Source organism: Rhipicephalus sanguineus, chromosome 2, assembly GCF_013339695.2.
Source record: "Rhipicephalus sanguineus isolate Rsan-2018 chromosome 2, BIME_Rsan_1.4, whole genome shotgun sequence".
Lineage (NCBI taxonomy): Eukaryota > Metazoa > Arthropoda > Arachnida > Ixodida > Ixodidae > Rhipicephalus > Rhipicephalus sanguineus.
Window position 1 is genome coordinate 182,193,452 of NC_051177.1, and position 144,179 is coordinate 182,337,630.

A 144,179-nucleotide genomic window follows, 5' to 3' on the forward strand; every position below is an offset into this window, starting at 1 on the left:
ATGTGGGGCGTCTTGTGTGTTTGCGCTGTTTCTTTTACTTCAGGAATATGTACCAGCTAGGCCCAAATGAAGTATCATTATTAATTTTAGCCAGTTTGTAGAAAATTGAGCTTGAGGACGCTTGAGCTTCGTCTTCAAGAGTTGAAAGCGATAGCGTAGTCCGGCCCCATGCGCATCGCCTTCTCAATTGCTAGCCTTGCTTCGGTTCTCGGTGCATGCCTCAACCGTGCCCTAAGGAAACGAACGACTGTGCTCGTAACATTGGCCGTTTCAAACTATCCTAGAATGCCTACTGCAAGTACAGTTGAATTGCCCACTACGCCACAATTCTCCCTTTTGCGAATCAGCGAAGGACCCACTACGCGTCCGTAAGGAAACACGCGAACCTATGCAGCTACTCACTTTGTTGATAATTTTGCAGCTGATGAATAAATATGTTTGAGCGCTTTGTAATACATGGGCCTTTAAAACACCCACGCATTGCGCAATTAGCGTGTTTTGACAACTGGCGCGATTCTATGCTCCTGCCTCTCAATACTACGTGCGTTAAGGAGACTCCTTCCACTACGCGACACTCATATAGTGTTTTTTTTTTTCCGAGGCAGTTTTAAGCAACAGCGTGGCTCTGAGATGAAACACCTGCTTGCCCCGGAGACGGCCTGGGCTCGATTCTCTGTCGGACCGAAAATATTTATTATTTATTTTGTTTAAATCTCTCTCGATTTTTAGGTCACGGACAAGATGATGATTTTTCGCTCATAACCAGCGACGCTGTCACCGACGCCCACACCGGAATTTCTACGAAATGAGCTCTTTAACGCTATCGCGTTAATAATTGGGCAGGCGATGATAACAATGCTACTTTAATTGCTGTGCTCTTTTGGTCTGCGCTCTTTCGGCCCCGCTTTTCCTCCGGAGTCTGTACTAACTCTATAGGCCGCATGAAGTTGTTACACGTATACACTGTCTTCTCTTTCAATGTAAAGTTCGGTAAAATAGGCGCACATTTGCGTAGCAGCGAATAGCTAAATCAGCTGTTAAAATCATGTAGTGGTGCGCGCGCTCCATGTACAGTATACGCGCAAGGCACAGCTAATCGACCACTCGGTCGGGAAATAGGGCACCGAGAAGGGAAGAAGAAAGGCCTGACCCTCCGCATAATGAGTTCCATCCCAAAGCTTATACTTCACCTCCTGACTACATGGAAGAAAGCACGCATAGATCGCTGCCAGGTCAGACGAAGAGAGAGGTAGTCGGCGGGGACAAGGTTCTCCTTCCCTCTTTTGGGCATTGGTAGCAGAAGCAACCTGACAAAGGAGGTGGAGGACAGGCAGTGAATAGAGAGAGAGAGGGGGGGGGGGTCTGACAGGGCCAACAGGCTTTCTTTCGGGGGGGGGGGGTTGCCCCTCCTCCCCCATTCAGGATCCGCTACTGGGTTAAGATGCAGAGAAGATGCTCGAGGGATTGTAGGGTGACTTCAAGCACATCGCTAGAGCGATCTACCAAAATTCGATGGCGTGAAAAATTATTCTCTCAGTGGTACGAATTCAAAACTTATTTTTAATGCATACAAATATCAAACAACATAACAACAAAAATTTTGGTGCACGGAAAGTGAATAAGAAGACATCATTAAACGCAGCGCAAAAAATACGGACACAGAAAAGGAGCACACTTCACAGCGCTTTCAACTCAGACTTATTGAAGAACACACACGCATATATACCCATGGAAACAAACACGTGATCCGAAACAAAAAGAAAAAGAAAAGAAGAGATTTAGTGAGTGGCGGTAAGGAAACCTAATTCGATATTATGCAACAGTACTGACGGCCTCGCGACACATGCTTCACCAAATTTGCTGATAAAAAACGCCTCTTCAATCTCTCGCTCCGTCGTTTCTTTTGATCTTGCAAACACAGTTGCCTTTGTCAGCTCAGGCGCGCAGCCGCACTCCCTGCAATGCAGTGAAAGATTTGAACACGGCGGTCCACTCAAAGAGGCCCTGTGGTCAAATAGTGTATTATTTATTCGATAGTTAGCGCTGTGTAGTGTGCTCCTTTTTTGTGTCCGTGTTTTTTGCGGTGCGTTTAATGATGTAATCGTACGAACTCGCCCGGCAAGACACCCTTCTGATGTTTATAAATGTAAGGTACAAAAATAAACACTACAAAGGAAAACATTGGCTTCTAAGGCAATTGCAATTAACATTCGTAAATAAATGAGAAATTATCTTATGATCACACTGCTGACATAATTTGTATCCTGCCTCATTTTACTTTAAAGTAGGTAGATAACTTAGAAATTGGTTTACTTGTATGTGTTTCGACGCGCCTAATTGCAAGGCTCTGCGTTTCACGCTGTGGTGCTCTTAATAATATTATGCTTCAGGGTAACAGTATACGTTAACTTCAAGGTAGAAAGGTTGGTCTAAGTTTATATAATCCGTTTTAGCAGTGAATTTTTGGATTCTTGCTGTAGTAAGTGAAGTGCATTTTGAAGATATTTAATTCAACTTTGAAGGGATTCACATTGACGACTGAACAACCCACCGATGACCACCCCAGGTTCTTCGACCTACAGTTGACTTTGCTCCCCGGACACCTCTGCTGGAAATACTCGCCCCGCTAAAAAAAAAACACATTTTGCAGTTTTCGTCAGCCCATTCAAAAGTCGTGAAAAGGGGCATTGCTATATCAGCGCTCCGCAATGCCCTCAGCTGATCCTGCTCACATCAAATAAGCAATAGTTTTTCTGCGCAAGCTGGTAGTTGACCAAGGGAAGATTTCGCGAACCTATGCTGTTCAGTCCGTATGAAGGGCTTCTAAAAGAAATTCGCACGCAAAAATCTGTGAACGAACGTGACATTATTCAACGGAAGAATACGGCTGTCATCCCGTACGTGCATGGTGCATCCCATCGACTAAAAAAGGTTGCAGCTCGACAGGGGCGTAGCCAAGGGGGGTGGGGTTGGCAGGGTTTAAACCCCCCCCCCCCCCGAAAATTTTCAACTTTGCTAGTGTATATATACACGCACACATACAAACGCACGCACGAACATACATAAAGTATAGTTGAACCCCCTCCCCCCCCCCCCCCCCCCCCCCCCCCCCAGAAAAAATTTCTGGCTACGCCCCTGCAGCTCGAGTCGGGGTCTTGGAACAAACTGGGTGGATTTTGCAAAAAAAGTGCACGAGCAAGAAGCTGCTCAAAACTCTTGTTCCAAAAAGCATGCGCGACAGTTTGTTGAATGCCGATCCGGAGTAGTGTATGACATACACTCTAAAAAAAAAGGGAGCGAGAATGGAGCAACGGGCTCCGTTCCTCCTTCGGAGCCGCGACTTTCTCCTTTGCGGACGATTTACTCGTCGCGCCCTCTTGCGGCAAGCGCCAAGGGAGAAACTTTTCTCCTTTTCTCCTCAACCACGTGACTTGCGCGCGCGCGCATGCGCACGCCGAGTTCAATCGTGATTCCGTGCTGCGGAGAGCGGTTGCCCTTTCGCGGTCACTCGGCAGCCTCAGACCGGACTATCCAGTGCTACCGATCTCGGCCAGTCGCGTGCAATTACGTGTACCTAGGATTGATGCGAGCAACACACGAGTGACGTTCATTGTTTTTGTTCTATGTGTTGAGTAACGTGTGTGGAGTTCTTTTTTTTTTATAGGATCGGCGTGTGCGCGATGCGCCGCATACTTCCGTGTGTCTCGTGTTGTTTGTATACGCTTGCGCACGATCTGCTTGTCATAAATACAGTAAGTCCCGCTTCACAAAACAGTCTTGTTTTAATGAACACCTTCGACGGTACACCAATAATTCAACTTTTTTCGGCGTTAACATACTTGGCTAGAGCACGCGTTTTTAGTTTTACACAGCACTTATAGCACTTATCAATGCAACAAGCAATATAAAGAAGCATGAAGGTTAATTTTTACAACATTTTAGCAAACGTGATACCACTGGACAGTGCATGCGTGAAAGTACGATAACATATAATTGCTGGAGTTTGACGTGTCGAAACCACCGTATGATTATGAGGCACGCCGTAGTGTGGGACTACGGATTAACTTCGATCAACTGGGGTTCTTTAACGTGCACCCGAACATAAGCACATGGGTGTTCTTTGCCTTTCGCCCCCATTGAAATGTGGCCGCCGTGGCTGCATTTTAACGTTAACCTGCATCATAATTGCACATATCTGAAAAATAAGTCAATGACTTCTGTCAATTAAGCCAAAATTCTCAATCACATGCGTTTTGGAATACGCATGCCATCACTGAGAATTAGGACCGACTTATGCACGCGTGCAGTATGTATCTCTCGTTCTCAGGATTTTGCTTTGGCGTGCGAAACTCAACACAAAATGCGCTTCTAATGACAGCTGTGCACAGTGGGTAATCACTAACACTCTCACTCACCTTTGTGAAAAGAGTATTCCAAATCTAACGCAAGACAAACCACCGCCACAACGACAACTACACAGTTGTCGCACAATGACCACAATTTCACACGCCAGGCGAATACCGTGACGTAACAGTAGCAGAGCAGCATGTAGGTACAGCGTACTGAAATATTACAGAACACGTAGTGTGGGTAGCGTTCTTTTCCATAATACGCGCGGTGTAGCGCCAGTTTCTCTACTCAAGTAATCGAGCTGCCGCGACGCCAAGAGCCACTGACATCGCTCTCGAAAGACCACCGTCCGGTGCGAGGCCATCTTGTCTTGTTTCTTCGCACGACCCGCGTTGTAACGTACGTATACACAAATGAGACGGCCGTACCGCATCAGAAGCACTGTCACTGAAGGGCTAGCAGTTGAAAGAATCCATGGCCCATCGTCATACTTGTGGTCAACGCATGAACAGAATGTGAACAGATGTTAACGCCAAACCACTCAACGAAGTCGACGCGACGAAGGCGACGGAATCTGAACTGTGTTCCCGATGTTGCGCCCTCACTCAGTAACTACTGAAAATAAAGAAATAAGAAGAGAAATTTCATCTGTGGCCGCTGTCGGAAGATGGCGCTACTTCAAAATGTCGCCGGAATGGTATGAACGGTTCACAATATGGTCGTTTTCGCACCAACTAATCAACTCTCTGTAATTATATTGTTCATTATCATGCGGCTTTAGATTAACTTGTGCGCTTGGCTAAGCCATAGCTAACATTTAATAATGTCGGCGTATATTGTGACGCAGCCATGAAATCGTAAAGAGTTGAAGAAAAATGACGCATCTTTGTGCCACTATGGTCCACTGTAATTCAGTGACTATATAAGGGCCAGCGCTTCTTAGAGGGGCATGTGTAAACGTCTATACGTATGCGTCTGTAGTGAATTGTTTGTGTTGTAGGTTTTATACATGCGAATGAATTGAGCATGTATTGAATTGAATGTGCGTACTATGTGTCTGCCTAGTGAACATGTGCGTATCAACTTTCCGGCGTCCTTGAGTAATCCATGAATGGGCCCACCTCCCCGAAATGCCGCGTGCAGTATCGGCGTACGCCGCCTCAGTCAGAAACAGCTTTATTTTTTTTTTTAGTATTGTTTAATCCCTCTAGATGGCGCCAGCTACCACCTACTTCGCGGCCGAGGCGCTCTCATAGCTCCACCTACTTATATGAAGTTGAACATCTATCGAAACTATGCTCTGCTGCGCCGGGATTGTTTTGATGCGACAGAATGTACATTTTGGAGGCACAAACGCGTGGATAACGTCGCTACACCGTGTGACGCTTCGACAAATAAAGACAGCAAGCGTAACGTACAGTCTCCGGGTGAGAGCCCCTTTGCAGTATCCGTCTCTTTTAAAGTGAACGCCGTCTCGCTGGCTGAGCGAAACGTACGAGTTCCGTCGTTCCGTTTCGCGAGGTTTTCATCACTGCAGGTTTGTCTGCTTGATTTTATTGTCATAGCGTTCGATATTAAGCTCAGCGGGACCGTTTTTTGTGACTGCCAGTGCCGCATACTCTTTATCAGTCGAGAATCGATGCGCTCGCTAGGCCTAAATCTATTGCTCGCTTCACTGGCTTGGCGTCAGCCATCTTGATTTTGACGGTTTCTCCATTGAAAAGGGAGGAACGGTTTCTCCATTTGAAGACGAACATTGGGGACATCGCCGTTTCTCCCTTAAAGGAGAGAGGGTCACTCCATTTTTTTTAAGAGTGTACCGCTATCTTGTGGAAAATCGTACACTGGGCAAACGGGCCACTGCCTAAACGATCGGTTGCGAGAGCATGCATGCACAAGGAAAACCGGGACAGGCAGCCACCCTAATAATATCCGGGGTTTAACGTCCCAAAACCACGATATGATTATGAGAGACGCCGTAGTGGAGGGCTCCGGAAATTTCGACCACCTGGGGTTCTTTTACGTGCACCTAAATCTAAGTACACGGGTCTCAAACATTTTCGCCTCCATCCAAAATGCAGCCGCCGCGGCCGAGATTCGATGCCGCGACCTTCGGGTCAGCAGTCGAGCGCCATAAGCACTAGACCACCGTGCCGGGGCAGGCAGCAACCTTGCCTTACATTGCGTGAAATGTGGGTGCACGCCACGCTTCGACCAAACAAAAATACTAAAAAGACACAGGAACCAGTGCATCAGGGAAATCTATGAGGCCCACGTGATCCACACGCGCAATGAATCATCTGTTAGCATGGCTTCCATAGGCCTGCTCAAGAAAGATCATGATTATCTAGACCATTGAATGTAATCTTCGCGCACGTACCAGTGAGAGAGCTGTCTTCACATCTTTTTGTTCATTGTATTCGTTTTTCCCGAGAGTATACATTCCGCTGCCGTGAAATAAAAACTCGTTGTCGTCAGTCAGCGCTTGGTCCTGTGCCTTCACTCTTAAAAAAAATGGAGTGACCCTCTCTCCTTTAAGGGAGAAACGGCGATGTCCCCAATGTTCGTCTTCAAATGGAGAAACCGTTCCTCCCTTTTCAATGGAGAAACCGTCAAAATCAAGATGGCTGACGCCAAGCCAGTGAAGCGAGCAATAGATTTAGGCCTAGCGAGCGCATCGATTCTCGACTGATAAAGAGTATGCGGCACTGGCAGTCACAAAAAACGGTCCCGCTGAGCTTAATATCGAACGCTATGACAATAAAATCAAGCAGACAAACCTGCAGTGATGAAAACCTCGCGAAACGGAACGACGGAACTCGTACGTTTCGCTCAGCCAGCGAGACGGCGTTCACTTTAAAAGAGACGGATACTGCAAAGGGGCTCTCACCCGGAGACTGTACGTTACGCTTGCTGTCTTTATTTGTCGAAGCGTCACACGGTGTAGCGACGTTATCCACGCGTTTGTGCCTCCAAAATGTACATTCTGTCGCATCAAAACAATCCCGGCGCAGCAGAGCATAGTTTCGATAGATGTTCAACTTCATATAAGTAGGTGGAGCTATGAGAGCGCCTCGGCCGCGAAGTAGGTGGTAGCTGGCGCCATCTAGAGGGATTAAACAATACTAAAAAAAAAAATAAAGCTGTTTCTGACTGAGGCGGCGTACGCCGATACTGCACGCGGCATTTCGGGGAGGTGGGCCCATTCATGGATTACTCAAGGACGCCGGAAAGTTGATACGCACATGTTCACTAGGCAGACACATAGTACGCACATTCAATTCAATACATGCACAATTCATTCGCATGTATAAAACCTACAACACAACAATTCACTACAGACGCATACGTATAGACGTTTACACATGCCCCTCTAAGAAGCGCTGGCCCTTATATAGTCACTGAATTACAGTGGACCATAGTGGCACAAAGATGCGTCATTTTTCTTCAACTCTTTACGATTTCATGGCTGCGTCACAATATACGCCGACATTATTAAATGTTAGCTATGGCTTAGCCAAGCGCACAAGTTAATCTAAAGCCGCATGATAATGAACAATATAATTACAGAGAGTTGATTAGTTGGTGCGAAAACGACCATATTGTGAACCGTTCATACCATTCCGGCGACATTTTGAAGTAGCGCCATCTTCCGACAGCGGCCACAGATGAAATTTCTCTTCTTATTTCTTTATTTTCAGTAGTTACTGAGTGAGGGCGCAACATCGGGAACACAGTTCAGATTCCGTCGCCTTCGTCGCGTCGACTTCGTTGAGTGGTTTGGCGTTAACATCTGTTCACATTCTGTTCATGCGTTGACCACAAGTATGACGATGGGCCATGGATTCTTTCAACTGCTAGCCCTTCAGTGACAGTGCTTCTGATGCGGTACGGCCGTCTCATTTGTGTATACGTACGTTACAACGCGGGTCGTGCGAAGAAAACAAGACAAGATGGCCTCGCACGGACGGTGGTCTTTCGAGAGCGATGTCAGTGGCTCTTGGCGTCGCGGCAGCTCGATTACTTGAGTAGAGAAACTGGCGCTACACCGCGCGTATTATGGAAAAGAACGCTACCCACACTACGTGTTCTGTAATATTTCAGTACGCTGTACCTACATGCTGCTCTGCTACTGTTACGTCACGGTATTCGCCTGGCGTGTGAAATTGTGGTCATTGTGCGACAACTGTGTAGTTGTCGTTGTGGCGGTGGTTTGTCTTGCGTTAGATTTGGAATACTCTTTTCACAAAGGTGAGTGAGAGTGTTAGTGATTACCCACTGTGCACAGCTGTCATTAGAAGCGCATTTTGTGTTGAGTTTCGCACGCCAAAGCAAAATCCTGAGAACGAGAGATACATACTGCACGCGTGCATAAGTCGGTCCTAATTGTCAGTGATGGCATGCGTATTCCAAACGCATGTTATTGAGAATTTTGGCTTAATTGACAGAAGTCATTGACTTATTTTTCAGATATGTGCAATTATGATGCAGGTTAACGTTAAAATGCAGCCACGGCGGCCACATTTCAATGGGGGCGAAAGGCAAAGAACACCCATGTGCTTATGTTCGGGTGCACGTTAAAGAACCCCAGTTGATCGAAGTTAATCCGTAGTCCCACACTACGGCGTGCCTCATAATCTACGGTGGTTTCGACACGTCAAACTCCAGCAATTATATGTTATCGTACTTTCACGCATGCACTGTCCAGTGGTATCACGTTTGCTAAAATGTTGTAAAAATTAACCTTCATGCTTCTTTATATTGCTTGTTGCATTGATAAGTGCTATAAGTGCTGTGTAAAACTAAAAACGCGTGCTCTAGCCAAGTATGTTAACGCCGAAAAAAGTTGAATTATTGGTGTACCGTCGAAGGTGTTCATTAAAACAAGACTGTTTTGTGAAGCGGGACTTACTGTATTTATGACAAGCAGATCGTGCGCAAGCGTATACAAACAACACGAGACACACGGAAGTATGCGGCGCATCGCGCACACGCCGATCCTATAAAAAAAAAGAACTCCACACACGTTACTCAACACATAGAACAAAAACAATGAACGTCACTCGTGTGTTGCTCGCATCAATCCTAGGTACACGTAATTGCACGCGACTGGCCGAGATCGGTAGCACTGGATAGTCCGGTCTGAGGCTGCCGAGTGACCGCGAAAGGGCAACCGCTCTCCGCAGCACGGAATCACGATTGAACTCGGCGTGCGCATGCGCGCGCGCGCAAGTCACGTGGTTGAGGAGAAAAGGAGAAAAGTTTCTCCCTTGGCGCTTGCCGCAAGAGGGCGCGACGAGTAAATCGTCCGCAAAGGAGAAAGTCGCGGCTCCGAAGGAGGAACGGAGCCCGTTGCTCCATTCTCGCTCCCTTTTTTTTTAGAGTGTTCTTTATTTGTCCCGTTGTAGCGCTGTTTACCCGTAGTTCAGTATGTACCAACAAGCCCGCATGAACACTCTGTATCAGTAATGAAGCTTCAGTTCTTGAGAAATTACACATTGGAGCGTGCAATAAAAACCTTCACTAATAATGGGCGCATCACTTTAAGCAGAGAACTTGTGCACTGGAACCAGGGCTGGGCAAAGATGCTTTGAAATTGTATCGCGATACGATACAAGATACTCAGGCAAGAAGTATTGGAGATACAGATACAAGATACTGCCGCAATAATTGTATCCGATACGATACTTGGCAATTGTATCTTAAGATACTTCGATACATTATCAAATTTGTTATTATAGATCCATATAATGTAGCAGCAAACGCCAGTGTACGAAAATGTCTGCTTGGAAATTTCTTAACTGTGACCTATTTTGTTTCACTTGAATGAAATGTCCGTTATTATCTCGAAAGTATTGCCCTTCTTGCTCAAAGTACATTAGTTTCCTTCCAAAACAACTTATTGGGGTTTGTTTTAGCTTCTTAACAGGACAACTCTTTATACACTTCGCTAACAACGGTTCTTGCTTGTTATTTTTGCAATTGATGGGAGTCGCTTCTGAAACGTAACCCTGGAGAAAAAATTCGATATTTCACAATATGCGTCCAGATTTCACTCGTTTTGTACATCGGTATCGATGTTTCTCGAATCTTGACTCCAAATCCCCTTCAGAAATGACCTATATATGAGATATGGGAAAGGCTTCCTTTAAATCGTAATTTTGTTCAAACTCTCTCCCACCACCCTCACTGTCCCGTTCCTTGGAACTAAATTTCGCGCCGGCTATTAGCTGAGTTTGACACCCGTGGCGTATACGCAGATGACGTAAAACTGCAATGAATTTTCATATTCTACTTATCTGCTGGCGTAAAGGATTCTTTGTTGATAGACTCACTAACGTGCAATCTTTTAGCAATTTTTCTTCAACGAGAGAACATGTGCAACACAGAAACATCTCAGACGTATTGTATAGTTGCATAGAGCGTCGCAGGACGCCGCCGCTATTGGCGCTATTGCCGCTTTTAGCTCACATTACGTAGCGATTAGTAATACGAAAAATATTTAAGAAGGCCTAAAAGAGGAAAACAAATATAAGCAAAATAGAGAGGTGGTTGTGTGTCAAACATTCACATTGAATGAGTATAGAAACACAATACAGAGGGCGCCCTTAACAGCTATGAGCATGAAGTATCGTCAACTTACCTGTTGAGACAATAGAAAATTCGGCGCCTGTGGAAAAATTGCCTGAAACGGCTCGTTGGGACGCTCATGAGTAAAAGGGAGCATTCAGTAAAACAACATTTCTCGAATCCCCTCCTAACATCTTTAAGGTGGCTCCTAATGATTTCCATTATTATAATGCAAACTCAATTTCGCTATTTTCCTAAGCGGTAAGCAGAATGTTTTGTACTGTATACTCAAGCACGCCCACATAATTATATATTTGTTTTCAAAATCGTCTTGGCAACGTGTAAATGTGTTAACAGTAGTAGAAATAAAGCAGACAGAAGAATAAAGCAGAGATTTTATTTTGGGAGCGCGTTACAAAAGACCTACTGCAGTAACCAGACCGGACAAACAGTGCAGAGACCTAGGTAATGTATGGGATGCAAAATGACAGCTAAGAAAGCACTTGTGCAAATAATGACATTATGATTTCATAAATGTTTGAAGAAATGTAGCAGAATACGGTACGCCAAGATATTTTCACTTAGGTAAACGCTTGCTCTTTTAGATCTAGCTTCAGTACCAGTGGCGCTAAAGTTGTTAGAATCTTATTTGCATATAAGTTAATTCATTGCATGCAAGTCAAGATTACATCCACGAGATCCTTCCAATCGCTGATATGTAAAATTCACACGACGCAAACCAACCCCATTCTTGCACGCATCACATTTCGTTACGGAGCAAGACGCAAGACGCAAGAGAATCTTCAATAACGACACTGTAGCAATATCAAAATTTGCGCGATAGACGCCGCACGCAGTGGAATACGCAGCGCAGGACAGTTGCTAAGAGCAAGTGTCGCGGCACTGGCGGAACTAAAAGGAAAAGAGATAGAGAAAACAAAAGGTACGTGGGCTGGGCGTAGACGTCCGCGCGCTTGTCGTCCTTATCTTCTGCCCTCACTGGAGGACTCTGGCGGAAAAATAAAATTGCGTCACTGCCCTAAGACTTATTCGGATGGCTTAGTGGCACCAGTACCAGCTTGAGAAGCGGAGATTGGCCAGCGATTGTTGTTTCACACGGTTGTGTTGCGATAGAAGTATCTTGTATCTTAAGATACACGATACATTATCGAATGTATCAGAAATACAGATACAGATACTCGTCTTTCGAGACGTATCGCGATACAGATACAAGATACCCATAGAGTATCTAAGATAGTATCTAAGATACATGTATCTTCGATACTGCCCAGCACTGACTGGAACCCACACTAAGCGGAGAATGCGTTGGTTAGGAGGACCTAACGAATGAAAAATCCCAAATATGCGTAATATTTGGCCACAGTAAAGGAGGAGCAGAAGAGCAGCGGCTCAGTCACAATAAGCGCTGCAGTTAGGGAAGTCTGAAGCTTTACCAAACGAAATTTAAGGAATATAAGCTTTTCGGAATTTACCTCCTTAGCCACCATATTCGGCAGGCTTGTCGTAGGGTAGTATGCATCCAATAAAATTGCACAGCCCTTTGAGAGGGGTACGTACCGTATAAGAATTTTCTGTTTTTTTCAGACAACATAGATTTGTTATGAAAATGATGGGACAGTAAGGCTCCCGTCGTTTCCGGCCACGAACTGTATGTCGAGGCGAAAATACATTGCCGCAGCTCAAATGACACTGTTGCGACTATTTAACAAACCTCGCCTCGTTAACGAACTTTTTAATTATTGACTTGAGGAGAGTTGTTTATATTAGAAATCTGTGGTGCATGACAATTTATGGCATGCCCATTTTTTAGAAATCGCAAAAGTTGCATGTAATTCGAGATATTAATCATCGATTTATAAGGAAGATATCGAAACTGATCGGTAATTGCGGGCGACTTTGGAGAACCGACAATTCTTCAATGCGCGCAGTATTGTTTCTGCCACTCGATAGCGACACCTGAGAGACAGAAGGCTCTACTTCTCGTAAGAGCGATGAATCGGACGCGAACAGCGATGGTAAAACCGCAGCTTTTGCGAGCACCAATACGGCAGGACGTTCAGCGTGCGTCAGGCGTTTGGAACTTCCACTGCAGCTTTTTTACAGCTCCTCTGTGTGTGTGTGTGTGTGTGTGTGTGTGTGTGTGTGTGTGTGTGTGTGTGTGCGTGTGCGTGTGCGTGTGCGTGCGTGCGTGCGTGCGTGCGTGCGTGCGTGTGTGTGTGTGTGTGTGTGTGTGTGTGTGTGTGTTTGTGTGTGGGTGGGTGGGTGGGTGTGTGTGGATTGCGTTCCATTCACGCTTTAGGGGACGTTGCTCAACGCTATGGACGAGTACCAGCTCGTGCAGTCGATCAGCTGCCTCAAATCTGCGATTGCAATTTCATTATAATTTGCCCAATTCCTAAAATAAACTCACGCCCTCAGTTGTCGCGTATACCCTGAGTCATTTCTGCATGGACAGTCAGCCGATAGGCATTTTTGTTTGATTGTGCTGTTTTCTTGCGCTGTAATAGTCGGGACGCCGAGGTAAGTGTTGTTGTTCCTGGAAGTGGCAGGTAAAATTGGCAGCGTTATTTGAATATGATCATTGATGCGCAAGAAAACTGCTAGAATTTGGAGGAAAGAAATGTTTCTTTGAAAAACGGCCATAAACGAGAAAGACAATGTAAACGACGCCCCCGAGAATGTGCGACATATCAGTGTTGTCCAGCTGTGGACTACGGGAGCGTTCACAGCAACTACTTAGCAGAAGCGACCTGGTTAGAGATTTTCTTTTAGCGTATGAACCTTGTGTACACTTTGTATAAACTTTCTGTATAAACTACTTATTTCGTATAAATATAAAATGGGCGCGTGAAACCAGTATACCTGTTTACATTGCGAGCGAAGCGACGAAATCTTCGACGAACTCGACAAAATGGCGATCAAGCCATCCACTATTGACCACGCTGAACAAGTATGATGCATATTGTGTTATAACACACGTTTAGATTTCTGAAAAGTTACGCTGTCTTATTATTTGTGAAATATCGGCAGGTTGTCATTTCAGTCAAGCTTCTATATGCAAGCGATAAAAATAACATAAGATGGTGCGACATGGCCATGCTATTGTAGCTGCCAGATGTCACAGCATGCACAAAAATCTGTCGTGCGAAAATACCCCGTGGTTACTAACTTTAGGCGAAAATTCTTGCGAGCAAATCTGCAGTGGTTATTTTTGGGTGCAAATTCGCGAAAGGTGGAACTGCAAGCCACGCGACACTGTCGGAAAATTAAAAATCAATGCAATTAGGACTCAATCTAAAGAAACCCAATTGTACGAAGTTCCCGATCTACCGAAGAAGTTTTTGTTGTCCAGCAAATACCCATACGGCTTAGTGTTATCACCAACCCGAATTAATGAACTAGCTTGACCACCAAACCCGGTTTACCAATGTTTTTCCGGAAATAACTATGTAAAAAAGCGGTTCTTTAATACCAGTTTTGCAGAGACGGCTGTTCAAGCGTGCGTTCTAATGCTACCGCATTAAAATGTCTAGGTGCCCTGCTCATGGCCCTAACTTTAGTTTGACGAGGTTGAAAGCCGCACCCATGCACGAAGCATTGGACTCGGCAGTCGGTAGCGCTCTTACGTACCGGACGACGGTGCCACGGACGGCGGTGCTTGGTTTCGTGATTTCACGGCACTAATAGTCTCCTTGCAAATCGCTCTCTCGGCCTGCTCGCACAACCACTTCATTCGTTCTCCGCGTCTCCGCACAGCATTCGCCCGTGATTGCTTCACGTAACCCCCTTTCTGGCTTGCATCGCCCGGACATGGTGCCCCCTATGTCCTGGCGACATCGGAGGCTCCAAGTCAAGGCCGCCCTCGCAGATTTTTCACATGTGCAGGAGTAGACTGGTGACAAGACCAATGGCCGGGTAGATTTTAGTAGTTGCTACGTTACAATTTTAGATTTTGAAGACCCTAAAAATCGCTTTCTCGATTTTACGAACGATGAACGATGAAACGATGAAATTTTGGTTGTCCAGCAAATACCCATAGGGCTAAGTGTTATCACTTAATCTGAGCGTCGTCATCGCTTCGTTAGATCGGGTTTCAACTGTATCACCCCAGTTTCTTTCCATGGAAGCTTCGCAGCACAAGCCAAAAGTTCATAGATGGCCGAAGACCGCAGTCATTCTGTTCATCTGCACTAAAAAGGAGCCTAGGTCACTCAGCGACAGCAAAGTTCGCAGCAGTTCTGACACAGGGACAAGCTTTCGACGTGCAGGAAGGTGTCGTGCTTGCTCCCTGAAATACGATAATTCTTTAAGTCTTAAACCGCAATCATTGTTTCAAGAGACTAGTATGAATTTACTTCGCAGGTTTCCAATACTTAAGAGAGGAATTTCTGTGAATACGTATTCACTTGCATCTTAGAAATCCGCGCACCTTGCGGACTCCAGCCAATCTATGATTTGATGACGGAAAAATGACGGGGTCAGTAAAGCACAGAAAAATAGAAGGATTGTAAACTTGCCGGGAAGCTGACAACACGCAGATGCATGGCTACTGCTCCTCTTGGCCAGGAAACAGAACTGCTGGTCTGCCTGCGAAAATTCTCTTAATGTTGGAGACGTGGAACAGTGTTGTTACTCGTAGCAACGAGGTAAAATTGATGCAGTAACGAACGCAATCATCGCAATGCGAATGGGATGTCTTCGACGCCACGTAGAGATAGTCGATAGCGATTGACGTAGCTTTTCGCTAGATCTGGACACGCATGCACTGGTAGAGGACTAACGGAGAAGGAAGCAGCTAATCAAGTAAAAGGAAGTGAGAGAGTGCCTGACGAGGGATTGTTACGAAGCACGGAACATGACGACGCTGTCTATACCAAGCTACAAATATTCACTCCACCTTTCATAAGCCAATCATCTTGCACTGCTGCAGGGAATATACCTTGCTGGGACCTTGTGCTGCAGAAATGAGGAAGCGAAAATATAAAATAAAAATGCCGTCACGATGTATTAGCAAAACATTGCGTATCTATTTTTGCACAGTGTGTCTCAAGGGGTTTAGAGTAAGGAAAGAAAAAAATTGGCCGCGTATCTGCGTGCTTCGCTGCAAATGTCGTGTAAAGACGATAGAAGAGGCGCTGTGTGAGCTATGGACGCCATCTGGCAATACGTCGGGAAACATGAGTGCTGTGTTGCGTGCTGGTAGTCCCGGCGCAGCAGCAGGCGAAGACCGGCGGTGACCAACGCGACCGGCGGGGACGCCAGCCAGCCCGAAAACGCGGTTTGGCGCGAAGCGCTGAAGCAGAGAAACGTCCGCACTCAACGAGTACTCTCCACACACTCTTGTATTTACACGTCGCCTGGGTAAAACAGGAACGCCAGAGCGGCGCCCACAACCGGCAGCCTGAAGGCCGCCCACAACGCTGCTTTTTCATTTTTTCAATATTTTTTTTCACCTGCTTGGCCTTCTCAAAACTAAAATTTTTCAACACCAACCCATGGCATTCGTACAGTGCAATACAGAACCGAAACCGAAACACAACAATGAGCTCGTGCGAAGGGCACGGAGGAAGGCAAATTTCAGCGCAGTCGCATTTTCAGCTTTGTTGAAACAGCGCTCACTAGACGACGACGAAGTAAAAGGCACAGGACAGGCGCTGCCTGTCCTGTGCCTTCTTTTACTTCGTCGTCGTCTAGTGAGCGCTGTTTCAACAAAGATGAACGCATACCAACTCGCTCAAGCTTCCATTCTTATGCATTTTCAGCGCAGCTTAAGAAACTAGGGTTCTTAAAATTACGTATGTATGCATTTTCTATTAAAGGAACACGCCACCTAACACTTACCTAGTGATGTTGCACCTCAGATATGCATGATATTTACTTTTTGATCGACAACGTTCACAAGCATGAACAGCCGTACCAGTTCAAGACGGCTGGCCCTTGGGCAAGTGGTTCAACTTTGGCCGAGTGGCTAAATCGAGGGACGTGCCGACAAACAGAAAGACAGACAGACAGACAGAAAGACAGAGCAAAATTTCTGCGTTTAAGTTCCCCAAGAAAGACTATCGTCTTTAAAAAAAACCCCAGGCCTGCGCTGAAACCGCATCACAGTCACAGCGAAAGCTGGAAGAGCGGCGTTTCTAAAGCACCGTTGTAAGCTCTCTTGGGGCTACTAATACAAGTACACTAGCAAAGTACCCACTACGCCATAAGTCACAATTTTTGTGAAGTTGGGAAGCACCTACTAATCCATTATCCGTCATTCTGCGGAGACGCGAGGCACCAGCTACACGTTTGTAAGCATTATGTGCACTTTGTTGACGCGACGAGTGATGACGATGAAGAATTATGGCTCAACTCTTTGTAATGGGTTGGAAGCTTTAAACGGCCCACCAGTTATGTAATTTGCATTAGGTGACGCCCGGTCGCTATGTCCCTCTACCGCCATACTGTATAACATATGTTGACGTGGGAGAGAGAGGGAGGGCAAAGAACTTTACTGAGACCCCGAGGAAACGGATCATGCGCTTATGGGCTTCCTTGGCAACTAATACAAGTGCACTTGCGATGAACCCACTATGCTATAAATAATTGCAATTTTTGAGAAGTAGGAAAGCAGGCATTATGCCATTTTTCGTCATTCTACGGAGAGCCGTGGTACCTGCTAAACGCATGTAAGGCATTATGCGCACTTTGTTGATGCTGTGCCTGATGACGATGAAGAATTATGGCGGAGCCCTTTGTAATGGGTTGGAAGCATTCAACAACCTTCTCGTTGCGCAATTCGCATTGTGTGACGCCTGATTGTACAGTTCGCGTTGTGCGACGCTCGGTGTTTATTTTACTCTTCTACCACGCTATATTGCATATGTTAATGTGGTTCCTTCCCGACATGAAGCCTGTATAGGACCTTTTTGCAAGGCAGTATCAAGCACCGGCATGGCTCAGAGGTTGAATACTGGGCTCCCACGCAGAGGGCCCAGGTTCGAACCTCGTTCCATCCTGGAATTTTTTCTTATTTCGTTTTTTTTTTCATATTTGGAGCGATAGTGGTTACGGACACCGGCGGCGGCGGCGGACAACTACGGTGCCAAAAACGGCCGGTGAAATGATCTCATAACAGCTTTCGCTGTAAAAAGGAATAGTTGCGTTATTCACCGCGCGTGATCACCACACACATTAGGCATTTACTCCTAAACCTCGCGGCCCGTACACCGGTGCCTTGGCGCATCATACATGGTGAGAAGGCCTTTTGTTCAACGAAGGGACCGGCGCTACCACAGATGTATTCTTCGGATGAAGAGCACGGCTTAGATGCAGAGCTGTGTGTTATTGTTGGGAAATACACCAGTAATTAAATGCAGCCGACATCCTACTCTCGAGCAATGACGGCGACGAATCGCAAAAAAGAAATTATTGAGGAATTAAACTGAGCAAGCATCAAAGTAGGGTTAAAGATGAATGCGAATAAGACAAACATAAAGGCAAACAGGGGAAGCTACTCATGTTAAGGAAATCCATCGAAGAATAAGGATGGCGTGGTGGTGCACATTTGGTAAGCATTCGCAACTCCTGACCGGCAACTTACTAATGCCACAGAGCAAAAAGTATACAACCATTGCGTTCATCCGGGCCTAACAGTGACGCAGAAACCTGGAGAATAACAAAGAAGCTCGAAGAGAAGCTGAGAACCAGACAGCCTGCAATGAAACGAAAAATGATAGGCGAAGCCCCTAGAAATAGCAAAACAGCGGAATGGATATGAGACGATCAGGGGTAGCCGATATTTTAGTAGACACTAAAAGGGGGAAAAAAAATTTGCAGTGGCTTAGCTCGGCTATGCCAGGATATACGTAGCGTTAGCAAAGGTTCAGCTGATTATTCTTAGCTTTCCAGATTGTCTAGGATTATTAGCCTTCTTCTGTTCATTCTTCGTACGCTGAACCACTAATTGTCAGGAAACTACTTCGGGATCCGATGAGATAAGCTTCTCGGCTCTTCTGCGCCGTCCAGCAGCATTTGCGCTCTCCTTCTCCATGGCGTTACCCACCTGCAAACGCCAGTCAGAGGCGCTATCAAGCGGCCCCAGCGCAGTGTCGGACGGCGACTGCACAGCGAAGGCGAATAGCTGCGCGCCGCCGGCGCCACTGTGTCTATGGCTACGACGTCACTTCTCTCGAAGGCGGCGCAGACCAGCAGCGGCGAGCCGTGCGCGGAGGTAGCGTGTCTGCCGCGCCTACGACGCCACTCCTCCCGAACGCGCAGACCAGCAGCTGCGAGCCGCGCGCGGTGGTCTCGGAGAGCGCGTGAGATGCCAGCTCCGGTGACCCAGCTGTGTGACATCACTGATCCTCGCGCATGCGCAGCACGGCTCATGACCCTCCACGCGAATTCGGCTACGGCTAGGCAAGTGTAGCTAACGCTACAAAAAATATAACTTGGCACTCCACGTTATCGAAAGGACAGACAACAGATGGTCAGTTAGAACCTTGGAATGGATTCCGCGAGATGGGAAGCGTGGACGGGGACGGGCAAGGCTTCGGCGGAGCGAAGAAATTCAGAAATTAGGAAGCATAAACTGGAATAGGCTCGGGCAGGACAGGCTGCGTTGGAGATTATTCGGAAAGGCGTTCGTCCTGCAGTATTAAGACAAGAATATGACAATGATACTGAAACATTTTTCCGAGTTCTGGCAAATAAACATTTCCTTTCTTGTGAATAATGGTGTTGCCGCTGTTTCTTGACACACGACTGAATGTCTGCAGTGTTCGTAGTCTACAGGTGCAAAAGCACCAAGCGCGGGCACTATTTGCTGCCGAAAGAACCTTCACAATCAGGTGAACGAGCGCGGCTTTACAACACAATAGGTAAAATTTCCTCTACGTACTCTACTGGCACGTACTTTTCTTATTTGACAGACATAATGAACAACCAGTGTAACTAAGCCTCAGTACTTTATCAAGGAACAGATATGCTTTTCTGTTCTACAACGGCATGCTGTAATAATCCGTAAGTTATGTAGTTGAAATGATTGTCTGCCTGTGAGTGTTTGAAACTCGCCTCGCCAAGAATTTTTTTTTCGCCAAGAAGTTCTCTCTTTGTCTTTCCTTCAATCTTTCTCTCTGCACTCGTTCTCTCGTCCATCAAAGTAATTGCATCCCACGCTGGACCAATCGGCATGCGTGCTCTGGGAGTGAAGCAAAATAGCATGGAGATGAAGAAGAGCAGAAAGAGAGCGCATGTCTGTTAATGATGATGATGATTTACTATCAGCGACACACTACGGATCTCGAGCGAAACAGCTCTGCTGTAAATGGTAATGCAGTTAAAATACTGTCACGTGGTCGTGACGACGAAGACAGCAGTCAGCACGTTCGAGATGAAACTGTTTATTTGGCCGAACTTGTGGCCGGGAAACTTCAATCTACAGCAACACACTGATAGCGGCGGACAGAGCGTCGACCGTCGATAAACTGACAAGCAGTCAAGTGCGTCGGCTTTTATACAGGCGCTATCGAACTTTCCAGCGATATCGCTGTTGGCGGCGTTATCTCTCGACAAAGCTGGAACATTCTCGTGCGGCGCGCAATCTTAACGGATTGTTCCAAAACAATCGCGAAGCTTCCTACACATCACGGCGAGGCCTGCGCAGCGCGTTGCCCACAGTCTTTGTGGGTGAACCTTCAACTCATGAAATATAAGACTCGCGGCAATGCCCCCCTCTGAAAAAAAAGCATCGTCCCGATGCTTCAAAACAGAACATGAATACATGCAATACTAAAGAAAACTAATAAAGAAAGCAAACATTAGAGTCCTCAGGTGCGTTAACGAGCATAGCACGGTTTAAGGCGCACCACATGCACGACCTCGGGTCGAGCTCGGCGCCTCTGAGAGTTCGTGATGCCGTCGGGGACAACCTCGTAGTCAAGTGCGCCGAGACGTCGAAGTACCCTGTACGGTCCGAAGTATCGTCGAAGAAGCTTCTCGCTCAGTCCGCGTCGTCGTATTGGCGTCCAGACCCAGACACGGTCGCCGGGCTGGTACTCGACGAAGCGTCGTCGAAGATTGTAGCGACGGCTGTCGGTGTGCTGCTGGGTCTTGATGCGCAGGCGGGCCAGCTGTCGAGCTTCTTCGGCACGTTGTAAGTAAGCGGCGGCGTCGACATTTTCTTCGTCGGTGACGTTGGGTAGCATGGCGTCGAGCGTAGTTGCCGGGCTTCTTTCGTAGACCAACTTGTACGGCGTCATCTGCGTCGTTTCCTGGACGGCCGTGTTGTAAGCGAAGGTCACGTACGGAAGGACGGCGTCCCACGTCTTGTGCTCAACGTCGACGTACATGGCGAGCATGTCGGCGATGGTCTTATTTAGACGCTCGGTGAGGCCATTGGTCTGCGGGTGGTAGGCGGTGGTGCGGCGGTGGCTCGTCTCGCTGTACTTGAAGATCGCCTGAGTTAGCAGGGGCGTAGCCAGAAATTTTTTTCGGGGGGAGGGGTTCAACCATACTTTATGTATGTTCGTGCGTGCGTTTGTATGTGCGCGTGTATATATACGCAAGCAAAACTGAAAAATTTCGGGGGGGGGTTGAACCCCCCCCCCCTTGGCTACGCCCCTGTGAGTTAGGTCCGCAGTAAAGGCGGTACCTCTGTCTGTGATAAGAACCTCTGGGGCGCCATGTCGCAAGACGATGTTCTCCACGAAGAACTTGGCTACCTCGGCTGCACTGCCTTTGGGCAAGGCCTTTGTCTCGGCGTAGCGGGTGAGGTAGTCAGTTGCTACGACGACCCACTTGTTGCCGGAAGTCGACGTCGGGAACGGCCCCAGTAGGTCCATCCCGATTAGCTGTAACGGCCGGTGAGGTGGTTCGATTGGCTGCAGAAGTCCCGCTGGCCTAGTCGGCGGTGTCTTCCGTCGCTGGCAATCTCGGCAAGTCTTAACGTAGTGGGCGACGTCGGCAGCAAGGCGTGGCCAGTAGTACTTTTCCTGTATTCTGGCGAGCGTGCGGGAAACATCGAGGTGTCCAGCCGTCGGGTCGTCGTGTAGGGCCTGGAGGACTTCTGGTCGCAATGATGAGGGCACGACAAGAAGGTAGTCCGTTCGAAGTGGCGAGAAGTTCTTTTTCAGGAGAATGCCGTTCCGTAAGAAAAACGACGACAGTCCTCGCTTGAATACCTTCGGAACAACGGCGGTCTTGCACTCGAGGTACTCAATAAGGCCCCCCAGTTCCGCGTCGGCTCGTTGCCTTTCGGCGAAGTCGTCGGCACTTATAGTTCCGAGGAAGCAGTCATCGTCGTCGTCTTGCGGCGGCGCGTCGACGGGGGCACGAGACAGGCAGTCGGCATCGGAGTGTTTTCGTCCGGACTTGTACACGACGGTAATGTCGAATTCTTGAAGCCTCAAACTCCATCGTGCGAGACGACCTGAAGGGTCCTTCAAGTTAGCTAGCCAGCATAAGGCGTGATGGTCACTGACAACTTTGAAGGGCCTGCCATAGAGGTAGGGGCGAAACTTTGACGTAGCCCAGATGATGGCAAGGCATTCTCTTTCTGTTGTGGAATAGTTGGCTTCTGCCTTGGATAGTGACCGGCTAGCATAACTGATAACCCTTTCAAGCCCGTCAGTCTTTTGCACAAGGACGGCACCGAGTCCTACGCTGCTTGCGTCGGTGTGTATTTCAGTGTCGGCGCAATCGTCGAAATGCGCAAGTATGGGTGGCGTCTGCAGACGTCGTTTAAGTTCCTCAAATGCTTGCACTTGCTCCATTTCCCACCTGAATTCCACGTTAGTCTTCGTGAGAAGCGTCAGTGGTTCGGCGATGCGTGAAAAGTTTTTGACGAAGCGTCTGTAATAGGCGCACAAGCCGATAAATCGGCGCACGGCCTTCTTGTCGGTGGGAGGCGCGAAGTCGGCGATGGCCGCTGTTTTCCGCGGGTCTGGGCGCACTCCAGACTTGCTGATCACATGGCCCAGAAACAAGAGCTCGTTGTACGCGAATCGGCACTTTTCTGGCTTCAGGGTCAGTCCAGAGGCCTTGATTGCTTGAAGTACTGCCTCGAGCCGCCGGAGATGCTCGTCGAAGGTCGAGGAAAACACGACGACGTCGTCCAAATACACAAGGCACGTCTGCCACTTCAATCCGGCCAGTACAGTGTCCATGACGCGCTGGAACGTCGCAGGTGCCGAGCAAAGACCGAAAGGCATGACCTTGAACTCAAAGAGGCCGTCGGGTGTTATAAAAGCGGTCTTTTCTCGGTCTCTCTCGTCTACTTCGATCTGCCAATAGCCGGTCTTGAGGTCCATCGATGAAAAGTACGTCGCGTTGTGAAGTCGATCCAGGGTGTCGTCTATCCGTGGGAGGGGGCACACGTCCTTCTTCGTGATTTTGTTCAGGCGCCGATAATCAACGCAGAAGCGCAGTGTCCCGTCCTTCTTCCTCACTAACACCACGGGTGACGCCCACGGACTCTTGGACGGCTGGATGATGTTGTCGCGTAGCATCTCGTCGACTTGTTTCTTTATCGCGTCGCGCTCTCGAGTCGAAACTCTGTAGGGGCTCTGACGGAGTGGTCGAGAATTTTCTTCTGTTATAATGCGGTGCTTAGCAAGGGGCGTTTGTCGGACCCGCGATGACGACGAGAAACAGTCCTTGTATTGCAGGAGCAGGGTTTTGAGCTGGTCTTGCTTGACCCTCGGAAGGCTCGGGTTGACGTCAAAATCCGGTTCGGGACCTCTATTCGTCGAGGCAGGTTCGGCAGCATCGAAGAGGGCGAAAGCATCGCTGGCGGCTACACATTCGTCGATGTAGGCAACCATAGTACCAATGTTGAGGTGCCTATATTCGTGGCTGAAGTTTGTCAGCACTACCTTTGCTTTACCGTCACGAAGTTCGGCGATACCTCTTGCGACGCAAATTTGACGGTTCAGGAGTAGTTGCTGATCGCCCTCGATGACGCCTTCAAGGTTCGCAGGTTTTTCGGTGCCGACGGAAATAATGACGCTGGAGCGGGGCGGAACGGTCACCTGCTCTTCTATCACATTCAATGCATGGTTCCCTGGCGTCGCGTGGGGCGGGAGCGCTTTTTTTGAGGTTAGCGTTATCGACTCGGATCTCAGGTCGATGACGGCGCCGTGGTCACTTAGGAAGTCCATTCCAAGTATCACATCCCTAGAGCAATTTTGTAGGATTACAAAGCTCGCAGGATAAGTCCGGTTATTGATAGTGACTCTCGCCGTGCAGACACCAATCGGCGTTATCAGGTGGCCTCCAGCTGTCCGGATTTCGGGTCCACTCCAGGGGCGTAGCCACGTTAGGGCACACCGGGCCCGTGCCCCCCTCGAAAATTTTCTTTACCATAGCATACAGAGCAGAAAATGACACTCGACCACACCTGCCTGCTCGTCCACACTACAGATCAAGGAGGTGCCCCCCCCCCCCCGAAAAAAATTTCTGCCGACGCCCCTGGTCCACTCCAAGCGGTCTTTACTTTCTTCAGCTTGGTGGCGAACGGTCCACTGAAGACAGAATAGTCGGCTCCGGTGTCGACGAGAGCTGTGACGCTGTGGCCGTCGATAAGAACGTCGAGGTCGTTAGTTCGTCGTCTCGCGTTGCAGTTAGGTCGTGGCGTAGGGTCACGGCTACGTCGGTTTGTTCCGCTGCTTCCCCGTTGCGTCGTCAGGTCTACTTCGGTCCGCGAGGTTTCATCGGCAGGGCTTCGCCTGCTTCGCGTCGTGTTCTGCAGGTCTCCTCGCGTTGTCGTCGTCGGCGGCCGCGGAGGATCTTCGGCATTTCGTCGTGCAGCAACCGCACCTCCATCGGTTGCTGCCCTTAGTTTTCCGGATACGGGCTAGGCGACCGGCCCCGGTTTGGGCCAGTGTACTGCCGGCGGTGCGGTGACATGTAGCGGCCGGGCGACGGTGAGCGGGAAGGTCGTCGTTCTTGCCACTGTGTTCCGGTGAGGTAGTCGTCGATGTCGCGAGGCCGTTCGTCTGGCTCCGGGCGCGGCGCTTTGACGGCGAATCCGCGTAGCCCCATCTGACGGTACTGGCAGCGGCGGTAGATATATGGCCGGCCTCCCCGCAGTGGTAGCAGAGCGGGCGGTTGTCAGGGGCGCGCCAAACGTCGGTCTTCCTTGGGGCGTAGCGCGGGGCATAGCGCTGGGCGACAGGAGGACGGTAGGGCGTTAGTGGTGGTGGCGGCGGCGTCTGGCGGCCGAACTGCTGCGGCGGCGCGGCGTCTTGACGTGGACGAGGAGCGGGGGCGTTGCGTCGGGCTGCTGCAGCATAGTTCATTGCTTGCAGCTGCGGCTGCGCTGCATCGTGTGTGCCCAGCGACTGCTGGATTTCCTCGCGGACCATGTCGGCGATCGAATCCACTTGAGGCTGCGCTGAAGGCAACAGCTTGCGCAGCTCCTCCCGCACTATCGCTCTGATTGTTTCCCGTAGGTCGTCGGTGCCTAGCGAGTGCGCTTCGGTGTAGCCTGTCGACAGGGTTGAGCGGTTGTATTGCTTCGTCCTAATCTCGAGGGATTTTTCAATTGTTGTGGCCTCCTTTAGGAATTCGATGACAGTTTTCGGTGGGTTCCGCACCAATCCTGCAAAGAGGTCTTGTTTCACTCCCCGCATAAGGAAGCGGACCTTTTTTTCCTCAGGCATGGCAGCATCAGCCAGGCGGAAAAGTCGCGTCATCTCTTCCGTGTAGATAGTGACCGTCTCATTCGGTAGCTGTGCTCTTGTCTCCAGCAAAGCAGCGGCCTTTTCCTTGCGGACGATGCTCGCGAAGGTATTAAGGAACGTCATCCGAAAGAGGTCCCAGGATTGAAGGCTCGATTCATGGTTTTCGAACCACGTCTTCGCGGCGTCTTCTAAGTAGAAGTAGACGTGGCGCAGCTTCTCTTCAGTGTCCCAGTGGTTGAAGGCGGCGACTCGCTCGTACGTCTCCAGCCAGCTCTCCGGGTCTTCAAACGACGATCCACGGAAAGTCGGTGGCTCCCTTGGCTGTTGCATCACTACCGTTGTAGGTGGCAGGGGGTCTGTCATCGTCTCGGCGGTCGATGTGACGGTCTTCGGCTGCCTGGTGTTTTCGGGAAGGAGCCCGTACTCTGGTTGTAGTCCCTTCTGCCGGCGGCTGGTTCGAGGATCCGAGTTGTCCTTAGCGTCGTCTTCTTCTCGGCTTGGGCTTGGGTCAGCGCCCCGCGGTGGCGTCCGGATCATGAAGCAGCACCTCCACCAGATGTCACGTGGTCGTGACGACGAAGACAGCAGTCAGCACGTTCGAGATGAAACTGTTTATTTGGCCGAACTTGTGGCCGGGAAACTGAAATTCAATCTACAGCAACACACTGATAGCGGCGGACAGAGCGTCGACCGTCGATAAACTGACAAGCAGTCAGGTGCGTCGGCTTTTATACAGGCGCTATCGAACTTTCCAGCGATATCGCTGTTGGCGGCGTTATCTCTCGACAAAGCTGGAACATTCTCGTGCGGCGCGCAATCTTAACGGATTGTTCCAAAACAATCGCGAAGCTTCCTACACATCACGGCGAGGCCTGCGCAGCGCGTTGCCCACAGTCTTTGTGGGTGAACCTTCAACTCATGAAATATAAGACTCGCGGCAATACCTTACGCGCTTGTTCGTGCTCTTACCTTATTCCTTACAGACATGCCGAATTGCGCAAATCTAAAAAAATTCAGAAGCTCTTCCCTAATCGGGGAAGGGTGGACAAGCGAAGCTTGGCGTGACCGTGCCTGACTTAGTGTTTTTCTTTCTTTCCCTCTTGCTTTCTTTATAGGTACCGGCCGTCCCCGTAACGCTGTTTTCGGGCGGAATCAGCGTGGCGTCTATCACGTTCTTTCCAGCGTTCGTGAGCCTGTATAAAGGCCCAACGAAAGGGCCATCACGCGATCATGGAAACGCTGTTTAGAAATTCAATCTTCTTGAAGGCGGAATTTTTCTGAAATATCCTATTCCTCATACCGACCTTACGCTTGTTCAGCAGATTTCTTTCAGTCCGCCAACACGAAATATTGCAATGAAGCGCCGACAGCAAGTGTACTGCTTCCGAGTGGCTTTTCTAACAGCGCAGCTATTTACGCCGGCCGTAATCTGTCCAACGCGAACAAGAAAAACTGGCACCACCTCGAGTTGCCTGGCAACCACTTGACCTCGAACATGGCGCCACCTGCGCCGGCGTAATGTGCACAGCTTCGCACTCACTCCGCCCGACCCAGACACGGCTCCGACGCCAGCTTTGTGCTATACTGTGCATGCACCGTGATGCCATCATGGCGCAGCTACGCCCAACCTCACTCGCCGCCCGTACACTACTCGTGCCGCTTAAGCTCGACACCGCCACGAGCTGCGCCCTATTGATGAGAACTAGGTAGCGGAACTCGAACCCCTTGATTTCGTGGTAAGATGTGTGGGGTCTATATGCATAATTCAATTGCCGCGCACAGTCACAACAAAAAGAAAGTCATAAAAGAAACCAAATGGCGCAAAGTACGCAAAAGCGAGCCAATTGACATACTGTAATAAATATCTTAGCAAGAAAATTCTGCCAGCTAAGATGCAGCCCTCACTCTAACCCCTGTCACCTTTGCCATGTTGTCAGCTCTGTCTATCAGCTGAAGCTGTTCTTTAGCTGGGGTTCCATTTTATACCAAATACCAAACGACAACGCATCATATCGAACTGGATTATTTTATGCGTTGATTTGAATATACATGGATGTGTTGTCATTATATTAGGTGAGATGACCGTCTCCGTGGTATAGTGGTCGCGGTGCTAGGCTGCTGACACGAAGGTCGCGGGTTGAATCCCGGCCGTGGCGGTCGCATTTTCGCATTTCAATGGAGGTGAAATACTAGAGGCCCGTGTACTGCGCGGTGTCAGTGCATGTTAAAGAACACCAGGCGGCCGAAATTTCCGAAGCTCTCCACTGCGGCGTGCATCACAATCTATCGCGGTTTTGGCACGTAAAAACGCTGATATTATTATTAGACGAGATTTCTGGAAATTGCCTCATATCCAAAAAAAAAAGGTTACGAACAAGCGGGAAGACGCAGTATAGGCATCAGCAACTTCGCCGAAAATGAAGCTGTGAATCTGCAAGGTTGCGCCCGCCTTTTCTTCGCGTCGAATGCATGTGGCATCTCTGCAATGGAGAGCCATTATCTCCCTCGATATCTCCTGAGAGCAACAGCCTTCAATCCCGTGAAAGCGATAGTAATGCAAACACACCTACTCTCAGTTGGTCGATTCGAGACGTGACAGCCGCATCATGACAAATGCACGTACGTAAGAAAGTAAGCTGCAGTGGCACGATCGAAGGTCGAGATGACACGTATACGGACGACGTCTGAAGCAATAGCCCTTCTTTATCCGATGAACGGCAGGGTCTCTTGGAGCAACGGCAGGGTCTCTTGGAGCAAGAACCACTTTTGGACAAAGAGCGTCAAGCGCTTAATAGTAAACAAATGACAATGCGAAGGCTGCAAAAGCCACACAGTTAGGAGACATGTAAACATTGGAATGAATTTCCGCGCAGGGATACTTCACCCAAAGCTTCTGTCGGAGGAGTATAAATGTTTCTTGGGAGAAGGCAATTATATTTCTTACAAATTAATTTTGTTGCCTAGTCCGCCTTATGCACATATCAAAACGCTAAAGAGGCCAGTGACACTCTCCAGGACGTCTTGTAGGAGTGGGACACTTCATTTCTCTGCCAGTACCTTTACACGTAATGAAAACGGAGCTATGATGGTTGCGCGGTCACCATACGGCCTCGTAGAAGACATCTACCTAGGAATTTGAATTCATCAGTGTACTGCATTTATTTTACAGTGGGGAAATTAGTAAAAGGGAAGCGATTGATGATAGTTCATTGGATTGAATATGAATGCTTTTTACTTGGCTTGTCGTTAACGCACCTACCGTAAGACGGCTGGTGGACTGGGCCTAGTGCTTTTCAAGCACAGTGTCTTTCAGATCGACGCAGTACGAGTCTAGTCATGAACGTTTGTGACTGAACTAACATCTGAAAACATCTGCGGCCAGTACACCTTTGTTCGTAGCCTTATAGTCGCGGATTTATTTTCTGAAGCAGAAGGAGATTGATGTGGGCGAGTTGGTGTAGCATAGTGAATGAAAAAACGATGCGCAAGGAACACGAGCACCATAGGGAGCACTTACAGCAGACGAGCGCAAACTATCAACTCAGTTTATTTGAAGAAACACGAATACTTATCCAAGAAAAAACCAATATCACCATCATGACGTGCTTGGCTCTATCGCGACATGAAGGCAATCTCTTTTTCTTCAAGTATGAATGACGGACACACAACGCTGATTTATTACACTCTTGACAACAGCTTTTCAAAAAGTCAGGGCTGTGGGTACCCCATTTTATCTCCTTTACGTTTTTTCACGCTGTATTTGCTTTATAATCTGTTGTCAACGTACCCAAGCCTTCACGCTATAAAGGGTGTCTTTTTTTTTCAGAAAATACAGATTTTTGATAAAACCCCTGTGATATACTGGCTCCTCTCGTCTTTGCAAACAAACTGCAGGTCGAGCCGAAAATACTGTGCCACAGTTAAAGGGGCCATGAAATCAACAATTAAAAAATTCACGAGCCCTTCATCTACGAGTTTACGTTTCAAATTATGGACTTGAGGAAATTTTTTACGGAAAAGTCGTAGGGCCGTCACAATCTGTGGCACACGCATTTTTTAGGAGATCACAAAAGTTGCACGTAATTTGAGATATTCAGCATAGAATTTTTAATGGCTACATCGAAACTAATGGCTTTTTTTTAATTTACGACAGAGACTTGCCCTTAAGGCATAATATTTGTTGGGAATATTTGTGTTAAATGTGCGCCATTAGGCCGGTGTTGTGTATGAAGTGAAGAAGTGTCTTGTGGAATGTGTTGTCATGTATCCATCGGTCATAACTGTTTGTGTCACTGTAGCGAAGACCAGCTTGCAGGAGATGACGGGAGCGTTCCGACTGTAATCCTTGGCATGTCCATATAAGGTGGTATGCATCTGCTTGTATCACCGGAACAGAACAGTACGGGCATGTAGAACCAACTGGTAAATGCGACCAGTTCCATGTTGAAATAACAGCCGGTGTAAGGGCCACCCCTGCCCGAAGCCTCCTAAGCACAACTTCCTCCGCCCTAGTAAGGTGAAGGGGGAGAGAGCAGACACACGGTGGGATAAGAGCGCGTGTATCCTGCCGGAGAACATTTTTACGGGCACGGAGTGTATTTAGGGGTTGAGGTGGAAGGGGAATAGATGGGAGGTCTGTATTAGGAGGGCAGTGTGCCTGTTGGTCAGCAGCAATATTGTGAGGGTTCGCAGCATGGCCTTGAATCCAGTGTACCCTTATGCAAGTGGCTGTATTACGGTTCATCTTATGTATCGCCTCGCAGATTTCCATCACCTTGTGAACTTTCTTGAGTTCCTGGACAGCCGCTAAAGAATCGGTGAATACGTCAAGCTGCGTAATTGTAGACAGCTTAGAGGTGACATCCCGCACTGCGTCATGAATGGCTTGAAGTTCCATTACAAGAGGACTGGCTTCCGTAGATAGATAACGCTGGTGACCACTGATGAAATTATGCGTGGTACTAAGGAATGATGTCCTTCCGCCATCTTGTAGGATGGCAGCATCTGTATAGACTTTGCAGACGTTAGCGCATGGTGATTCGATGACAGAGCGTTCGTCAATAATACCTGATGTAGCGCTGCGCCGTAACTTGGTTGTCTTATTAGATGTGATTGTGGTGAATTTCCAGGGAGGCATTGTATCGGACTGGTGGTCAATGGGATGACCCGCGTTGAAAGTGGGCATGCAACGCAGCAACAACCGGAACAAGTTGCTTTTTTTATTTCACGCGCTTTTTCCATTTGCGAAATTAGCTCTGCAATTGTGTTAAGCTGGGCGTGCTCCTGTAAAGTTGGTATCGGGGTGATGCGGGGTAACGCTGTTATTGTGCGCATGGCATCACAGTTAATGGTCTCCAACTGTGCCAGCTGTGCCAAAGTTAAACGTTGAAATTGCGCCTGGTATACAATTCTTGGATGTAGAACTGTGCGAACGAGCCGTCGAGCTACATCAGTACGAGCTCCAGCTGCTTTTGATGCAATGCGGCGAATCAGATGAAGCGTTTTTGTGGAACTCTGCCTGACTTTGCGGAGCCAGTGCGCACCACTGCCGGACCGGTGAATGTCAAGACCCAGTATGCGGACCTCTGAAGCCTCAGGAATTGTCACTGTACCAAGTGTAAATGTAAAGGGGCACTGCGTGATCTTTCTGCGTCCTGCCTTGTTAGCCACTACAACATAGCTTGATTTTTGGGCGGAAATGTCTAACCCTGCGTTCCGAGTGTAGTTCTCAAGTACATCAAGGGCTTGCTGAAGCTGTTGAGCTTGTATTGAGACGTCTTTATGCACAGACCACAAAGTCACATCATCAGCATATATTAAAAACTTCACGTCTGGAATCCGGTGTAGTTGCCAAGCTAGAGGTATTAGTGCAACGTTGAACAGAAGAGGAGCCAAAACGGAACCTTGTGGGACACCTCTGTTGGACGTGAAGCAACCTTCTGGCTTTCCATCTACTCTTATAGCAAATGTGCGGTTGTGAAGGAAAGAGTAAATAAATATTACGACCCGCGGCGGAAGTCCCAGGTCGATGAGGTTGGAAATAATGACTTCATGGTCTATATTGTCATACGCTTTCGTTATGTCGGTTGCTACAACCGTGCGTACTGCATGGCTGTGTGGTGAAACCTGTAAAATGTCGTCCGACAAGATAGAAAGCCCATCTTCAGTTCCCAAATGAGAACGGAATCCGATTTGAGCCGGATGGTATTTTTTCTCTCGTTCAAGCCACCAGGAAATACGTGTGGCCGGCATCTTTTCAACGAGCTTGCAGACGGTAGCAGTCAGTGAAATTGGGCGTAAAACTTGCAGGTTATTTGGAGACTTTCCTGGTTTTGGAATCGGCACAACAACTGAATGTTTCCAATCAGATGGGACGTCCCCAGTCTCCCATACTTTATTAATAGCCTGCAGAAGTGCGCCAAGAGCTTCACCTTCCATGTTCTTGAAAACTTCGTAAGGAATACCGTCTGAACAAGGTGTTGTTCCTTTGTGCGAAGTTTCAATCGCCGCTATTAGTTCGGCCATGCTGAAAGGACTGGATATATCCGATGTGGCACTATGGTCAGACTCGTCGATTTCGGAGCAGTTTATAGATGGTGCGCTGTCATACTTCGGCAAAAATGCTCTTGCAGCCTGTTCTGCAAATTCTTGTGGCGTACTTTGCATCGCTAACCTAACGCTTGCTGCAGGGTCAGGTTGCTTGGGACCACGTTCCATCGACCGGAACGTGCGCCAAAGTGCTCTGTTTCCCATGCCAGATCCAAGTTTCTCACACCACTCATGCCACCGTCGTCGCGAAAGCTGCTTTTCGTGCCGACGCGCCTTTGCTGCTATATAGTTAGCACGAGCACGGCTACCTGGTACATCTGGATTCCTCGACGCATACACTTCTGCCTGACGTCGCTTTGCCTAAAGTTGCAAAAGAGTGAGGTCCGGTTGAGGTTGTCCTTCGTCAACGGTGGTCATGACTGTGTTACTGCGGAGCAGTTCTTGTAAAGCGGGAAGAATTTCCGATGGCTCTGTGGGTACTTTATCAATCGATGATTCCCGAAATTTATCCCAATGCGTGATTGCTACTCGTCGTCGAATTTTCTTTATGCATCTTCTTTGTGAACCAATTATGATTGGCATATGATCACTGCCCCATGTATCCGGCTGCACCCGCCACTGCGGCGTCCCAGGACCCAACCACCACGTGAGATCTGGAGCGTGCGTTCTAGATACTGTGCGTACAGAACAGGTAGACACAGCGTGATGGTTCAACAGTGTAAATGTGGCATCAGTCATTATGTTTTTTACTTGGCATCCTCTTCGGGAGTTGTACTTGTATCCCCAATCTGTATGTGGAGCATTGAAATCTCCACTTACGAGAATAGGAATGCCCGGGTACGTGGAACGTAGATGTGCTATCCATCCCAAGTTCAAACGTGTGCGCTGTGGTCTGGCATAGAAAGACACTAGAATGACAGGAGTCTTAAATGGTCGTGTCAAGACACCGACAACTTCTTGATTGGCACCACACCATGGTTCCATGTTAATCACTGTATGAGGAATATGCGATGACACATATACTGCGGCTTTTCCCGGAGCTGAAGCCATTGTCGTTGCACGTCTATCTCTAATAGACGGGTAATGATACCCATTAAAATTATGTAGGGAGCATAGCTTATCATGCTCTTGAATAAGCAGTGCCCATACATGTAGCTTGTTGTATTGAAGCCTGGTTTTAATTTCTTCTAATTTGGAGCTTAAGCCTCGACAATTCCACTGTAGAATTCCATCCTGTGTCAGCTGCTGCAGAGAGTTAGCCATGGTGCAGGCAATCCTGTATGAGTAACGTTAGTTGAGCTAGTTGATCTAAAACTGCTGTCCAAACAGCTTGGTTGACCTGTTGTGCCGGGCGGGTTGCAGGCGTAGCTGGGGAATTCGCACTCAGGGATTCGTTGCGTGTAGGTCCTGTTTTCTGACGCCGCAGAATTGCCAATTATTTATGTTTGCGTAGTCTCTCAATCTCTCTGGCCACTGCGTCAATCCGAGCGTCAATGTCATCATGGCCATCATCCGATTCAAGCGATGGTGCAGCTAACTTTTGCTGCTTAGTCTGGGACTGTTTGCCACGTTTAAGCACAGAAGAGTACAGTTGTATCTCAGGGCCGTGTGTGTCTTCTGCCGGAAGCACCTCCGGCTCTTCAGCAAGAGCTTCAAAGCTAATGGCTACATCGAAAGGACATGCGGCCAGCCTGTTACGTCGGACCGGAACTTCCTGTGACAAGTAAGTGAAGTTGAATCAAGGCACGTCGAAGCATAATCTTGTCACGAAAAAAACGCCAGGCCTGCGCGGAAAGCGCAGCACAGTCACAGCGAAAGCTGGAAGAGCGTCATTTCTAGAGCCCGTTATAAACTCTCCTGTGGCTACTAATACAGGTACATTAACAACGTACCCACTACGCCACAAATCATAATTTTTGGGAAGTTGGGAAGCACCCACCACGACATTATTCGTTATTCTGCGGAGAAGCGAGGTACCATCTGTAAGGCATTATGTGCAGTTTGTTGATGCGACGGTTGATGACGATGAAGAATTATGGTTGAGCCCTTTGTAATGGGTTGGAAGCTTTAAACGGCCCACTAGTTACGTAATGCATATTGTGTGACGCCCGGTCGTTATTTAACTGTCCCACGACGCTTTATAGCATACGTTAACCAGAGAACCGTAGAGCGAGAGAGAGAGACAGAGAGAGAGGGAGGGAGGGAATTAACTTTATTGGGACCCCGAGGAAATGGATCATGGGAGCCTTATGGGCTTCCTTGGCAACCAACAGAAGTGCACTTGCGAGGAACCCACTACGCTATAAATCATCATAATTTTTGTGAAGAAGGGAAGCAGCCACTATGCAATTTTTCGTCATTCTGCGGAGAACCGTGGTACTCGCTAAACACCTGTAAAGCATTATGTGCACTTTGTTGATGCTGTGGCTGTTGACGATGAAGAATTATCGCAAAGGCCTTTGTAATGGGTTGGAAGCATTCAACAACGCACTCGTTCCGCAATTCGCATTGTGTGACGCCCGGTTGCAGAATTCGCCTTTGTGTGACGCCTGGTTATTATTTTACTCTTCTACAACACTACATAAGTTAATGTGGTTCCTTCCCGACATGAAGCCTGTATAGGGTCTTTTTGCACCACCGTTTCAAGCACCGGCATGGCTCTGAGGTAGGACACTGGGCTCCCACGCAGAGGGCCAAGGTTCGAATGCCTCGTTCCGTCTTTGAATTTTTTTCTTATTTCCTTTTTTTTCTTATTTCGCGCGATATTGGTTACGGACACCGGCGGCGGCGGCGGCGGCGAAGAACTACGGCGCCAAAAAGGGCCGTTGAAACGATCCCCTAACAGCTTTCGCTGTAAAACGAGAAGTCTTCTGAACCATAGGGATTCTTCCAATATTTACTAGAGGTAACTGTGGCGCTGCGATGGTTCAGTCACCATGACAATGATGGGTACTACTAGGATTTACCTTGTATTTGTGCTTCCGGCTTCGAACGCACGGGTGTCTTTGTTTATTGCAGTGTTTTGGCTTTTGCTTCGAAAAAAAAAAAGGAATGGCTGTTTGTGAACCTCGTCAACTGATTTGAATGGGTGAACCTAATACAGTGAATGTTGTGAAACAAGAGAACTGAACTTTTTTCTGAGCCACATCTTGCTATGAAGGGGCTCCTTTCGGCCACACGTAGCCGAAAGAAGGACAGTTATCCATGTACTACTTATCATTCCCATGCTAGCTGAAGCGCCATGCGTTGCAGCACCCGTATACACTAGCGACAGCTTTCCCTATTGTGTGCTATTATGAACTCTAGAGTCTAAACAACAGAAGTAGCCCGCTTATTTATGCGTGTCGTGTGTGGGGACTGTCTGTCTCTTTCTTAAACTATAAATAGGCGCAAAATATGAGAGGACGCTTAACTAGTATGGAGATCTGGGCGAGTTGGTATATTAAGATCTTCGGGTAAACGTGCAGCGCGGCATAGACAAAGGACAAGAAACGCACTCGTGTCGGACAGCGCTCGTGTCGTCCGTTTCTTGTCTTTTAACGCGATAGCGTTAAAGAGCTCGTATCGCAGAAATTCCGCCGTCGGCGTCGGCGCCGGCACCGTTGGTTGTGAGCGAAAAATCATCATCTTGTCCGTGACCGAAAAATCGAAAAAGCTGCAAATAAAATAAATAATGGAAATGTTGGGTCCGAGTGAGAATCGAACCCAGGCCGTCTGCGTGGCAAGCAGGCGTTCTACCACACAGCCACGCCTCTTTTTTTTTTTTTTTAAAGAAAAAAAAAAACACAGCCACGCCTCTGCTTGTAGCTGCGCTAAAAGTAACTTTGATGCTTCCCAAAAATACGCGTCCTCTATACAGGTGTCACAGTACGAGGTGTAATACGGCAGTAATATTGCGTGGTACAAGCGTACATTGCCATCGGGCGTCACACCACGTCAATATCATAACGACTTGGTGGTTTAAAGACAGCCACCCATTACAAAAGGCACACAAATTACTGCGCGTATTGTCTGTGCCGTGCTGCACATTTACCCGAAGAGGACGCTTAAGTTTCGTATGTAAGAGTGGAACGCGAGAACGTTCGCATCGCCTTCTCATTCGTCTGCCATGCTTCGCTTCTTGCTGCAGTCATCAAGCAGTAAGACGTACGGAAAGTATCAAGTAGGCTAAAGGGGGCACTACTTGCTATTAGCAGGTTAAAATGTTTAGCAGGTCTAAAGGGAACTTGGTGGCAGGCGGTCATCAAATCAACCTTTTTGCGCCTGCGGTTTTTGCGCCTGCGAGCCGAGTTCCGAAGTGACATATATGGAAAGGACATATTTATCCGCATTAGTGGCGACATTCAAAGATTGTCAATCAATACAAGGGCGCCAGTCGCTACTTTCCTGCTTTGTTGCCTGTTAGAGAGAGGTAAAGACCGATTGCTAGAGAAAGTAAAAATGACGCCGAGCTGTAGCACGTGTTCGAACTCGAGGCGGGCGACTTTCGTCGTCTTCCTAGCGAGTCTCCATGGACACATAGCGACAGGCGGACCGATGGTGGTGATATAATGCGTTACGTTGCGTTGCAGCGTCAAGTGTTATGATGTCACAACAGCTGATTTTGGTGGCGATGTTGCCCGCCGTCGCCGCTGCCGCCAGTGTTTGTTGGGGGTGTCCAGTCAAATTAAAAAAAAAAACAGAGTTCGAGCCGGAATACAAATTAGGAATTCTGCGTAGCAGTGAAGTATTCTCCCACAGAGGCGCATCACTGCTTGAACCTCCCAAGCAGGCGTAATGTCGGGCGAGGACTCGTGTTAACAGATGTTATATTTCCTCAAAGAAGCGTACAATCGCGTAAGGCGTTCCACCATGTGAACTGCGTCATTAGTGGATGGTTCAATGCTGCCCACCTATTACAAAGGACTCAGCTATGATTCATCGCCATTGTCAGCATGAATATTGTGAACCACAGGATCAGCAAAGTGTGCGGGTACGTAGGTGTACGTGTTTCTTTACAGACGCTCGGTGGGTAAATGGGTTCTTTGCAAAATAATGCTCAAGTATGGCGTTGTGGGTTGCTTGCAACTATACTTCAAGTAGGCGTCCCAAGAGAGCTTGCAACTGGGTCTAGAAAGGCCGCTCTTCTAGCTGTCACTGTGACTGTGATGCGTGTTCCTTGCAGTCCTAGCGCTTTTTTATCACAGCCAGTTCATCTTTTGCGGGCTTCATGAGTAGCGGGTATAAGGAAAGTGTATTTTATCCAAACTTGTTTTTGCATTAGTAGCTTCATACTGTGCAAAAACGTTACAACCTTAGGCGAAGAAACAAGGGGGACAAGAAAAAGCGAAACACGCTCTTTCAATCTCGATCTCGGTATTGATGTTGAGTATCGATACGAGAAAAGGTAATGACAATGATCTGCGTTACTTAGGACATCGTAAAAGTGAAATTTGAATGCCTAAGCATTTCTGTGCTGAGTCAACGAGAAAGCTGCCCGTCCGTCTGTCTGTCACACAAGACGATCGCAGCTATAAAGAAATAAATGAATAAAAGAAAACAAGTGTTCACTCCGATGCTGCGGTTTCAACCAGAGCCCTCACGCTCGGAAGGCGAGTGTCTTAACTTCTACCCTAAGCATCCATGCCTGCAAAATATGAGCACATGCGACCTACATGAATGCGTTGTACCCACGGGGCATTACAAGTGCAGCAAGATGACACTCTCTATGAAGTCTTGGTTGTGCAATAAAACCGATCTGCAGGCCAATATCTAAAGCCGACAGAAGTAATTTTGCTAACATTTTCCAGTTTTTGCGTTAAGCACCACATAACAGAAACGCCAGAATAGCGCTAATCAGAAATCGCTCTATTTGAACAGAGGGAGTTCTTTTAACAGCGGAGCTCTTAAACAGGCCATGAACCACTTTTCCAAGTAATGATCTAATGACCTCAGTATCGGAGTTTGCTGCCTCCCGAATCGATTGCCGCAAAAATTTCTCGAATCCGTCAAGAACGAGCGGTGTTACGGGGGTTTGGCGCACGCTCTCAGCGCTTTCTCTCTTTTCTCGTCCCAACGAGCGCAGTGGAAGCTGGACAGGGAGGGATGGCACGGGGGAAAGAAGTTACGTCAGCGCGCGTCGTGAAACGCGATCGCTCTCCCGCTGGGATTCGTGTGCGCGAGTGTGGCTACGGTGTAAAGTTAGCAGATTGAGGAGTGCGGCGCCGGCAAGTGGCGGTACCCCGTGGCAAGAAGCGCATCTGATCTGAACGCCGCCCTTGATTTATGTCGGCTATCAGCCAATGAGGATGCTAGGTCTTTTGCGACGCGGAGAGGCAGATAAGCGACGTCAACCGGCAGGCGCTCCGCCCGCCGACGAGAGTGAGAACTGGCCTCTGTTTGAAAAGAGGGCGCCTGAGAAAACAGCAACTTCGCTCTCCGCTTGCAGTCTATACGCGGCACGCACGACTGCAATATTTGGCTGAGCAGTTCATAGACGTGTGAGCTTTCCGCAGGATGTGTTTTTTCAACAAGCCCAAGGGGTGCTTCATGACCCCTTTAAAGTCACCGTTCTGCCGTTTCGCGTAAGCAAAAGCTATCATCATCATGACTGGCCCCCACCTTTCTAGTAAGTCCAATGCAATAACTCGATCGGCGCGCGGTCTTTTCGTCCTGTTCTTCATCTTCTGCTTCGCTCCCAGAACACGTGCGCCTGGCGTGCTCTCTCCCGTTGCGCCAACTTCACCAGCGTGGGATGCGAGAAGTCACAGGGTCCCCTATGTACTCACCTAAGACGACCGGAAGGCGAAAGACATCTTTTTCTTCTCAGTCGATGTACTGATCCCGGCCCTCCAGCCTCCGAAAGCTTTCTCGACCGAGTGTGGTTTTGCACTGCCCCCAGGATCGGAGGCACCACACCTGTTTTTCGCACTTCCTTCGTGATCGGCCCATATTTGACCAAGCTTATGTCATGTGATGACGTCACCAATTTTGGCGATCTCTGACGTCAGGATGTGTTGATAGGGCGACGCCACGAAGTCATAATTTTTTGCATCATTTGTGTTGACGCTGCCGACGCAGGACTCGGTATATTTTCGCGTATGACGAGATATCTAAGGCTTTCACCTTAATAATTAGGATGGGCGAGATAGCGAGTACAAAGAGAGAGAAACAAAGAGATGGAAAGGGTAATAGAGAGAGAAAGAAAGAGATAGAAAGGAAATCAGCGCAGCTTGCACTAAGTCGCGCAAGGCTCGGTCGCCGCAAGCAAAGCTGGTGGGCACGTAGCTTGGCTAGGCTTTGACACTATACATGGCTGCGCTTTCTGTCTCTTGTTTCTATTTGTGTCTGTTTCTCTCTCTGTCTGCTTCGTTCTCTATCCTTTCCATTTCAGGGGCGAAGCTCGTTAGGGTGTGGGTCGTTCCCTCCTCTGTAGTACTAGTATGTAGCCAGCTCTAGTTTAATGAATTGCTCACTAGATGAGCAATTCACTAGATATCATAATTTACAAGACATCGTAGTGTTCCTTGATTTAATCACACGAAAAGACATACTTTGCAGGCGATATACTCTAATGAGCTTTCAGCTTTTCTTCTTAATGTCCATGATACAGAAAATATTTCTACGAAAAACGCAAAGCACACCTTGTGCAAGATGTTTGGTTTTGGGACGCTTTATGAGCAGTAAACACCGTGCATTGTTCGCCAAGCCGGAGCACTTGCACGATCGCGTTCCGTTGGCTTTCGTTGGGCATGCTACCGACCTCACGTCGTGAAACGCGAAGAGGCTTGCCGTTAAATCTCACAGGGCGAGCGGGGAACGTGGTCGCTCTTGGCGCGCTTTCTCTTTCGCTCGGGAGCGGACACTTTCCCTGCATTTCACCGATCACAAATCGATGATAATGAAGAGACCACGTAAACCAAAGGTACAATAAAAGTTTGATGTTTAATATATACACGGTGTTTCACACTCTTTATATGATGGAGTGGGCGAATTTCACAGAAGAGTTTCGGTTTACAGATGATTCCCTCCGGAGCTTCGCCCCACTCATCATCATTCACCCCGTGGATATGCTGTGATTTATTTCTTTCCCGCTATTTTTTTCATTCTAATTCTTCCTATGTTTTCTTTCTCTCTCGCTCGTTCTCTCTCTGTACTTGTTATCCCCTGCTCCTTTTTCTCTTCCTCGCCCTCACTTCCCTTTCCTACCATCTTGCCATACTGTGCTATTCAAGGCTATGCTATGATCTGCTACCGTGCCCGGATAGCCCAGTGGTTACGGCGCTCGCCTAGGGATTTTTGGTACGCGGGTTTGAATCTCGCCTCGCCAAGAATTTCTCTTTCTGTTTCTTTCCACCTCTCCCTTCCTCTATCTTTCCCTCTCTCTCTCTCTCTCTGTACTCGTTCTCTCTGCCATCAGAGTTATTGCATCCCACGCCGGATAAATTGGCGCACGTTTTCTGCGAGCGAAAAAGAAGAGAACGAAGATGAAGAAAAAGACGAAGAGAGCGCATGCCGGTTCATGATGATGATAATCTTCTACTACGACACACTGCAAACCTAGAGTATAACAGGTCTGCTGTAAAACAGAGAGAGATAGAGAAATACACGGAGAAAGTAAGAGAGGAAGAGACAAAGAAATCATAGCAGAGTCACGCATAGTATAATATTATTAGTAGTATCGCGAGGAGGTGGGAAAGGGAGGCGAGGTTCGAGCCTTACCACATGAATGATTAGCCACAAAACTTTGTTTCTGGCTTGCAATGCACTAAAGATTTTTAACAGCGAAGCTGTTAAGGCTCTTCATAAGGCCGTGTGGAGTCACCAGAAAACTGTCATCATCATGATAGGTCTTCATTTTCTGCTAGCTCCCCGAACACGTGCGCAGGTTGGTTGGTTGGTTGGTTCCTTAGGGGAATAGCTCAACCCACTACGGGGGATCGGCCACGAAACGTGCGGCAGTAGAATTTGTGAAAAAAATAAAAGGAATATGCGAAAAAGATCATTTATAGTAAAGCAAAAATGTTAGGGCAATTTTGATTGTTTTTCTTTTTTTAAATGAAATGTTAATTAAAGGAGTGTTAAATGATAATATTAAATAAATAAGCAATTACAGAAATTTAAGTAAGGGAATGAAATTATAGATTTCTACTTATAATATGTGGGTACTGGGCTTGCTGTGTCCCGTCCGCAGTCAAAGCAAGGAAGACGGAGGCTTCAACTCGCAACAAACAACAACAACAACAATTTATTTAACTCTACGCTGCATACGGCGGGGTCGGTCCAGGCACACGAAACGACGAGGCGACGACCATGATCGGCGGCAGCGGCAATCGGCCAGCGCGGGTGGCCGCATCCGTCCTTCCTGGCGTCCCAGGCACGTGTCTCCTGGGCGGCGCGCAGGCTGCCCCTTTCAAGCCGCGCAGCTGGGCCACGCGCACCGCCTCTGCGCAGCACGTGGCGCTATCTCGCGATAGCCGGCGGGCGTGGTTCCCACAAATATTAACATGGCAGTCTCTTTGTTTCTTTAATATAAATGAATATGGCATCATATATCCCCCTGTTGCATTGCCCCAGTGCCGACGCCCCCATGGAGAGTAAGGCCAATGTGGAAAACTCAAGGCCAAGTTTTTGGAAAGGTGGTTTAAGAAATCTTTGCCTTATGTTTTGGTATCTGCGACATTCACTGATGTAGTGCTCTATCAGGCTGCTATGGTCTTATTCGTCCTCTTCTTCATCTTCTGCTTCCCTCCCAGAACACCTGCGCCGATTTGTCATGCGTGGGATGCAAACTATGATGGGCGAGAGAACGAGTACAGAGAGAAAGAAAGAAGGAAAGAAAGAGATAAAAAGAAAAGATTGAAAGCAAGACAAATTCTAGGCGAAAAACATTTTTGGCGGGGCGAGATTAGAACCCGAAGGCGAGTGTCGTAACCACTCGGCTATCCAGGCACGCTAGCAGAGCATAGAATAGCCTTGAATAGTATAGTATGGCAAGCGTGTGCGAAAAGGAAGTGAGGGTGCGCAGAAGATAGGAGGGTGAAGATGATGGAATGGAGAAAGGGTTGAGAGTAAAGCATAGCATAGGAAGGGAGAGACCAGTAGAGGGAAAGAGAGGGAAGAAACACATAAAGAGAAAGAGAGAAAGAAAGAGAGAGAGAAAGAAAGGGAAGAGAGAAAGATAAAAAGAGCGAGAAAGAAGTACATAGAGAGAGAAAGAAATAGATATAAACAGAGGGAAAAAGACAGAAAAAAATAGACAGAGAGGAAAAGAAAGAAAGAACGAAAGAAAGAAAGAAAGAAAGAAAGAAAGAAAGAAAGAAAGAAAGAAAGAAAGAACGAAAGAAAGAAGACCGCCCCGCTGCTCACTTCCTTCAGAAATGGCACCACAAGTGCGAACCTGCCCTAATTTTTTCGTGAAATTGGAATTTCAATGTTTTATGTCTAGTACATGTGGTTGGAGAAGCGCGCTGTTTTGGTTTTTCATCGACGTTCATCAACAGATGCGCAAAATAGCTAAAGAAGAGCAGCGGGAGGCCGCATTGCTCAGCTCGGATCCGGAAGAGCAACTCTGGACAATCCAGCTGGCTGAAAACGCCGCCTAGACCCAAGGACTACTGGCCGTCGTTTAGGCGGGGACCTGGTCCCCAAACCACTGGACCGAATAAAGTTATCTTTCTCCCTCTCTCGTCGAAGCCCATACTCCCATGTACAATGGCTTGGCGTCAGTTCAGCTGAGCGTCGTGAAAATGTGACAATTAACTGGTGTGCGCTCGCTAAGCTCTTGTGCTTGCTTGTTCTTAAACTAGGAAAGAAGTTCATGTGCGCAACAGCTGTTGCTGTGACAGACATAGGTCCAACCAATGTACGAAGTGAGGTTCACGCGAAATTGAATGACGTGCTGAAACCACAATAGGATTGAGATGCACACCGTAGAGGCGGAGGCCAGATTACTTTGGACAACGGTAGGTCCTTTAATGTGGACCGAATGATCATACATTGTTGTTTTTGCATGTCGCCCTCACTGAAGTGCGGAATCGAACCCGCGTGTAGCGAAAAATGGTGAAGCTATTCCCCTGTAGGGAAGCTTTCTGCTGAAAATGAAAATTTCTTAGAGCTTTTGTCGCAACACTCAGTGCTACAGCAGTGACGTCGTAACATTGAAGGCGGTGACCGAAAATCAGATGCCTTATCCTGTCGGGAAAATGACGGAAAGGAAAGCTTTGACGCGTGAGTGCGTGACGTGACGTTCTATCTTTAACCCTGCGCGATGCTCCCTTCCAAGTGCTTCCTTTCTGCATGCCGGGAATAGGACCGTCATGCACGTGTTTAGAAGCGCAACACTTCAGTTGCTACATACAACAACGATGGTCATGAGTTCATATCCAGGCAACAATGAAATGCGGCAGAGCGAAATGACAAGTCACCTCGACAACACCGATCGCATTGGCGTATCGGAAACGACTGATCGCCAGTCGTTTGAGAGGATGATTGAGAGGACATCACTTATTGCAAAAGGGCGCATACAGACACGCATGTGACCGGCTCACCTTCCAGGGCGCTTATTTGCGTGCACCTGCAAATTTGTACACAACCGGGCGCCGGGTATATAGCGGTCGCACCTCCAACGCCAATTTGTGAGCAATAAGAATAACGCTGCGTGTGACCGCTCTTTCGTGAATTAGAGAGGGCCAGATTACAGAGGTCATCATACTATAGAAGTTTTCCGCAGCGGCGCGTGAGCGCGACCATATTTGAGTGCGTGTTCCAAGTGGCATTCAGCTGGCGAAGCGGCTGTGGCCGTGCGCCGCAAGCTTGTTGCAACAAGTCACATGCTTGCACAGATCAACAGAGTTCAATGTGTAATTGCCTAAAAGTTGACAAGGTTGGAAAATTTGCGTTTGTTTGGCTGACAATGTTTGGCCCCAATGACACGTGATGATGTTTATCCTACTTCGCAATCACGGCATATGCTTCTAATATTAGCATAAGGACCTGTAACTATGATTACAAATCAACATGGCAGCACCCATGCAGACGCGACCGTCCGCTTCTATCAGGACTCGCGCTTGCAACTGACCCACTGTCCTGACAGCAATAAATAAATGGCGATACCGGCTATTCTGTTGTGTCGTCTCACGCTGGGGATAAAAGTATCTCGTACGTTTTGTCTTTATTATTGGAATCAGCTGTTTGTTTAGCCACGCCTGCTAAGCCTTGACTCCGAATATTTGAGAGTAGACCTTGGAAACAGTGCGAAGTAGTGAAGAATACATTGCTCTCGAAGCTTCAGGGCGCTAATGTACAGCAAATACAAGCGTAGGTTTTGAGCTTACGAGCCACAGAGCGCACGACGGCGGCGTAATCAATTCGAGGCGGAAGGAACCCGTTTTCACCAAGTTTTCACGAGTGCCGCCATGTTCTACTTTTACCGCCACTGCCGTCTGCTCGCTTTTACTCGCCTACTGCGTATGCACAGGCGCTACGGGAACGCCGAGCAGACGACGGATGAAGACATATTGAGCAGCGTTGCCCAAGGCCACGTTCCAGAAATTCTAACGCCACGGCGCCGGTGCGACAGCACTTGCACCAATTGTCGTTGCAGTTTATTGTTGAAATAAGAGTTCCCGATCGGTTCGCTTATGAAAACGTATGAGTACATTTATTCAAGGCAGTTGGTAGATGGGTCCTACATTCAAGAAAGCATAATGACACAAGGCTCACGCATGTTGCCTGCACTATCACAGGCTTCTTCATGCCTTTTTGGAAACAAAGATTTTGAGAAATTCATGCTTGAAATCGCTGTAAGGAAATTTTTGAACGAGCTAAATTTGCTCTGAGAGGACAGGTTGTCAAGTTTATTGTTTTGTTTGTTTAAAGCCAAGTGCAAGTTCTACCTTTGTCAAAAACTTATTTGAAAATGTTTTAAAAGTGAAGCACAGCCACACTGCCGAACGCCGTAACTTTCAATACTTTCAGGGTTTCTTCACTTGTTGCGTTGACGCAAGTAAGCTGCCTGATCGCTTTCTCTTGCTCATACCCTGTGTACCAGCAGGTAAATTCTCGTTCTCCGCATCTTGCTCTTCATCGTCCGGAATATCAGCGACCTTGAGGTAGGAGCTTACGTGCTGCAACATGTAGTCGCCCAGCTTGTCAATCTGTACAACAGTTCCATCCCCGTTGCCAATAGTCGGTGGCTCATTGCACACGAGCTCTTCTTTGACAATGCCAGACAGCTTCCAGAACTGCATACACAAGAACACTAGACTGTAATAAAGAAGTTTTCATAAAAGTACAAAATGGGGAAAGGTTAGTAAACACAAATTATCGACGAATCGAGTGCTACATTTAGGCCCTCTTTATACATGGGTAAACAGTCCCCCTCTATCCTCTCCCTGTCTTCCTGTCGTTCGCTCCTCCCTCATTTACTGATAACGGCTGTTCAGGTTTCAGCTGGTCTAGCTGGGCAATTCAAGTTTTAACAGCGAAGCCGTTTAGGCCGGCCGTAAAGTGTAGGGCCTGCTGCAAAACTGTCGCTATCATGAACGAGTCTGTGCCACAGAATTTGGGCAAATCCCACAACTCACCGCTACTGCGTGGCCTGTAATAACCCAGATGGGTGAGAGGACGTGTACAGAGAGATAAAGAAAGAAAGAGAGAAAGAAACAGAGATGGAAAGAAAGATACAATGAAAGAGAAAGAATGTTCTTGCCGAAAAAAATTCTTCACGAGGCGGGTTTCGAACCCGCGTACCCTCGCTCCGAAGGCCAGCGTACTAACCACTCGGCTATCCAGGCACGCTAGCAGGACATAGCATAGCCTTTTATATTATAGTGTAGCAAGAGGTGGGAGAGGAAAGTGAGCGTGAGAGGAGAGATGTGATGGTGAGGAGGACGGAAAAGAGGAGGTGAGAGAGTAAAGCGTAGCAGAGAAAGAATGAGAGAGAGAAATAAAAAGAAAGGAAACGAACGAGAGAGATAGAAAGATGTAGAGGGACAGAAAAAAGATAGAAAGAAATAGAAAGAAAAATTTTTGCAGAAACGAATTCTTCACGCCAACCGACGGAGACATCGCGCGCAAGCTCCGCTGTATAGTGCAATGCGCGGCTGTGCCCGATCGTGTCCAGAGAGTCACGGGGCGTCCTAATAAAGTGCGTACTCCCAGGAGGAAGCCGCGCATGAGCGACGATGCCAAGCTTTGCGCGTCTTAGTGCTAACATTATTTTTTTCTTTTACCTCCCTTGTTTTGTATATATTTCCTAAAATGATGAAGCATTAGATGAAATGATGAAGCTCCAAAGCTGTGAAAAAAACACTACACAAGATTCTCAGAAAAAACAGACAACATTTAAACGAAGCACTTAAACGTATGGAAGCGACTGAAAAGTAATTACTTCACTCGCTGTACACATGGTTCCTTCCTGGTGTAGTATTTTCTGGGGTTTCACGTGCTAACACCACGGTATGGTAATGAGGCAGGCCGTGGTGGAGGGCTCCGGGTAATTTTTACCTCTTCGGTTGTTTTAATTCCACATATATTGCGCGGTGCGCGGACTTCAAGCATTTTGCCTTCACCGAAATGCGACTGCATCTTCCGGGACCAAACCCATGTCTTTCGAGTCAGCACCCGAGCACCGTAACCACTGCGCTATCGCGGATGTTTAATTCACCTCTGATCTTGCTAAAGAAACAGCCTGTAGAAATACAGATATTCGAAAAACGTCTATATGTTGGGATGGAGAAACTACTCAAAATGAGTCTAGCGAGAGAGAGATAACCAATTAATTAAAAGAAAACAAACCCCAGTCCGCGTCATCTGTTTTCTACAGCATTGGCTTTTTACGGGCAAAGGCGGCAAGTAGTACCCTTCACAGCATACCTTTTGTATCTACATTGACACGAAATACGTGTGCAGAAAATACGTATTACAGCAGATGGGGCTTCTAAAGCTTAAACCATCATGCCACGTGCAGTAGACTTGTGGAACATGATATACACACGTACTTACCATAATGCGTTTGAGGTTAGGCACGGTCCTCCAAAGGTACGTGTAGATTTTTATTGGAATTTAGAACTACAAAGTACCTAGCTGCTGCTGGCAGAACGTTCTCAATTTTTAGATGCGAAGTATTTATGGCGGAGTTCAATCCGGTGGTGGTGGTGTGCGGCGTGACCACCCTTTCTGCGTATGCGCATACCCTCTCCCCTTCCCCTGGCCACTTTCTCTTGCCATTTACCCTCTTCCCTCTCCACTTCCCCTCTCCCTTTCCACTCTTCCTCTGAAACGCGGGCTAGACATGCCGAAATTCTCTCCTGCGCAACGCCGCCGGGAGCACCAGCAGATGCGCGTCCCCTCCCCCTCTCTCTCCTCTCCTACGCTGCCCCCCTTTCGCACGCCTACCGACCGCGTTCCCCGCTCGCCCTGTGAGAATTAACGTCCAGGCTAGAGGGAATTACAAGACGCGCGTAGCGTTCCTCTTCGCGTTCCACGATGCGAGGTCGGTAGCATGCCCAAAGAAAGCCAACGGAACGCGACCGTGCAAGTGCTCCGGCTTCACATCGCCTCATGGTCCCCTTTAGCGGGAACTGGTGTAATTTTTTTTTATTTAATAGAAGTCTCAAAAGAGAGGTCCTAAAATTGTTTCTTACTCTTTAGTCGTTGCAGAATTTGCTTCAAATGAGGGAAATGGTTACGAACATCTTTTCGCTACACATATTGCATAAACGAGGCACCTCTTCGTGGTGGTTTAGATGAAATTTGTGGATCAAGCACTATTCCTCATGAGGTTCACTATATTTAAAAGCTTGCATCAAATGAGAAACCTATAAGAGGAACGCGGGACATTGCGTCCTTTGAGCCTTGATTGTCTGTTACAACCAAAAGAGAGCAGCCGTTTTCATCTTGAATCATAAGTTTTGTTGACGTAGCAGCCAGATCGCATAACATTGAAATATGTCCAAGTAGGCAAATGTGGACATAAAAATATGACGTTTTCCCAAGGTGTTATTGCAACCAGTATCAGCAGGAGTCTGCTTCCCTACAGGAGAAAGGCCTTTCACAATGATGTTCCATTAACCTTGTCATACGGGAGTTATTTCATTTCATACCTTCATTTCATACCAATTTCATACCTGCTATTTCTTTAATTGCCTCACCCAAAAAAACCGTTGATCCAACTGAGGGGTCTCGAACTCACCTCAGCTAGTGGGCCGCAGTCAACAAATGTAGTCCCGCAAGGGCCGCGACAGTGATGATCATCATCACTGTTTCGGCCGAATTACTAAAATCTGTAAGCCTATTCTGAAATAGACTTTTCGTTCCACGGCGATAGTGACTCATAGCGACATCATGGAGCGCCTCACGAAAAAAACATAGCTCGAGGCCGGTTCCGTCTCTGTAGCTTACCCGAACAAAGCGTCATTATTAGCAATAGGCGAGAAAATAATGCAAGTGCCATTTAGCAAAGTCACAAAACTTTATCCTATTGAAGGCGCGGTCTGCTGGCCGCATGCGGCCTGCGGGCCGCGTGTTTGAGACCCCTGTTTTAACTGACCGTCGAATATCGCTCCACACAACGGGGCCTGTCTAGGTTTATTTCCCTTGTCCCTCGATGTGGAATACATCAAGGAACAGAAAAAATGGATCTCCCACATCAGTTACAATAAAAAAATTCTGTCTAGACTTAGCAGTTATGATAAAAGTATTCGCACAAAGTCGAAAACATCTAAGAAGAGGCTGGAGTCAAAGAGTTTCTCAGTCAGCTGTATATTATGAGGGAAAGGGGATGTAGTATTTGCTCCAAAGTTATACGCGAAGTGCGGTCATCGGGCGCCTACGGTAAACGAGAAAAGTATCAGCATGTGCCAAAGGTTTGGTCTTTTAGCTCTTGCAGTGAAAGGATTAACAACAATAACTGTTGGGGATTTACGTGTAGATAGCACAGTGTGCTTACGAGACGCGCCATATTAGGGGGAAGTGATTCTTATAAAAAAAGGAAGTGAAGAAAAAACATGGTTGATCCCTCCGTCAAAGCAATCGGAATAACACGAAAGTAAAACGTGCCCTTTATAGAAGTAACTGAATGTTTACTGTACATAAGAGAGTTTGCACAATGCATATTGATGTCTGGCAGCTATAGCACCGTTTAAGGTGGATGCATCCACTTTGAAGCTTGACGGTACATCTCCATGCCGACGGCTAACGTCCATGTTCAATGATTAAACAAACCTTTGTGGTACCTATAGTAGTTAACGGTGAAAGCGTAATCAGAGAACGAGTTGTGATAGCCAGAGAAGCGTCGGATATTGGACGCAGAACTTAATCGCCATACTGCGGCATGTTAAAATGTGATTGAACACCACAGCCGCAATAGAAGGAAATGCAAAGCGTGTCGTACTGCCCCGGTAGCCCGGCCGCAATTTTTGTCGCGGCGAGCGCGTAGGCGGGGAACGCGTTGTTACAGCCAGGTGAGGCAGGCGCGCATCCCATAGCTATTTTTGGTTTGGATTAGCGTGATGCTGTGAGCGAGGCCGACTCTTTTACGACGCTTGGGCTTAGGTCGCCACCTCGCGGTGTGTTAAGGCATTGACGAAATTGCACTTCTATTGAAAACGCGCCGAATGGGACGGACGTTTAACGCGTTGCAGGTACTAATCGCAGAGGCCACAGTAATGATGAATTACTTTACTTTACTGTTCCCAGAAGACACCACCCCGCCGACCGGGAGAGTGGTAGATATAAAAGGCGCGTTTGTAAAGCCTCTGGAGTCTGTCACCGTGGCGCAGTGGATAGCGCGCCCCGCATCTGCATGTTGTTGCGGACCGAGCGATCGTGTGTTCGACGCCCGTTGACGGAAATTTTAGGGGCGAAGCTCCTTAAGGCGGCACCCGTTCGTCCCTCGTAGTCGTAGCAGTCGTAGTGCGTAACCAGTCGTAACGCTAGTACCAGATCTTGACCTCCAAGGTGGTGCCGGTGGGAGATTTTTCCTGTGCGTTGTTGAACAATAAAAAATTCGCAGCGTGCGCGTTAACTAAAAGCCGAATTCTTCTGTCTCTCATTCCCCATTAGCAGCCATTGGCATGTTCCAGTACGAAACGTTAGTAGAAGTAGCTAAAAGCCGACTTCTGTCTCTCATTCCCATTAGCAGCCATTTGTTTACCTCCAAGGTAGTGCCTGGTGAGATTTCTCCTGTGCGTGATTAAACAATAAAAATTTTGTTCAAAACGCCGTTGATTGATGAAATAAACCAACGAAAGACGCCAGATGTTTTCTAAAAGCAAAACGAACGAACGCCAGATGTTTCTAAAGCAAAACGAAAATACGCCAGCTGCTTAACGAAAGACGCCAGCAAGTTTTCTAAAGCAATGGTTTTCTAAGCAATGAAAATTCACAGCGTACATGTAAAATTAAAGTGAGCTGCAAGTCGTCATAACTCTCATCGAACCTTTAGTATAAACGCGCCCGATCTCACGTCGGTGATGATGTACTGGGCAGAATTCACGGAAGATTCACGGTTTACCGATGAACGTCCGCAGCTTCGCCCACTCATCATCATTCACTCCGTGGATATGCTGTGATTTTTCTTTGCCATCTGATCGTGTGCATTTTTTCGACGTCATTTCCGTGACGGAAATACGTCACTGAAGTCTTGGCGGGCTCCGGCATAAAACACTTTCGTGTTAAAAAAAGAGCCCCGCAATTGTCTCTCTCATAGGAGACCACCTCAGCAGTAGCTCTCAGGGGGGAGATAAGGGGGGATAAAAGAATGATAGGAAAGAAGGGGCGGAAGCGGTCAAAGAAGTTCACGGACGGGGCTACGATCGGCGAAAGGTCTTGGACGCGCGGACATCGCGGGCTGGGCAAAGCCTTGATCGGTGAGCAGTGCTCGGCGGGCAGGCATCGCGGACGAAGCAACCATTGGTCGTGAAATCCTCCGAGCGTATCCGCGCCATAATAGCGGCTTCCGTATTAATGTCAACCACGTGGAGCTCTTTAACGCTGGCCGAAATCTAAATTTCGCCCCCATTGAAATGCCGGCGCCGTGGACGAAATCAAACCCATGTCTTCGAGCTTAGCAGCGCCACGCCTTGCGTGCTAAACCACCACAGCGGGTACGCGAAGAAAGTAAAGCTGCAGGCATGTTTCATGTACGAAGGATGCCGGAGGTCACCGAAGGCGGATTGTTAAGAGAAGCAGTGTAAGGCCCACAAGAAATCTCTGCCCTGAACAAAAGCACGTGCACGGTACTGGAAAGGTCGGCGATGTCGTTTTAGCGAAGTCAATTCACGTTCTCATGTACAAACTCGTAATGTGGCACTGAACTGCCGCTTTGCAGTCGTCATGCAAGCTACGTAGAGCAATGTGATCACATCATCGATGTCAAGCACACCATATATGTAATGTCAATTTCTAGGTGTTCCTCTTCTTAATGTGTACGGGTATCGGATCGCCGAATGCCAGGGGCGTAGGCAGAAATTTTTGTCGGGGGGGGGGCACCTCCTCGATCCGACATTTGGTCTGGGCAGATAAGTGGAGTCGAGTGTCACGTTGTGCTCTGTATCCCATGGGGAAAAAATCTCGGGGGGTGGGGGCACGGGCCCGGTGAGCCCCCCCCCCCCCCTGGCTGCGCCACTGGCGGATGCGGCATGAATAAGAGATAAGTAAGCAGCTCTATGCGGAGGCATAACGAATAAATTTGCGTTAATCCGTTTACGGGGAGATAAAATGCGGGTGTATAGGTAGGCAGTCTACAAGGCAAATAGGAGACGTCGATTAGGTGAAGCGCCGGTCGCCTTGCCGCAAGAACTGAAGGCCCAGACACCTGGGTGCGAGCAACCACTGCTCTCTACCGAACGGTGCACCACACGGTCACCGGTCATTCGAGAGAGCCCGCCATGATCCTTTAAAAAGTATGGTAGTGGACATATTCTGCTGTAGTGATAAGTCTTCAGCGCTATAAGAAACACAGTAGCATTCAAGGGAAACATGCTTCATGAAGGGCTACACTGAATCGGCAGAAATTTCGGCATGCCGACGAAGTCATTCATTAGTAAATAGCCTAATCGCGGTTTCCTCACATGTTCAGGTGCAGAACGAGGCATATAGAAAAATCTCGCCCATCTAGGGTACTGTATAAGAATAGAAATAACTCGAAGCTCGGAAGGCACAGGATACGACACAATCACGGCTTCGTTGCTTATAGTCGTTCGCTCTGTTTTCACAATGATTAATGCAACGTACGTGTATTACGCTAGTGGAGGGTAAAGGTGACTGGTGTAGTCACTGAGTATGTACGAGTGATAAGCGCATATATCAGGACTTCTTTGCGCATGGTATCGCAGTGGCAGATACCAGTTCTGGGAATAGGCGTAAGGTACCATGTTCCAAACTATCAATTGAGGCAAGCACAGACTGTCGCAAACATCAAGACAAACCTCCGTCGACGAAACGAGAAAAATACCACTAACGTCAATCACGAGGAACTATGAAAGAAAGCTTGTGTATCAGAACGGATGTCTGAAGATTTATATCTCACACCCAAGCAGCGATATCCTCCAGCCTCTGCAATTTAATGTACAGTAAACTTCAATATACCAAAATCTATAAAATCGGCAATTTACTTGGTTGAATTCAAATGCGAACTTTTTAAGCAAAAAGGTTCTTTATCGCACTGCAGATGACGGAAGAATGTTTGAACAATACGGCAGTACAAAAAAAAACAATATTTATTAGACGAAAAGTAATTTTTTTTAACTTGAGATCTGGCATTTTATGCTTCGCGTGCGAAGCCCTGTTCTCCGCGGCCGAACATCATGCGTGAACACATCACGCATGAAACACATGAAAGCCCAAACGCGCTGTGGTAATATGGAATAATCAAAGCTATCGACACTGTTTTGCCGCAGCGGCTTGCCATCAAAACGTGGATGCTGCCAGGAGTATAGTACGACGCTGATGCTAGCATTTTCACTCAACCGAACCTCTTGCTTTCCGCTCGCTTCGACGTACGCGCAACGTCCATAATTGTGGCGTGCCACAAAACCTAAAGAGCTGCAGTCTGAAACTGCATAAAATCAAGCTGGCAACATCAATTACTCATCCATATTACCACTGGCGCTAACAGAGCCTTCGATTTATCTGCTCGGTCTTATTTTTCATTTTTTATTTATCAAATACTGCGGACACGTAGACCAAGCAGGGAGGGCAACAAAATGGTACAACAGTGAACACGTTTGGAAAAAAAAAAGTTGGAAAGAACTTCGGCAGCAGTGAAACTTCGTTATATTGATATAACGGATAAAGACGCTTCATTATATTTAGGCCCTAGTACATGAAGTTCTATTGACATGACCTTCAGAAAAGCGACAAGCTTCGTTATATCGAGAATTTCGTTATAATGCAGTTCGTTGCGTAGAGGCTAAATGTTACCTAGACGAGCGTAGCATTGCAGAAGCGTGGTAAGCTGGGCAAGTTGGCAGTGGCAGTTCATAGCGGAACAGTGCAAAAAGAGACGGAACCTTCTCTGATGTCCGCGTCCTTATCTTGTGTTTCGTCCTTTTAAGGGATCTGCCGCTTGGGGGCGAGCTGAGAAGACACTATCCATGGGCTCCGTAAGTTTTCCATGATTGCGAGCGCAAAATCAAGGATCTTAACCGTTCTTCGACGAAGAGAAACGTCGGAATATCAATCGCCTTCCGTGGACAACTTTTTGAGAGGGGTCCGCTTCCTGGGGCGCAGCACCAACTTTCGCGAGCCGCCACACCAGCGGCCCCGCTAACCCTCACTTGGCAAGCAACGACACCGACCCGCTGCGTCGGCGGGTGTCCCATACCCTGGCCTGAGTCGAGACTGTGCCCTTCTCCGCGAATGGCCATCGGGAGAGGATCTGGACGTCGTCGTATTTGAGGGAGAGGATCTCCCAGGCGAAATATGAGGATCCAGGGTGGATGGCAGCCCACACCCGCAGAAAATCTAGGACTAAGGAAGGCTCTAGTATTGGCGACAGCTCAAGGAAGATTGACGAGACGGATCAGCTGGCGATTAGGCCTGACGACTGGCGCAAGCACAGAACACCGGCGCCGCGAGAGCCACAGCTGCTAGATGAGGACTACTAAGTCTACAAGGATTACGACCCAGAGGGGATTTCACGCGACGCATAGCTCTGAGATTATAAAAGACGCCGTACTGTGTGCAGCAGAAATAAGTATTGAAGAGTCGGAAGAAGATACTCTCCGGGTGAACGCAAGGCAACACACTTTCATCATGAGCTCACCGAAGCTGGAACACTCGAAGCGTTACAGCCAACTAAAAGAGATCCGGATTGGAACAAGCGTCTTTGGAGCGGCTGCCTATATCACAGCGCCTGAAAACACTTCCAAAGGTGTTTTAAGGGGAATCTCGGTCTACGATGAACCGGAAAAGATAGAGAGAAGTCTTGATAATCGAAGAAACCCGACAGTTCTCCACGTTAGACGTATGGGGTGGACGGACGGTGTAGCGATACTGTTCGAAGGCGCTTACGTTCCGCACTACGTGCACAATAGAGGCGCTGAACACTGTTTCGAATTGTACCAAAAGAAACACGAGCTGTGCACTACATGTCGCCTAGGACGCCGAGCGGGTGTCTGCCCAGCACCCAATACCAAGAAATGTAGAGGCTTCAGAATGCTGAATCCCGCCGACCACCGCCAATGTGATCCGAGGTGTCCTTTGTATGGGAAGACGTACCTAACAGGAGACAAGAAGGGCCGCGAGCTGTTCAAAACACCGCATCTACTAAAAACATGTATGGTTGATCCCTCCGTCATAGGAATCGGAATAACACGAAAGTAAAGCGTGCCCTTACAGAAGTAACTGAATGCTTACTGTACATTGATATAAGAGAGTTTGCACAATGTATATTGATGTCTGGAAGCTATAGCACGGCTTAACGTGGATGCACCCACTTTGATGATTGGTGGTACATCTCCATCCCGACGACTAACGTGCATGTTAAATGATTACACAAAACCTTGTGGTAGCTGTAGTAGTTAACGGTGAAAGCGTAATCGGAGAACGAGGTGTGATAGCCAGAAGAGCGTCGTATATTGGACGCAGAACTTGGTCGCCATCCCGCGGCATGTTAAAATGTGATTGAACACCATGGCTCGACTAGAGGGAAACGCAAAGCGCGTCGTGCCGCCCCCCGGCCGCGATTTATCTAGGGGCGAGCGCGTGAGCGGGGAACGCGGTGTAACAGCCAGCTGAGACAGGCGCGCGTCGAAGAGCTATTTTTGGTTTAGATTAGCGTGACGCTATGAGCGAGGCCGACGCTTTTACGACACTTGGGCTAAGATCGCCACCTCGCGGTGTGTTAAGGCATTGACAAAATTGAACTTCTATTGAAAACGCGCCGAATGGGACGGACGTGTAACGCGTTGCAAGTGTTAATGGCGGAGGCCACAGTAATGACGAATTATTTTACTTCACCGCTCCCAGAGGGAAACACCACCCCGCCGACCGGGAGAGTGGTAGATATAAAAGGCGCGTTTGTAAAGCCTGCAGAGTCTGTGACCGTGGCGCAGTGGATAGCGTGCCCGGCATCTGTTGGTGCGGACCGAGCGGTCGTGCGTTCGATGCCGGTTGACGGAACTCTTTTTTCTTTGCCATCTGATCGTGTAAATTTTTTGACGTCATTTCCGTGACAGAAATACGACACTGAAGTTTTCGTCGACCCTGGCATAAAACACTTTCGTGTTAAAAAGGCATTGAGAGCGTGTACAGCGCCAACAGCAAAGCAGCAAGCAACACAACGACGTCTCCTTGTCCACTATACAAAGGGAAAACAGAAGGAAAAGCCATTTCAGTTCCTTCCCAAGAATTCCCTCTGCTGAAGGGGAATACAAAGCACGTCCTCGGCCATGTTCTCGATCGAGAGCCCGGTCCCGGTTCACATCGAAGATGAGGACACGGGCGTCACCAGTGAAGGTGGCTAGCAGAGCCGGAGGAACGCCAGCAGAAAAAGGTGCAACGGTGAGCTTTGCAATTGCGGTCTCCGCTGCTTCGAAGGACGGGAATTGATCAGCTCTACAACAAGAATTTGGCTCCAAAAACGAGACTAGGGTGGGTACACCGTCACGCTTTCCTAGGTAGACTCTTGATTGCCAAGGTAATATGGTGCCCGCTGGTGCGGGCATAATTATTAACCGCTGAAATCATACTGGCATTCGAGTTAAGCACTTCTAAGCGTAATATATCGCAGTACATATCCTGCTTGGTTAATTGATTTTCCTACCTCGTCACGAAGTCGGAAGGTGCTCTGGCGCATCTTCTCCACGGCCTCTTCTTTACTCACAGATCCCATGCACTGGATGACCTCGGGAAGCTGCGGATGCCACGACACCTGTTCGTAGGCGATGGCAGCGCGTTTATGCCAACTTCCAAGTGCGAAGGCCGCTGCGCATTGCACCAGTCCATAGTTGCGCTGAGCCTGCAAGATACGCAATGATGTTCGTGAAAACACTGAAAATTCTAGGAATGCCCGAGACCATTATTTACAAGGTTTTGAGTTCACGATCGGACGTAGCAGGTCCAGGCAGTGTCAGCAGTGAGCATGACAGTGGTGCCAAACGAACGCGGCTGGTACTCTCCTGCGAACACAGAGGGCAGCACCTATTGTCACCCATAGAAGCGATATTATTACGTAGACGAACGCGATTTATGACGCTCGTGAAATGAAGAGCACTGAAAAAAATATTTACGCACAGAAAAGAGGGCACTCATCTAAATACGTTTGAGGCCACGCTGCACAAACACAATCAATGGCGAACTCAATGAAGAGCATCGATAAGGCAATTTTGTAGTGAACTCCGAGATGTGCTGGGTTCTGGTTTCCTTCTTACGCAGCTGCATGCTACTGTGAGGCATATGAGCAACAGCGGGCTTTCACACAGACGCATTCGTGCAATTATTATATCGTAGTACACTTATTGTATCGTAGTACACTTAAAGACAGTTCCTACGGACATGTTTACCTGGCACATCGTAAAAACGTAGCTGTGTTTAACAAAAAGTGCTACATTCCCTCTGTATGCTAGAAGCGTCTACCTGCTTATAACATTGTGCATTGAAAAATGTATGTGCAGTACAATACAGCCTGTAGAGAACATCTATACTGAACGCCTTCTATGTGAATTTACGACAAAATGAATTTTTGAGTTGTCCTGTAATCATTATGACGTTTGTGAGTATATGCGACTTGTCGCATAGCAAGACCACTGCTTGGCGCTGCCTTGTATGACGTTTGCAAACGTTGCCATTGGGAAACTGGAAGCATATCTAAGTCAGAGCCGCCTACGTCAGCGTCGACTGTGGCCGTCGTTGCAACTGGTGCCGTAGGTGTAAGCACATGGCAATATTTGTCAAGAAGTGGACGGCAACGTAAGGTGTAGGACAGTCAAGCGGTGGTCACAGAAATGGAATGATTACCAAGGGATCGGAAACGCAGTCGAATACAGCAGTGAGTCATGAAGTGAACAAATTAAGGATTTCGCAGCGATCAAATGGAATGAAGTCGCGAAAAACAGGGTAAATAGGAGATCATTGAGAGAGGCCTCGTTTCCTCAGAAGACACATAATAGGTTGATAATGACGACGGTGTTGCCTGTATTTACGCGCATAATGTTTGCTAGATATGTAGCCATAACATTTCTGATCGACTCAGAACGCTAGTTTAGGGTACGAAAACCATAAACACGTATCCTGGGTGGATCCCTGCGTTCTAGGATGCAACGTGTGCCCTGGACGATCCCGTTGGCGATGTTTACCTTAAGACAAATATCGTATATGAGTGATAATTCAGTTGCGACATGATTTTTGATGTCGAAGTTGTCGCTTGCATGGGGTTTCTCGTTGCCCAATTTTTACTCGCCGCTTTGACTCGCTGGTGAATTGCATCAACAGCAGTGGAATTACAGACCCGTGCCTTAAAAGAAGTCCGACACCCATGATTGCCCCACTGTCCCATATTAGAACGGAACAGGGCATTCTTCCAGTGCATATTATATCTGCATATCGACGGCAGGCCGTACATGTGAACACACGCTGTTAATGAAAGGGCTTGCCGTGTTCCAGCAGTACACCGTGGCCAGCCTTTTCAGCTTACACCGTCGCGCATGTACGTGATTGCAAGGGCAGCGCAGGAACTGAACGTGATGTCTCGGCGACTACAGTATTTAAGAAATCCAGGGCGACGGCCGCTACGATGTTTGGACAGTGTACTGAGCAACGAACCCTGGGTGGACGAAAGCCGTGTGTACAGTGTGCACAAGGAAAACTGGATTAGTAAGACATCGGGGCGTGAGGCCTGCACTAACATGACTATGCCACTCACGCGTTTTCTTCTGCCTTCGCAGGTTGGTGACTGTTCAAATGAGGTTGTCACCTTTTATGTATTCATGGCACCGGTTACGCCCCTTGGCTCAAAAGTGGACTCAATGTACCGTGCTGCGTCTTGTCAATGCAGACGTGGATTTGTTTTGCGGCGCATATATGTATATTATTTTTAGATGCGAAGCAGCTTTTGCGCTGGGCTTTGTTCGTAGTTCCATTGGCGACCGTCCGCTTTCTAAAACCTGCCATAGCCATCTGTAACATATATTGAACGCGCGCTCGCGCCAAGGAGGAGTCTTCTTCGTCTTCTTTTTCGACCGCCTTGATGATGATACGTGCAGAGCGCGCGCTCGCGCCAAGAAGAAGTCTTCTTCATCTTGTTCTTCGAGAGCCTTAATGACGATACGTGCAGAGCACTTTAGGGGCCCCGGCTTCTGTATGCTGTCCTAGCTTGGCGTAACACAGACAAAACCACGTGTGCTGGTACGCGCTAGCGCGCTCGAGCCTATGTAAATGGCTGGGTAAGACGCTGTGGCCTCTCCCCTTTACACGCTCTCAGCTATCATGTGATGGCGTCGGCGAACGAGATTCTGCAGACGCGCGATGAACCAACGCGTTGTATCCAAGTCTGAACGCGCTGGCACGTGCTAGCGCGTTCGGGCCTGGGTAAGGGGCTGGGTAAGACGCTGTGGCCTCTCCCCCTTGCACTCTCTCAGCAATCACGTGATGGCGTCGGGGAACGAGATTCTGCAGGCGCGCGATGAACCCGCGTGGCCTGCTCCAAAAAGAGTTCGGAGCGAGTAACAGCAACAGCAACTACAGTGAATTCATGGTGTGCTCCACATGCAAGGACGCGTTAACATCGGGCAAGGTGCCCGTGATGAACGGAACTTTAGGTCGACCCATGCACTCCTTCGCATCCCCACATGGTTCCCTTTAGTGGGAGATGGTGAAAGTTTTGACTTTTACTTCTGTGCGGTGACGTAGAGATAAACTGTAGCCTGACTACTGCAGAGACACTTAGTGAAATTATCGATAGCCTGAAAAAGGCAAAAATCAAGGATATTTATTAGGGCTGTGCGAATATGAACGTCGCACTTCTGGTCGAAGTAGAATGATCAAATAGACGCACGACTCGAATCATATCTAGCTAATATTTTCGTATGCGAATACTGCCCCTATTGCCTTTTCAAAACATCTTTTTTTCACCATCTAAGGATGAAAAAGGAGGTTTGATCTACAGTGAATGACGTACAGAAAAATTGTGCATTGTACAACACTATGGCTTGAGAGTACCGCATCTGCAGTTCCCTGAAACGGTTTTGACGATTTTGTGTAAATGTATTGAGCCAGTGAAGGAAGTCCTAAGAATCATTTGCAGACCGATTTAAGTTGTCTGCATCAACTGTGTTCACAACACTTTAAACATATGCATCACTACAGATCACAGCGGCGCAGCTGAACGAGTTTTCAACTTCCCGCATCCTTCATACGTGGCATTGTTCCTCCTTACGTAGCACTGGCGACAGACCCGACAAAATATGTCCAATATACGTGTCACTTAATAAAAGCAACCGACGATGAAGCTGAGGAAGTTAAAGCGGACATTTGATGGTTTGAACTGTATTGCAGTAATTATGACTTAAATGGGAAGGAATTTAAGTGGATGAAAAATCATCGCCGCTGGTAGGGACCGGACCGACAACCTTCGCATAACGCGTCCGATGGACTACCAATTGAGCTACAGCGGTGGCCGCTTTCCCATCTACTTTACTGGGTATTTATGTTTTTATGTAAACCTGGGAGTTTGAAAGAGCTTAGGTTTCATAGAGCTGGCGCGCGATATTCTTAGCCGTACAGTGGAAGGCGGCGAGAATGCGCGAACTTTAACCACTCTCAAAATCAATAGGCACATAGAAAGAGTATAGACACCTGCGCATGCCTCTCCCTGGAAGCGAGGCGACTCACACAGTGGCTCGAGAACTCACACACCGAGCCAGTGAGCAGCCTCAGCCAGAGATGAGAGAGGAGCGCATGGTCAGTTAGAATGAAATCACTAAGCATTATAGATTGACGAGGGCTCGGTATCCCCCGAGACTCAATCAGACACAGACGGTGGTTTGGCGCCTTCTCCAAACTAACACTTACCCGAATCCGGTGGCCTACAGCCGTCATTACCCCGACCAATACGAGGGCAAATGCCAGCTATGTAGGGAACGGGCGAATCTGCGACACATTCTGTGGGCTTGCCCTCAGGCGTCCTACAGGGTCGCAATATAAATAATGAGCAATGGGAGGACTTACTGCTAAGCTCGGATCCGGAAGAGCAACTCTGGGCCGTCCAGCTGGCTGAAAACGTCGCCAGGACCCAAGGGCTACTGACCGCCGTTTAGGCGGGGACGTGCTGCCCAAACTGCTGGACTCAATAAAGTTATTTCTCTCTCTCTCTCTCCTCTCTGCGCGTCCGAGCAGTTGGTGCACGGTGTGCTTTCTCGGGCAGTCTGAAGTGCGAATCTGGAATGTTTAGCCGCACATTGTACACTGCTGTGTTCTTGATCGCGTAGGTTGATGGAGCCGATGCCCTCACTTCTGGCCGAAATTTTCACTTCTGCCTACTAGAATCCGCCTCTGGATAGGTTTCGAAATTAAGGGCTCTTCGTATATTTCGAGTAGTGAAAGAGTCTTTTGAATGTAAGTGGATACGAGGAATTCGAATTCAATATTCGAAATTTCGAATGTTCGCACACCCCTACTATTTAAACATCGCAGAATCAGAGCAATATAGCTATAAAAGTGAAGTCACAAGTGCATTCAATGGAAACTGCAATAGCACAGTTCGTAAACTTCAGAGAAGCTGATACTGATGTAAAGAAAACCGGAGAGCACGCGACCTCAAGAGAAGAAAATAAAGACGGTGCTTGGCGGTGGCCCATGAAACCACGGCTCGCGTTCCCCGCTGGCGTCGGTTCTGGTTACACAAATAAAACTTCATTGCGGTCTAGTTGGTACATATTCTTGCTGCTAAAATTGCAGCGCGAACACACTTCTTTGTCCTTCTTACTTTTTCTTTGCTTATTTGTCCCTGCACCCATCTGAGTATCATTTCATGTCTTTGCGTATCTAATACACTGTCGTCCTTGTTACACGCTTTGGTTGAGAGCTATTGTGTGCGCATCAGCCGTAAAGCTGCCTTCGGCTTATATGTGCATCGGCGTATGAAAGAATAAAGCCGGTGTTAGTCAGCGCTTGTGTCGTATGTTGCTTTTCTTCGTGGCTGTCCTGTGCGTTTGTGCTGTAATTTTAGCCTCAGGAGTGTGGTCACGGTCTAATATATATATAGTCTTTCTGGTTCAGCCGTCTTGTTTCTTCCCTCCTCTGACATAAGCCTACAAGAAAGAAGTCGTTCCCACTAGCTCACGCCACCACGAACCACGGGACCTCTTCTTTTTCCCTTGCAGACTGGCCATGAGTGGAGCCGTGCTACAAACCCAAAATTGAAAACTAGCGTGTGTCGCCAGCAATGCGACGCAAACGCAGTGCGGGCAACGATGCAGCATGGCCCGCGTCTCACATAATTTTATCTTCGCCGCGTGTAGCGTCCGGTACGTTTGTATTCTGTCGTTAGTATCCGGGAGAACGAATGACGCATGCCGTAATTGTCTAATTGGCAGCGCGCTGCCGAGTGAGGGGTCGAAAAAAGGGTTCGCACACTCCGAAATTTTTTTCTTCTCAATTATTATTTGTGGCTTTTATGTATATATATACATTCACAGACATATCCGGGACATGACAGCGACGGCAACAATGCGCCGAGAGTGTCCATATAATTGCTATCGGAATAAGAAAGAAAAATAATACGACAAAAGACCCTGCTTAAAGCCTGACTCTAAGGGCAGTTGTCCGCAAGAAACGCAACAGCGCTATCAAAGCCTTCCGCGACGAGGACGGTCTCGGCCATTGCCCCAAGACCCTTTCTTCCGACAATGGCGATTGTCAAGTCTATCTAACACGCACTGAAGCGAGGACACTCAGAGAAGCTGGGTTATTGTCTCTTCGCAGCTGGAGTTGTCGCATGTCGGTCTGCTGGTCCTTTTTATTCGAAATGAGTAAGCATTCGTGGAGGCCACCCCAAGCCACAGGCGGCAACGGAGCGTCTCTTTAGCTCTAGTTATTCCCGACGAAAAACAGAGCTGTAGATTCGGGTGCAAGTTCTGAAGACCGGCGTTGGCAAATTCCGTTGGTTTCCACTGTGCGAGTGTCAGTTCACGTGCGAGTGAACGAAGGCTTGTAGCTGCATCCCTTCTTGATAACGGTATAGCAGCACAACGGAGAGCATCATGGGCAGATCGGGCGGCTTCACCTGCACGGTCATATCCGCAGATGCCGCAATGGCCCGGTATCCATTGGTATGCTATGTTGTGCTTATTTATAGCACGGTGATAAAGCAGTCTTATGTCAGCTACTAATTGTTCATTTTGTCCATGACGATTTGGCGGCATATTGCACTGGATGGCTGCCTCAGAGTCGGAGAAGATTGACCATGCCTGTGGTGGTTCTTGTACTACGAACTCTAGAGCAGCACGGATGGCGGTCAGTTCTACAGCCATCGATAATGTCAAATGCGATGTCTTGCATTTTATGGTGACGGACTTCTCGGGAATGGCCACTGCTTCTGCTGAACTTGCAGAACAAACTGAACCATCTTTGTAAATGTGAAGGCGTCCACTGCGCTTTTCATGCAGGAACAGTAGTGTGGCTTCTTTTATGGCCAAATATGTCGACTGTTTTTAACACGAAAGTGTTTCATGACGGGGTCTACCAAGACATCAGTGAGGTATTTCCGTCACGGAAATGACTTCGAAAAAATGCACACGATCGGATGGCAAAGAAAAAAGTTCCATCAACGGGAGTCGAACCCACGGCCTCTCGGTCCGCGACAACAGATGTTGGGCACACTATCCACTGCGCCATGGTCACAGTCTGGAGGCGTTAAAACGCGCCATTATATCTCACACTTTCCTCTTACAGTGCTCACGGTCGGCGGAGCGGTGTCACCATCTGAAAGTGTTAAGGTGAAGTAATGCATTATGATCGTGGCCTCCGCGATTTGATCCTGCAACGCGTCGCTGCTACGCGTGCTTCCCATTCAGCGCGCTTTCAATAGGAGAAGTGCAATTTGGTCAACGCCTTAACACACCGTGAGGTGGGGACCTTAGCCGAAGCCTCGGCTTCGCTCATAGCAACCCTCAATATCAAAAATAGCTCTGCGACGCGTGCCTGCGTCACCTGGCTGTAACATCGCCTTCCCTGCTTACCCTCGCCCCAACAAAAATCGCGGCCGAGCTAGAGGGTAGACACGACGCGCTTTGTGTTCCCCTCTAGTCCCGCCGTGGTATTCAATAACTCTTTAACGCGTGGATGGATGCCCAAGTTCTAAGACCAGTCAGCGACGCTCTTGTGGCTGTCACATCGCGTTCTCTTATTACGCTCTCACCGCTAACTACTACAGCTACCACAAAAGTTTGTTCAATCATTGATCATGGACGTTCGTCGTCGGAATGGAGGTGCGCCACCAAGCGTCAACGTGGGTGCATCCACGTTAAACGGTAACACCAATAGACATTGTGCAAGCTCATTTATATAAATGTAGTGTAAACATTCAACTACTTCTGTATAGACACGTTTCGTGTTATACCGATTCCTATGACGGAGGGATCAACCTTGTTTTTTCTTTCGTATTCGGCGAGTGGTTATCAATGTTTCCAGTGGATGTAGACACCACAACTCTAATGGCGGTCTTGGTGCAGGCGTGAAGTTAGAGGGTAGCACTGTTCGATACGAAGCAATAATACCACTGGCTGAACGCAGAGTGTGAATATGCTGATCGCAGAAGTCAGGCGAGGTGGTGCGATGGAATCCGGGCGGCATGTCTTGTGTGCATTTTTAAAGCATCTACGCGAGTGTGTGTTGTAACTGGGTAATCACGAGTGATGATGACAGTCGCTGCTGAGGACGCGCATCTCGGAAGCCCTCGAAGTATTTTCAGTGGTTGAGCTTGAATCGACTGAAGGAGGCGTTCTTCGGGTCTTACTTAGCACAGGTAAAGCTGTATCGCATGAAGCCGAGGAGAAGTCCAGTATACAGTTGAAGCATCGCCCGTGCAGAGGCACCCCTCAAAAAACGAACAAGAATGGTTATGTTTAGATAGGAAGTGAATGTTTGATCTGGAAGCGGATGACGTGGTAAGTAACATGCTTTTGGTGGGATTATTTCCATTTTTCTAATTTATTCCTCGGTTCTTCTTGGTCATATCTTGTTGATATAGATGGGGCTTCCCTTAAAATGCAAACAGTTAGTTGAAGTAAGCACCATGTCTCGTGTTCTTTATGGTCTTCGTATTCGTGGTGTTATTCTTACGAAGTTACACATTATCAAGTAGCCTACCAACAATCGCTACTGAAGTTTGATACACAGCAGTACCTGGCGCCCTTTACGTGGCACCAAAGTTATGTATCTGCCCATGCTTGCCACATTAGAGAGGGTGGTCTCGTTATAATAAACATGTTTGCGTGATATAAGTACACGTTGCGCCTGTACTCCATCCAGGCCATCCATCGCGAACCAGAGCGCGTATTACGACCCACCAATAGCATCGTGTCAAAGTGGGATCTCCTGGGGAATAGTAAATAACTCTCGCAGGCTCCAGTCTTGCATTTCTGCTCAGTTCATATTGCTTGGGAGTGGTACGGGTGCAGCAGGGCAAGCATGCTGGATATACATGAGCAACATTCGGAAGCGCTCAACAGAAGTACGCACAGATCGAAAAATAACTCTTGGTGTCGCAAATAGGGTACAACATTTTCACTACTTCTTGTATGGGGTTCTTGTCACCGTTGAAACCGATCACCTTTGGCTCGTGCAGAAAACCCTCGATTCTGTTTCTCTTCGACTCCAGTGTCTCTTCATACGCCTACAACCATATGACGTGCACTTCATGTTTGTGCCTAGCCGTCAACTCGTTGCTGCAGGTGCCCTCTAGAGCCCCTGTGGTCTCCATCTCCGCAGACACATCATCTATGGGCCGCCCATCGGTCTGCTTGTTTGTGGGTGCATCTTGCTACGCACTCAACCACATCAGAGTGCAAACAGCAGCTGACAGAACTCTTCAGCTTGTCATCTAGTTTGTACAAGCTGGCTGGCCAGAAAGACGTAACGTACAGCGCGGTCCACTGTTAAAGGGAACACTCCAATGAGCACCTTTCATTTCGCTGGCCCTCTAACAGCAAGTGGACAGGGAATCGTTCATGCACTGCCTGAGTCTGTCAAAAAGAGGCAGAACCGTCAACCACCAGTAGTTTCATGCAAATCTAAGCCACTATGTTTACGCAAGAAAGCAAAATCATGTCCTGCGCGCAAGTGTTCCCTTTAACAGTGGACCCGTCTGTACACCCCTCTGCTCAGAAGCCTTGGGGTTGTAGAAGTGAGCATTACTACGAAGACCGGCTGCTCTGCCTAGGACTCCGCTTGGTGCATCCAGCTGCTGCACAACCAGCAGTGCTTGAGAAACTGCGCCTGAGTCCTCGTCGCAGGTCAGCATGCAAGCCGTAGTGATGCAGAACTATCGATGGTACTATCGATAGTATCGATAGTTGAGTCACTATCGAACTATCGATGGTAAAAGATATTATCGATAGTGCTATCGATAGTAAGTACTATCGCTAGTTTAAAATCAACAGCGCGAACTCATTGCAGAAAAAAATTACATCACCTCCCACTAAAGGGACCCATGTGGGGATGCAAAGCAGCGCATGGGTCGACTTAAAGTTCCGTTCATCACAGGCACCTTGCCCGATGTTAACGCATCCTTGCAAGTGGAGCACACTGTGAAATCACTGTTGTTGCTGTTGCTGTTACTCGTCCCGAACTCTTGTTGGAGCACGCCACGCGGGTTCATCACGCGTCTGCAGAATCTCGTTCCCCGACGCCATCACGTGATTGCTGAGAGAGTGTAAGGGGGAGAGGCCACAGCGTCTTACATAGCCCCTTACACAGGCCCGAACGCGCTAGCGCGTGCCAGTACACATGGTTTTGTCTGCGTTACGCCAAGCTAGGGCAGCATACGGCAGCCCGGGCCCCTAAAGCGCTCTGCACGTATCATCGTCAAGGCGGTCGAAGAACAAGAGGAGGAATGCTTCTCCTTGGCGCAAGCGCGCGCTCAGATGGCTGTGCTAGGTGGTACAAAGCGGATGGTCGCCAATGGAACTACGGACACAGCCCCGAGCAACAGCTGCTTCGCATCTAATAAATTTGGTTCGCCGCGCGCGTGGTACATAGTGGAGCCGGAAGAGCAGGCTGTAGCGGAAAGGAAGCCGTTACATGGGGTAGAACTGCGCGGCTTGAGCTTTATATTGCATTTGATGATTTCAATATAAAAAATAATCAAGAACTAAGTTTGTTAATTGTAAGTTGTAACTGGTTGCTTTTAAATATTAATTTATTGGTGGATATATGCCGCCATTTTCACTGCGCAAATAATTTCTCTCCATAAAAGTTTCCTTATAAATTAAGCGAAGCTGATAGTAGGCTATCGCGAATATTCTGGCAATTTGGCCAGCCAGCAACACCATAGTTATTCGCACTACTATGGATAGTTTGTCACGTGGTTGTGACAGTGAAGAATTCTGCAGCAAGACTGGGCAATACGAAGCTCTTTTTTTGTCGTACTTGTGCCCATAAAATCAAAACTCATAATACAAGCGATACACGCTGCGCACTGATTGCGGCGAGAACAGTCGCCGGCCGTCGAGTAATCTGATGACCGGTGGAACGCTTCGTCTTTTATACATCAGTCATCAAGCGCTCCAGCGTTATCGCTGGTGCTCGCGTAAGCTCTCGAATAAACTTGAATATTCGTGCCCGGCGTGTAATCTTAAAATGCCAAACAATCGCGAAGCTTCTCAAACATTGCGGCGCGGTCTGCGTCAAACGCAGCTAACAGTCTGTGGGTGAAACCCGAGTACATCAAAACAAAGCAATAAACACGCTTGGCAATATTATCGCTAGTAATATTACCGATGGTACTACCGATTCGACTATCGATAGTTTGTCTACACTATCGATAGTTTCAAAGAAACTAACGATACTATCGATATTCAATTTACCGATAGTTTTGCATCACTAATGCAAGGTCATGGCATGAGAGGCCCTTTATTGGCCAGGGGTGAGACAGGATGTGGCCAAAATGGTAAAGCACTGCATCACATCTCAGCGTTAGGTGCCAGTTAACGACTACGAGCCACTGCTAGGCATCTCTCTGCCAACCCTGCCTAGGGAGAAATTGGGAATAGATCTGTTTCACCACGATCGGTCACCTTACTTCCACGTAGTCGACGTCTACTCAAAGTAGGTAGAAGTTGAACACCTGTCCTCTACTACAGGTCGCGCAGTCATTTGCAGAGCAAAGAAGACCTGCGCACATTTTGGGATTCCACTACATTATCGTGACGGACAACGGTCCCCCGTTCGACAGCACAGAGTTCGCACGCTTCAATGCCGCGTGGTCTGTTCAGCACCACACATCATCACCCCACTACACCAGATCAAACGGACAAGAAGAGCCAAGCATCAGAACGATAAACAAGTCAGTTTCACCGCAAGGGCGAATCAATGAATAATGATGATTAGTGGGGTTTTGTGGCGCAAGGGCCATGGGTGGCCAAAGAGCGCCATGTCTGTTATGTGGTGTTAGCGATGACCAATTATTACGATGACAGGGTGTATTGTGGCTGTATAGAGGCCTAAAATTAAGCGCTATAAAGAAGCGTAAAAGGTGTGTATAGAGTATAAAAGTGTGGCAGTGGCAAGTGGTATGATCTATGGGTGTGGGATGAATGACGAGTGAGTATGGTATTTACAAGTGAGTAGCGGGAAAACAGCACGATTGCCTCTTCAAAGCCTTTGAGCCCTAAGACCGGGAGGCAGGTGCTTGCTTTCATAGAATTACCGCAGCAGCAGGCTCAATGATGAGGCCGTGCTACGGAGCACGTGGAAAATAACGTTAAAATTACATCTTTTAGAAATTCAAGGAGGGCTGAAAAAGGGGTTCTCAGCCAATTACCATAACGGGATGGAGTGGGAGCTGCATCGTATATTGATGAAAAATGTTTTTTCCTGGGAGCGTCCAGTTCCGTGCATTGCAGTATGGTGTGGAGTACTGTTAAGGGACCGCCACAGTGGTCACACAAAGGTGGATCGCCTCCGGACAAAAGGTATGCATGTGTACTGTATGTGTGGTTAATCCTAAGTCTGCAGAGTGTAACTTCTGTGTGGCGTGACTTCGATACCGGCGGCCAACTACCGAGATGTGGTTTGACAACGTGTAGCTTCTTTCGCGTCTGCATATCCCATGTGCTCTGCGAAAAGGCTCTGAGCTTTCTCTTGAGGAAGGGTGTTATGTCTATTGGGGGAATAGCTATGAGTGTATTGGGACTGTTTTCGGGGGCAGATGCTGCTGGTGGTCCATCAACACGTTGCCTTGATTCTCGCGGTGCGCCGGCACCCAGCACACTACGAGATGTTCGAGTGTGTAGATCGTACATAAAAGAGAGTATAGTGAGACAATAACAGGGTTTTTGTTTTTTTATTAGAGTTTTAAAGCTTTTACCACGCTTAGAGAGTGTGTATAAATAACTGCCTTTTGTAGTTTCAATTGTTTTGTGTTGAACGGCCGCAAGTATCGCGTAAGCTTCCGCTGTGAAGATACTTTAGTTAGGGTGCAGAATACTGGAATCGAAAAGGGTGGACCAACGGCTGCGTAAGACTCAGAAGTATTGGACTTTGAGGCGTCTGTAAAGAATTCTGGACAAGTGTATTTGTGCTGGAGTTCGAGGAAGTGTGTACGGATATGTGCAAGTGGCGCGTGCTTGGTAACTTCCACGAAAGAAACATCGGAATTTATAGACTGCCACTGCCACGGCGGGAGATGTGAAGCGGGAGTCATTAGACAGTGTTCGAAAAGTGGCACACCCGTTTCTTCAGCTAGGCCCCTCACACGAAGTGAGTAGGGCTGTCTCACCGAAGGAGGGTGGTCAAAAATGGCAGAACTGGAGAAATCATTGATGGTGGAGTGGAGGGGTATTCCTTGTTTGCGGTCACCTTGAGAAAATATACAAATACTAAGTAGGATCTCTGTAGAAGGAGCGACCACTCATTCGATTTGGCGTAGAGGCTTTCTACGGGGCTAGTTCGAAAGGCGCCCGTAGATAGTCGATTGCCTAGATGGTGGACAGGGTCAAGCACTTTAGGGCGCTTGGTGTCGCAGACTGATTATTGCTCCGTAGTCTAGGCGAGTGCGCATGAGGCTTTTATACAGATTCAACAGACACTTCTTGTCACTTCCCCACGTAGTGCGTGACAACACTTTTAGAACATTCATTGTTTTTATGCATTTGTTTTTTGAATGCTTATGTGTGATGCGAACGTCAGCTTACTATCCAGGATTAGGCCTAAGAATTTGTGCGCCGCCTTCACAGAGAGATGTTGACCATGCAGGTCAATATCTGGATCAGGATGAAGGCCTCTCTTTCGAGAGAACAGGATAGAGGTGCTTTTTTGAGGATTAATAATGAAACCATTCTCGTTTGCCCATTTAGAGATCTTGTTGAATCCTAGCTGGACCGGCCGCTCACACATCGAATGGTTGCACGATTTAAAACCAACCTGTACTATGTCAAGATATGGATGGGTGGAAGAACCTTATTGTTTGTCCGGCAGATTAATGGCCCGGGCTCAGGTCTCCTATGTCGGGTCGTCAAGGCCTTGCCTCTCCGCCGCTTCACGGGCCTGCTGGACTGGCCAGAGTTGGTTGGCGAGCTTGGAGCTGCGCGGAGCGGCTTCCCACCTTGCCGAAAGAGCATCGGGATTTATACGTTTGGCTTTAGCCTCGCATTCCCAGAGCATATGCTTAAGCGTAGCTGTGTCTGTCTGGCAGACCTTACAGATGCTGGTGTTATAGATCTCGGGGTATATTCGGTGATATAGCAGTGGATTAGGGTAAGTGTTGGTTTGCAGCTGTCTCCAGGTAACCGCTTGAGCTCTGCATAGATTGCCACGAGGCGGAGGATAGCATCGCAGGGCCAACTTACAGGATACAAAAAACTGTCGACATATGTGCAATAAAACATATTTCATGGTATGCAAGGAATTCATTTTGATAATAAAGAGTGTACAGCTAAGTACACCACCCTGTGGCATTCTAGTTTCTTGAAGGAATGGTCTTGATAGAACATTTCCTACTCGGACACGGAATGTACGATCCGACATTTAGCTCTCTATTATATCTAGCGTTCTACCACGTACACCAAGGTGGGACAGGTCTCTTAACTCTTTCAGGGCTGGATTTTTTATTCTGGTGGGGGACTTTTTTTCTGCGTGTTTTCCTAATAGCTATGACCTCAGAAGATCACAAACGAAAAATTGAGCCAGTGGTGAAAGTAATAATGGATTGACAGACATGACATCAAATTAGGTCATCAGGGCTCAGCGGTTGTGAAATGAGAAAAATAGCATCTTTTTTCTGGCTATTCACTAGAGTACACAAAATGTGAACCATGTCTCATTTTTCAGTGTGATGCTCATTGAAACAACTTCGGTACGTCGATCCGAAAATGGCGCTCACCCGCCTCAGCTGATCCGCCCCGGCATCACCCATGACTTCGGTCAAGCTTCTTTGCGGCTGCCAGCTCCGCAAGCATGTCACCATTTTGGTGTCAATGGCAGTGGGGATCATTGAAGAAGTATTCCCCCAAGAATGAGCAGTTTTGGTTTCATTTTCGAGGTGCTAGAAAAAATCTTTTGTAATGGTGTCAATTGACACCGCCAGGGCCGAAAGGGTTAATATTCGAAAGCGCCATGTGGTGTCGTAAGCCTTTTCCATATCGAGGAACACAGAAAGAAAGAACTGCTTGTGGACGAATGCGTCACCGATTTGTGCCTCGATACGTAACAGGTGGTCAATGGTGGAACTACCCTCGCGAACCCCGCACTGGTACGGGTCAAGTAGATTGTTTCCGGCAAGTGCATAAGTCGGCGGTTTATCATCTCTTCGAAAAGTTTACAGAGGCAGCTCCTTAGTGCGATGGGCCTATAACTCGTACCGGGGGATGGATCCTTGCCTTGTTTAAGAATGGGAATGGCAATGGCTTCTTTGCAAGACGAGGGGATCTCGCCGGAAAACCATATGGCAATGCACAGGGAATGTAAGATTTTTGCATTTCGGAAGGTAGGTTTTTCAGCATGACATATCCCATATGGTCGGAGCCTGGGGCGGAATTACTGCAGCAGTTAAGCGATGCCTGCAGCTCAGCTAAGAAGAAAGCTCTGTTGTACGCATCGTGTTTTGTACATTTGCGCTCTAATTTCTGTTTTTATATATTCTTGTAGCGTTGGAAAGCCTCGAAATAGTGCGACGAGCTGTACACTTGTTCACAATACCTGCCTAGGAAGTTTGCTTGGTCTTCCAAGCTGTTGCCTTGTGTGTTTACTAGAGGCAGTGAATGTGCTTGTCGTCCTTCTACCCTACTCATGTTCAAGAGTTTTTCTTCTTGTGTAAATGAATTGATGCCTAATAGAAATTTCTGCCAACTTTCCCTTCTAGCATGTCGGCGCGTTCTCCTGCCTTGAGACTTTATGTTCTTAAAATTTGTAAGGTTTTCTGCCGTCGGACAGTCTCGAAGCAACCTCCATGCTTTGTTTTGTTTTTTGCGCGCATTCCGGCATTCATTGTTCCACCTTGGGACCCGTCGTTTGCCAGACAGTCCACTTATTTATGGGAGACATTTGGTGGCAGCATTAACCAAAAAAGCTGTAAAGTAGTCTACAGCTGAACCTATGCTTAAATCACACATGTCGGTCCAACTTAACAGAGCAGTCGTACGAAACTGCTTCCAATCGGCTTTGTCAATGTGCCATTTGGGAACCTGTGGGGGACATTCATTCGCTGTTGGTGAGCTCATAACTATTGGAAAGTGGTCAGTTCCGTAAGGATTATTAAGGACTTTCCATTTGAGTAGGGGTAGAAATGATGGAGATGTAATGGTGACGCCTATGGACGAGTAGGTATTGTTGGCGACGCTATAGTAGGTTGGCTCTTTTGATTCATGAGACATGCGCCTGAAAAAAAAAGGAAGTGTTCAATTAGACGACCTCGTGCATCGCAGCGAGAGTCACCCCATAGACCACTATGTGCATTAAAGTTCCCAAGTACCAGATAAGGTTCTGGAAGTTCATCTATTAAGGAGTGGAATTCATGTTCATTCAGTAGGTGATGCGGAGGTATGTAGAGAGAACAAATGGTGACGAGTTTATTCAAAAGAACCGCTCGAACAGCCACGGCCACAAGGGACATTTAGAGCGGAAAATATGTGCACGCTACTCCTTGAAGAACTATAACAGCTACACCACGAGATGACGCGATGACATCATCCTGGTCCTTTCGGAAAATAATGTAACTGCGTAGAAAGTTGGTGTGTTTGGGTTTTAGGTGTGTTTCTTGTACACACAGCACTTTTGGTGTATGTGTAAAATCTCTTGCATGTCGTCGAGATTTCTAAAGAGTCCTCTGACGTTCCATTGTATAATCTGCGGTTCGATATTGTACGTAAATTGGTGCTATGTGTACAAAAAGGAAGTAGCTGTTCAAACGAAAGGTTAGAACTCAGGTAACAGAGCCCTCTTCGGGCCCCGTTATCGTCTCTGGTTTTCTTAGCGCGCTCCAGGGAGCTACGCCGCTCTTTCGGTACCAGGGGTACCGGAGTTGTGTCCATTGCCTCGTGTGAGGCACTGGACGCCCGCCTACGCGAGCTGTTGGCTTGTTTTTCCGACCTCGCCTGGCGAGGCATGGTCGTGAGAGCCGACGACCCTGGAGTCGCCGAGACCTCTGGCTTGGTAGGTGGAGCAGTATTGACTGCTGCCACCACGGGGGCAACCGCCACGGCCGGTGGCTCACTTTGCGTGGTCGGGCCAGTGGCGGTAGCCGATGCGACGCTGCCTCCTGACGCGCCGCATCAGCATAGGTTGTTCCGTGAAAGGCCGAACACCTTCTGCGTGCTTCTTTAAATGAGATGTTCTCTTGGAGCTTCAATGAATTATGTCTTTTTCCTTCTTCTAATGTGGGCAAGAGCGTGAATACGCAGCGTGGTCGCCGTCGCAGTTCACGCAGTGTGGTGTTTCATTGCAGGTGTCCGAGGCATGACCTTGGACACCAGATTTCGCACAGGTAGGTCGACCACGGCAGCTCTGAGAGCCGTAGCCAAATCTTTGGCATTGGAAACATCTGCGAGGGTTCGGAATATACGGTCTGATTGTTGTCTTTGTGTAGCCAGTTTCAATGCTTTGTGGAAGTTCGCTTTGTGGAAAAGGTCAGAATCAAATGTTTGGTGGGAATTTCCTGATTGTTGCTCCTGATGACAATTCGCGTCACATTTGTCACGTTTTGATCCTTCCACCCGTCGTGGAGTTCAGTCTCGGATACGCCAAGGAGATCGGTGTCTGATACGACACCACGGGTGGCGTTCATGGATCTGTGGGGTGTTATAGGAATGTCGCAAAGTTTACGAGGTTCTTCAGTTTCTCGAATTGTACCTTGTAGTGGAGCTCTAGAAGAAGGTCTCCACTAGTCATTTGAGTAACTTTATATCCAGCACCTAGGGTATTTGTTAGCGATCTGGAAACTACAATTGGGAAACGGTCCTAGCTGTTTTGTCAATCTTTTCGCTGTGTACAACATGGTAGTGGGGGAAAGTTTCTTTTGGTCGGCTTAGAAAGTTCAGGTCTTCGGTGCGTACGCGCTCTCAAGCGGCACGATCACTTAGAGGAAACTCTCTGTGCATGGTATTCGATTTCATATCGGCAGCGATGGCGGCCACCCACCACGGAGCCCAACACGGGGACGCTACAAGATTCACGAAATGGAAAACATGCAGACGCCAGCCGTACACCTCTACTATAACCAAATGCGAATAGACTGAGGTTGGCTACTTGCACACGGTTAACCCTTGCCGCCAGGAAAAACGGAAGTAAATTGAAGAGAGGAGAGGACAGGAAAGCTTAAAATTTAAGTCAGAGAGACAGACGAAGATGAGGAGAGGGAGAGACAGGAAAAGGCGACTGCCGGTTTCCCCTGGGTGGATCAGCCCAGGGGTGTCGTCTACGTGAATCCGGGACCAAAGGGGTGTGTTGCCTCTACCGGGGGGCCTCAAATGTCCAATCAGCCAGCGTCGGCTCAATTCCCAAGATCCCCTTTTCCCCGGGCACGGCAAAGCCACGCACGGCTAGGCGTGGGAGGGGTTGAAACCCCCCGGTAGCCCGGGCCCATGGTGCCGCTACACACCAAACGCCTGCTTGCGCAGACGCCCCTGCGGGGGCGAATCAGTGAATGCGACAGCAACAAATTGTAATATTACACGAAGTAAGGCTGGCAGCTACCCATTTCTCGCGTGCCGCTACAGGGAGAGTGCGGATTTCGCGCAGGCTCTTCGCGTGGAGAGTGCAGCAAGTAGAAGGGTACACGAGGCGTCCGCTGATGCCTGCAGAGATAACGCGGGCGCCAGCGATCGCAACCGCGCCCTTGGAATCAAAGCTCACAGTTGCTGCTCGAACGACCCCCCCCCCCCTCCTCCACCGTTCTGTTATGCTCCTTCAAGGCGGGCGAGGCGTATGCTCTCTGCTTGAGCAGCATTCGACGGCAGGTGTCGCACGGGCGGTGATGTTAGCGCATACGCCCTCCGAGTGACGGAAATGGGCCGGCTCGTTAGATCTCTGCTTCAGCCGCGTTCTTCGCCCCCGCTCGCGCGTTTCTACAGAACATACGATGCGCGAGGGGATGTTGTCGATGATGGCTTTACACGGTACATGACGGCGACGGCAAAAACCCGCCAAGAGTGTCCATATAATTGCTGTGGTAATAAAACGCATTCTGCAAGGCACAAGAGTCGGGAGAGGACCTGGCTCTTCTAAACTGAACGACATCAACGGCTACACTTTCATCTCCTGCCGTGTTCGCCACGGTAGTGTTGCGGTTACGATGCTTGGCTGCAGACCCGAAGGTCACGGGTTCGATCCTGGCCGCGGCGGTGGCATTTCGATGGAAGCGAAATGTCAGTCCTTCTACTGTACTATTTCAGTGCACGTAAAGAACACGATATGGTGGAATTTTCCGGAGCCCTCCACTACGGCGTCCTACATAATCACATCGTGGTTTTGGGACGTTAAAACCCACATATTATAATAATAATAATAATAATAATAATATAATAATAATAATAATAATAATAATAATAATTATTATTATTATTATTATTATTATTATTATTATTATTATTATTATTATTTTAATTGCTATTATATCCTGCTGAAATTCAGATGAGCTGACGGATTCGCACGTTGCTCCCAGTGCATCCGAACTTGCTTATTCCACAAACCCAGCCAAAACACATCACCAAGCGCTTCAGGCCTGTTAGAGCAACACAAACAAGGGGACCAACACACGTCACCCATAAAACCACTTGAACCCGGACAACGCGTATGGCTCTGACTGAACGATGAATGGAAATTTGGTATCGTCGTGGCTTTGAGTGAAGAGCCATGTTCGTTCATCATTGAAGGCCCCGATGTGGATCAGTGTCGCAGGAACCGCTTCCATCTAAAAGAAGCACACCTGTTGCCCACGTTGCTGCTTGCACTTCTTTAGGCTGCTTTCTCAACTGGGTAGCGGTGGAGAACAAAGTGAACTCACTTTTTCATGTCTTCCATACAAGCCATGCGTTAGTGGTTTGGGTGGGGGAAGCAGGGTTTACGGACCCGACATAGTGACGGGAATCCGCAGCCACCATGTGTGCGAGTCGGCTTCAGGCGATGAACAACTTTATTGCCGGAACAATAACGAGTATATATACACAACTAGCGCCGCTGCCAGGCATGCGCACTAAAGATACAAACAGTGACGTGGCGCTTATTGAGCCTTGCTACAGACATGATATAAATACCGCCTGTGGTGTATGGATATAAACTACAAGAAATAGTATAAAACAAAATTCATCAAAATCAAGCCAGTATTTTACTGAAAAAATTGGAACATATGTGTCCCACTGACTCATGAGAGTGTCTATGGTGGAAGGTCGAGGACCAGACGACCGCGCGGGTTTCGGCACCGGAACGAATGCAACGAAATAGACGAAGAGAGAAACAGAACCCGGCCGTTTGCCTGTGTCGAAGGATTAGAACCAACTGAGCGTGCTAGCGCCCGTGCCAGTTGCTCGTGAGCCTCACTCCTTCGTCCTTTTTATTTTCAACAACCATCCCGTGAATCAAGAGCCCTGCGAGAAGAATGTGTGAGAAATAAAAGGCGCGTCCGTGTAACCGTCTTCACGTGTTTCATGGTAGCGCAGTCGGTTAAACGCGGGCTAGCCTTCGCCGCGGACTGAGAGGTCGTGTGTTCGACTCCTGATAATGGAACTTTTTCTTATAGCTTTTTTCTTTGCCATGTGATCGCATTCATTTTGCTGACGTATTTCCGTGACGGAAATACGTCATGAAAGTCTTGGTGGACCACGGCATAAAACACTTTCGTGTTAAAGAATGATCAAAATTCAACGCAATTGTAACACTACTTCCTCCCTTTGAAAGTGTGGTAATAGAATTTTTCTCGAGATTACGAAGACTTGGGTAAGATTTTAGTAACTCACTGTTGTGCTAATGGCAACGGGTGATGTGGAAGAACAATTTTTCTGCAGACGGAAAAGTGAGACGTATGTGTCCCGCTGTCGCGCAAAGGGTTAAGACATTTGGCGGCTGTACGTATACGTGTTGCCCGTCTTCTCAATCCAGCCCGCCCAACGCGACTCGGAGCGCGTACTACGGACCCATCGATAATGATTACGGCATTTAACAATTTCCTCCCAATCCAGATGGTAACACGGAGCACGCGAAAAAACATCTGACATATTTCTAAGAAATCGACCAACTTGGCCTAGGACGGTTGTCGTGGGGCCTGGCATTAGCGAGCATAAATCTTTGATGCGTGAAATGAAACTGACGTACGAAAAGACTCAAACATCGACAGCTATAAAGATGCATAATTACAACCAGGCAAATGTAAATGAAATCGACCTTACGTTACAGGTATTCTTCGCAGAATACCAATTACTTTGGAGAATGAGTGACTCCGTGAGTTAGGGCTTCTTTTTTTTAAAGCAGAAATGCGGTGCCACTTCCGTGACGGAAATAATGTCAATTAAGTCTTGGTGGATCCCGCGATAAACGTTGTAATTGTTAAAACAAGGAAAACTAGGAGGAACAGGATGACAGACCAAGATCCGTCGCGCTCACTTTTGCAGCGAAAGCTGTTATGAGATCACAAGAACAGCCATTTTTTGTGCCATAGTTGTCCGCCGTCGCTGGTGTCCGTCACCATTACCACGCAAAATGAGGGAAAAAAAACAAAACGAGATAATATTTCGAGGAGAGGATGGGATTTGAACCCGAGTCCTCTGCGCGGCAGTCGAGCATTCCACCGCAGAGCCACGCCGGTGCTTGAAACTCTTTTGAAAAAAGACCCTATACAGGCGTCATGTCGGGCAAGGAATCGCGTTAACATGTGTAACAGCGTGGTAGAAGAGTAACAACCTGGCGTCACACGATGCGAATTGCGCAACGAGTGTGCAGTTTAAAGCTTCACACCCACTACAAAGTACTCAGCCACGATTACTCATTATCATCAATCACAGCATCAACAAAGTGCACAGAATGCTCCACATATGTCTAGCGGGTACCTCGCTTCTCGGCAGAATGACGAATATCGACATAGTGGGGGCTTCCGTATTTCACAAAAATTATGGCTTATGGCGCAGTGGATACCCTAAAAGTTTACTTGTCTTAGTTGGTCCAAGAGAGTTTACAACGGGCTTAAGAAAAGACGCTCTTTCAGCTTTCGCTGTGACTGTTGCTGCGTGTGCGGCGCAAGCCTGGCAGTTTTTTTTTTCGTGAAGACTTTATGCAGTGTAATCAACAAGATCAAAGAGGTACTTTCCTATTTTCATTCAACGTCTTGCAAGTGCACACAGATGTAGATAAGCGAATAAAACGCAGATGTTTGTGAAGCATGCAGGTTGTGCATCTTGCGGTACGTTCTTACCATGTTTTTTACTCGTATCCAGTCGGCTTTTGGTAGATGTAGCTCCTCTAGTTGGATGTTTGTGACGCAGTAGTTAGTCTGCAATGTGGTCACCAAGCTTTTGGCCAGAACCTTATGGTTGGAAGAATAAGGCGTCACCTGGAGGCTATGCAAGTGCCTGTTCTCGGTCAGCCACTTCGTCAAGATTTCCCAGTCTTCATCCCTCACCGAGAATCCTGCAAAGACAAATAGTAACTGAGGCGTGGTGCTCTAACCAGTGGCCGCGGATAAATTGTGCGTGGTTATACGCAGTGTAATTCAAACTACACGGTGCGCCAGTTTGTTTGCCTATCTTCGAATATATCACTGCAAATAGTATTATACGGTGTGTTTAAATACAATAAATTTAGTTTTCTGTGGTTTTTTTTCAGTTCTTTCTAAGCATTTCTATGTAATGTAAGTGTTCTCTAAGTAGTTTTGTGTTGTATTGTTCTTTATTTGACACTGCTTTAAACTATGAAGCGATGTTGTGCTCATCCACGGTCAGTGCGGCAGTGGCCCATTTCACACGCCAACTCGTTCAAAACGCCCATTACTATCCCGGCTACCCTGAAATGCAAGCAGCGTTCCAAGCGATGCTCCTTTGCATGTCATGCCCGCCTCGCCATAGAAGTTTGGTAAGGCGTCGTTCCATATCACCCTCTCCCCATCCGCGCGAGCGTTCAACGACGTTCCTTAGCACCGAGTGGCACAGCACTCTGTGCACCGCTCGTCCTAATCCCGATGCCAAAACCCAAGCGCGTTAAGAACCCGCCCCACCCTCTGTCCACTCACGTTCCCAGTCACCTGGTCGAGCACAAGTGGACACGGTCCTCTACCGTCCTGCTGACAGGAAGGCATCCTTCCGGCCTGTCTCTCAGGAAGCCATCTCCGCCTCTCTCGCACCAATTGAGGGTTTTGTACTAGTGAGAGCAAACTTTCGCCGCAATGTTGTCGCCGCCGACGTCGCTCCTGGTACACTCCTTAATACCCTGCTCGCCACCGCCGACATCTGCGGCATCCCTGTCCGCGCAAAGAAGGCGACAACCAACACCTGCAGTGGTGTTGTGTATAACGTCGATTCTTCAATAGGCGAGAACCAAATCCGTGCGAACATCACGTCGCGGCTTCCCATCCTGGAGCTATCCCGTGCCGGCCGCAACATACTCGTGTCCTTCAGCGGGTCCAAGCCCCCTGCTGACATCGAACTGTATAAACAGCGCCGTACGGTACGTCCTCTGCGGCCCCGCCCAACCCAATGCTCTCACTGTGGCCGCTAAGGTCACACTGACGTCACCTGCACATCGGAACGGCGTTGTGTACGCTGTGGAGGGCCCCACGTACCGGCTGAGTGCACGGCCGAGCAGCCAAAGTGTCTGTTCTGGGGTGGAAAACACCCTGCCACGGAACCGCGCTGCCCTCGCTGGCAAGAGGAGCTACGCGTACTAGAACTGCGCAACGAGTCTGCAGCGCAGATTTCGCGTAGTGAGGCCCTCGCCCTCGCGCGGGCATCGGACACGAAGGCTTCCGGCAACCCTGCAAAACAACACCGCAGCTACCGGCTGGTCGCAGAGGGCCTATCCTACGCTGCCGCCACCGGCTTCCCCGCTCCCGCAGCCATGCCCCTCACCCCCATTGCCCCATTGCCCCTGCGCCCCCCGGCCATAACACCAGTGACCGGATGGGTTCAGTCATCACAGTTCTGGTGGCAGCATTCCGAGCTGCAATGGAATTCTTGCCCTATGACTGCCCGGTCCGCCCACTCTGCGCCGCAGCGCTGGCCACTCAGCTGGCATTAACCAGTGATGGCGAGTAACTACCACCGTGAAATTAGGCCGCGCATACTGCAGTAAAACTGCAAGTCACTGCGCCGCCGACAAGCAGTGCTTGCAGCGATCCTCCCCTTGCGCAGCTACGACGTCGTTGCCTTCCAGGAAACGAAGGTTCGCGCGGAGGAGGTATCGCTGCCGGCTACATCGGCTATAGCAGCCCAACGCAGTGTACGCTGCCTGATTGCAAGAGTGTGCCGTGCGGTGACGCTTTACACCCGCCTGGGAAGCCACGCGCCGCGCTGTACATTCGCTCTACGCTCCCGCACGCCCTCATCCCCACGGAACAATTCACGAGTGAAACGTGGGAGTGTGTGGCCGCCGTGGTGCGCCTATGCGGTGTTGACACTTCAGTTGTGAGTGTATATGTTCACCCCGTCGCCGCGGCCAGCTACGCATTTGTGCCGCCCCTCGTCGCTGCCCACTCGCGCGAACACGTCCTCTGCGGAGACTTTAACGCGCACCACGTCAGCTGGGGTGACGCGACCACCGACGTGCGCGGTCCGGACTTGTGCGACGCGATACACAAGGCTGGACTCCTCGTCCTGAACAGTGGGGAGGCAACCTTCATCCGTCGCGACACGGCTGCCACTGTCATTGACCTGGCCCTTGTGTCAGATTGCTGCTCTTACGAGGGAAAGCGACACCCTGACACGGCCGGGTCCGATCACTTCCCGATCGCTCTCCTGCCGTCCCAACCCAGCCGTGGTGCCGTGCGCGAGTACGAGGTCGTGCGGTGGCCGCTCTTCCGCGAGCTGTGCGCGAGTGTTCAGTCCAGCGAGAACTTCTTTGCGCGTATCGCGGACTGTGCCCAGCGTGCAACCACTCGCTGTGTGGTGCCCGCCGGAACGCCCTGCCCTGACATTAAACTACTAAACAAAAAAAAAAAACCTCCGCGCAATGCGCCAGCGTGCACAGAGGCGGGCACTGCGCTCTTCAGGCCCCGGTGCCTGGACAGAGTACAACCGTCTGGACGCCGTGTGCCGACGCCACGCGCAACAACTGCGCGACCGCAGCTGGACGAGCGTGTGCTCCTCCCTCCGCGACCCGCGCAGGCGTCGCCGAGGCTGGCACATCATGAGTGTTATGCTCAACCCGAAGGTGTCTCGCTTCCCCGTTCTCGCCATCGCGGTGGCGCGTGGAATCACGGAGTTGGAGCTCGCAGAGCTCATTGCCTCATCCTTCGAGCTCCCTCCTGCTGCTGCCCAGACACCAGCTCACAACCTGAACCACACGGCCCCACCCCTCCCGCCACCCGAACCTGCTCTTGCGGCTACCATCCGCTCCCTTTGCGAGAGCGGTTTCACCCTGTCCGAGCTGCAGCGGGTAATTCAAAGGAAGCGAACACGCAGCGCTCCTGGTGCGGATGGCATCACACACCAGCTCCTGAGGAACTTGGACTCATCCGAGCTCCCTCTCTTGTTAGCGGCACACAACCGAGTTTTCGCTGGTGGAGGCCTTCCGGATCAGTGGCGCTCTGCTGTGGTTGTGCCAGTCCTTAAGCGAGGCAAGCCATCCCGTGAACTCAGATCGTATCGGCCCATCTCCCTCACATCCGTGGCTGGGAAAACGGTGGAGGGAATGGCCCTTAACCGGCTTCAATGGCTCGCGGCGGCTCGCGGCGTCTTTGCGCCCGAGTAGTGTGGCTTTCGACCTGGTCGCGCAACAGCTGACTGCCTCGCTGCCGTCGTCAGCACCCTTGAGCAGGCCCTGCACGATGGGGAGATGGCAATCCTGCTCCTACTTGACGTTCAGTCGGCTTTCGACTCGCTCCCCCACGCGTCCATCATCAGTGCTGTGCGCGCACTCGGTGTTGAGGGCAGACTCTTGAACTATCTGCAAGCCTTCCTCACTAACCGGACGTTTTGTGTGCGCGTGGAGAGAGCGACAAGCTCACCGCGCTCCGTCCACTCTGGTATACCACAGGGCAGTGTCCTAAGTCCGTTTCTGTTCAACTTGGTGCTCGCGCCGCTCGTGAAGTGCCTCCCCAAAAACGGCCGACCTCCCTGTGTGTGCGGTGATCTATGCCGACGACGTCGCGCTGTACGTGCGCGGCCCCACTCGCAAGTGCCTTGCTGTGCGCGAACGCATCCAGACAGCACTCGATCGTGTTGCTGCCTTTTTGGAGGGCATCGGCCTGGCGCTGTCTCTGACGAAGACTGAGGCGCTCGTGGTTCACCCCAGGGCTGCTCCGCGCCGTCATCTCCCGTGATTATAGCTTCACGGTGCGCCGATCGGCTGGCAAAGCTGCGTGCGATACTTCGGGCTCACGATTGACAACCGGCTCCGGTGGCTGCCCGCTGTCAAGCGCATTCACCAGGCCGCCCGTCGTGTCGAGACCTGTGTGCGCCGACTCCTCGCCTGTGGTGACGGCTGCCCCCCGCCTTTGCTTGCAACATCTACGAGGAAATCGCACTTTCGGCAGTGCATTGCGCCCTTCCACTGTGCAGTGTGCGGGAGGTGCAGCGACGCGCGTTGGAGCGGGATTACCTGCGTGTGATCCGTATGTGCCACGGTCATCCCCGCAGCTCTCGTGTGGCAGAAACACTTGCGGAAGCTGGTGCGTGGCCTGTGTCATTAACATCTGACATGCACGCCCTCTGCCACATGGAGCGCCTTCACCGAGCCCCGGATGCCGGCCCCCTACTCACCAGACTGCGTGCAGTGCCGAACCCGCGCGTCGGACGAATCCTCGATTTCTACGACAGCTTGGTGGTCGAGGAGCCGACGCCCCCTGCTCACTAGCCCGCCCCACACGGCCGTGAGCCCCTGTGACTCTCCCTCGAGCTCCCCGGTGTCCGCTCCAAGCGCGTCACCCCTCGCTGTGCCATCGCTCAAGAAGCCGCAGCGCGGATGCACGAGGACCTCGCCGGCAGGACTCACGTCTTCACTGACGGCTCTGTACTGCAAGGACCACTCTGCCGCAGCAGGCTGTGTCGCCCCGAGCTCGCCACTGACGTCTAGATACGCCTGAGCTACTGCGCCTCCTCTACCACTGCCGAGCTGGTGGGTCTACAGCTAGCTGCCGATCTCCTTCGCGAGTCGCCGGCGGTCACTAGCGCAGCCATCTTCAGCGATTCCAGGGCTGCCCTGCGCCAACTCGCGATGGAGGACCGCGGCCCTCCGCTCGCCCAGCACGTCGCCCAGAGCCTCCTGGCACTTCGTCGGAGTGGTTGCGGCGTGGTCCTGCAATGGCTACCATCCCACGTAGGCATCGTGGGCAACGAGGCGGCGGACGAACTCGCGAAGCGAGCACACTCCAGCGCGACCCCGCTCACGGACTACGCAACATCGCTCGACTCGGCGCGCATCAACTTTCGCCGTGAGTTGATGCGAGAGCATCCCGAGGTGCGGATCGCCGCTGGACACGCCCCACCTCCCCTTCCTGCAACTGGCTTCTCCCGCTGCGATCGCGCGCTCCTCCTCACTCTGAGGACCGGTTCGGCGTGGCCCGCGGAACGTAAACAACGTCTCCGCGGCGAGGCTGCACCGAACTGCGTCGATTGCGGCGCGGTAGAAGCAGTTGCACATCTCCTCTGCGAGTGCCCGGCCCTTGTCGACGCTCGGAAGCGGCTGAAAACTGAGTACCACCGCCACGGCCTGCCCTGTGTAACCCTACAGGACTTCCTGTTCCCCACCGGCTACAAGGATCGCCGCCGTGGCGCTCTTGTGGCCCTGATCTCCTTCCTCCAACGCGTGAACCTGATCGAGCTGCTTTTCTAAGCCGCTCGATCGGGTTCGCGTGTTGCAGTTTGATCGTGTTGCGGAGGCGGGAGGGAGGCGCTGGTTTGCCCTTCTAAGCCGCTCGACACGGTAGACCGGGCGCTTCTCTTCCGCCGCCGCTACAATCACTACCTCGTCCTTTTCAATCTTTCTACCGCCTTCATCCCCCACGAGTGTTTTGGTTGAGGTGTCCTACACAGAGACAGTTATCGAGCACTCTTCCCCCATTTTAGGGGCGTAGCTCCTCTTAGTCTAACCTTGTCACGTCTCCGTTGTCCGGCGTAAACGGCAGTATCTCCCATATAATGCAATAGATGGCGCTATCTCATAGAAGTACATACAAACTGCAGTTCAGGGACAATATTCTAGATGGCGCTGTACACAATCTGTGTCATCACCATTTCTCATCTCATTTCCTAGATGGCATTGGTCCAATAGAATGGCGTGCAATATGGCGCTTGCGTGAATCGACACTAGATGGCGCTGGAAGTGCCGCTGCTCTCCGATTGGCTGCTGCACGGGCTGCGCGGGGATGCGAGGGGAGCGCGCGCCTCTCTCATTCTCCTGGATCGTCGCCGTAAGTGTCGTATCGTTGGTGGAGCATGGACGATGCGCAGCGGCGGGCCCTCGCTTGGCGGAAGCCAGGCGGATCCCGAGACGGTGCGCTCCAAAGACGCCGCTGCGAAACGGGCTCAACGAGAAGCGGATCCCGAGACCATGATTGCTTCAGGAGCTTCGCCCAAGCTCTTCATCATTCACCCGTGGATATGCTGTAATTTTTTTCCTCCTTTTCCTCTCTCATACCCCTATCCGCGATGTGCAGCGCCTATAGGGGCGCCACTGAAAGCCGCGTAGCGGCGGCCGTTGGAACCCCTCGCGGGTCGCGTAGCAGACGCCTCATTTGCGCGCGTGCGATTCGCCGGTTGTGCGCGTCCCGGATAATTACTTTTGCGGCAACAGTGTGCGCAAAGGAGCCGCACTTTATAATAGTGGACATGCGTCCGATCTCACAGCTGTGTGGGACGACAATGTCCCCATACGCGACAAGTGTTTGTCACAGACAATCGACAACAAGCTTCTACTACGAAGTGGAGCTCATCGTAAGTACACCGCTTTCTTTATAACGTCCCGATCACTAACGCCTGCATGCGTTGACGCGTGAACCAATGTTTTTTCTCGACACAGTAGCTTCGTTTACGTACCATGTGCTGATATAGTAGATTTTGAGGGAGCGCTGTCGCACCGGCGTATAGATTTCACAGGGTCGGCCACGTGAAGGGTCAGCGTTGGTAAAACTTTTAAACCAGCACGATAAACTTTTGAAAAAATAAACGATAAGCTTGTCATCATCGGTGCAGAAGCGCACAGCGAACATTCTGCACCGATGATCGCATTCCAGTGCCACCAATAGGTAGAATGCAGCCGATTTCGTACAGCACACTTGTGATTCCACGGCGCTTTTTTAAAGGAGCCGTCACCTGCCCTACATTCTCTCGCATTGCGCTTCGCGCCATTCGTTTTTCAAGTGAGGCAAGGTATCGCGTCTTATCAGTAATAACAACCTCGTGTGAATTGTAGTGTCTACAATGCAGGCGAGGCGACGAAGTGTAAACGTAGTAGCGTTCGCTGAAAACGCAGCGACAAAAAAGAAGAAATAAAAACACGGTAATCGTTCTAACACTGCCGTAAACAAAGCGCGATTGCTTAGCTTCTACGTCGTACAGCCGCAATCCACCGCCGCCGTCGCTTTCGCTCATGAAATAGCACCGGAAACCTGTAGATGTGCGTTCCTGGCGATTTTTTTGTGTGTGTTTGAGCAGCCGACAACGCAGCAGGTATTTTTCGACATCGCTGAGGCCCGCCAGAATCGTTAAATCACGATGAAAAACACATCCATCCGTGCACTCGCGTATAGACGCTCGCGGGAACACTGCTCGCCGGGCACCGCGAGCGCTTCCGAGCCATGGCGGTAGATGGCGTCGTCGGCGCTTTGCGCATCGCCTATACCAAGAATATTGAGAAAGAATCACATCACCTTCCCCCCTTCCAAGCGAGTGTACAACGACGCTCCTTACCTTGTCCCCCTCCGAGAGAGCGTACAACGACACTTTTCCCTCCTCTCTCGCTCCGAGCGTGCGTACAACGACGCTCCTTACCTTCTCCCCCTCCGAGCGAGCTGACAACGACGCTCCTTACCTTCTCTTCCTCCGAGCGAGCGTACAACGACGCTCCTTACCTTCTCTTCCTCCGAGCGAGCGTACAACGACGCTTCTTCCCTTTCTCCCTTTGAGTGAGCGTACAACGACGCTCCTCACTTCTCCCCCTCCGAGTGTTCCTCTCGCCACTCTCGGCGCGGGGTAGTCCTTTCTCCTTCCAACCGAGCCTCAACCTAACTACAGCGTAAGGTCATATGACCAGGGTGCCCTTCTCTCTACCAGCGCCACTCTCTACTTGCTTCGCCCTCGCCACACTATCGGGCTCTGCTGAGCGTTACAACCACGAAGCCCGGCAAAGGATCGACTAATACCGTAGTTACATGAGCCCGTTAACCATAGTTACGACGAAACTCGACCCTAAACCGTATAGGTATACGGAACCTAACTACAGTTATCCCACTAACCATTGTTGCTCCTGAGATTGACACCCTCAATTAAATAAGCTAACAAAATGCAGCTATGTTTCCATTGAAAAGGTCTTTTCACATATGGGAGTCATTTCTGAAGGATTCGAGAAAAACGTCGATACCAATCTCCAGAATGACTATATTCTTGTCTCCAATTCTGGAATATAGTGTTTTAGGTCCACAGTTATGTTTCAACAAATGTTACCGCATGCAGTTCCTCACGAAAAACATGCTTGCCACCACTCACGTTAGCGGAGCTTCTCCGACAAAATGTCATAATCACAAAAGGCGCGAAAATAGTGGAAGTACATTTAGCAAAATCAGAGCTTTTTCCTTGTCAAGCACAAGTTCACTGCTGATGTTTTAAACACGCTTTCTTAAACACGCTGTCCGCCTTACCCGCCAAGTTTCTTTCTGGTGTGGGCAGCTGTCCGTCGTGCTTTGTAAGCTCACGGATTCCTTATTAGGAACAAAAAATAGGACGAAGACAGTAATGTGTGGGCCAGGCGTCTGGCGAAAGGTCCGCGGGCTGTATGCAGCCTGCGCCCCGCGTGTTTGAGACCACCGTTCCAGTGCACGCAAAACGCAGACCACGTACCGCATATATATAGGCTTTCGATGCTCCCATTCATTGTGATGGCAGTCAGAATCGCTTGCGCCGATACATCCGACGTCTGTAATTCCATTCTCAACTGGCGCAGACTGCGTGTAAGCTGCAGGTATAGACGCAGACCTCGAGCGGTGGCCTCGCCCAGCTCAATCGTGATATTGCCGAGCAATTCCAGAGACTGTTAGGTGGTCTCCGCACGATATGCCAGGAGTGCCACATGCGTGGCCAACTGGCGCGAAGAGGACGTTCATAGAGTCGCTGCCATCAGGGCTGGAAAGAACCTCGGAGAGCCGGGCGAATTCTGCAGCCCATTTGGGGTATGGTACCGTGAGTCTGCGAATCCCAGATAGAAGAGAAGGACTCCATTTTAACAGGCTGTCGCTATTGCAGCCGTGTTCCGGCTGTTTCTAGCCTAGTCTATTCAGTGTGAAAAAAAGCGCGAAATAAATATATGTAAAATATGCAACGTCACGCGCTTTATTAGCGTTTTAATCACTGTTAAATGCGCCAAATGAAGAGCTCAATCTTGAGAGGGTAAACTGAACAACCACTGTAATTAAAGCGCTAGTCAACTTTGTTGGTTAGTTGGTTGGTTTATGGGGTTTAAGGTCCCAAGGCGACTCGGGCTATGATAGTCGCCGTAGTGAAGTTTTCCTGATAATTTGAACCACCTAGGGTTCCTTATCATTCCGTGGTGTCACACAGTATACGGGCCTCTGGCTTTTCAGCTCACCGACATGCGGCCGCCGCGGCCGGGATTTAACACGCGTCATTCTTGACAGCAGCCGACGACTTTAACCACTGAGTCACCGTGGCATCTCCGTCAACTTTGTCTTTAGCACGTCGCTGTGTTAGACGTATTCAGGCGTTGCAACCCCGTGTCATTTGAGCAACGTAAAAATACACGAAAAACACCTTTCCTCGGTATCAATATCTAAGCATGCTCACGTGTACCATTGCACGAGTGACATGGTCGTTTTTTTAGTGCAAAGTTAGTCGTACCATTTGTGTTCACGCAAATGTCAGATGTGTGTTCTTCGAATGTCCTTAAAACACGACCAAGTACGCCGTATGAATAAGGAGCGAGAATAAAGCATATGTTTTATGGTGTCTAGAGGCTATGACTGAAATCAACCTCATGCTCCGATTTCCCTTAGTTGTGACTGTTATCTGCTTCGTTTCCATTTGCGTACGTTTTTCGTAGTTAGTTTTATTACGAAGAAAAACTATATGTACACATCGTAAATTTAGCAAGCAAACAGTCAACATGTATCAGTTTTGGGGTTAGTTTCGGTTTTTCTCGGGGCAGGTGCCTCGTCGGCCTTTCGGTTTTCTCAGGTCCGCTACGAAACTGCACCTTTTGCCTCTGCGCTCGGTGTAAACACAGTGGTCGTTCGTGAAATGGCCGGTTGTGGAAGAACCGACCGTTTTAGGGGAACAACCTTTCTTTTAACCGCAATGGTTGTTGTCTAGAAGGTCGTCCATTTCCAGGACATATGTCAGCTTGATGTTGACGACGGTATAGAACGACTTATAGCGACAACTTCTTAGGGCTTCTAGTCGGTAGCTGCTTGGTAGGGTGGACAGAATTTGATTTTTTACGAAACCGAACTATTAAAGTTTTCTTCCAATCAACTCGTATTTTACAAGTTTCCCAGATGTTGTTGAAAAAATGCAACATGGTCTTAGACAGGTGGGCAGGTATCATGTCCTGTCAGGACCAGATGCTCTCTCTTGGAGTAAGTACTCTGTCCATGCCAACAAAAATGGTGTTGGAAACTTGCATTTCTCTCCAGTGGTTATGTTTTAGAACCGTTCTCAAATAGTTTTCTAAGCCGAACATAGTGAAGTGCTGCCCTATTATGTCTGCTTGTTCTCGTTGACTAGTTTGTGTACTTGGAGTGCACAGCATGGTAATCCTGTAGGAAGCATATACGCCCTTGAACTTGCGAACCTGGTCCCGTATCCTTTAGCCTTGCGCCACGAGTACAAGCTACGCCCGGCCTTTTTTTTCTTAGAAGAGGTTAAGTTGAGCTGTGTACCTTCGAAAAGGTCCCATGCCTTTTTATGGAGTTTCCTAGCCTCTGTGTATCATGCTTATCCACGGAAGCTTTACTTTTGTGCCTGAGGCAAAGAACATTGCAGAATGGCTTGCTATACGAAAGGAAGTACGAAGGCAGCGATCCTTTCATTTATTTCCTCTATGTTTAGATAATCTGAAATTTCTTCATCCGCACTGGCTTTCTTTGTAAAGAAGGCCAGTTCGATAAATGGAGCTTCTAATTGGGTGGTCTTGAGGGAATGGTAGGGAGCGCGGTTGTCATGAGAGCAGGCATATGATCTCTACCCTAGGGGTCTGTCTATTACCATGGTGGTAATCGTAGCGCATACAGTCGGACGAACACAGGAAAAACTATGTGGACAGAAAGAGCACGAAAGCCTACTCGGCCATCAAGAAGTTCTCCTAAAATATTTGTACATTACATTCAACTGAAATTCAGCAAATATTGATGAACATATCGCAAGATATCGGTGGCTTCTGGCTCCTGCGCTCCACGATTGGTAGGTTGCAGCACCAGCGTTCAAGGACATACATCATCAGTTAAAACTGAAATCGTCCACTGTTTCTACGCTGGCGTCCATTTTACCGCTTCCTCACAAGGTATTATGCAAGTTAAAATCACCGGATATAAAAAATTGACCTTGTTTTATTTGCCAACTTGTATAGCTACTGATACAGAGGGGGGAATTGTAGAAAACATTTCAGGCAAGCGATCACAAATATGGAAATCTTACATTGAAATGTCTGTTTGGTAGAACTTAGGCCGCAAAAAAATGGTATAGCCTTCTGTGCTAAAATTTGGAGCTTAGAGCTTCACACAAAATTTTGATTTTGTTGTATCGCAATGGGGTAAAGAATAGAGTTCAGAAGGTCAAGGTTTGACGTACTTGTCATTTTTGTAAATTAACGAATGCATTTCAGCCCCAAAGAACATGGTACAAAGTCTGCGTATCGCGAGCTCGCAAGGCGTAACAGTACTCAACATTAACGACAAAGTAGGCAGGGTCAGAGGCCGGTGCTTACGCCGTAATGAGGTCACTTACGCGGCCGCGCGAGCGCCTACCCACCGGGCTCCTCACACATGCTCTTATGACTCGGCGGCCAATAAACCGCTGCTGCGTTTCAGAGATATTATCGCACACTATCGCGATACTCAGCGCCTTTCGCCGGCTGCTGCAAATGGGCTGAGTAAGGCGGGGTAGTGAAATTTACGGTGCCTGCAGAGCGGTACTCTACTCTGTCCTGCAGTTATAAAACATGCCGATCCGAACATGGATGGGCTATGCCCGCGTTATGGGGAGACCTGCGATATCTCACATGGTGCGGGCAGGTACAATAAATTCTCACATTCCCCGTCTTCTACCCCTTCCCAAGAGGCATGGGAGACTGCTCTTCCCAACCGCGCCTCGCTGGAGTCTCAACGCGCTCTGGCTAGATGGGCGCGAGATGGGGCCTCATCATCCGGACTAGGGACGCCGATTATACAATGGGGCCACTTTATGGCCCCCCAAACTCTTTTACAGCGAAAGCTGTTATGAGATCACAAGGGCCGTTTTTGGCGCCGTAGTTGTCCGCCGCCGCCAACACCGCTGTCCGTAACCACTATCGCTCGAAATAAGGAAAAAAAACAAAAGAAAGAAATTTTCCAGGATGGAACGAGGTTTGAACTTGGGTCCTCTGCGTGGGAGCCCAGTATTGTACCTCAGAGCCATGCCGGTGCTTGAAAACGCTCTGCAAAAAGACCCTATACAGGCTTCATGTCGGGAAGGAACCACATTAACATATGTAACGTAGCGTGGTAGAAGAGTAAAATAACAACCAAGCGTCACACAACGCGAATTCTGGAACCAGGCCTCACATAATGCGAATCGCGCAACGAGTTGGTTGTTGAATACTTCCAAACCATTACAAAGGGCTCTGCCATAATTCTTCATCGTCATCAGCCACACCATCAACAAAGTTCACATAATGCCTTACAGGTGTTTAGCAGGTACCACGGTTCTCCGCAGAATGACGAAAAATTACATGGTGGCTGCTTCCCTACTTCACAAAAATTATGATGATTTATAGCGTAGAGGGTTCCTCGCAAGTGCAAGAGGTCAATGCAATACTCGGTCAGAAGTCAATTGCAGCTCATGCTCTTGCATGGTTCCCTGCTCATATGGGCTCCATGGTAGGAGGGATTATCAATCTCAATGAGCTGGCCCACTCCAGGACGCGAGGGTTAACTATCCGCGACCATAGAGGACTTCTGGGTCAACCTGGAGGATTGGTAAATAGGGATCAACCGACCGCATACAATGAAATTACTCTACATTTCGCTATGGGTAGGAGAGTCTTTCCGCCTCCAGCTCTGAAGTTAAACAGGGCGCAGCCTTTGACACACATTGCTGCAAACTGAAACATATCCTAACCCCGCCTTTCTGCACAAGCTTTATCCTGATGTTTATTTAACTAATTCATGTACAAAATATGGCGGTTTAGCCACCCTACACCACATGCTGTGGGAGTGTCCCTCGGTACGTGGCACAGATACAGCATCGGCCAGCAAGTGGGGCTCCGCTCTGAGGAGTCCGGACCTTCAGTCATAACTTTGGCCTGTCCAGAGGGCCCACGATGCGGCGGTAGGTCTCGGCCTGACTGTCCAGTCGTGGGAGCGGCCCGCCGTGTGCTAAGGCACGCGCCTCCGGACTTTATTAACAAAGTTTTTCCAATCCAATCCAATTTCGCACCTCGCCTCTTCCCCACTCTGCGGCGCTCGCATCGCGTGCGGGCACTCGGCTTTTGGCACCCCGCCGCGCTCCTTCTCCGTGGTTACGTCAGCGCCGTGTGACATGTAACGTGTGCTTCGCGCGGCGCTCGCTTGGCAGTTGGTCAGCCTCCTCCACCTGACGACGCTCGCTTCGCGCCCTCCTTGAACGCCAACGCGCGCCAAACTCGAGAGGCTAGCGCCATAGAAGACATGAGTGAACATTAATGTCGCCCGAAATATTTTTTGTTTGATGGGGCTTCACTAAGACATGCCAAATATTTACGGAACCGGGTTCACTGGTAGTCAAACCTCACTACAATTTTGCTTCGTCATTTGGACCTGTCATCAGCAATGCTCAGCTTGGCTGGGATGAAATCAGACTTACTAAACCGCTTCTCAATGGCAATCACTTCGACTAAGAATCATGAATATTCTGCTCAGGCAGAATTATCCGCACTCTCTATCACCAAGGACTCACTCATACCAGACTCTCTCAAAGTTAAACCACTAGTCGGTCCGTGTCTGGGTGGATCGATTCAAGATGAAGCGTGCTGATCTGTCCAAGGAAGGAAATATGTGGGATTATACAGGAGCTGCAAGACAAGCCGTTATTTGGGCGGTCGTGAATAAATATTGAAGTGCCACTGATAAATAAAGGCCCGTAATTGCTGCGAGCAGACGCCAGTAGGAACAAGTGCACCGTGCTTTTACTCATGTTTAGATTTCCGCCACTTCATTGCCATCGTCCCTGGCTCGGCTGCAGAATTACAGTGTTGAGATGAACATGAATGGATGTAGTAATAAGTCATGTACACTGACGTATGATAATTTTAGCGATGACTACGTTTTAAATTATTTTTATGAAAATTTGCATTCGCAATGCAATATATTCCATACGGAATATCCGTAAAATTCCCGGACGCCTAACTTCCGAATGAATGAGTATGAGACCGCTAACTCGTCACATTTTCAACATGGAGGTGTAGCAACTAATTCACTACGAGCGTAGGTGGTAAGGAAGATATACTAGAAGATTTGTGCTAGAGTAATCGCAGACGGTCCTGTGCGAAGAAAGTGCTCATGAGTAGTTTGCGAGTGATGCTTTTTTGCAATAGTTTTACAGATGGTCAGCAAAATGAATGAAGCTCATTCACACTCATTGACAAACATATTTGAGCTAAGGGCTCACCCCTACTAATCAGTATTCTATTCATGGAGTTTCACTCGAACTCCCTCACCAATAGCCTGCTTAACGCGAATTGTTCTGACTCGAACTCACAAAAGTTAGAGTGCGGCTCACTTGAACGAAGATTCACCAAAAAATTACGCTAAACCGAGCTCACTCGTACCGAGACTTACAAGAATTTGTCACAGCCAGACTCAATAAGGCTAGGAGTCACGGTTTGGCCTGAGTCCCGAGTGAGTCAGTGAGTTTGGCGACCTATCTTACTACACAGCGCAAGTTATGTACAAGCAGATAGAGAATTCACTCACCGACCAAACGTGACCTTCCAGTTAGTAGCCATTCTTGATGCAGAGCGGACACCGGCTCAACGTCTTCTGCACCGATTACCGAGAAGTGCAGCTCCTTTAGGGACTCGGCATCACGGGCGGCCTCCGCGATGCAACGAATCTCGGCAACAGAAAACTCGTTAGAGAGATCGAGGCGCTGGAGTGACTCTGTTTGCCCAAGCCCAGCCGCCAGGTGCTGGGCGTGATATCTGATCGTGGGCTGGTCCGAAGGCTGTGTAAGGCAAATAATATATTAGGCAATTATATATAGAGTATGTTTTTTTAGACAATACAGATGTTTTAATAAAACTGTTATGCCAGTCAGGCTCCTGTCGTTTTCGCACATGAACTCTATGTCGAGGCGGAAATACATTCCAGCAGCTAAAATGACGTTGACGCGACTAATTAACAAAAAGTGTTAATTACAATTTTAATTATTGACTTGAGAGCAGGTGTTTATATTACAAAGTTGCAGTGCGTGCCAATTTATGGCATCCTTATTTTTTTTAGAAATCACAAAAGTTGCGCGTAGTTCGAGATATTCATACTCGAATTTCAAGGAAGATATCGAAACCGATCGCGCCCGGCGCGCACAAAGCGCGGCGGTACACCGGAATGACACGTGATAGGGAAGTGATGAAATTCGAATGAAGGTGCGCCAAAGCAAAATATGGCCAGAAAAATTGGTAAGCATTCTGAAATACACTAGTAGACAGCCTAAATGTTTGCGTACGATGGGTGGTGCCTATCTGTTTCTTTCCTAAACTATAAAGAGGCGCGAAAACCTATTTGGCCTGTCTGCAAGAAGAAGCGCCGCAGTGGCCGCCCCTGAGTTTCATGCTTCCCTGACAAAGGTGGATATTGCGGTTTTCTTGGGCATATTTCGAAAGAAACGGATAAGCACCAAACACTACGTGCAAAAGTAAGGCGATGCGCGGGCACAAGTGAGATGACTTGCAGCTGTTCCCGAAAACATACGGCCGCGGCGCGCCGTCATTCAAATTCCGCCACTCCCACCATGTGACGGGTATAGTTCTGGTCGCGCTTCGTGCGCGAGCAGTTTCGATTTCGCCCCCCCCCCCCCACACACACAACATCAGCAACAAAATAAATACCGGCGTCGGTTCTGTTGGTGGAATTAAACCGAGCTGCCGAAGATCCTCTCGCAGAATCTCCCGGATAACTTCACGCAGAGGATTCTCGTTGCTCAGTCATAGCAGAAGTGCTCGCTAGAGAGTTGATCATGTTGTCATGCAGGCGGTACCGTTGCTGTAGGGCCCTTTCGATCCCTGTGGCTTCTTTAGTGAATTCAGCTGCTGTTGGTGGATTTCTCACAAGCCAAGCAAACAGTTGCTCCTCCTTATATATATATATATATATATATATATATATATATATATTTATTTTTTTATTTATTTATTTATTTATTCAATACTGCGAACTCATGGTCCATTCAGGGTGATAATTACAAATACAAAAGAAGTAGCAATGACACAGCAATAAAGGGTGAGTAACGTTATTTTGCAGTTTCATCACATGTATCGGTAAGGCAGTTCCATTTCCATTCACTAATGGTTCTCGGAAAATATGAAAATTAAATAGGTCAGTGTGAGCAAAATATGGGGTTAAGGCGTTTGGGTGCTGGTGTCGGGTGGGCCTGCTAGTTAGGGCAGGCCCACCCGACACCAGCACCAGAACGTATACTATATATATATATATATATATATATATATATATATATATATATATATATATATATATATATATATATATATATATATATATATATTTTTTATTTGTCCGCAGCGTCACTACATCCAAAGAAAACGCGTAAAACAAAGAGAAGACGATAAAGCGCAGCCAATGCCAAAGGAATCGCAAAATTAACGACGTTTCGTCGTCTCCTGATTAGTCTATTGCCCTCTAGTAAGTTAATTTCTTTGCAATATTTTCCACATTCTAAAAAACGTCATAGTCGAAATTTTATTGAAAAAAAATAGTGCGGTAAAGTGCGTTTTCCTACACCAGTCCGAACCTTAATGCGCAAACACTACTTACAGATGCACAGTGACCAAGAAATTACGATTTAATGTCTGCATGTTACAAGGCGTGACAGGATAGCAATGTAGTATATTGGTTCTTTGAACAAGAATGCAGTTGTTTAGAGCGTCAACGAACGCATGACGCCATACAGAAGGGGATGGCACACGGTGTGTGCTTTTATGTCTGGGTTGTTCGTTCCACTAAAAAGGTTACAATGAATTACCAAGACGCCGAAGCTTATGCCCTTTCAAGAGATACTTTCAAGGGACACAACGAAATGAACAGAATCATGTTGCCTCCTCACCTCAGCTCCTGGGCTTCTGACGTGCCACAAGGTATCCAGCAGCGAAATCTCTTGAATGGTTTTGTTGCAGGCAAGGAACTTAGAGAGTGACTTGCAAGCCTTGACACCAATTCTGAAGCCTTTAGCGGTGAACTTGGTGACCGTCTCGTTGGTTTTGAGGGCCTCGAACACCAAGTCTGTGCTGGGACGGTGAGAGGGGTCGTGGAAGAATATGGTCAGGTCGGTTGGAGCCAGAGGGCTGGCAAGCATCCGCTTGAAGCTTTCGCCGCGTCCGTGTATAGCAAATGAGGCGTCCAAGGTTAAGTGAGTGATGCTGGTGTTATTTGTGAGGGCTTCCAGCACCTTCTCAACAATGAATACTTTTCGCCTAAGACCTGCGTTTGTGGAAGATGAAGACAACCATCAGTGCAGTTCCATAAAAACGATTCGTTGTTCTGTCGTAGATGAAGTAAACTGCCACGAGTTAATTACTGCGAGAACCAGCTCCAACGTCATGCACCCCTTCACATAACGGAGTAATTTACCTTGTCTAACTTAACGAATAATAAAAAAACGGCAGGAAGTGGAAGATGAAAGCTTGCGATGAGAAAATCCGTAAACAAGGGATAGGTGCTCGAGCCGACGTTTCAACAAGTGGACTTGTCTTCTTCAAGGCTGCAACTCTTTACTCCAGTCGCTCCAGCCTTGAAGAAGACAAGTTCACTTGTCGAAACGTCGGCTCGAGCACGCACCCCCTGTTTACGTATTTTTTAACCAATAGTAGCTATAGAGCACTTGTCTCATTTTAATATTACAATTGTTCGGGTTTTACGTCCAGAAACCACGGCATGATTATAAGAGACGCCGTAGTGGAGGGCTCCGGAAATTTCGGGCACACGAGGGTTCAGGCTCAAGACACCTCAGGTCTGCTCATTTTTTCGTCTTTACAAAAGAATCGACAAATAGTGAACAATGCGTTATAGAGGAGCAGAACTGCACAGAACTCCTACGGATTGCCAAGCACGTATTCATGCTCGTTGACTCGGGACATGCCTTTAGTCAAATATACACCACATACGATAATGAGGCTTTGCCCCGCCATCCCCTGTTAGTGTGCACATACGTTCATTAACGTCACTTTTTAACAGCAAAGCTGTTTAGGCTGTCGGTAACTTGTGCTCCGTCGTAAAAAAGAAACTATCATCATCATCATCATGAACAGGCACGCGCTCTCTTCATTATTTTTACAGTGACGCTGTCTAAGCTATCGCTAACTTGTGCTTCGTCGTGCAAAACTCCTCAGGTGGGTATGCACCACAGGAATTGTGCAAGCCCCACTACCGTGTACAGCAGGTGCGAGTGTGAGACGAAGACGAACACGTGGAAAGAAAGAGATAGAGGATAGAGAGCGAGAGAAAGAAAGCAATAGAAGACAAAAAGTAAGAGACAAATACAGAGAAATACAGGGAGTAAAGGCATAAAAATACAGAGAAAGAGAGAGAAAAAGAAAGAGCAAGACAGGAAGAGAAATGAACAGAGAAATAAGCAGAGAGAGAAAAAGACAGGAAAGAAAGAGAAATAAAGACGGAAAGGGCAAGAAAGGTAAAGAAATAGAGGGGGAAGAAAAATAGAAAGACCAGATAGAAAAAAGATAGAAGAAAGAGAGAGAAAGAGAAGAAAAAAAAAAAGAAATAACGACGCTCTTCCTTCAGTCTTGGCACCACGAGCGCGATGCTGCCATCATTTTTTTCATAAGAATGAATTAAATTTTAAGACGCAGAGTTGGGATAAAGCGGTATAAGAGGAACTTCGGCGCATTGGTGGTAATTCATGGTTGAGAGCCTGCAGCGCGTTTCTCCTTATCGGTTCGATACAGATTGTGTATAGACGATGCCGGCACGAGAAATTTGGGCCTCTGTATAAATTCCTGGACCGGTAGGGATCAGATTGTGTAATTGCCGTATTCAACTACCCCCTCTATCATTCTCACGCCAAGAGAAACACACAAAAATGGGCGACCGCGTCATTATGCTAACACGGAAATAGACAAATGTTGACACACAAACACTCGCGTTACCTTAGTCACGAAGGACACGTTGACGATTTTCAGCCGCTTGAGTGCCTTAGTCTCCGAAAGTGCCACCATGAAAGCATCTAGGGAAGCGCATGCTTCCTCAGAATGCCCGAGCAGCTGTATGGAGCTCAGAGAAAGCTCTGCGAGTTGCGACTGCAGCAGGCGAGTGGTGGCTTCAAACGCAGCACAGGCCGCTTGGTTATTCAGATGGGAGTCTTCCAGACGGAAGCAGCGCAGCGTCGACAGCCTGCTCAATACCTTGCACAGGAGTGGACTTAAGTCATGCTGTGGCTCTGGTTGAAGTCGAAACTGTAAAGGAAACATACATTCGCATTGATGTTCGCGGCCTTATTCGTAGCGTGCGCTTATCGCCGACCAGCTGTAATTCCCGAGTCCCAAAGACAACGAGACACGGCGGTCCGTGACAATGCTCCGCGTGCAAAAAAAAAAAAGAAAACACGCAACCTTCTCTGAGTGAGAGATGACGTCGGATAATCCCGTCATCATAAAGTCACATGATAACGTGCTCAATCGACATCGTCGATTGGTCAAAGGTGGGCAGTCCAGGAGGCGGTGCAACACCACGAATGGTGCAGAAACTTTCAGGGGAGCGTCACGCACTTCGCACGTGTTTCGCCGCACCAGTCGGGTTTAAAGGGACACTAAAGGCAAATAACAATTTATGTCAGAGTGAAAGCTCAATGTATGACAACTTATAAAACGGCAGTATTATCAACAGCAGTGCCCTACTTACCGAGAAATTAAGCTAAATGTATCACACGATGAGCGCCACGAGCGGGACATTTTGGAAATGATCCCGATGACGTGAGAGAATCCGACTACAATTAATCACTCGTAGTCAAACTACCTGCAAATAAAAAAAGAACCTTCCTTGCATCAAGAGACGTAATCAAATGCTGCTTGTTCGTTTCTGCTTGATTGATGGAAAAAAGAACCTGTTTGGCGTTGCCATGGGGAACGGCGCGCGTGGTTCAAAGGTTCCGTTTTCGCCGAACTGCGCTTCGCCCGGCGCCCTGCTTCGCTCTCGCAGTCGCGTCACAGTGGTAGTTTTGGTATTGCGTACTGCCGCGCGGTATTGCGTACTGCCAGGGAAAGGAAGCAGCGGCGTTTCCGCGCCGAGTTTGCCGTGTTGCTATATTTTCGTCAAAAGCCCACATCAGCTTCAAAAGGCTTCGCCAAGATGGATGGATGGCAAGATGCGCGGATGTCAGCGCCACCTCACCTTGACGCATGCGCATTTGCTCAAATTATCGCAAAATGAAAACATCTTAAGAGCTGCACCCAGAATTCGCATTAGGTAGTTAGTTGGAGTTAGGGAAGTAGTTCCTCTAAGTCTAAAGAGTGCTATATATTACGCAAATTTTTATTCGCCTCTTTCATTATGTGGAAAACTGCGCGAAAAACGTAGACAAGGGAAGAAACGAACAACACAAGCGCATACTAGCTGAAATCTTATTGGAAAAACGCAGAATATCAGAAGCAATAAAACCACGTGGTGCAAGAATAAACAGCACACAGGAACTGCATGTGCGAATCAAGACACGCAATCTCCGCCTCGTGCAACGCCATAGAAACACATCTGCCGTTTAATCTTGCACACGTGGTTTTATTGCTTCTTATATTCTGCGTTTTCCCAATAAAAGTTCAGTTAGTATGCGCTTGTGTTGTTCGTTTCTCCTTTTGTCTACGTTTTTCGCGTAGTTTTCGACATAATGCATTACCAACTCGTCCAGCAGTCTGTTGTTCTATGTCTTTCATATTGTACTTTAGTATGGGGTGCAACAACTACTACTAACTATAATAAACTAGAACAGCTGCGAAAGAAGGTGTTTAGAATCTGAAAATTTCAGTGGACACTCAAGTCTACTACCCACTGCTCCCCTATTCATTACACATAATATGCTAAAAGCTTCTAAGCTGCACGAATATAAACTGTCTCCTTATATGTATAAAAACAAGATTCGAAAAGACGAAGGACACACGCGTCATGACTACAGCATACGTAAAAGGCAAATACCAATACCGCATACTCGCACAAACTACAGTACAGCCAGACGAATATTGCATACCAGCACTTTACAACTCCTTAAAAACCCATATTAATTTTAGTGCCCCATTCCGTGTGTTCAAATAAGATGTGCACGATTATTTGATGAAGCCATAAATAAAGCCATAAATATAAATGATGGAGCCATAAATATGAAAATGAAGCCATAAATGCCTTAGAGACGCGTAGTGGGAACCTGGCTTCTCCGCACAGTGATGAATAATAGCATAGTGGGTATAACCTACTTCTCAATATTATGATTTATGGCTTAGTTGGTACCTTGCAACTGTGCTTGCCCAAGAGAGTTTACAAGGGGCTCAAGCAAGGCCGCTCCACCAGCGTTCGCTGTGACTGCTGCGTGTTCTGCGCAGCCCTGGCGTTATTTTTTGTGTACTATAGATAGAGCGAATTTAATGGAAGGTAGAGATGCCGGCGTGAGCTTGAGCGCTCTAGCCTGCTACCCTGCACAGGGGAAAAGGGGAAGGAGGAGAAAGAGTAATGAGGTAGATGATGATGTGTACTCAATTTGATACAAGTATATGATTAGAGCAAGCAAAGCTTACAACATAGCCCTTTTCTTTTTGGGTTTGGTTTTCTGCTGGAGAAAATACGGCAGTCGAGAGTTCAGGAAAGCACATATTAATAATTTGCAATTAGGCTGCCTCCTGAATAAAGCCATTCCTTTTATGCAATCGTCGTCGGTTGAAATAATTGTGAACAAACGCCTAGGATTTCCATTGTGGAAGTAGGTGTGGACACAGCGGCAAGGCCGGTGCCTATGTCCAAAATGTCTCAAATATTCACGAGCGGTCCAACATACCTCAAGTGTGTCGACGCAGCGGTGTTTAGCGACGATGCAGAAGAGGAACATGACTGCTTCTAATAATAATGGCCCACGCCTCTGGCAGTATTGAAGACTGATGATGATGCGGCAGCGCACAGCAATTCTGCCGGGTGCCACTTCGGTCACTTCCGCCCCTATGACGTATAGCAGCTCATTCAGCGTCGGGAGAAGCCTGAGAAGTTGACAGGCCCTCGTCCCGCTCTCGGAGCAGTGTAGAGGCAGTCGCAGGCGGGAACCGCTGTGTTCAATTGATCCACTTTCCACTACTTTTTGAGCGACTATAGAAGGGCGTGTATCTTCAATTTTGAAATTCATACGAGAGACGTCTTCTAGAAAATCGTCCCATATCGGGTCTTGTGCCATTACTTCCTGCAAAAGAAAAAAAGAAGACCGATGTTCGGAGGTGCGGAATTCCACGTTTCAGAATACTGGTATCGATGTTAAAGAATGTGTGTACTGTAGTTCCACACGGCCCCGAGGCGCACCCGGGCCGTGATCCTTCTTTCGCGCGTTTCCCTTCGTGACGCTAGGGAAACGCTACAGAATATTTCCTCCACCAAGGTCAGTGCATAAATACGGTTGAATAACGTGCAGGACCAAATGGCGAGGTATTGTACACAAATAACATTGAATTTCTATTTCATTCTTTTATAGAAATAGCGGCTTTTTATACAAAATTACGTTCACATTTTGTAATGCAGACGAAATGGTTCATCAGCAATGAGCATACATTGGCCCCGGAATTAGTGCAATGTTCCTAGCCAAGCCTCGAGGGGTACTCACAGCAACACCAAAGCAGTCACGATTAAAGCCGTCACGTTTCTCGATCGGTGCCGAATAAATATTCGAATGCTGGCCTTGGCAAGGTTAGCAATATTCCTGTCAAATTTAGTTAAGAAAAAATGGGCCCACGCATCACTTATTACCCGCCAGTTTTTAAACTTCCAGTGAAGATTCAGTGAATACAATTGTTGCCTGCAGTTTGAACGTAAAACAACAAAAGCATTTTTACCTTACGCGTTGACAAATTTAAAATTCGTGAAGAGCATAGGTAGGCAAAAGAATTAGAGTTCCCTCAGACTTACTCAAGAAAAGCTTACGGCGCACTCGGACTCAGACTCGCCAAAATTTTCCTCAGCCGGACTCACTCAGACTCATACGCCTCGATCGGAGTCTAAGCGAGCCTGAGTGAGTTGGCTTATTAATGCGTTACAGCAAAATTAGCTTTTTCGATCTTGGTGTCAATCGTTTATAACGTCAATATCTAACGTAATCGGTGCGCCTTTCGATCTCGCACTTTCAAATACGAGCTATCAGTGGTTGCAGTCCAGTAAGGAGATTTTGATGACTGACACGACTCACACGAGATATTTGTATGAAGAACTTAGCGTCAAATAGTTTGCGGGAGGAGGTCAAGGCAATCCCCCTCCCAAGCTCAAGTCTGTAATCCATACATATTGAGGCAGCGTATGAACGTCAGTACGTCGAAAATGTGTGAGTATACGCGAGTATAAACGTGCGCCCACGTAAGCCTAATAGTAATGCTAAATATGAGTAGATAGGACGATAGGTCGACAGAAAAGTTGAGTTCACTCAGACTCCCTCATGAAATATATTTTGCGCTTAGAGCGCATTCGGACGCAGACACTAATCATTTCCTCAAACGTACTCACAGACTCAGTCTCACAAATTTTTTTTTTCAACTGGACTCACTCAGACTCAGTCTCAGCAAAATTTTCCTCAACGGGACTCGCTCGGGCTCAGACTTGTTAAAATTCTTCTCGAAGGGTCTCACTCGGACTCAGCCACCAAAATATTACTCACCCAGACTGATTCAGACACACACTCACAGCCCGATCTGAGTCTGAATGAGTCTGAATGAGTGAGCTTGCTGGCGTTTGGTGAAGAGAGGCATTAATGCTAGGGTTTCCCGGTCGAAATGGCAAAAAATATCCGATAAATTAGAAAAACTAGCCAAAAAGAAGCCAACGTGAGCCACGGGCATTAAAAGCAGCCAAAAATAGCCAGGCCTGTGGGAAAACAACGACGTTGTTACTTAAATGACTGAATGTAAGAGCCTTTTGGTGGAAATATAAATATTTACGGCAAGAACACTTCAAACTCATATTTGCTGAGATTAAAGTATAAATTGTTCACTTTAGGAAACATTTCACGCAGAAACGAAGTTTCTTGGGCTACTGCAAAAATTACACTCTCTTCACACGTATTGTGTAACTTTTCTTAAAAGGACTAGAATTACCAGCCTCGTGTAAACAATTAATATCAGTGCAGAATGAATGCGCTAAAAGTCACAGTTGCTGTTACTGGAGCATAAATTATAGTCACATTCGCAATAGTTTCTCGCGTGATGGCGAAGTCCGTGTGGTTATTTCCGAGTAGAAGTCCATGCCTAATTCTAAGAAATAACAGGCAATTATTCGGATATCCGATTTCCAATGACCAGAGCGTCCTGGATATTTTTTTTGACACAAGGGACAGCATTCACGTGTTCCTGTAGTCAAAATTTTGTAATGATACTCTACAGTACACGGACCTCTAGAATTTCGCTTCCGTCGAAATGTAACCACCGCGGCCGGGATCGAACCCGCAACTTTCGGGTCAGCAGCCGAGCACCGCAACCACTCTACCACCACGGCGGACTAATGTTTGCTGTAGCGTGGAAAGCTGTGGTATTGTTATTTCCGCCGCTGAAATTTCATTGACGTTCAGCTCTGCTGTCTGGAAATTCTCAAAGGCGAGCCAGCAACCTGCACTTCTAAACAACATGGTTTAAAGAATAATATAGGCAGTTTATAGGCGGTAATTTCGTGTGCGTTATCCAAGACTTCCAAGCTAAACTCACCAAAAGCAGATTGTGAGCCGAACGGAATATTAATGCAGCTAAAATTACGTAACAATGGTAAAATGAAAATACGCTTTTGTAGATATCTGTAAGAGAAGGCAAGTGGTTTGCCATTAAAACAAAACAGTCAATAACATGCCTTCTTTTCTCAGCTTCATCTCTGCCCCAAAGAGCCCAGTTAGTAACAAATTTTTCTAAAATACAGGTTAAAAACAATGCAGCAACATAAGAGCAAAGGGAGACACAAAGGGACGGGCTGTTTAACGAGGGTTGTAATGTCAAGAGACTGTGATAGCTTAAAATGAACAAAAAAAGCACAGCTTGCACTAGCGGCGCAAGGCTGAAACCAACAGCGGAGCTAGTATTCAACCTAGCTTTTTCTAACTCTAAGTTTTCATTAGTGATGCCAAGCTTCTGCTAGAGATACAACGTTTTTTGCTAGAAGTAAAGTACGGGTACTCTTGGCTATCCTTCTTCGGGTTTGGTCGGTTCCCCACACTACGCACGTGGCACGCGGTTTTGGGAAGCACGTATCCAGTTGCTAGCTATTACGTGATGTGATTTCAGTCACGTGAGCAATTGTTACGCGGTTCTTGGCGGGAACATATCACGTGAGCAGTTGTTTCGTTGTTTTAGTTACGTGCCTAATGTTATGTGATGCGTGATTTTAGTCACATGTCTTGTTGTGGCATGTTTTTGGCTAGGACATGCCACGTGACTAGCTGTTACGAGATTGGAGTCACACGAATAGTTGTTGCGTGGGTGATGGCGGGAACATGTCTCGCGACTAGATGTTGCGTAATTTTAGTCTCGCGATGACATGTTGCGTAATTTTAGTCTCGCGACTAGATGCTACGTAACGTCGAGTGATTTTAGTCACGTGACTAGTAACGTAATGTAACGGCATTTTCAGTCACGTGACTATTGTGACGTTATGCTACGTGATTTAGTCACGTGACTATTTACGCGATCTTATGTGATGTTAGCCCCGTGACCAGTTGCTACGTGATATTACGTGATATTTAGTCACCTAGCATACTCGCCTATCACATAGCTATTGCATTCCACGGCCGCACAAAGCGGTACACGTGTCGTGGGAGCGAAGCAGAAGATGAGGACGAAGCGAGCGCGTGCCGGTTCATTTTGTTCGCACTGCCCGGCGCAACGAAAAGCTTTCACAGCTTCCCTGTTAAAAATGCGAATGGTTTCTGCGTTAAAATGCGTGTTTAGTGTGACTTCTCGTGGCGGTACTCCTTGCACTTCTCCTAAGTGGGGAAGTTTTTGCGGTTTTTCCAAAATGCACCAAAACTTTTAAGAATTTTGGCGTTTGAAGGGCGAGGCTTGTTTCTCATAAACAAGAGGTTACTGCCGAGAAGTTAGTAAAAAATCACAGCATAGGCACCGTACAGTCGAGTTTTCTAGTGCGACTGCAGCGCCAGAACGCAGAGCATAGCGGATAAAAAAAAGCAGTAATGAGGCGGGGTCGGCCGAAATGGAACGCGATGCGCGCGTCTCCCTCCCTGAATGAGTGGGCGGATTGTGGCCGGGCTACACGGGGGACGCGTGCGCGCGTCTGTTTTCTGCTTGCCCCTAACGGCCAATATCAGCGAACTTGGGACGGGCCAGTGCGAGCAACGCAGCTCCCTCTGGTCAGTGGACGGTGCCTATATCCACGGAGTGAATGATGATGAGTGGGCGAAGCTGCGGAGGTTCATCGGTAACCATGAATCTTCCGTGAATTCTGCCCAGCACATCATCACCGACGTGAGATCGGGTGCGTTTATACTAAAGGTTCGATGAGAGTTATGACGACTTGCAGCTCACTTTAATTTTACATGTACGCTGTGAATTTTCATTGTTTAATCACGCACAGGAGAAATCGCACACACGCACTGCCTTGGAGGTCAAAATCCAGTACCTATGTATACGGGGTGGTCAGTGAACGGTTGTGCAGCGCGAGCGGTCGGTTTTTTCAATCAAGACGCTGCCGCGACGCTGCCTCGCGATGCTGCCTGCGTCGGCGCCGCTGCGCCGCGAGGCAAGATAGGAGGGGGGGAGGGATGGTAGGAGAGGAGAAAGAGGGGGAAGCGTAGGAGAGGAGACGGTGATACATATCACGTACTGTCGCAGCGCATTGTCTTTAGGGAGCATTCATGTGTGCACGCCCCCTCCGTTTTTAAGATTGGTTACCCACTACTACGACGGGGACGAACGGGTGCCGCTATTGGCCTCGAGGCCCACCACTGGAAACGCCGGCGCCACCGTCGGCGTGACGTGCTTGGCAGGATCACGTGGTCTCAGCGGCCGCGTCGGCTGCTTGTGGCGCACTGCCGCGTGCTTTGAAAACGAGTTTCAAGTCCCACATGCGCCGCGGTCTGCTCAAAATCGGAAGTTTTCTCTCATTTTCTACTCAATTGAAACCATTGTAATAGAGTGGCTGCCTCCGAAGGCGACGAACATGGGGCTCCACCGCTCGGTGCCGCAGTGCCGCGCTTACGCAAAGGAGCCCAGTGTCAGCCTTCACCGGTAACCGCGGGACAAGAAACAGCGTGAAGCACGGGTTGTAAAGCTAAGAACCGGCAAGTAGCAATCCGCTACGAGTCTTGTGTGCAACAAGCACTTCCGCGACGAAGACTTTTGTTACTGCGTCGGGCCTGCGATGTTTGGTGAGTAGCAGACAGCGCGCACTGAGACGATGGCTCACGCGCGCTTCCCGCCGGCAAATGATGCTTATCTGCCACAGGATGGTAAAAGCGCTACCTTTTACCACGTGCGATGCCATCTCAGGACCCTTCATGCGACCTCTTGATCGTCGGCCCCGTGCTCAGCGTCCACAAAATCGGCTGCAGATGCGCAAGTCATTGTTTAGATACGCGTGGAGTTAAAAAACGCACAGAGTCCCCTATGCATTCGTTAAAGATGACTAGAAGGCGAAAGCCATCTTCTTGTCAGTCGATGTACTGATTCACCCGCGCCCCCCTCCAGAAGCGTTGTGCACCTAACACGGTTTTGCACGGCCTCCGTGACCGATCACGGAGGCAATGCAAAGCGACCATGACGTGTGAATACGTCATCATGTGATGTCATAATGACGCTACATATTTTGGTGATCTGTGACGTCATGATGACGTCATATGGTGACACCATCACGTGACGATTATTTTTTGCATCACTCGTGTTAACGCCGCCAACGCGGGACGTCGACGGGTAACCTTTCCATTTGATGAGGCATGCATTGCTTCATAAGCTACATAAATTTTGCATTGCCTCCGTGATCGGCCCACCGGCCAACCCCATGTATTTTCTTGGAGCCTCATTTATTTACGTGGGAAAGATGCCACCCTGTTGGCGTTAGACACGACACTGCAGCCAAAATTGCTGGGGTACTCGCCAAATAATTACTATCCTGTTTTGCGCCTGCTGGCTGCTGCAATACCTTCTATTTTATTCACCGCTCTTTCAAGTTCATGTGGGTCCTAGTTCACGGCCGACGTTTGCAGAACAAGTCCGGCAAACGTTACTGTATTGTCTTTCTTTTCCTAGGCGTCGCATGCTACTACATGCTCGATCTCGTATACTGGTTCTCCTTCCACCAGCAATCTCGAAGTGGTGAAGCTTGGGTCTATGAATTTGTTGATGACAGAGAGCGGCAAGTTCACTGGAATGCAAACGGAACGATAATTAAGGAGCATTAAAAAAGGCGTCGCATTTGCTCACGTTTTGTGTGAGCACCAAACGAAACGAATGCGCTGAATAAAGAAACAGAAGCAGCGGCATTTGGCCACTGAGAAGACCGATCAATACGCAGTGCGAGACAACTTGTCAAATGGCATTGAAACGTACCCGATTTTAGACCGAAAAAGAAAAAAAAAAAACACTGAATCGTCGGGACGGTCGATCACAAAGTTGCCGTGCGCACCGAAGCCGCAGTTGTAAGGAAATTGTTTTTGAACTGCTCTGATAGCGTCCGCGCAACAGTAGTTGTTTGTTTACTCACAAATTCTCATATTTTGCGGCCTAAATTTCACAGCGCGGTGCCAAAACGCGCTCGTAGCAAAAGCGAAACCATCAGTACGAACATACATGCAGACGCTCATACATGCAGAGGCACCGTCAGTCGTGGCGAACCCGTGCGATCGCTGGCTTGAGGCTTCTTTCTGTTATGCTCCGTTTGGTTATACAGGCAGTCTACTCTAACGAGATATTTCACAAAGTTTGCACTCAGCGAGTGACTGCCTTTCACGCAAGAAGCCGGTTCAGGGGTCTCTAACGCGGTGACAGCGTGAAGCGGGTGCTCGGTTTTCTGCAAAGGGACAGCGACTGTGGACTATCTTGTGCTTTCAGTTCCTCGAGAATGATTATTTTGACAGTAAAGAACACAGTGCATTTGGAAAGTACTTACAGAAATGCCCTGGAGGACTTCCGCGAGGTGTTTTTGTAGAGCGCCGACAGCAAAACCTATGGGGAGCGCGCCGGCGGTATCCTGCCTAGCGCGCAATCGAGGCGCGTCCGATAGAGGGCGACTCCGTAACTCCTCGAGGCCAATAAGGAGCTTCGCCCCTAAAATAACTTTTATGTCGCCTATATTGCGTATTGGCAGTCTACTATTGCAGTGAATAGTAAAAGTAATTAAAAATTAAAATCGAACTACAAGAAAAGCAGACATAGGAAACCTTATGTGACATCTCTGAAACGGTGAAAAATTCGTGAACATGGGAGCTCCTGCGACACCTCGTGTTCGCGACGTTCTCATATCTTTAACCTTCCATCTTCCCGTGAACTTCTGCCTTTTTTGGATCTCTGAAATGAGTAGTAATGTTTATTAAACAGAATAAACTTCAGGTTATTGCTTTCCTTTTTTAGGTTGGTAATTGGGGGCTAGGGGCTTAAGCCTCTTTTCTTACACAAAGGACAGCTGATATTCCAGCCTCGAATGGGTTTGCGGATTCATGTGACTCTGCACGTTAGCTTTTAGGCGGTGGAAGAATTGGTACAGTGAAATATACGACAGACCGTATCCCCAAAGCAAGGTTGGGGTAGACGTTGGCAGTGCATGAAGCAATGCAGATGTTGCCCTGCAGGCGGTTTACGGATGGAAGCCAACAACGTTGCTTAATACTATCGAGCCAAATGCCAGCGAATGAGATAAGCAGGCGCCGCAGCCTGCGTAAAGCGCGACGAAGTGGTAACACAACTCGCCCTTCCACGCATCTAGAACCAATAGACGGCCGACAGCAGTCACTGTAACCTTCAACGACGCTATGTGGAAACGAACTTCACTAACGAGTTTTAATTTAGACGCCGATGTCGGCTCTGTGAGAAGCTCCTTCGACGACACTGGTTCCGCATGCAAGATAATCTGACGTCTGATGATGATGTGACATGAAGACCTGCAGGCGCGAAGTGAAATCATCCGCGCATGCATCTTAAGCCGGTGTATGTAGGTGCGCTGGTAAACTTAGAGACTTTATTAAATGCGAAGCATTTCTTAGCGAACCTTTGGCACTTTGAGCGTTTCTATCTACGTATCTATCTATCTATCTATCTATCCATCCACCTACGTCTGCGTGCTTTCATGATCGCCTCCTTAACTTGATGCAGACCAAAATTAGCATGGGAGGCTAAGAGGATTTAACGAATATGACTGTCGGGTCATGACATGAATAACCTGAAAATCCCGTCGCGCACGTCGTCAAACCCTTTCCTCTAGACACGTGTGGAACATACCCGTTTACCATGGGCCGCGGTGTACGGGTATGCGCCACAGGTGACTGACAGTTTATATCTACCCAGGAATGGTAATTTAAATGAGTGAGCGTTAAGAAAAACCCACATCAGCAGCGTTGACCCGACGAATAGAAAGAATAAGAATTAGGATTCCAACAGGAATCGAACCCAGGCATTCTGCGTGGCAATCAGGTATTCTACCACAGAGCCACGCCAAGACTATCAAGTGGTTTGGAAAAACAGCCTATGCAGGCGTAATGTCGGTGCAACGTCAATTGTTTGTGGTGCTGGCTATCTAATTTTACAAGAAAGCAATAAACACTACATATGTACTCCTACAATACAGGCGTCATCTCAGATTAAAGTCTGTGGTTGCAGTGCTGGCTCCGCTTTTACAGCAGTCTAATAAACATTTTATTTGTATTCCTATGATTCAGCAAGCTATATTGAAGCATTGCTCGACACCGGTGGAATACATTAACGAAAGTTACGCGTGATATTCACATTATTGCACCATAAAGTTCACTTAGTTTTGAGATTACTGACGTATGTACTCTAACGTGAGGGCTGGCGTACGTTGCACCATAAGTTACTCTTTAAACGGCAGTCATGTCGACGTGCCTGGTAAGCCCACGATGTGCGCATAGCTGCTACACTTACAAAAACACGTCGATCCACCTCGTAACTCTTGGCTCAGCGCCATAAAGTACAGCATAGAAGTACTCGCTGACTGCTTCGCATGAAACCGATCCCCCCAACGCGTGGGATCTGCCCAATTTTTTTTATTGCGATAGCAATTACAGTAAACTCTCACTTGTACGAACGTCGGTTTAACGAATATTTCAGAATAACGAACTTTTAGAAAATCCCCGGCGATTTTCTTATGCATTCTATGCAAGAATCTTTCAGTTAAACGAATTTCAGAATAGTGAATTTTTCAGTTGAATGAACTTGATCCGTGGACCCAGGCTCATTTTTTAAATCAATTCAACGAAGTTTTGTGCACTGCAGCACTGCATAGCCGATGCGAGCCGCCACTAAATCGCCCATCCATCGGCGGCGGCGCGACACAGCTGGACGCTGACAGTGGTGCTGCATTTGAGGACTATGTGCAGTGTGACAGTGATCATGTCACTTGTTCAGAACTATCTGATTTGGAAATTGTTTCGAGTGTTCGTCCGGAACCAGAAGAAGAAGAGTGCGACGAGGAAGTCGTAACGGCTGAGGCAGGTTCAAATCCTGTAACTCTAGCCGAGGCGGTACAGTATGTTAGAAAGTTGCGAGACTTCGTGTCTCAGCAACAAGCTGTGCCAGAGGCAGTGCACAGAAACGTAGACTCTCTGGAAAGCTTTGTCTCTTCTTGCGCTTTAAGAGCACCAGTCCAAATGAAATTACAGATTTCTTTCAAATAAATTGCATTTCACACTTTTGACTCTAATGTCTGCTGTGCCCAATGCTGTTCCATATTCTAGTGAATATTCAGTTTAGTGAACTTTCAGTTAAGTGAACTATTTCCTTGGGTCCCTTGAAGTTCACTCAATTGAGAGTTCACTGTATATGGACAGTCTCGGTTGGAAAATGTCCGTCCCCGTCGCCGTCATTCACCGTATATGTATAAGAATGTATATATATAGAAAGGCCACAAAGAAAAATAATTAAGAAATTCTTTCCGACGCGCGGAATCGAACGGGCGACCTCTCGCTCTGCAGCCCGCCGCGTTAGACGTTAGGCCACGACAGCACCGTCTCTCAGCCTGTTAACGGCGAGCTATTTATATACACCATGTAATCTGGCATGCTTTCTTAATGGCCACATAGATGGCGCGACGTGCGCGCATGTTGCGCGCTTTAAAGATCATCGCCCCGCCCCTGCGAACGCCGTTGCTGTTCGCTCTACAGGGCGTCGTCACTTTCGTGCGCTTATCTATCGATTGAGAAGACCAGTCGCTACATCATGGGGCCACCAGATTGTTCGTCAGGCTGAGCGGAAGCTGCTACAAGCACGTATTCTCGAGTGCCGTGAAAAGGTGCGGAAGCTGGAGACGCAAAAGTTTTTTGCGCGCCGGCAGCTTGAGCATATGATGCCAGATAACTTTCCAGAGGTGCAGCTGCATGCAAACTTTGCCGCAACTACGAGGGAAGGCTTTCATAGAGCTTCACAAGACAGGAAACTGCAAGCACTCCGACCGGATGTGTCACAAGACGCACAAGACGTCATCAACCTGTCTTCTTACACTCCATCCGAGAAGGAAGCTGAGGTATTATCTCGTGGATTGAATTTCAACACGGATGCGCAACCAAGGCCAAGGGATGTGATCTGTGCGGTAGAACGTGCGGTCGGCCAACTTCCCTCAAGCGCACGTGAAGAAGCCCGCACCCGTGCTATTGGCGTGCTTTCGGGATTGCGGAAGTGCGGCACAAAGACGTTCTCGTCGGTAGCCGAGAAGCAAGCTATTCGGAGCCTACGGAGTAACAGAAGTATCGCCATTCTACCCTCCGACAAAGGAAATGCTACGGTCTTGCTGGACAAGAACGACTACCACGAGAAAATGCTAGCCCTCCTTGGTGACCGTCATACGTATGCAGCCATAGCCTACGACCCCACAAGCCGACTACAGACTAAGCTGCAAAAACTACTGGCCAGTTTGTTCAAGTTGATTCCTCCGCACCACGCCGGTCTCTACCACCGTCTGCTCTGCACGAACGGTTCAGCCCCTGCAATGTATGGCCTGCCAAAAGTCCACAAGCCTGGCGTTCCACTTCGACCTATTGTCGACTTCACCAGATCACCGCTCTGCCGACTATCGGGCTACCTTCACAAAGTGTTGAGTCCTCTAGCCGGTAAGACGTCGACACACATCGAAAATTCGTCTGCTCTTGTTGCTAAGTTAAAGGATGTCACACCGAGTGAAGACGACGCCATGGTCTCGTTCGACGTCACGTCACTTTTTACAAGCGTCCCGGTGGACTTGGCAGTAGCCACGTACGAAGAAGCCCTTAAAGCTGACAGTGGTCTTCCTGGTCGCACCCCCTTCGACATCCCCGAACTTAGCGAGCTGCTGCATTTTTGTCTCAGCAACACGTATTTTTCATACGATGGCAAGATTTACCAGCAAACACATGGTACGGCAATGGGAGCGTCAATATCAGTCACCACGGCCAATCTAGTAATGGAAGCCTTGGAAGGAAAGGTCCTGGCAACGTTCACTCCGGCCCCCAAAGTGTTTTACCGGTACGTCGATGACTGCTTCTGCATTTTGAAGGAGCAAGACATCCAACGCTTCTTGGACTGCCTGAACGCCCAGAACGTTAACATACAGTTCACGGTTGAACACGAGGATGACAATGTGCTGCCTTTTTTGGACGTTCAGATGCGCCGGGATGGGAGCGCCCTCGCCTTCTCAGTATACAGGAAGCCCACACACACAGGTCGTTATCTCAGTTTTAATTCGCATCACCCCATCGGCCATAAGACGTCCGCAGTGTCATCCTTGGTGACACGCGCCGTACGGGTCTGCTCAGACGATGATGCGTTGAAGAAAGAGCTACGGACGATCCATCGGGAGCTAAACCGCAACGGTTATCCTGATCGATTCATCTCGAAAACTGAGAAGCGGATACTTCAATCCAGCTCACAGAGCAACGTGACTACCTGTGCACGTGCGGCCATACCTTACGTCGAAGGTATCAGCGAGGCACTCTCGCGCGTATTTTCAAAATACGATTTGCGCATTGCTCACGTCCCGACCAGAAAGCTCCGGAACCAGCTCGTCAATGTGAAAGACAGGCTGCCAAGTGAATCGTTTCCAGGTGTTGTGTATAAGATACCGTGCGCTGATTGCCGTGAAGTGTATATTGGCGAAACAGGAGTTTTCTCGACGCATCAAAGAGCACCAACGTGACGTGACTAAAAACAATCACATGACAAACGCCATCGCTGAGCATGCGCATGCACATGATCATACCATTGACTGGGATAACGCCGCCATCATCGCCAAGGAAAAGAACGTGTCGTCACGCCGGCTTCTGGAATCACTAATCATTCAGTCGACGCCAGCTACAATGAACAGGACACCAGGAACTATGCCTGCCGTGTACGCATGCTCGTTGCGTCACGTTCTGCCTACATTATCGACAACGACTTCGAGTCCTGCTCAGTGAACAAGGAACCCGTATGCGGTTCCGAAACGTCAGATCATCTCATCCGACTTGGTCAGTGACCGTGAATCATCTCATCCAATGCCTGACCAGACGAACTTTCGTTGAACTCTTGACTATATCTCAAGGAAAGAAGGGGCGGCCGGTGGGGTGCTTCGCTTCGCTCGCTGCAGCGGCCGCGTTTGCGAAAGGAGCGCGCTGTTCAAACAGAAATAAGTAACAACTGTGACAATTAGTTCGCGCTCGTCTTGTGTGTACCTGTTCGTTTGTTTCGTGCGTCCTGCTTTATGTTTGAGCAGTGCGCTTCAAGTGTCGAGCTGTGACGCATAAGTTCGCGCTCGTCCTGTGTGCGTTCTTTTCGTGCGTCCTTTGGGCTCGAGCGATGCGCTGGCATGCAATTTCGAGCTGCTTTCCGTTCTTCGCGTTACACTACAATTTATTGCTCTCGCAATCATTGCTTCGCCGTTGCGGCGAAACTGTGACTTTTTATTTTATTGTTCTTTATAGTATATTTTACGTTTTTTAGTCCATGTACTATACGCAGGCCCAGAGCAGTGCCGTTTCAAGAAAGACTGACACGAGTTTTTTTTTTTTTTTTTACTCAGGTGAAAGCTGTCCATGGCCTCAACTATCTTGCACTGCAAGATTGTTCAAACGCGACTGAAGTGTTGTCGGTAGTTCAAATAAGATTCCATATGCGACACGAATAGCGATATACATTCTCAAGTTTGCGCAGGCATCAGCCGTTACGCCGGAATGATAGTACAGCGGTGAGCATTCTTAGGGTGAACACAGGAGCGCGTGGCCGACGGCACTGTCAGCGCCGCGTAACGGTCATCGCTTGAAACATTGCACATGCGCATCATGCGTTCTACGAAATAATCTTTTCATCGCGCGCACACAAGCGTATCCAGAACAAGCGTCTTCATGACGTGGTGGGTGCGGTGGAAAGAGTGTATCGAAAAACACATGCTGCGCATGTGCAATGTTTCCAACGATGGCTGTTGCGCGGCGCTGACAGTGCCGTTAGCCACGCGCTCGCGTGTTCACCCTAACAGTGGTCACCGCTGTACATGTACAACGCGTTTCACGAGCGTCTCCGGTTATCACCATGAACGACTGTGCTGGCCACTACATTGTTACGGCAAGTTTTTGTTGTTCTCGAGTGGCAGTGTCCTTCACAGTTGCAAAAACTGGAAAATATTTTGCTGCAGCTCACACTAAAAAGCTGGGCTTCAAGTTTCAAGACTATGCTCGCAGTGGCAATGAAACCAGTTGTGCAGTTTACTAAAGGCATTACCGGTAAAAAATATAAGATAGAGAACATCTCTTTCTGGGTCTTGCCTTCTATATCACCAGTCAACACTTCCGATTACCAACTGGCGCCAATATAAAACAGTTACGGCAGATCCCACGCATTGTGGAGAATCGATGCCACGCGATGTAGTGACCGAGTACCTACGCAGCATTTCCCGTATACCTAGATTTAGGTGCACGTTAGAGAATCCCAGGTGGTCGAAATTTCCGAAGCCCTCTACTACTGCATCTCAATCATACAGTGGTTTTGGGACGCTATACCCCAATAATTATTGTATTACGCCGCATTTTTGTTTTCGCTTGGAGCCAAACCTTACGAAGCGGATCAACGTGTCTGTGTCCATTGAGTACTTGTGGCCATATCGTGGACTTGTCAGGCACGTCGACTCCATAGCCGCCTATATGGTAGCTTATGGTCCGACCTAACGTCGGCACTCATGTTACACATTGGCATCAATTTTATCGAAACAAACAGCACGCTACGCTAGCATGATCTCGATGTCATAAGTAGCGGTCGCCGGCCTATTTTTTACGTGGTCGAGCAACGCTTCAGTATACCTTCCCGAGACATGTTTATTACAGTGTTATAAAATTGCATGGCTGACTCTGGAACCACAATTGTGGGTGACCCGACAGCTGTTTTTCCGAAGCTGTTTCAAGCACTGGTGGTGGTTCTGCGGTAGCGTGCTTGACTGCCACGCAGAATGTCTGAGTTCGATTCCAGTTCGAACCGTGATTTTTTATCCGTTGCGTCTCTCTATTTTTACGCTCACCGAAAACGTCGACACTGACTCGGCGACACGGATTCCTGAAAGCTTTCGTGTTAAAATTCCCAAAACCCATTCTCGCCGTTCGTGAGTCCATATACACTCTGAATCACCGGTGGTGCATACCCGCATTCCATGGGCCACTGTATGCGGATGTGTGCCACACGTGACCGAGGGAAAAGATTTCCTGTCGTGCGCGTCAAGCACGTGACTTTTTCATGTTATGAACCGTGGCGGCTAGACAGGCAGATAGAAATGGTAAAAGTGGCTTTCGCACTCAAAGAAATGCTTCGGATTTGAAAAGTGGCACAAGAGTGCACCGCAAATGGTTCAGTATACCATGATCTCACGGTCAGTGCGAAAATGATGCGCATACGAGTCGAAGCTCGCATTGCAGTGGCGGAATGCAAAGGTGCACACTCAGAAATATGTATATTACCAGCGCAGTTGTTTAAGCTGGCCGTAAAAACTTTGGTGTGTACATATGTGTACAAAGAAAACTATCACCATGAACGGGAATGCGCCGCAGAAATTGGGCAAATACCACTACTCACCGCTGGTTCACTAAATATGAAGTTAACAGACGGGCGGCAAATACCGATTAAGATTTCGAGGCAGACGTAACCAGTAATTGAGAAAAGCTTTAATAAACCGCAGGGGTTAACCCAGTGATGAACACCATCGTCGCACGGTTCAGCTTCGCTGAAGCATGTGTACGGAATGCTTCCGTGGCACGTACAACGAGAGAACACTAGGGAACGGGAAAGGCAACGGCGGCTGGGAGAACACCCCGAAGCCATGGAAGCCGTACGCGAACGACGACGTGCCCATAGATCTATGGGAGGTGCGAACCGTCGGTTTCAGCGCGAGTGTTTCTCTCCGTAATTTGGACATCCGTGTCGTGTCTGTGGCTGTCTGTGGTTTAATTCGAACCTTTCTGCGCTGAGACGCAACCGAGTATCACCTATCTAAAGCCTAGCGACAGCCTAGAAGCAACCAAATTAGCCTTCAGACCCGTCCAGCTTAGCTGTTTCAAGCCTTGCGCGACTTAATAAAAGCTTCGCCATTTTTTTTTAGTGGCGGAATTTTAAACTACTGCCTTTCGGTGAAGCGTATGCAAGACCACCGGGAAGAATACGCAAGACGCGTGTAACTGACAGTTTTATCGCAGCATAAACAGGATTGCGCACACGGAACACGTAGCGCGCAGCGTATACGTTATGGCTGATGCCAATCTTACAACATTCTGCCAAAAGGCACGGTACTGTATTGCATACCTGATCTGACACTACTACACTTCGCAAAGTATGTTGTCTACTTGAAGCCAATCGATGCTCCAGACAACAAAAATGAGCTGTGCCTTCATTTTCGACACTCTTTCAGCGTACGTGAATGTAAAAGCTTTCTCAGGGAAGAAGGACAAATACAACAAGAATACTTACAGCCACGTGTGCGACGCACCACAGAACGCAAGGCGAGTGGAAAGCGCAGCGCGAAAAAATATCGAACACGATCATCATTTTAGGTTCCCAGTACCGCTTGATCTGCACAGGTGACACGCGCAAGAACTGCACTATGACATGCGCCTCAAGACAAAGCACTTCTTTCATTGCGAAATTTGTTATTCCCTTAGTAGCTGTTGGCCCGGACGTTGTCAGAGCGCCACACTCAGCCATCGTTAATATCTAGAGAGTAGCGATTCGCTATGGTAATTCTTACGGTGCCTGCAAAAGTGAAAGACGCGTAACCGCAGTCTGGTAAAGCTGCGACTACAAACGTTTAAAGCTTAATAGGGATAATGTTTTCTTTCGTGTTCTTGGTGGTTTGTCACTGGGCAAGTTGTGTCACGTCATTCGCTCGTGCCATTCATTCTACTGATCACTGACAAAGTATTGGGCACGGCCAAGTGGCCCATTGGAATATGCGGTCTTGGTAAGCATGAAAACGTAACTGCGACTTAATCTCAGCTACTGCAGACTAGCTTGTTTTTTCTTGAAAGAAAAGGCCGCCGTGTCTACGGTGTCGGATGCTTCCCGCGCAGATATAACACAACGTAACACACATCACTGGAGCCACGTCTATTCGTAGCGATGTAAGTGTAGCAACTTGTGTCAGATGCTTAGTAAAAGCAAGGGAGTAGGCTTACCTTTTGAGAATGACCAAAGTGTAGGTCCTCGAGGCGTCGTGTAAACTATTCCCGCTACGGGCTCCGCAGCAAGGCGGTGCGGCTAGACGATGAAGGCCAGCGCTAGAAGCTCGGTGCAGCGGAAGAATGAAATGAGCATGTATCGGTATCCAACCCCTTTAGCCTTTTGATAAGCGACAGGTTGGATTCAACCGACTTTCAAACTCGCAAGGGCTGTTAGTTAATATCTCTGAGGTGATAGTCTCGCTTCTGTTACGTTTCCTTTTCCAAAAAAAAAGATATACGAGCGTCAGAAGTATAGTGCAAGTACGCGCACTTGCAGTGACTGTCGCAGAAAGATTATTGCTGTTAAAACCCCAGCCGGTTTCTGTTAATAGCGATGTTCGATTGGTATATTATGCATGTCACTTCTCCGGTTTACGCAGGGACGTTACTGCGCACTTCTTCACACTTATGTTGTTCAGTGACTGTTGTCGCGTTATTCTTCTTTCCTATATTACTTTTTATCGCAACAGGCTGAGGTTTCTCGAAGAAGCAAGAAAAGAACTTGGTTTTGCTAATTTATATAAAGGTTGTGCCAAACAAGTTGGGCTGACTTAAAAAATGAAAGGCGCATCAAAAGCCAATTCAACCAAACGCATACTATTCGCACTAGCCCATAGGCAGTGAGGCTATCTTAATGTTTTCTTACTAATTCATAGTTCCATCAATTGCCCAACTTCTTATCTATAGTATACTAGCTGAAGGCCCAAAGTATGAACGCAGAGTTGCAAATTAGCTCCAAAAACCACCGACTGAGTTGTTTCCTGTATGATTCGTCCCACGTAGTCCATTTTTCTGCGTTGCGAGGAAAGTACGCAAAATATTTTTAAATGCGAAGAATTTCTTAGCGAACCTTTAGCACTTTGAGCGTTTTAAATGCGAAGCAATTCTTAGCGAACCTCAGACACTTTGGCCGTTTCTATCTATCTATCTATCTATCTATCTATCTACCTATCTATCTATCTATCTATCTATCTATCTATCTATCTATCTATCTATCTATCTATCTATCTATCTATCTATCTATCTATCTAAGTAGCCGCCTACGTCTGGGCGCTCTCCTGGTCGTCTCCATAACTTGTAATACACCAAAATTGGCATAGCAGGGGATCAGTGTCTGACAAACACGATTCACTGGTCATGACATGAATAACGCAAAATACCTGTCGCTTACGTCATGAAACTCTTTCTCTCAGTCACGTGCGGCACATACCCGCATACCATACTTCATGTTATGCGGGTATGTCACACATGTGATACAGTCTCAAATAACACAGTAATCGCGAACACACACATTTACACGCAAGGAAAGTGATAATAATAGTTGGAGTTTTATGTCCCCAAACCACGATACGACTACGAGAGACGCCGTAGCGAATGGCTCCGGAAATTTTGACCATCTGGTATTCTTTAACGTGTACCGAGATCGCACACGACACGGGCATCTACCATTTTGCCTCCATCGAAATTCGACTGCCGCGGCCGGGATCGAACCTGCTATCTTCGGGTCAGCAGCTGAGCCCCGTAACCGCTACACCACCGCAGCGGACGCAACGAAAGTGAGCAAGCTGAAGACAGAACACCCCTGTAAGACGCTCAACTACCATCCACTCGTCCACGTGGTCCGCAACGTGGACCACGTCGATTACGCAAAAACCGGGGTCAATGCTTCCTACAATAAACCTGCCGAGAGAGCCACGCCTCTCCTCATTACCGGTGACTTCAACATTGATTTATCAAGACCCAACGACGCCTGGTCCTTATACTGCGTGAAAGACGGCTTAGATGTGGGCAGGCCATCAAAAGACATCGCTGCCACGTCCAGGACAAGAGGCATCATATATCATTTCATCGTAAGAGGCATTCAGGATTTCCACCAGCTGCACTATACCTCGCACTTCGCTACACTTACACCCCTCGTAGCCGCGATCACGAACGGATCCGATTAACAAGTCCGGTCCAGCTGCTGGTTCTCGCTGATCACGGTGATGATGACTTTGTTCAAGAACCGTCAAGAACCCCTTCTACATATACACACGAGTTCATGAAATGTGCGTGCGTTCTCCGTCATAACGGACAAGTATAAGCATAACAACTGTAACGCAACTGTAGCAACTGCAACTGTGACTGTAACGTACGTGCAGTGCGCCTGCGCGTGTCACTCGGCTGTGTATATATCTAGGGAAACTTTCCTGAATAAAGCTTACTTGCGAGCAACGCCTGTCATGTGCATCTGTGTTCCTTTCTTGTCCTGTTCGGATTTGCGCTATCCAGTATTGAAGAATATAAGCTATATATAAGCTGGTATGTATATATATATACATACCAGCTTACCGCATCTGGTGTTGGTAACACCCATGTTGCTGCTCGCATCGTTACGCAACTGCAAACAACTGGTTATATAATACATATGCGAGTGTTCCACATATGAGTGTGCGTATACCACTTCCACATTTCCCTAGCGTTATTCCGTAACGTTTTGCTCAATGTGAAAAATTACGCCACAGTCACCATCCCGCGCATGAACATCGATTCCCACGGTGCGCGGGATCTGCCGATTTTCTATATACGTATCTATCTATCTATCTATCTATCTATCTATCCGCCTACGTCTGGGTGCTCTCATGATCGCCTCCTTAACGCTACGTAGACCAAAATTGGAATGGGAGGGTAAGAGGGTTTGATGAATATGACTGTCTGGTCATGACATCAATAACATGAAGATCCTGCCGCGTACATCGTCAAACCCTTTCCTCCGGGCACGTGTGGCACGTACCCGTATACGGTAAGCGGGTATGCTCCGCAGGAGACTGGCAGTTTATATCTTCCCAGGAACGGCGAGAACAGACATTGGTAATCTAAATGCGACCGCGTAAAGAAAAACTGACATCGGCAGCGTTGACCCGACGAATGGAAATAATAAAGATCAGGGTCCCAACAGGAATCGAACCCAAGCATTTTGCGTGGCAGTCAGGTATTCTACTACAGAGCCACACCACGTCTTGAGACTGCTTTAGAAAAAGACCCCTATGCAGGCGTAATATCGGTGCAGCGTCAATTGCTCTTGCAGTGCTGGCTACCGAATTTTATAACAAAGCAGTAAAAGTTACATATCTACTCCAGTGATAAAGGCGTCATGCCGGATTAACGTCAGTTGTGGTTCCTGTCTTGGTTGCGCTTTCATAGAAGTCTAATAAACGTTCCGCGTGTGTTCCTATGATTCAGCAAGCTGTATACAAGCGTTGCTCGACCGCGGAAAATATGCTAACAAAAGTTACGTATGATATTCACATCGTCGCACCGTAAAGTGCACTTCAGATAATACTCACGTCTGTACCCTAAAGCAAGTGCTGACGTTACGTCAGACCATAAGTTACCCTTTAAACGCCAGCGTAGTCGACGTGCCTGGTAAAGCCCCGATGTTCACCCAACTACTACGCTTACAAAAACATGTCGATCCACCTCCTAGCGCTTGGCTCAAAGGCAAACATGCAGCATAGACAACTACTCGCCGATTGCTTCGCATAACACCGATTCCCACAAGGCGTAGGATCTGCCGAATTTTTTTTTAATGACTAATGGGAGCTTCTCAAAGAACGGTCAGGCATTACGGAAGTTCATTTTTCGATGGACGCCAGCGGCACTGACGGCTCTCGCTGTCGCTCTGGACAGCGCCCCTTGTATCAGTTGCAGACAAAATGGAATATAAATGCCCTAATTTGTGTTCTTTCGCAGCTCTGAAAAGGTTGAAACGTGTTTCCGTACATAAGTTCTTCGTAGCAAGTACATCGTCAGCTTGCGCAATGTTTTTTTTTGTTCCCGACCAATCAAAACCCCTACATAATACCGCACTGCAGCTCCAGAAAATGTTACGTACGACTCGGCAGTCTGCGCGAATGCCGACTTCAGGGACGAATTAAAATATCAAACGCTTTGCTCTCGCCACTTTCACTCTGGCTATAGTTATCATCAAGACATTTAGTAAGCAAACGGAGTATAAAAACACGCGTAATTTGGGGTACAGGGCCCCTTTAAGAGTGGAACGCGCTAGCGCAATGGGGCGCCTTTCGCACTGGCTTCTCATTCGCTTGCCATGCTTAGCTTCTCTATCGACAGTGGTGAATTCTGGTGCCCACAAGCAATTGAGATACGACATTTTGGTCAGGGATATGACGTCAATAAAAGGGCACGTGAGTAGCTCTAAAACAAATTCAGAAAAAAACGCCAGGCCTGCACGGAAACCGCAGCACAGTCAAAGCGAAAGCTGGATGAACGGCGTTTCTAGAGGCCGTTAAGCTCTCTTGGGGCTACAATACAAGTACACTAGAAAGGTACCCACTACGCCATAATTCACAATTTTTGTGATGTTGGGAAGCACCTACTAAGCCATTATTCGTCATTCTGCGGAGAAGCGAGGCGCCAGCTACACGTCTGTAAGGCATTATGTGCACTTTGTTGACGCGACGACTGATGACGATGAAGAAATATGGCTCAGCCCTTTGTAATGGGTTGGAATCTTTAAACGGCCCCAGTTATGTAATTTGCATTGCGTGACGCCCGGTCGCTATTTCCCTCTCCCGTCATTCTGTATAACATACGTTGACGTGGGAGAGAGATGGAGGGGGGGGGGGGCGAAGAACTTTACCGAGACCCCGAGGAAATGGATCATGCGCTTATGGGCTTCCTTGGCAAACAGTATACAAGTGCACTTGCGAGGAACCCACTACGCTATAAATCATTGTAATTTTACTGAGACCCCAAGGAAGTGGATCATGCGCTTATGGGCTTCCTTGGCAACCAATACAAGTGCACTTGCGAGGAACCCACTACGCTATAAATCATTGTAATTTTTGAGAAGTAGGACGGTTAGGCTAGGTCTAACTGTCCCCACGTGGGTGCGGCCCGCGGTGTCACCCTAAGGGGTGGCACTTCTCCGGATCTTTAAATAAAGTTGTTCGTATCGTACCGTAGGGCAGCAGGCACTGTGCCATTTTTCGTCATTCTACGGAGAGCGTTGGTACCTGCTAAACGCATGTAAGGCATTATGCGCACTTTGTTGATGCTGTGCCTGATGACGATGAAGAATTATGGCAGAGCCCTTCGTAATAGGTTGGAAGCATTCAACAACCTACTCGTTGCGCAATTCGCGTTGTGTGACGCCTGGTTACAGAATTCGCGTTGTGCGATGCTTGGTGCTTATTTTACTCTTCTACCACGCTATATTGCATATGCTAATGTGGTTCCTTTCCGACATGAAGCCTGTATAGGACCTTTTTGCAAAGCAGTTTCAAGCACCGGCATGGCTCAGAGGTTGAATACTGGGCTCCCACGCAGAGGACCCAGGTTCGAACCTCGTTCCATCCTGGAATTTTTTCTTATTTCGTTTTTTTTTCTTATTTCGAGCGATACTGGTTACGGACACCGGCGGCGGCGGCGGCGGCGGACAACTACGGCGCCAAAAACAGCCGGTGAAATGATCTCATAACAGCTTTCGCTGTAAAAAATTCGGCCGCTCCTCGTGCCATGGGAACCGATGTAATGCGAAGCATGCGGTGGGAAGGTGATTGTGGCGTAATTTTTACATTAAGTGAAATGTTACGAAATGACGCGAAAGATAGGCGCAAATCGTATACGCCCACACATATGTTGAAGAGTCGCGCATGTGTTGTATAACCAGATGTTTACAGTTGCGCAACGATGCCAACCGCAACATAGGTATTACCAACACCAGACGCGGTAAGCCGATATGTAGCGCTTATGCTTGACCGTTATGATGGGGAACGCACGCACGTTTCACGAACCCGTGTGCATGTGTGCAAGGGGTTCTTGACAGTTCTCATGTAGTTTGCGGCGAGCGCAATGTCTTTGTTATTGTGACTGATGTGCGCAACGCAGACCTGGGCGATTCCGCTGCTTGTCTGTGTGTGCTCGGTGTCTCGCGGCCGGTGAAGTGGGATGCGACCTACGTTGAATGGCACATCGCCGTGTTCTGATACGTGCCCACGCCGTGGCACTTTCAATGAAGCCGCTTGCTGTGGACGACACATTGGAATCCCGTGATTGTAGCGGACTCATCGCTCCAGGTTTCAGAAAGTGCTAACGCGCCAACTTCTGTGAGCCGAGCGTTTTTTCGAGGTCTTGCACGTGCGCGTGCACAGACTGTATGTGCAGTCGAGCTCAATATGACTTGCAACACCGGAGCGCGTGGCCTCATTTGTTTAAAGATTTCGCATTCCTTCTACTAGCCCTTATTTCTACAACTAAACGCTGTTCTCTCACTGGGGGATGTTCCCAAATAAGAAAATAATATTAAGTTGCAGAAATAAAGCAAGTTGAAGCCGTGCGCATTCATTAAACTCGTGAGGCTACGCGCTCTCGTGTTGCAAGTCATATTGAGCGCGACTGTACGTTGAGAGCAGCGAGCGTGAGGTGATTTTTGTGGTTGTGGCACCGAATGAAGATGGTAGACCTGTCCAAGACTATGTCTAGAGGCCTGTTTTCTAGCCGGGTCATGTTGTCGACAGACGGTGTCGATAAAGCTGGCGACGTGTCGGAACATGAAATCACTTTTTGCGTTGGTGAGGTATAGGCCGTCGAGGCTAGTAGCCCTGGAAAGTGCTACGTAGACCAACGTCAGTGGATGGCGCTTATCGTATCCGAAGACTACCTGGTCGTATGTCGCCCTTTGTGACTTATATTCGCAATGCCCATAGACTGTCGCGCCGCCAAGCGGAATTCAGGTGCGTCCTCTCGAAAAGGGTTAGTAGACGACAAAATGGCAGCACTATACGCAGTCGCTCCCTTGTTCGGCAGTGCTAGCCTTAGTGTTAACGCGTTGGCAAGAAAGGAACACTACGACTTTGCATGTTCCCTGCATCAGTGAACAAACCGGGCACTCCGTGACACGAGAAGCCTGATTCGTTCTTGCGACACGCGAAGTTTTCGTGAAAATACGTGGCAACTCGCGGTTTCAATGCTAGCCCATAGAGCGTACACATACTATCAGCTTCGCGAGGCTTTCTGTAGTCACGTAGGCAGTTAAATGTTGTCGTCTGACATATTCAGTTGAAGCTCACCCTGTTTTACTTGCATATAGCATTGGTCAGTGTTTCTTGTAGTGCATGAGTCCCATAACACTGTACGCGGGAGGTCGCGCGGGCTCGCGATGTGCTCTTGTATAACTGAGCGATCTCAAGTTGGCGATACATTAAATAGGGCCTCTAACCTTTGTCAGCAAAGCGCTGTTACGAATCGTGCAAGCGACGTTTCAATCATTCGAGGACGCGTCCGCTGCACGCCTTTCGTGGAGCGAACGCTTTCAACGCCGTCCTTCGCCAGTGTGTTGGGTTTCATAGCCACCGCTGCGCCGCTTGTTTTTGTACGTTTGTTGATAGGTGGCAGCACACTGCAAGCGATTTGCTTGTTGACCGGTCTGAGAGCAAAATGTTCTCCGCGCCCAGACGTCTAGAGCTCTAATTGTAAACGTGGTGACGCGGAGTGGTCGAAGTCGTTCGGCGGAGGAAATTCTTCAGATTGCTTTCAGCAGTAATGTTGAAAGAAACCATCTTGACGACGACGATTTTTCACTGGACGTAGAAGACTGTCAAAGCGCCGAGAGTGACAGCGACGATGAACCATCAGCTGCTAACTCACGAGGAGCGAGTTGCACTTCACGTCCCCTAGTGCGTTAATGTTCTTTCACGCTCGTAAGTCACTTTGATTGTATTTAATGTATAATATCCTTGAGCGAGATCAAAATAAAACCATAGTTCCTCTTGTGCATTGCATGTATCACAATTATTGTGGATATTATGGAGCGACATGCCGCCAACACGCTCGAGCTCGACCAGCCAAGCGAAATGGTCAGAGCGATGGAACGTGCAGTCACGGCCACAATCCACGCCTCTCGGCTAACTTCTTCAACGTTGCGAAAAGCATACGTGTGCATTCTTTTCGATATTCTTGTTTTCATCGTGCTGATCGAACCTGCAACATGCGAGTGAAGTGAATTGCACACGGCTAGAGTCTCAGCATGGCTGTGACACAAGCGCTACTGAACGGGATGTTAAATGCTTGTGCTCCGTTGAAGACGTGACTCCGCGTTCCCGACTGCGCAAGTAATGACGACGGCGTATTATGTTTGCAAACCATCACCACGTTAAACGTGTGGTCTCGTGCAGCAGCGATGGCGCTACTCGCTAGCGGCCTACTGCCGCAAATCCGTCAGCCAGGCTCGGTACGTACTACCTCGGAGTGCCCTTCAGCTCATACATCAATTCTAGTTCATGCAGTTTTATCTTGCCCGCACAGGATTTCGCAAAGCATCGTTATGCACGGTAACGGAGCTGAAATATAACCTTTCACACCGCAGCAAATAATTAGGTGGCGAAGACTTAGCACTTTCCATGGTTTGGGAAAGTATTTTAGTCTCATATCTATTTCAGCGCAGCTCATGACTTCATCCGGTGAAAGTGGCACGGGCCATACGTCCGCACGTCCTATCTGTTCTACCAAACGGGTTGACCATCCTCCTGGTGCCATATTGAAAAGCACGGCACGCCACCTATAGTTCGTGGGCATTGCGAATATAGTTATGGCGTTTGCGTGCGCAAGGGGAGACTGCGTCCTCTTACATGAGATATTTTTCTAGCGTATGTCGTGGCTGTGGTGGTTCGCAGTCTCACGGGCACTGACTCATTCCAATTCTATTGAGGGTGTGCGGTAGTGATCTGCTTCGTCCTGGCTTGGACGACAATGCCTACCGTGGACGTTGGAAATTCAAGCCACAGTCACAAGAGGTTGCCGTGTTCATCACGCTCGATCTACGACAAGGTGTCCACGTTTTTATTAACGAGGCCGTCGCTTACGTCGATGTTGGCCGTGATCATGTGCGGCTTGCCGATGCTCAGGTGAACTGATGCCGACAGGCCACCCATGTCGCTTGCGTCCATCTTGGCCACCTTGATCAGGGCGTCCCTGTGTACCTGCTCGTTCTTACAGCCAGTTATCTTATGGTATGCGGGGTGACATAACCGGTTGTCAGCAGCATCGACGCAACGTGCGTTATAGCGGTCGACGTCCGCATTACTGTATAGTATACACTCTTAAAAAAATGGAGTGACCCTCTCTCCTTTAAGGGAGAAACGGCGATGTCCCCAATGTTCGTCTTCAAATGGAGAAACCGTTCCTCCCTTTTCAATGGAGAAACCGTCAAAATCAAGATGGCTGACGCCAAGCCAGCGAAGCGAGCAATAGATTTAGGCCTAGCGAGTGCATCGATTCTCGACTGATAAAGAGTATGCGGCACTGGCAATCACGAAAAACGGTCCCGCTGAGCTTAATATCGAACGATATGACAATAAAATCAAGGAGACAAACCTGTAGTGATGAAAACCTCGCGAAACGGAACGACGGAACTCGTACGTTTCGCTCGGCCAGCGAGACGGCGTTCACTTTAAAAGAGACGGATACTGCAAAGGGGCTCTCACTCGGAGACTGTACGTTAGGCTTGCTGTCTTTATTTGTCGAAGCGTCACACGATGTAGCGACGTTATCCACGCGTTTGTGCCTCCAAAATGTACTACATTCTGTAGCATGAAAACAATCCCGGCGCAGCCAGGGGAGTGAAACTTCCTATACCCTCCATGGAACGCGATATTCGCTCGCAGCGCCGGACGAACGCCTGGTGTTTGGGGGCGGTACGAAAACATGGCGGCGCATTGCAGACACGCACTGTGGGACGCCATCTTGATGAGGACTGATAATCCGAGTGGCGAGGGGGGGAGGGTATTTAGCGCCAAATTCAATTGGGATGCACCAGCAAGCCAAATTGAGCGAGTAGAAGGTATTCAGATGACGAGCGCGCGACCTTCATCCTGTTGCGCAACCCGCCACATGATCAAAACGGCAATCGTTGCGTTCTGATTGATGAAGGTTTGCCCATCCACCTATTTTGGCACCACTTATCCGAAGTAAGATTGTTTTTGTTTACGTGTACACATAGGTTAGACAAGAATAAAGAGCAGAGTTTGAATGTTTTATTGCCTAAACGTATACCATTCATACAGTAAAAACACAATTTCAACAGCTACTGCTGCAACCGCATCCTGATATGCCGTGCAAGCGTAGAAAAACAAAACGAGCAGCATGCAGATCGTACCTTTCGTCCGCCGGGACCCGAAATATTTTATGCCGGCGTGGCGTGAAGAATTTCGACACCACTCAGCACAGTACGATTTGTGATGACGGCGCGAATCCATTCATGCGTCTGTTTCGCTGAAGCTTGCAAGGGTTTCGCCAGTTTTGCTGAAACAAACTTTACGGTGGTAAAAGCGGCTTTTGGGACACCGTAGGCCGTAGCATACATGGGCGCGCGACAAGAAACGCCCCTTTTTCGCCGTGAGTGACAGGACGGCGCAGTTCCCGTTTTCCACTCCGGGTGGCGCTCGTATATACGCAATCTCGAACTGCAACCTTTACGTTCACTTGTGTATTAAAAACTCCGGAGTTAATAAGTAAGCTGGTAATAGCTATAAAATGGAACAAGAACGTTCATTTATGCTCGTAGGTAGTACAGCCCCCAAACGTTAGGATCGCTGCGATCACGGGACAGAAAAACAGCGAAGTTTCACCCCCCTGGCGCAGCAGAGCATAGTTTTGATAGATAGATGTTCAACTTCATATAAGTAGGTGGAGCTGTGAGAGCGCCGCGGCCGTGAAGTAGGTGGTAGCTGGCGCCATCTAGAGGGATTAAACAATACTAAAAAAAAGTTGTTTCTGTCAGAGGCGGCGTACGTTGATACTGCACACGGCATTTCGGGAAGGTAGGCCCATTCATGGATTACTCAAGGCAGTGCCTCCTCTATTTTTCAGTGCCTGGGCGAACACTCTCCTCGGGCCGTCGAGCGCGCGCTCCGCGTCTGCTCGCCGCTGCCGCGTGGTGGCGCTGTGCAAGTAGACTACGAGAAGCTGGCGCTGAACGGCCGCGCGTATCACGAAGCTCACGAATTCGTGTTTTCATCCGAGTTTAATTGCATTTGTGCTTCTTGCAGGCTTTCACAGGTACAGGGGGATGGAAAGAAACGCGAACATAGCGGCGCGCTGTTTTCATCACGCTCTAACCGTGGTGTCAATAAGAAGATGCTAGATGATCTTTTATTGTTTCATGGATGACGTCGTGTTCTCATCCGTCATCGAGGCTATAACCACTTGAAAATAGACGCGAAACAGCAAAGAATGCAGATGCCGCATGTTCGCGTGTCTTTCCATCCCCGCTGTAAGTATTCCGCAGGCAGACTGTCAGGCCGTGTTGCCGGTTCGATACTTGCACTCGAGTTTGATAGTATTCACGTTTTATTTTCTATTTCAGGCTATTCCAACCGCACCAATGCCTTAGTATGTCATACTGTTGTGTTCCACTCTGCAAATGGAACCGAAAGAAATCACGATTGTCTTTTTTTTATTTCCCTTTATTGATAAAAAAAATCTCACAGGGTTCCTTAGGCACTCATCTAAGACGACTGAAAGGCGAAAGCCATCATCTTCTTTTTCTTCTAGTCAATATATTGAATATTCTCTGCCTCCCTCCGAGATATTTCTGCGCCTAACGTGGTTTTCGTACAGCCTCAAGGATCGGATGCAGTGCAAGCTTTCTGCACATCAGCGGAGGCATGCACTGCCTCCGTGATCGGCCCGTTCTGACCAAGCGAAGATGTAATATGACGACGTCACGTTATGTGATGTCACGACGATGTCACAAAATATTATGATCTGTGACGTCATATTATGACGTCATCACGTAATTATTTTTTGCATCACTGGTGCTGACGCCGCCCACGGTCAATTTTCGCGTTTGATGAGGCATCTAAGGCTTTCGCCTTAATACACTGTTCGGCTGTCGTTCCATGAAATTCCAGCTGCCGCTGGTGTTCGGTAGAGGTGGCTTGCAGTAATTAGGCGGGATAATTGGTCTCCTAATACATCTTCAAACTACACTAGAGTATGCAGCCGTCGTTTACGACGCGAAGATTTCATAGAATATAAGAAGCGGCGGCTTAGGAAGGATGCGGTAGCGTCACTCATTACAGACTACCCTTCACGTTTGCAGCCCAAGGTAACAACTGAAGCAAGCATGGCAAGTATCCCTAAACGTGACCGTGTTGCGTCCGAACAGTCAACGAATGCATGTAGTACCAGTAGGAATGTTGCCTCGCGATCGCCGCCATGTGCATGCAGCGCTGACATTAGGTCCCGAAGCTAAAGAATCGGAGCCCATGGACAATACATGCGCTACCGGCGAAAGAACCGACAATCATTATGTACATTGTCACTGGAAGCAGCTTAGTGACATTTCATGCTAATAGAGCATGAACTCATGGCTTGCGTATAGTGTGCTACACCAGTAGACGGTAGCACGCATCGGGGAACTTTAAGCGCACAAGCTTTCAGTATCAGCTCTCGGCAAATGCTGCTTTCGAAAATCGACTTTCAGCCAGTCAATAACCAACTCTCAGTCAAGCGAACGTAACGGTGACAAAAAACAATTTTCCGCGCATCACTGGCATGCGCTCTCTGGAATCGGGCTAGCAGACGACGCGCGAGCGTCTCGATCAAATAGCCGCGAAAGACACATACCTTCGAAATGGGCTGGTTGCCCAGAACGACAAGTGCTTCATGATTCCAGTTTACAAGTTTTCATTATACTTTAAACAACTTGAATACAGCCGAAAACTGAACCATATAGCAGCTTCGAATGCAGCCACGGCATTCGTTTCCGCGAGCGACGACGCGACGGCTAGTCTACTACGGTGGCGGCGCCCGGCGGCTAAAAGCCGCACTAACGCTGACGGTCGGTTCCCATTGCGCTCCGCTCCTTCGCCCAGGCACAGAAAAATAGAGGAGGCGCTGCTCAAGGACACCGGAATGTTGATACAGCTTTTATTAATACGCACACGTTCACTAGGCAGATACATAGTATACACACAATGAATTCAATACATACACAATTCATATAAAACCATTCACTACAGACGCATACGTACAGACGCTTACACATACCCCTCTATGAAGCGCTGGCCCTTATATAGTCACTGAATTACAGTGGACCATGGTGGCACAAAGGTGCGTCATTTTTATTCAACTCTTTACGATTCCATGGCTGCGTCACAATATACGCCGACATTATTAAATAGTAGCTATGGCTTAGCCAAGCGCACCAGTTAATCTAAAGCCGCATAATAATGACCGACATAATTACAGAGTTGAATAAGTTAGTGCGAAAACGACCATATTGAGAGCCGTTCATACCATTCCGATGACATTTTGAAGTAGCGCCATCTTCCGACAGCGGCCACAGATGAAATTTCTTTCTCTGATTTCTTTATTTTCAGTAGTTACTGTGGGAGGGCGCAAGATCAGCAACATGCCGTTCAGACTCCGTCGCGTCAACTTCGTTGAGTGGTTTGGCGTTGACATCGGTTAACATTCTATTTATGCGTTGACCACAAGTATGACGATGGGCCATGGATTCGTTCAACTGCTAGCCCTTCAGTGACAATGCTTCTGATGCGGTACGGCCGTCTCATTTGTGTATACGTACATTACAACGCGGGTCGTGCGAAGAAACAAGACAAGATGGCCTCGCACCGGACGGTGGTCTTTCGAGAGCGATGTCAGTGGCTCTTGGCGCCGCGGCAGCTCGATTACTTGAGTAGAGAAACTGGCGCTACACCGCGCGAATTATGGAAAAGAACGCTACCCACACTACGTGCTCTGTAATATTTCAGTACGCTGTACCTACATGCTGCTCTGCTACTGTTACGTTACGGTATTCGCCTGGCGTGTGAAATTGTGGTCATTGTGCGACAACTGTGTAGTTGTCGTTGTGGCGGTGGTTTGTCTTGCGTTGGATTTGGAATACTCTTTTCACAAAGGTGAGTGAGAGTGTTAGTGATTACCTACTGTGCACAGCTGTCATTAGAAGCGCATTTTGTGTTGAGTTTCGCACGCCAAAGCAAAATCCTGAGAACGAGAGATACATACTGCACGCGTGCATAAGTCCGTCCTAATTCTCAGTGATGGCATGCGTATTCCAAAACGCATGTGATTGAGAATTTTGGCTTGATTGACAGAAGTCATTTACTTATTTTTCAGATATGTGCAATTATGATGCAGGTTAACGTTAAAATGCGGCCACGGCGGCCACATTTCAATGGGGGCGAAAGGCAAAGAACACCCATGTGCTTATGTTCGGGTGCACGTTAAGGAACCCCAGTTGATTGAAATTAATCCGTAGTCCCACACTACGGCGTGCCTCATAATCATACGGTGGTTTCGACACGTCAAACTCCAGCAATTATACGTTATCGTACTTTCACGCATGCGCTGTCCAGTGGTATCACGTTTGCTAAAATGTTGTAAAAATTAACTTTCATGCTTCTTTATATTGCTTGTTGTATTGATAAGTGCTGTGTAAAACTAAAAACGCGTGCTCTTGCCAAGTATGTTAACGCCGAAAAAAATTGAATTATTGGTGTACAGTCTAAGGTGTTCATTAAAACAAGACTATTTTGTGAAGCGGGACTTACTGTATTTGTGACAAGCAGATCGTGCGCAAACGTATACAAACAACACGAGACACACGAAAGTATGCGGCGCATCGCGCACACGCCGAGCCTATAAAAAAAGGGGGAAAAAAACGCCACATACTCTACTCAACACATAGAACAAAAACAATGAACGTCACTCGTGTGTTGCTCGCATCAATCCTAGGTACAAGTAATTGCACGAGACTGGCCGAGATCGGTAGCACTGGATAATCTGGTCTGAGACTGCCGAGCGAGCGCGAAAAAGCGTCGGCTCTCCGCAGCACGGAATCACGATGTAACTCGGCGTGCGCATGCGCGCGCGCGCAAGTCACTTGGTTGAGGGAGAAACGTTTCTCCCTTGGCGCTTGCCGCAAGAGGGCGCGACGAGTAAATCGTCCGTAGGGTGCCTTGATGCCCGCGCGCTCCGCTGAGGGTGAGGACAGCCGCGTCGTCTGCTACGGCGGCCGCCATTGCGAATCCCGCCGCAGTTCGGCAGCATGCGAAACGCGCTACACAAAGCGCTTGCGGTGCGCGGATACGTCCGGAAATAAGTGCACGCTAGTGAGCTTTCTCTTTTTCTTTTGTTTTTTGAAGCTTGGGCAGCTTTTATTGCTGTTGTTGCCTAAATGTTTATTAAGGAAGCATGTAATTCATGTAAGCTGACGGCCTGTGCATGTGTTATGCGCTAGAGGTAGACGTAGATACTCTGTTATGTTGAAAACGAATCCTCTTTCTTACGCCGGAAATGACATAGTATAAAGCCTTACTTAATTTTCTCGTAAGCTCTGCATTCCAAATACACAAACAATCGTTTAAAGTATTTGTATACATGTCAGCAGCCGCAGTATATGTATCTGAACACACACAATTTAGTGTTGCGAAGCTACCTAAGCGCGATTAAGCTGGCTCATTTTGCTAAGTTGGAAACAATTTACTCGTTTATTATAAATGGCATCATACATATTGTACACAGAGTAAATGGCCAAGGGGCAGTATGGTGCGAATATCCTGCTAAAATGAAACGAAGGCTTCTTTATCATTATTACTGCTGACATTTCTTGTTAACAATCTGTAGCCGCTACTGTATCGGCACTCGAGTTGCACCTCGAGTCCTTATCAAAATGAGGAATACGTTGTTGAGTAGTATGCCGTAAAACTTTGCACGCGCGCAGTATCAGTGCGTTTTTCCTTCTTCTTTTTGTATCTGCAGTTTCTTTTTCTGTATCTGCAGGTTTTCTCGCATGCCCAATTGCATGCACATATCATTGAGTGTTTCCAATACTGTTTTACACTTTGTGCGGCAGATGCACGGCGTCGTTTATTTGTCTATTTTATTAATAATAGTATCTGGGGTTTTACTTGCCAGAACCATGATATGCTTATGAGGCACGCCGTAGTGAAGGGCTCCATGAATTTTGACCATCTGGTGTTCTGCAACCTTCACTGACATCGCACAGTACACGGGCCTCTAGCATTTCGCGTTCACCTAAATGCGACTGCCGCGGCCGGGATCGAACGCGTTACTTTCGGGTCAGCAGCCGAGCTCCGTCACATTTATACCACCGTTGCGGACGTATTTATTAAGGCGAAAGCCTTAAATGCATCATCAAACGCTAAATTTGACCGTCGGCGTTGTCCCGCGTCTACGGCGTCAGCGTACCGCGACGTCGGGGACGAGGGATGCAGAAAATCATCGTCACGTGATGACGTCACCATATGACGTCATCATGACTTCACAAATTTTGGCGTGACGCCATATGATGCCGTTATCACATGACATCGTAGCTTGTTCAAAAGTGGGCAGATCACAGAGGCAGTGCAAAACCAGGTGAGGTGCCTCCGATCTTGGAGGCAATGTAAAACCGCGCTAGGTGCGCAAAAAACTGAGAAGAACAACAACAAGATGGCTTTCGCCTTCGAGTCGTCTTAAGCGACTGCATAAAGGACCCTATGAGTTTTTATTTCATTAACTGGTTTTCCATGACGTACTCATTGTACAACTTGACTTTGTTTCTTGTTTTTTTTTTGCTGAAATAGCGTGTCTTTTGTACACAATGCTTCCCCGTCTTCTTGTCGTTTTCATGCGTCTTCTTTGTAGAGACGCTTCGCGAGAACTGTTTGTATGCGCATTCCTGTATCAGCCTTCAGGGCTTACATCACTAATAAATAAATAAATTATGCTTGCTCAAAGAAATAAAATACTCAATGTGTGTGTGTGTGTGTGTGTGTGTGTGTGTGTGTGTGTGTGTGTGTGTGTGTGTGTGTGTGTGTGTGTGTGTGTGTGTGTGTGTGTGTGTGTGTGCGTGCGTGCGTGCGTGCGTGCGTGCGTGCGTGCGTGCGCGCGTTAATATCCAGTGTACAGGCCAATTATTTGTGCGCATTAATGCTGCGCTGACAGACGCAATTACACAAATAAAACACAAATTACACAATAAAACACAACTGCAACTAGTCGCTTGACAGTGATCGTACATGATTAGAAAAACAGGAACTGCGTAATTATTTAAGACAGCACGAAAATGTTACCTTGAAACACAGAAACAGGGAAGGATAAAAAACATGTACCTACACACATACATACATGCGCATCAGACCAGCACAGAAGGCGTACTTGAAACACGGAAAGGAATATAAAAAACAAGAACCCGCCGTGGTTTTAGTTATGGTGCTTGACGGTGACCCGCAGGTTGCGGGATCGAATCCCGGCCGCAGCGGCCCCATTTCGATGGAGGTGAAATGACAGAGGCCCGCGTACTTAGATTTAGGCGTACGTTAAAGAACAACAGATGCTCGAATTTGCGGGAGCCTTCCACTACACACGGCGCCTCTCATAATCATATCGGGGTTCTCAGAAATAATTAATATTAGGAAAAAAGAAGGATCTGATCTGCAGACAAACACGCATAATATATTCCATGATAAATTTCAAATCACAAAAATAGCGAAAGCAAAAATCAAAGGCAGATACAGGACCAACCAAGTGCAGTAAATAATGTTTGCGAAGTAAAATGCAGGATTCATGCACACGTGAACCAAAGCATTTTAAGCATGTAGCTGATATCAGTGTGCCCATTTATTACCCAAGGTTAACACCGGCAGAAGTTATCCTTGCATGTGTATTCGAAATACCGGCCGGAAACTTACGCTGCAAGTGCATAATGTGTTCTTCGGATGCCGCTTGTCACGTTTGATTTTTATTGTCCAAAGAAACCTCGTATCTTCTAAAACGATACAGCTCCCAACGTTCCTAGAATGATTGGTGCACCCCGGCACGCAGCACCCGGCCATGGTGACGGTAGCGAGCGCATAAAACTGGAGGGAAACGACCACCGACCTAAAAACAGCACGCGCGCCACGCACAAGTGACCGGGCGGGGGATTCAAAATGGCGGCCGCGCTGCCGCCAAGGCCGAGGAGGCGGCACCTGCCCTTTCAAAAGCTGACACCACTCTAAGCGGGGGCGCGCGCATCGAGGCACTCTAATCGTCCGCAAAGGAGAAAGTCGCTGCTTCGAAGGAGGAACGGAGCCCGTTGCTCCATTCTCGCTCCCTTTTTCTTTAGAGTGTAGCCGTATGCCATCAGGGCACTTAGCGGCGGCTTCTTCGCCTGTACAAAGCGGCTCCCAAACAATCTGACGTCATCCTTGGTCAGCATGAAGTTATCGCCCAGCCTCATATGAAATGAAGAGAACACTGCGTCATTCTGGAGGACATGAAACCCTTTCCCTCAGTCACGTGTGGCACATACCCGCATGTCACAGTTCATGTTATGCGGGTATGTGCCACAGGTGATTCACATTCTCAATCAACACATTAACGGCGCACATACACATTGAAATGCTAGGCAAGTAAGGCAGCTGAAGGCGGAACACCCCTGGAAGACGCTCGACTGCCATCCACTCGTCCACGTGAGCCTCTTGCGAATCTGTGATAACGTGCGCAGATTGTCTGTTGCGCTCTTCTGCTCAGATGGCTATTGCTATGGCCGCCGCTTCTGCTACGGCTGCGCTATTCGTACGTATTAGACAGTTTTAGTTCCATGTACGTAGGGACTTCACGTAGGCAAACGTGAAAAGTCCACGTAAGTTACGTCATAGGCGTGCGCACGGGGGGTGCAGGGGGGGGGGGGGGCGCTGCGGCTCGAAAAGGGGGGGGGGCGCAATGTCAGCTCCGTACATTGACATAATGGTGGCGGGGCGCTGCGACGAACCTTCGCCGCAGGGCACCCTGCGCACGCCTATGCGTTACGTGCACGCCATCTGAAACGCTTTTAGCTACGCGTACGCGACGCGCTCCATGAGGGACCACGTAGCTCCTTCTATCGCGAGAGGACGAACAAGATATTGCTTAAGAGTATACGTTGTTGGGCTAGTTGGTTCATAATCTTCAATATTGGCTAGCGCGAAAATGGACAAGGACTGAGAAGGAACACTGATGTCCTGTACATCAGTGTTCCTTCTCAGTCCTTGTCCATTTTCGCGCAAGCCAATTTTGAAGATATTGCTTGTTCATGATCTCGCGAAAACTGAGCGCGAAGCTGTCTACGTTCGCAAGAAACGCACGCAAGGAATCGAATTTCACGTACGTCCGTGAGACCAGCACGCGGCCGATATGTTCTGCGCATGCGCACTGCTTACACGTAGAAGCTCTACGTACGCAGAGCCTCTACGTACGTGAAACTAAAACTGTCTATTGTCGCCGACATTATCGCTTGGTTTCCACTGGTGACGATCGCTGCAAATGCTTTTCGCCTCGTTAGTAGGTGTCTGGGTCATTCCGTGACCGTTCCAGCGCCGCCGCTCTTGCTCGTCTGCGGCCGGCATTAACCGTGGGGTGCATATTTTTCGGGATCGAGGCGAAGTGTGTGTGTTCCCTGTCTTCTCTGGGTATTTGACGCGTCACCTCACCGCAGAACTGTGGTGCAAGGGGTAGTGAAGCCTGTTTAGCAATAGTCTGCCTTGCATCGTCCAGTTGATTTTCTCTCTGCGCGATCAATACGGCTACAGCGTGTTCGTCGTATGTATTATAAATTCCCAAGCAATCCAAGCGCTCTATGTAAGTGAAGTCGGGGAGGCCCAATGCAGCATTGTAGGCAATGCGTATGAGTATGTTGACCTGCTCTGCTTCCCATCTGCGTGTGAGTTGGTACGGGAGAGCATATGTAATGCGGCTAATGATGAAGGCATGTACCAGCCTCCTGGTGTCTCCTTCCGTCATGCTCTCATTACAGCAGGTGACTCTTCTTATGAGTCTTGCTACGCTCCTGGTTGGTGTTTCAGTTTTTTCAGCGTTAACGACACGCTGCCCGTCTCCTCTATCAGCATTCCCAGCACCCCGAGCTCCGACACTTGTTTTTTTCTGGTTTCCGTTCAGCTCCAGGCCGAAGGTTGGGGAGCGTGTCCGGCGGGTGTTCTTGGGTCTGATTTGTATGAATTCGGATTTTTCCGGCGCGCATATCATGCCTGCCTTCTTGGTGTATTCGTCAATTGTGTCGACTGCTCTTTCTAGAGTGTCTTGTCGGTCTCCATAGGATTCTTTCGTCGCCGAAAGGGTGACGTCGTCGGCGTAGGTGGCTACTCTAGGTTCTGTGCCTTCCTCCAGCATTAAAGCCAATTTTCGCATCCCTATGTTGAATAGTAAAGGGAACAGTGTAAAGCCCTCTGGAGTGCCTCTATTCGCTATGCGAGTCTGTCCCCTCTTAGATGGCTACGTGCATATCTTTCTAAACAAGAGAACGGCGTCCATAGGGCGTATACGAGGAGCGGCGTCGAGAACGTCTATTAAATTTAGAATCTGCACTCTTGAAACAGAGCGTCCGAGCACGGCGACGTTTTTAACAGCGAATCTGTACTTGGTCAAGCCTTTCATGTCAGGTATCCGTGGACACGCTTGTGGGCACCAGGCCCGTAGCCAGGAATTTTTTTCGGGAGGGGGGGGGGGGTACTTGCTGAAAACTTTGACTATTTGAGAAAAACACCTATTTTCGTTATTTATTTTTGGTAAAAACACCTACTTCACCAAATTGGGGGGGGGATGCTTATGGTTCCCACCCCCCATGGCTACGGGCCTGGTGGGCACCATAAACGAGTATGCGCCACAGACTTTGGGTAAATCTCACTACTCACCACTAGTCCACTAAAAATGAAGGCAGCAGTTAGCCCAACAAACGGGTATGTGCCACAGAAATCCGTGCGGCCGACCTATCAGAAAACTATTATCATCATAAACGCATATGTGCCACAGAAATTGAGCAAATCCAACTCCACACAACTTCCACTAAAAGGGAAGAAGGCAGCAGTTAACCCGACATATGGCGTGCGCGCTCTCACAGTCACACTAAAGGGACTTTAACTCACACCACTGTCACGTCATACTTTGTTGTTATAAAAAGTGGTGGCTATACTGCCACCTCAAAGCTTACCAAAGAGTGTTTATTAAAGAGCAGTGATACAACATATCGGAGCATTTTTAAGCGAAGGCTTCTTCTTAAACCTGTGTATAAGAGTGGTATGGTCAAGATGAAATCAAACTTTAGTACCACCTCAAAGCTTAACAAAGTGTTCAATAAAGAGCAGTGATAAAACATATCTGCAAGACTTGCAAAACACAGAAAATCCATCAGCCTGACGAAGGAAACGCCACCAGCGTCATTGTGTCATCGGTGTCCGCGAAGCGGAGCTGGTTGTATTTTAGGGGCGAAGCTCCTCTTAGTCTAACCTTGTCACGTCTCCGTTGTCCGGCGTAACCACCTTTGCAAACTGCCCACTACTTCGTCTTTGCAAACATCCCACTACGACCCATCACCGATCCATCACTTCGCCGACCATAAAGCCGTTATAATGAAGGGGGAACGGAAGCCACGTCTAGCTACCACTTACGATTAATAAAATTTCTTGTATGAATATATACACTGTTTGTCACGTCTTTGATGATGTACTGGGCTATCGCTTTGATTACTGCTCGGCGAAACCACTGAAGATTTCACGGTGTAACCATGATTGCTTCAGGGGCTTCGCCCAAGCTCTTCATCATTCACCCGTGGATATGCTGTGAATTTTTTTTTTGCCCACGCGTTTTTTTTTTCTTTTGCCCACGGGAACGAAGCTATGGTGGTAAGCGTATATAGCTTCGCTGTAAAAAATTGTCGCTGCCTTGGACATGCGATGACTTACTCAGCCCACGACAGAAGCCTGGCGCGTCCCAGGCGCTAGAAACGTATGTCCCACCGGCGGCGTCCCACGCTTTGAGGCCACAAATAGCTTTGAAGCGAGCATTAATTACGACTGCTGCATCGGATGCCACCAGAATGAAGCGCATGAAAGGCGTCCTTAACTCATGAAACGAGAGATTCCTTTATTATCTGCGCAGTAAAACAAACAGATGGTCATGGGAATCTTCATGGTATGACTGTGACGCATTCTTTCTTGCCATGCGGTTTTTCCACGTTACCACGTACCACGTTTGCGCGTTGTACGGCGCCGTCCATGAGCACAATCGCTGGAAACACTTGCGGTTACAATCGACGCACAGAAACGAAGTTGACGCACTAGGAAATATGGCCGGGAAGCAGTAGCGACCTTTCGCTTCGTATTGCTGACATCGCACCTTGTCGCTTTCTTCACATCGTTTACAAACGGCGTCATGTAATCGAACTGACTGATTGCACAACCGTAGCGTTGCATCGCGGCATATTTCCAAAAGCAAAGAAGTAACTTATGCTCCACAATTCGCTCCGGCTGCGCGTTGCCGGAGCGAATCGTGGAGCCCGTGGTACTAATTAGTCTAAAGAACATTTTGTGCACGTATTAAACATTTCAAAATGAATTCACACAGCCTGTACTCCTAAGATGTTTCGTTAGTTAAGATTTCTTACAGTTTCCTTGCATGGGTGCACTTGTTCACTCAGTGCAACGACAAAGAAATGAAAGACGTTGCCGCTCGTTTGAAGACGCCAGGGGCCCAGGACGCTTTGTTGATCGCCCTTGACGTGACGCCGCGTTCTATCGAAGCCAGTGGAACGCAGCTCGCGCTGAGGGCTGGATTTGATCCTTTTCATACCATTAGTTCGCTCAAAAGGGGTGTCGCTAGAGCTCGGAGAGATTCCAAGTTTCGCCAAACTCGGGCCGTCCCACATATAACTCCAAGAAGCATTTGTTTCGGAACCATGGTGTCATGTGAATAATATGGAAGACACATTCAATATGGCTGAACTAAACTAAATAAACAGCACTATGTACGTACGCAGCCGAAACGCACATATTCACAGATGGCTCTACAACCCAACGTCGATCGTCGTACGGAGTGTTCGTGCTGTCTACAGGAAAATCCCTCTCGTTTCCTCTTGAGAGAGCGACATCCTCTACTTCAGCTGAGTTATATGGCATTAAGGAGGTTCCTATGTTTATATTACGAGAAACATGGGTGATAATTACAGATTCCAAAGCAGACCTACAAAGTATGTGAAACAGGCATAAGCATAGGCGTGCGCACTGGGCACGCCTATGCTTATGCATAGGCGTGCCTCGTGCGCACGCCTATACTCACCTCTACTCACCTAAGAGGGGGGGGGAGGCGCAAAGTCTGCCCCATACATTGACTTAATAGGGAGGGGGGCGCTGCGATGAACCTTTGCCCCCACCCCTTATGGGGAACCCTAGCTGCGCACGCATATGGGCATAAGCGTGGTAATCACCAACCTGTAACGCCTGATATCGCCATCTTCATCAAAAGGCTAAGACTGCTGGACGTAGCATTAGGATTCAGTGGATACCGGGCCATGCTGGTATTTCGCCGAAGCACAGAAGTGTCCGGCCACCTAGAGCGGCCCGAGGGCCCATCGTCGTCCTGCTTCCGCTTGCCCCCCCCCCCCCCCCCCCTCAGATGATTATTTCACGAGTCAACGAAGTTGTTTACCTACCTACCTTTACCAAAGTTCACCCCTCGAACATCGCAAAAAAATATTATGCCCATCAAGAAAAAGACCGTCTCTGGAATCTGCCGCTTCACCAAGTTAACTTTCTGCGTTGTATTGACCAAGAAGTGAGAGCGAGAATTTCCCGGACACTTCCTCGCCACCTATAGACGCTGTGTCATCGTCTTAGACTGAACGTGGCATACACGAACAGTTATTTGTACCGCATAGGACTTACCACTAGTCTTTGCTTTGATAACTGTGGCAGCACAGGGACAGTGGTGCACGTATTACTTGAATGCCCCGCGTACCGCGACGCGATGCAATTGTTTGAGCGAGAAATGGACATGATTTGCCACGATCAGTTAACGTTGCACAGCGTATTGGGTCCGGGCATATTGGACTCAGCATATCGTTCAAGAAGGATCCGTTGATGGGCTAGTTGGTACATCTCTTGATATGTACTGAGAATGTGCAGCGCAATGAAACGAAGACAAAAGAAGACACATAAACAGCGCCAGCCTATGTCGTTTATGTTTCTTCTCTTCGTTTCATTGCGGTGCACATACTCAGTATATATCCAGCATATTGGGCCCGGGAACAGCGACGGGTTTTACAGTCACTGTTCAATTACTTGTCAGAAATTGGCATAGTCGGAAAGCTTTAATAATTGACTATTTCACATAGAAAAACCTTAACTTACTTGACTCCTAGTTGCAAATATGCGATGCGCAGCATCTCTTGCTGGCGGGTATGTCCCGCGGCGTTGGCCTTGGCGTCCGCACTCACACTACGCATACGCAAATCTCCTCCTTCCGTCTCTCCGACAGCGGCGCGTTACTCTCTCCACTTCTCTCCCAGCACCTGCTTGCGCTTCTTCTGCGTTCTCACTTCTGCTCTCGCGGCGCATGCGCTACTCTCCTTCTCTAGTCTCCTCTCTTTCAAGTGGTAGAGCGCTGCGCGCGTTTAGTCCAGCGCTTGCTTCGGTTGACTCCTCTGAAATGCGGGCTCGACATGCCGAAATTCTTTCCTGCGCAACGCCGCGATGAGTGCCATTGAAAACACCCTAAAGGCCGTTTCACATGACACAAAAGAGAGCGATTTTCAGGCTGCGAATTCGCTCGCAGCGAAAAAAACGGCCAATCGCTCTCGCCGCGGCGGTCAGCGGCGAGCGACCAACATGTTGGAAATTTTCCGCTCTGTTCGCAGCGGCGGAGCAATTTTTCTGGATTTTTCAGTCGAGACCCGTCGAAATTGCGCCAACCCGGCCTAGCCGTCGAAATTGCGCCAAGGAGTTTGTGTTGGTTATGGCCGTTGTTGCGTATTTAGATTGGAAAGTGTTTTTAAATGACAAAACACGCGTCCTCTTCGCTACCGGTGATGAAAAGTTAAGAATATCATAACGCACAGATTGTTACATTACATTCGAAAATTATGCAGTGTCTGCCACAAACAACGGCAGCAAGCAGCTTTGCGCGCCGCGCCAGCCGCAGAGCGAAAATCGCAGAGCATTCGCAGTCCATGTGAAACGAAACCGCTATTAGCGGCGGTTGCGAACAGAGCGAATAGAGCGAACCGAGCGATTTTTTTCGCTGCAATCGCGGCATGTGAAACAGCCTTAAGACTGATAGGAAGAATCTCGGGTAAAAACGGTGGGCTCCGGGAGTCAGAGCTACTTCGTCTCGTACAGGCTTTTGTGATTAGTAAAATCACATATACTCTCCTCTACATTTACCTTAAACCAGCAGAGGAGGACTTCGTCAACACCCTCCTTCGCCGAGTTTACAAATACGCTCTAGGAATTGCGTCCAATGCCTCTAACGCACGACTTCATCAGACAGGGGTCATAAATACCCTTTCAGAAATTACTGAAGCCCATTTAACAGCTCAATACGCTGGGCTCGCGACCACTAGTGCAGGCCGTCACATTTTAGCTACTACCCGCATTAGCTTCACCTCTATCACCAATGCTAAGCATAACAATCCCCATCACATACACAACCAATTACTCATACCGCCCCTTCCTAAAAACATGCACCCTACTTATCATACTAAACGTCGAATCCAAAGAGCAAAGGCCCTTCAGAAAAACTTACAAGGAGCCAATGACGTGCTCTATGTCGATGCGGCAGAATACCCATCTTCCTCGTCCTATGCCCTTTCTGCTGTGGATACCAACGGCAAGGCGATCACAACGGCATCCGTCACTGTCAACTCCTCGGAGGAGGCAGAGGAGGCTGCCATCGCATTAGGTTTATCCATCCCCAATATCACTATGATTGTTAGTGACTCTAAAACTGCCATAGGTAACTTCAGTGCAGGTCGCATCTCACAAACTGAACTTTCAATTCTTAATAAACATTCTCCCACGCAAGACGTTGCTCTCGTATGGACGCCCGCGCATGCGGGGCTGCGTGGCAATGAGGCGGCTCATGCCTGTGCTCGAGGAATGACAGGCCAGGCGCAGGCCACCGACGACGCCTTAGACCACGCGGCACCCTTCAGTGCGAGGGATCGTCCTTTGACCTTCCACGA

General features: G+C 48.4%; 1 protein-coding gene across 1 annotated transcript; it reads right to left on the reverse strand.

Moving 5' to 3' along the window:
- Nucleotides 1–45,001: 45,001 nt before the first annotated feature.
- LOC119383907 (uncharacterized) lies at nt 45,002–118,350 on the reverse strand. The gene is made up of 8 exons (XM_049412994.1): nt 118,109–118,350; nt 101,108–101,500; nt 98,223–98,528; nt 96,167–96,508; nt 93,802–94,051; nt 78,691–78,905; nt 56,407–56,601; nt 45,002–45,379 (listed from the first exon to the last, which is right to left on the reverse strand). Exons 2-8 carry the CDS (start codon nt 101,492–101,494, stop codon nt 45,110–45,112), a joined length of 1,965 nt encoding a protein of 654 aa, XP_049268951.1. The 5' UTR covers nt 101,495–101,500; nt 118,109–118,350; the 3' UTR covers nt 45,002–45,109.
- Nucleotides 118,351–144,179: the final 25,829 nt, after the last annotated feature.

Excerpts from the sequence above, each read along its gene's own strand:
- LOC119383907 (XM_049412994.1), bottom strand. The coding sequence starts at position 101,494 with ATGGCACAAGACCCGATATGGGACGATTTTCTAGAAGACGTCTCTCGT. Across the intron at positions 98,529-101,107 it reads GCTGCGTCGACACACTTGAG|TTTCGACTTCAACCAGAGCC; the intron begins GTATGTTGGACC and ends TTTCCTTTACAG. Across the intron at positions 78,906-93,801 it reads TGGAAGGTCACGTTTGGTCG|GATTCTCGGTGAGGGATGAA; the intron begins GTGAGTGAATTC and ends TTGTCTTTGCAG.